At 37.6% G+C, this 144,179-nt stretch overlaps 1 pseudogene; it reads left to right on the forward strand.

Annotated features, from left to right (window-relative positions):
- The first annotated feature begins 7,063 nt into the window (after positions 1–7,063).
- Positions 7,064–68,464, forward strand: LOC138088721 (actin-related protein 2/3 complex subunit 2 pseudogene; annotated as a pseudogene).
- Positions 68,465–144,179: the final 75,715 nt, after the last annotated feature.

A 144,179-nucleotide genomic window follows, 5' to 3' on the forward strand; every position in this document is an offset into this window, starting at 1 on the left:
AGGGAGAGGGTGGGATGATTTGGGAGAATGGCATTGAAACATGTATACTCTCATGTAAGAAACAAATCGCCAGTCTATGTTTGAAGCAGGATACAGGATGCTTGGGGCTGGTGCACGGGGATGATCCAGAGAGATGATATGGGGTGGGAGGTGGGAGAGGGTTCATGTTTGGGAACTCATGTACACCCGTGGTGGATTCATGTCAATGTATGGCAAAACCAATATAGTATTGTAAAGTAAAATGAAGTAAAAATAAAAATTTTTAAAAAGTAATAAAAAGGAATAATCTAAATTATCTGACTACATATTTATGATACTTCCTTTTTCATTTCCCAAACATATGGCTTTTTTCCTTTGATTTTACTTTACATTTCAAAATATAATATCTAAGTGTGATCTTTAAGGTGGTTAACTTTAAATAAATTAAATTTTATTTATTAAGAAAGGTATTAGACTGTCAATGTAGCTACTTAAGCCACTGATACTGCTTAAAAAAAAGAAAAAAGATGTATCTGAATTTCTTTTAGACAGAAATTCCTCATTCATTGGGGCTAGATTTATTTTTTGACACCAAACAAACATTTTTCAAAGTAGTTCTTGTATTGAGGTGATGTAAAATATGTAATAGTATTATAAACAAATTCTGTTTAAAGTGATAAAATTGTTTATTGTGTTTTTAATATGATCTGGAAGGTAATCCAAAGGTAACGTTTTCTAGATATTTTGAGACGTCACTACATCCTTGACTTTAGTAGACATTGTTCCAGGCTTATTACCCTGAAAAAGACAAACTTTTTCTTTTGGTTACCATCGGTTATATGTATAAAGATACTATTTCATAAGTGTACTGAACATGCATGTTTTCTTGGCCTTAAATTTCTTCGATATGCCTAACATTATAGACATGGACTCTGTGACACAGAAAATCTCAGTGAATTTTTGGTAGGCTAGGACATTGCAAAAAACAGATGGTATGTCAGAAGATACAAACAGGAAAAGGAAAAATGGGGGTGCAAGTTGCTGTTTTTACCTTTTTAGCTTAAAACAAACTATAAAAAGGTTAAATGCAAAATTGTACCACTTTTTTACTAATGATTCTTAGAGGCAAAGATTTTGACTGGATTTTTTTTTTTTAACTTCTGCTTGTAAGGCTTTGTAAGAACACCTTTTTTAATGAAATAAAGAAAAAAATGCAGCACAATAAAAATTTATTTTAAAAAGCCTTTACAAACTGTCTATTAAGATTGTACAAAAAAAGAGCTAAAAACTAGTGACTTTTTGTGAAATAAATGAACACTGCAACAAAGGTGTGTTTTTCATGCCCATTCAATTGATTCTGGAGTCAATTTTATACATATTTACCATGTAATTAAGTTTAACACAAGCAGTCAAACCAGAAAAATTTACAATTTATATTACAAGGAGAAAAGAGCTTATATGAAATATTCAGGCCCATGTGAACATAGATACAACAAACATAATTGTGTTAGTCTTTATTTATGTAGTTTTTGATGTGGACCATTTTTAAACTCTGAATTGATTTCATTACAATACTGCTTCTGCTTTGCATTTTGTTTTTTTGACCGTGAGACATATGGGATCTTAGCTCACTGACTAAAGGTAGAACCCTCACCCCTGCACTGTAAAGTGAAATTTTAAGGGCTGCCAGAGAAGTCTCAAACTTATTTCCTATGTTTAAAAAATTATTACCCGAATGAAAGCTCTAGGTTCAATAAAAGTCTGAAATAAGGAAAATGCTGTCCTTAAATCATAAGAACAAAAATACAAGCATCTCTACAGGGAATTTATTTTCTTGTTACATTATCATCTCTCTTTATATTTCTATTCCTGAGAAAATCTGGCACATCTCATTCAGTGAAGTCATCCAGAACTTGCTTACATATGGTCAAATATTTCACTTGCTTCTTCAGAGGCAGGAGTGTAAAAAGGAGATAAGTCATTCAGCATGAATTCATGTTTCCCAAGTGATATGATAGTTTGCTAACTTGGTTGGAATTTATAGATTAGCATGTTGTGGGTAGTAGTATTCCTACCATAAGAATATCGTTTATATAGTACCCAACAGAATATACTTAATAACCCATAGCTTAATATTTTGAGTGATTTCAACAAAGGAATAATTTTAAGGTGATGAACTTTGTGGACAGACATTGCTTTGCTCTTTTATAACTGTGTTCATATACTGATTTTTCACCTGCTGGATTTAAATTTCCAAACTGTTTTTTGGAATATGTTCAAACTGAGAGAACTGACAAGATGCCTTAGTGGAATCACCAAAAACTTTCTTACATACAGAAGACATTTAATAAATATTTATCATTTAAATATATTATTTTGTACAATTTAAGCAGATTTAAGAGCTATTTCAGAGTATATCTTTCAAGATCTGCCCAAATATATATTTCTTTCTAATTATTTAATCATTATTCAAGTGGGAGTATTTTTTTTTTTTAATACACCTTAAAGTGAAGTAATTCACTTTAAAATTTTGATAGATGACTAAAGGCAAGAGCTAGAGAAACAATGGAAACACCTGCTCCTCTCATGTACTGACAGGCTGTCAGAAATCTCCAAAAGCACATAATTAAAATTGTTTTCCCCACAAATTTTCCATTATTTTCTTTGGACCCTCATATATATTACATTTTATTCTGTCCATAATTATCTTTATTAATAAAACATGAGCAACTTGAGATTTTCATACTGACTCAAAATAGCCTAGATGACATTTATTGAGCTTTACTGAGTGGTTGAATAGTTCAAGCTACTGTGATAGGGCATATCATCCAAGTCAAAATTATCCTACTTTTCAGTTAATCTTCTTTTCAGCTAGCTGACAAGGATTCATTCATTCACTTAAATATTTATTCAGTGCATGCTTTGAGTTACTTATACTCAGAGATTCAAAAGGCACATCAAAAAATGTATGGCTATTGGATAAGATAAGCAAGTAAACCTACAGTGATAGATATTAAATACATGAAAAACAAATCTCTCTCTCTTTTGACCACTATATATTTTAAAATATAAACATGTTAAGCTACATTGGTGGATTCCTGATGATGTAGTATGGGGAAGGAAGAAAAAATTGGGTCTTTATTTCTCCTAGTAGCCTCAAAGTGGTTTCACAAACTTTTCTTCCACCTTTTCATTTTACCATCAAGTAAAAGGCTGGACTATCTCTTAGTTTCCTAATAATTCCTTATATAAAACTAACCTTCCTCCACCAAATTATCTCAAAATAAGACTTATCAGTGCCTACTCCATGAATTTAAAAATCATCTTAGCATAATTTCTAGCTGTAAATATTGAATGATATCTAAATAATTTTTTGAATGATATCTAAATAATTTTCATAGCTTATGCAATATTTGGGGGGGGGAGTTGACATGCATCATTGATTTTTAAATAATTTACATAATAAATTATTTAAATATGTGTATTGAAATATTGACTGCTCTAAAAATCATGCTAAATTGATATGACACTTTCTGCCTAGAAGCTCAAAATCTCGGAGCTAAAACACTTATGTTGAGTGACAGAAGATCAAAGAACAATTAAATGAACAAAAACTTAATTTTGTCTCTAAATTGATAATATGCAGAACAGAAAAAAAAATACACTATAAAGGACAACATAAGAAATATGATAGAAGTCCAACAGAGGACAGGAGAAAAGTGAATTCCCTGAAAATTAATCAAAGATTGTTGGAAGAGGTACAATTTGGGGAATCAGGTGATTTCCTATATAAGAGAAGACTTAATTGATGATGTAATGAAAGCTCACTAAGTAAATGTTTTAAGGTATTGGTCACACTTTAGACCACCTCAGTGGTATTGTGTTGGGACTGAAATCTCTCTGATTCCTAAGGTCACCAGCTCCGGGGTACACTGGACCCTGGATATCAAATTTAAGTGCTACATTGCCGTAATATACATTAAAACTTAAAGTAGTTCTAAAAATGCTGAAGGACCATAGGAAGAAGAAAGACAAATAGGATGATTGCTAATTGTGCATAATTCCTTCATCAGAGACATTTCAGAATATTAGGCTAGCTCAGTTCTTTCTAGAGTATTCCCAGCAACACTATTTCTGCAAGATGCTCTGAGAAAATCGGGGAGGGGGGGGTAATGATTCCATTTTCAATTTAGTTTTAATTACTATGGGCTTTATTCCCCTTTGAATAACCACAATGTGCATTATGTATTTAAGAATCTGAGAGACATTACCTTGCCTTTGGTGAATTTTATTAATCTTAAACAGTTGACTACCAAAGCCAGAAATCACTTAATGCTTATTAATATTTTGTTGAATTCTGACAATATACTTTATGAGTGCTTGGTCTGATTGTTACTGATCCTAGAATCCATGGATATATTTCAAAAGAAGTATACATTCATTGAATTGTATACAGAAATTTGAATGAATTTCAATGTTTTTTATAGGAAGAGAGACTCTTTTTTATTTATTGTCAAATGTCTGTGACTCTAAATATTGAAAACTCATTGACTAAAAGCATTATTAAGGGATTAAAAAAAATCTTAGAAAAGTTTTGTATGGCTAATAATATTTTGAAGACTGTATTGTTATTATTGTGCTATGCTCAGTTGCTTCAGTCATGTCCAACTCTTTGTGACCCTATGGACTTTAGCCCACCAGGCTCCTCTGTTCGTGAGTTTCTCCAGGCAAGAATACTGGAATGGGTTGCCATTTCCTCCTCCAGGGGATACTCGACCTAGGGATCAAACCTGTGTCTCCTGCATTTCAGGTGAATTTTCTGCCACTGGTGATGCCATAGTAGTAAGTAAAATTTTATTTCATTATTCAGAATTATTTTTATAGTACTTTATAATTTATTTTATTGTGCTTTATAGTAGGTAGCGTCTATGTATCTGTAAGTAAATATCTTAACCTATAGACGTGTCATTGGACTAGACAAGTTCCAAGATTTTCTTTAAAGTCTATTTGTGTTTAGCAAAATTATTTTCCTAAGAAATGCATTAATGTTTTGTTAAAAAGGAATAAAATGAAGTTCTTGATTTCTGACTAGTCATATATGAATACATATAATATTCTAAAAATAATTTTAAAAGAAAAATTGTACAGTGTTATACCATGAACAAGAAAGTTTAAAAATTGGCAATTAAAACATGCTACCAGTCAATGAAACAGAGTACATATTCCAAAAACAGATCCACATGAATATAGCCAACTGATTTTTGGCAAGGAACAAACCCAGTACAATTAAGAAAAGAAAATCTCTTCAACAAATGATGATGGAACAAGTAGATACTGACATATGAAAATGAATCTAGACATAAAATTTATCTTTCTCTAAAAAATGCACTCAAAATGGTTTAAAGACTTAAGTGTAAAACACAAAGCTATAAAACTCTTTGAAGATAACATAGGAAAAAGATCTAGGTGATCTCAGGTTTGGCAACATCTTCTTAGATATAATACCAAAAGGATAACCCATGGGGGGGGGGTGAATAGTAAGTTGGACTTAAGTAAAATAAAACCTTTTGCTCTGCAAAAGACACTGTTCAGTTCAGTTCAGTTCAGTCTCTCTGTCGTGTCTGACTCTTTGTGACCCCATGAATCGCAGCACACCAGGCCTCCCTGTCCATCACCAACTCCCAAATGAAAAGACAGGCCAGAATGTGAGACAGTATTTGCAAAATATAGAACTGATAAAGAATGCATCCAAATATAGAAGAACTAGAATTTAACAATGAAAAACCAAGCGTTTGAATTTAAAATGTGCCAAAGGTCTCAACAGACATCTCACCAAAGTACATATATACATGGTTGACATATGTCTGAAGAGATTTTCAGCACCACATGTCACTAGGGAAATGCAAATTAAAACAGAAAGTTATCATAACATACGTATTACAATGGCTACAATCCAGAACACAGACAATACCAAATGTTGGCAAGAGGATGGAACAACAGGATCTCTCATTCATTGCTGATGGAAATGCAAAATAGGATGGTCACTTTAGAAGACACTTACTCGCAAAGTTCAACATAGCCTTACATAGTGTGAGGAGAGAAAAAATTAGTCAAGATGGCATGGTCAGTCTCTCTCACCCCACAGCCTCTCGTTCTTGCCCCATGTTTTATAGGTAAAGACTGTATAACAGCTGAGCTCATTTGTAGCACTGCACATGTGCATCATGAGGTGCTCATTTGGTCATGAGCTACTTTATGCTGTAGAGATGTATGAGCTCCACCTATAAAGTAGCAGCATTACTTTTGTGTCACGTCTGTGTTTGTTGGTTCAGCCACAAGAGGAGAGACTATAGCATATCTACGGCTATGGTTGTTGCACCAGACAGGAGACAATAAATGCTTTTGCTATCCCTATGGCTCCTTACATCTTCTTCTAGCCTCTTAGATCGTGCCTTGCCTACCCTGGGTTCAGCAAATAGTGTGAACAGCAAGACAATTGGTATCACAAACAGGGCCAGCGATACAACTGGCTTAGTTAGCAGGATACCCTGCAGGTAGGGGAGACTGAGGCTCCACTGGAGGGAGAAAGCCAGTGGCCACCATATAACATGTGGTACCACGTGGCTGCAGTCCTCTCTGTATGGGCTCTGGTGGAAGACAAGGAGGCAGCGGGCAGTTCACTGGATAGCATTGAAAAGGCATTGCAGGCAGCGAGTTCCCATTTGCTGAACAAAGTGGCAGGGACTGCTGCTGGCATGGAGGTGTGGAGGGGAGGGAGGGTGGATTTTCCTGACTGTCTTGAAGGCAAATATGGATTGTGCCCTACACAATGCCACACCAGTGCACAATGTGCAGAGACATTTGAAAGAACCATAGCAACATATGTTGACAAGAATCCTGTGGCCCTGAAGAACTCAGCCTCTCTGACAGTGATGGGGATGTTGAACATTATGAGACTGTGTGTCTCCACTTCTCAGTGAGGCCTGTGGTGCACCAGAAAGTGAAGCATGAGCAGCCTATGGCCCAGGAGGGACATCCTCAGGGGGCCCCCAATGTGACCAATTTCAGCAAAAGCAAGGGCAGAATGACTTTTGCAACTCTGGGACACAGGGGTAGACCCAGTTTCTCTGGGAGTTTTTGGGTCCTTACTGAGAGAAGCAGAGGGACAGCATGTGAAATGCCAGCTGGAAAGTGTGAAGACCCTGAAGGGGTCCCGAGTTGGCGGGGTTCCATCCAGGTTAGGCAGATGCAAATGTGGGCTGATTTGTGTTGAGTGTACTGAAAAGGCTGTGTCCTATGTAGAACATTGTACTGTAAAGGGTGAGCCATTTGATGAGTTTACTGTACAAACTGTGCCCTCAGTCTTCAAAAAGTGTAATCATGTGGGTGGGCTGTGAATGCTGCAAAAAAATCCCCTCCTTGAATGGGTGGCCTTGGCACCTCTGTGAGGTTTTGTGGGTCTTTAATAAAAGCCCCACAGGGGTGGAGTTGCCCCTGCGGAGGCTTTCCTGCAATTTCACAAGGACAGATGGTGGACTAGACTTGGCCATGGAAGAAAAAGACACTCCACATGCAGTGGGTGGCTTTTCTAGCCCCATGAGGGTGAGGATAGCAGCATGAGTTCCAGGTGACACCCAACGTTGGGTTTTGCTATGTATTAGGGATGTAACTGCTTTTTGTTGTAGCTACTGCTGTTGCAAGATGTAAATCCAAGGGTCACTGTTACTCACCAAGGAAATGTCTCAGAAGATGGCCTGCACATCTTCTGTGAGGTGAGACACCCTGAGGTGGTGGGGTGTGGGGAGAGAACAAATTAGCCAAGATGGCATGGTCACTCTCTCTCTCTCCACAGCCTCTCCCTCTTGCTCCATTTTTTGAAATAATGACCATGTAACTGCTGAGATCATTTATAGCACTGCACACGTGCATCATGAGGTACTTGTTTGGTCATGAGCTACTTTATGCTGTAGAGATATATAAGCCCCACCTAAAAAGTAGCAGCATTATTTGCTGTGCCACAACTGTGTCTGTTGGGTCAGCCTCGAGAGGAGAGAATATAGCGTGTCTACTGCTATAGCTGTTGCACCAGTCAAGAGAGAATAAATGCGTTTGCATGCCCTGCAGCTCCTTGCATCTTCCTCCAGACTATTAGCTCATGCCTTGCCTATACCAGGTTCAGTGAACAGTGCCAACAGTGTGAACAACAAGACAACTGGCATCAAAAACAGGGTCAGTGATAGACATAATATTACAAAACTAAACCTATTGTTGGAGAAGACTCTTTTTGAATTTTTTTAAAATATAAATTTATTTATTTTAATTGGAAGTTAATTACTTTACAATATTGTATTGGTTTTGCCATACATCAACATGAATCCATCACAGGTATACATGTGTTCCCCATCCTGAACCCTCCTCCCTTCTCCCTCCCAGCAATCCCACTGCTGGGCATACACACCTAGGAAACCAGAATTCAAACAGACACGTGTACCCAATGTTCATTGCAGTACTATTTATAAAGGCAGGACATGGAGAAGACTCTTGAGAGTCCCTTGGACTGCAAGGAGATCCAACCAGTCCATCCTAAAGGAGATCAGCCCTGGGATTTCTTTGGAAGGAACGATGCTAAAGCTGAAACTCCAGTACTTTGGCCACCTCATGCGAAGAGTTGACTCTTTGGAAAAGACTCTGATGCTGGGAGGGATTGGAGGCAGGAGGAGAAGGGGACGACAGAGGATGAGATGGCTGGATGGCATCACCAACTCGATGGATGTGAGTTTGAGTGAACTCAAGGAGTTAGTGATGGACAGGGAGGCCTGGTGTGCTGCAATTCACGGGGTCACAAAGAGTCGGTCACAACTCAGTGACTGAACTGAACTGAACTGAAACCTATATGATCCAGCAGTTTTGCTTCTGGTATCTACTCTAATAAGTTGAAAGCAAATGCCTGCATAAACACCTGCACACAAGTGTTTGTAGCAGTTTCATTCCTAATTGCCAAAATTTGGAAGCCACCAAAATGTCCCTTATTGCTGAGTGGATAAATTGTGGTGCATTCATATAATAAAATAGGCAAGTGTTAGTTGCTCAGTCATGTCAGACTCTTTGTGATCCCATGGATTGTAGCCTGCCAGACTCCATTGTCCATGAAGTTCTCCAGGCAAGAATACTGGAGTGGGTTGCCATTTCTTTCTTTGATGTAATAAAATATTATTCAACTAAAAAGAAGTGAACCATCTATCAAGCCACAAAAAGACAGAAAGGGAAATAAAATGCAGTTTGCTAAATGAAAAAAGCCAATCTGTAAAGGCTATATGCTATCTGATTCAGCTATGTGGAATGTTGAAAAGACAAAACTATCAAGACAGTGAAAGAAAAAAAAAAAGAAGGCAGCAGTTTCCAAGAGCTTGGGGAAAAGGATGTATAGATTAATTGGCAGAGAACAGGATATTTTAAGGATAGTGAAACTATTCTACATAATATTGTAAGGATGAATATGTATCGTTGTAGTCACTTCAGTTATAATCAGTAGAATATAAAACACAGAATGAACACTAATGTAAACTATGGGCTTTAGTTAATAATACTGTATAAATATCAGCTCACCAATTATAGCAGACATACTACACTAATACAAAATATTAATAAGATAAACTGTGTGTGTGAGATCGAGGGATTATTTTGGAAATGTGTACTCTCTATTCTTTTTTTTTTTAATAAACATAAAATTTCTCTAAAAGTAGTGTATTAATGGAAAAGTCTAAAGAAGGGTACAAAGCCAAATATTGTATATAATAGACACACACTCAGACATCGCAATATGAGAAATTATTCCTAAAATAGGAAAATTAAACAAATTAACCTGATATTTATTTCACCATCTTATCTTCAAAATAATTTTTATTTGTCAATTATTTTTTACATATTTCCAAGCGTTTTCATCTTAAAAAGTGAAAATAATTTTTTGTATGTTAGCCATGGTCATGTGTAGGCAGCAATGTATAAAAATACACTGAGATTTTTATTTGCCTAAAGTCAATAAGATTCATTCATTATTAAAATTTTTCTTCCCCAAAACAAGCCGATTTGTTTATTTAAATTGTGTTAGTATATTCAGAGCTTGCTGCAATTTCAGATGTTTGTGCTGCTTGTTTCATAGGTTGGGATATTATGTTTTTGACTTTTTATACAGTTCATGGGGTTCTCACAACAAGAATACCAGGGTAGTTTGCCACTCCTTCTTTCAATGGATCACATTTTGTCAGAACTCTCCACTATGAGCCATCTGTCTTGGGTGCCCTGCATGGCATCATTCATAGCTTCATTGAGTTACACAAGCCTCTTTTCCATGACAAGGCAGCAATTCATGAAGGGAAGGGACAAGGAAACCAGGTGTGCTGCAATCTAACGGATGGCAATGAGTCAGACACAATTCAGCGACTGAATAACATATTATATAATACCTGCAGCAAACTGTGGGGCAAAAGAATTTCTGCTTAGAGGAATTTTGATAAATTAGGAATCTTTACATGGGAATACATCGTCTCTGATTAATCTGGTTTGGTGTGATCAAGTGAGGTGACATTCAGCTGCTGGCTATAGCTGAGATAAGTAGACATGTTCTAATGTACATTTCAAAAGTCAAAGTTGATTTCAGATAAATCTATCAAAGATTCACATTTTACAGGTCACGCTCATCTCTTTCTCTCCTTGGCACAGCTGTGAAAAGAAGAGAAATGAAAAGCAAAGGAGTAAAGGAAAGATATAAGCATCTGAATGTAGAGTTCCAAAGAATGGCAAGAAGAGATAAGAAAGCCTTCCTTAGCGATCAATGCAAAGACATAGAGGAAAACAACAGAACGGGAAAGACCAGAGATCTCTTCTAGAAAATTAGAGATACCAAGGGAACGTTTCATGCAAAGATGGGCTCGATAAAGGACAGAAATGGTATGGACCCAACAGAAGCAGAAGATATTAAGAAGAGGTGACAAGAATACACAGAAGAACTGTACAAAAAAGATCTTCACGACCCAGATAATCACGATAGTGTGATCACTCATCTAGAGCCAGACATCCTGGAATGGTGAAGTCAGGTGGACCTTAGAAAGCTTCACTATGAACAAAGCTAGTAGAGGTGATGGAATTCCAGTTGAGCTATTTTAAATCCTGAAAGATGATGCTCTGAAAGTGCTGCACTCAATATACCAGCAAATTTGGAAAACTCAGCAGTGGCCACAGGACTGGAAAAGGTCAGTTTTCATTTCAATCCCAAAGAAAGGCAATGCCAAGGAATCCTCAAACTACCACACAATGGTACTCATCTCACACGCCAGTAAAGCAATGCTCAAAATTATCCACGCCAGGCTTCAGCAGTACCTGAGCCATGAAATTCTAGATGATCAAGCTTGTTTTACAAAAGGCAGAGGAACCAGAGATCAAATTGCCAATGTCTGCTGGATCATGGAAAAAGCAAGAGAGTTCCAGAAAAACATCTATTTCTGCTTTATTGACTATGTCAAAGCCTTTGACTTTGTGGATCACAATAAACTGTGGAAAATTCTGAGAGAGATGGGAATAACAGACCACCTGACCTCCCTCTTGAGAAACCTATATGCAAGTCAGGAAGCAACAGTTAGAACAAAGACATGGAAAAACACACTGGCTCCATATAGGAAAAGGACTGTCAAGGCTGTATATTGTCACCCTGCTTATTAGGGTAAACTGTCTGCCTGCAATGCAGGAGACCCAGGTTCGATCCCTGAGTTGGGACGTTCCCCTGGAGAAGGAAATGGCACCCCACTCCAGTACTCTTGCATGGAAAATCCCATGAACAGGGGAGTCTATAGGCTACAGTCCATGGGGTCGCAAAAGTCGGACACGACTGAGCAACTTCAGTTCACATCATGAGAAATGCTGGGCTGAAAAAAGCACAAGCTGGAATCAAGATTGCTGGGAGAAATATCAATAACCTCAGATATGCAAATGACACCACCCTTATGGCAGAAAGTGAACAATATCTAAAGAGCCTCTTGATGAAAGTGAAAGAGGAGAGTGAAAAAGTTTGCTTAAAGGTCAACATTCAAAAAACTAAGATCATGGCATCTGGTCCCATCAATTCATGGGAAATAGATGGGGAAATAGTGGAAACTGTCAGACTTTATATTTCTGGGCTCCAAAATCACTGCAGGTGGTGATTGCAGCCATGAAATCAAGAGACATTTACTCCTTGGAAGAAAAGTTATGACCAACCTAGAAAGCATATTCAAAAGCAGAGACATTACTTCGCCAACTAACGTCCATCTAGGCACGGCTATGGTTTTTCCAGTAGTCATGTATGGATGTGAGAGTTGGACTGTGAAGAAGGCTGAGCGCTGAAGAATCGACGCTTTTGAACTGTGGTGTTGGAGAAGACTCTTGAGAGTCCCTTAGACTGCAAGGAGATCCAACTAATCCATTCTGAAGATCAGCCCTGGGATTTCTTTGGAAGGAACGATGCTGAAGCTGAAACTCCAGTACTTTGACGACCTCATGCAAAGAGTTGACTCATTGGAAAAGACTCTGATGCTGGGAGGGATTAGGGGCAGGAGGAGAAGGGGACGACAGAGGATGAGATGGCTGGATGGCATCACTGACTCGATGGACGTGAGTTTGAGTGATCTCCGGGAGTTGGTGATGGACGGGGAGGCCTTGCATGCTGCGATTCATGGGGTCGTGAAGAGTCGGACACAACTGTGTGACTGAACTGAACTGAACAGTTTAATTATAGCTGCTAAAAAATAACTGAAAATATTGAGTTTTTAAATATCTAATCCATGAATAGTTGGAATTTTATATATTGATTGCTTTGATATGTTTACAAATTACCCAGAATATATTTCAAAGGAGAGGTCAGAATTCTGCAAAGTTTAAGGAAATATTTTAATAACTATAAAATCTAGCTCACTTTGGTACAATCATTTCAGTAATGCTGAAATAATAATAATACCCTTAAACTTTTCTCATTTGATGCAATCTAATTAAGCTTAAAATCTTTTGCCAAAGGAGACTATGAACAAAATGAAAAGCAATCTACAGAATGGAAGAAAATATTTTCAGATAATGTTAGCAACAAGGGTAATTTCCAAAATATACAAATTGCTCATAGACTTTAATATAGGAATAAATAAATAAGTAGGCAGAAAACCTAAATAGACATTTCTCCAAAGGAGACATACAGATGTACAAGAGGCACATGAAAAGATTTTCTTCATTGTTATTAGAGAAAATCAGATAAAAACTGCAATGAGATATCACCTCAGTCATTCAGAATGATGATCATCAAAAAGTCTACAAATAATAAATGCTGGAGAGAGCATGAAGGAAAGGGAACCCTCTTTCACAGTTGGTAGGAATATAAATTGATGCAGGTACTATGGAGAATTATATGGAGGTTTCTAAAAATGAAATAAACATAGACTTACCATATGATAAAGTAATCTCTTCCTGGGCATATATCCAGAAAAGATAAACACTCTTATTAGAAAATATATTAATACTTGAGCCCCAATGTCCATAGCAGCATTATTTACATTAGCCAAGGCATGGAATTAACCTAAATGTTCACTGACAAATGAAAGGATAAAAAAGTTATGGTAAATATATGCAATGGAATATTACTCAGCCACTGAAAATGAAATGATGTCATTTATAGAAACATGGATGGTCCTAGAGATTAACATACTAAATGAAGTAAGAGAGATGAAGACAACTACCATGGTGTGATTTCACAATCTATGTGAAACTAAAAAAAAAATGGCACAAATAAATTTATTTACAAAGCATAAATAGACTAACAGACATAGAAAACAAACTTATAATTACCAAAGTTGAAATGGGAGAGGTGGAAGGAAAGAGGAAAATTTAGGAATATGGGGTACCATATAAACACTACTATGTATAAAATAAACAGCAAGAACCTACTGTATAGCACAGGGAACTATACTCAATGTCTTGCAATGACCTATAATGGAAAGGAATCTGAATCACTTTGCTGTACACCCAAAACTAACATAACATTGTAAATTAACTATACTTCAATTAAAAATAAAAAGTAAAATAAAAACCTTCCCATTTGAGACTCAAAAGAGTCGGACATGACTGAGTGACTGAACTGAACTGAACTGAATTTGTAAATTATATTATTTGAATCATACAAGGTGATTTTGTCGAAGTTTACTTTGCCTATTGCATAAATAAATGTTCTTATATAAATTGTGCCCTGGAATTCATACTACTACTCCCCACACCAGTGTACTTGTTTTTATGAGTGAGAGTCTCTGGATCATGTGACTATAGGATTAATATAAATTCACTCAGTGCTTTCATTAAGACAAAGATTGGATTACTCTGCCTCTGCTTATCATATGTATAAACCTCAGTGTGCAGTGCTCTATTTTGTCTACAGTGGAGTTTTCACTCTGCTGGGATACCTGAGGTAATGTGCATGGTGAGGTTCAATGTATACCAAGATGTAAGCAGGTATTGAAATACTTTACATCAAGTATTTCTTAAAATTCCTAGGACATATTTGCATAACTATGTAGACCTAAATGGATTCATTTTTTTAATGATGAATTATTTAGAAACATTTTTTCTTATTTTTATTTTTCTTTACGTACATAAATACAACTTAAGTAATTATTCTACTTACCACTCACTGAGAGCTTGTTTATTTGCTTTTTTTTTTTTAACAGTGTTAAACGAATCCAGCCAAAAACACAGGGTTGATATAGTTTAGGGATAATATGCAAATATTCAAGGTTGAGTCTCTACTTTTAATTAGTTTTAGAAGTAGTACTGGGTCCTCTGAATGAGATGAGTGCTGATCTTTAGGTCAGTGTAAGGTTGTCAGAATGTATGTGATTGCAATCATACCAATTCATTAAGGCATACAGTAAGGAGAGTTAAAAAGTAGAAATTTGACTTTTAAGAGTAAGTGTAAAAACTTTAGTAATATATTTAAAAGCAAGTGAAATTAGTTTTTATTTCTGTCTTTTGTGGAAAAACAAAGATCATTGCATATGCATGATGGAAATTGATTATATGTTAGGCTGATGGTTGGAGTGAACATTTACTTACCTGTGAAACATTGCAACTTGTTCTTTGTTGCTCTTTGCAGATGTTCTGCTTTTTACACATTGCAGATTTATGGCAGCTCTGCATTGAGCAAGTCCAGCAGCACCATTTATCCAAAAACATTTGCTCAGCTCTTATCTCCCTGGCACATTTTGGTGATCCTCACAATATTTCAAACTTTTTATTATTATAATATTTTTATGGTGATCTATGATCAGAGATCTTTGATGTTACTATTGTAATTGTTTTGGGGTGCCACGAATCATGCCCACATAAGATGGTGAACATAAATGGATAAACATTGTATGTTCTGACTGCTCTACCAGCTGGCTGTTTTCCTACCTCCTTCCCTCTCCTCAGGCCTCCCTAATCCCTGAGATACAACTGTGCTGAAATTGGGTCAATTAATAATCCTGCCTGTAAGTGTTCAAGTGAAAGGAAGAATCAATCAATGCACCAAACTTCACTGTTGTCTGATTTTAAGTAATTGCTGCAGTCACTCAAACCTTCAGTAACCCCCATCCTAATCAATCAGTAGTCAACAAAGGGCAGGACCTTCAGCTAGCAAATGATTGCAGCTTGTTGAAGGTTCAGATGATAGTTAGCATTTTTTAGCAATAAAGAACTTTTTAAGGTATGTTTGTTTTAGACATAATGGTATCACACACTTAATAGACTATCAGTTCAGTATCAGTTCAGTCACTCAGTCATGTCTGACTCTTTGCAGCCCCATGGAATGCAGCACGCCAGGCTTCCCTGTTCATCACCAACTCCTGGAGCTTGCTCAACTCATGTCCATCAATTCAGTGATGCCATCCAACCGTCTCATAGTCTGTCACCCCGTTCTCTTCCTGCCTTCAATCTTTCCCAGCATCAGGATCTTTTCCAGTGAGTCATGTCTTTGCATCAGGTGGCCAAGGTATTGGAGCTTCAGCTTCACTATCAGTCCTTCCAATGAATATTTAGGATTGATTTCCTTTAGGATTGACTGGTTGGATCTGCTTGTAGTCCAAGGGGCTCTCTATATAGACTATAGTATAAAGTAAACATAAATTAATATTCACGTGGAAGCAAAAAATTTGATTCATATTTTGCAATATTGATTTTATCACAGTGATCTGGAACTGAAATATCTGAAACCAGCAGTATCTCCAAGACAGATATATGTCAGAGACATGTATGAGTAGTAATATGAAGCTGATGTCAGTGAAAAGAAACAGCAATTTCTCAATAAGGATCATCACACAAGTGTTAGGAGTATTTATTACTCCACAGACAGTAAGAATTGAGGAGTGATAAGCACAAAGCCAACACTCCTTGGACGTGGGGTTGCTCCTCTCAGTCGATGACGCTGGCCTTGGGCGCTGCCCCTGATCTCGGACACAGGGTAACTCCTTTCAGCCGCAGTCCCTGCCCTCAGACGCGAGGTAGCTCCTCTCAATCGTCACCCATGACCTCTGATGCGGGGTAGCTCCTCTCAGCTGTTTCTGCGCCATCACAGCCTGGCACTCTAGGCCGCTGCCCCTGACCTCGGACGTGGGGTAACTCCTCTTGGCCGTGCTTAGTGCGCAGGTCGCATGTATGGACGTGAGAGTTGGACTGTGAAGAAGGCTGAGTGCTGACAAATTGATGCTTTTGAACTGTGGTGTTGGAGAAGACTCTTGAGAGTCCCTTGGACTGCAAGGAGATCCAACCAGTCCATCCTAAAGGAGATCAGCCCTGGGATTTCTTTGGAAGGAACGATGCTAAAGCTGAAACTCCAGTACTTTGGCCACCTCATGCGAAGAGTTGACTCATTGGAAAAGACTTTAATACTGGGAGGAATTGAGGGCAGGAGGAGAAGGGGATGACAGAGGATGAGATGGCTGGATGGCATCACTGACTCGATGGATGTGAGTCTGAGTGAACTCCGGGTGTTGGTGATGGACAGGGAGGCCTGGAGTGCTGCGATTAATGGGGTTGCAAAGAGTCGGACACGACTGAGCCACTGAACTGAACTGAAGCATAAAGCCAATGTGAAGAAAAACTCATGGTTAAAATTAAATAGTAGCAACTTTATTTGATTGTACCAAGTTGCTTTTTGTTATTATAATTTAACAACTCAGAGGTCTGGGAATATGTGATCTCTTATTAAAACAATGTATGATTATTCATCCTCTGAATATTTCATCTTCTAATTTCTGTATGGTGACACAGACAAAAGTTAAAGTAAGTTATTCCCTAGGAGCACCAATATTTTAGAAGAATATTTGGAATAATTTATGTTTTTTAAAAAATGTATCATATTTTTGTAAACTCTTAGAAGTATGAAGAATAATTACATGCTGTATGACTTGCTTTGTGACTGGAAGGACACGGAAGAGGAGATTCTGGAGTGAAGGTAGGATTCTGTATCTTGTTTTTAATCTGGTTGTTAGTTACATCTGTGCATTCAATTCAAAAAAATTCATTCACCTTTATTGATTCATGTACTTTTCTACATACATGTTAAATTAAATAAAACTTTCAAAAATATAAATATTATTTTGGAGAAAGTGTTTTGATCTTTTTATGCCTCTACTACTAATAAATATCACTTAACTTTTCCAACAATTAAAATTTTGCAACTTATTTTCTCCTTCATTGAAATTATCACTCAACTTCTTTAAAAAAAAAAAAAAAAACTTCATTTAAAAAATTCAAAAAAAAATTCAAAAAGTCTAAGAATAAGCTACTATCATTACATTTTTAATCAATTAGGTATTTCAACCTATAAAATTACATTTACTTCTTAAAATTAAGCCCAACAAAGATTACATCCTGATTAGTATTCACTATTGTATCATAAATATTGCATTTTGAAGACTCCTTTATAAGGATCAGTTTTTTTATTTAGTTTAATGCACCAATAACTGTACCAGAATTTGATAATTCTGAATAACTTTAATAACAGATCAGTTTATGAAAACAGTGATAATTCTAGGACAAGGAAAAGTCTTCTACAGAGGGCCACATGTCAATATTTCGGTCTTAGCATGTCAAATATATTCCATTCTAATTAAACAATTTTGTCACTGTGGGAAATGCCAAGGCATTTCCCAAGTGAATAGCCATGGACAGGTTTAAATTAACTTGAATTTCAAAAATTACATCTTGGACCATAAATCTAGCCTTGGTAAATTAAAAAAAAAAAAAAAGAAGAAAGAAAGAAAAATTGAAATCATTTCAAGCATCTTTTCTGATCACAATGTGGTAAAATTAGATTTCAACTAAAGGAAAAAAAATCTATTACAAATATCAACATATGGACAAACACACTTCTGAATAATCAATAATTAGAGAAAAAAAAAGACATCAAAATATGCATAGAAACAGATGAAAATGAGAACATGACAATCCAAAACCTATGGAATTCAGGAAAAGCAGTGCTAAGGGGGAGGTTCATAGCAATACAAGCTTATCTCAAGAATTAAGAGAAAAATAAAATAAATCACTAAACTTTACACCTAAAGCAACTAGAAAAAGAAGAAATTAAGAACCCTAGAGTTAGTAGAAGGAAATAAATAATAAAAATTAGGGCATAAACAAATGAAAAAGAAACAAAGGAATCTATAGCAAATATCAACAAAACTAAAAACTGGTTATTTGAGAAGATAAATCAAATAGACAAACAGTTAGCCAGACTCATCAAGAAAAAAAGGGAGAAGAATAAAATCAACAAAATTGGAAATGAAAATGGAGAAATCACAACAGACAACACAGAAATACAAAGAATCATAAGAGACTGCTATCAGCAACTATATAACAATAAAATGGACAACTTGGAAGAAACGGACGAATTCTTAGAAAAGTATAACCTTTCAATACTGAACCAAGAGGAAATACAAAATCTTAACAGATCCATCACTAACATGGATATTGAAACTACAATAAAAAATCTTCCAACAAACCAAAGTACATTAACAAATTGAAAGATAAAACCATATGATTACCTTCATACAAATTGTGGAATTATTTGTTCTAGCTCTGTGAAAAATACCATAGGTAGCTTGATAGGGATTGTATTGAACATATAGATTGCTTTGGGTAGTATACTCATTTTCACTATATTGATTCTTCTGATCCATGAACATGGTATATTTCTCCATCTATTAGTGTCCTCTTTGATTTCTTTCACCAGTGTTTTATAGTTTTCTATATATAGGTCTTTAGTTTCTTTAGGTAGATATATTCATAAGTATTTTATTCTTTTCATTGCAATGGCGAATGGGACTGTCTCTTTAATTTCTCTTTCTATTTTCTCATTATTAGTGTATAGGAATGCAAGAGATTTCTGTGTGTTGATTTTATATCCTGCAACTTTACTATATTCATTGATTAAGTTCTAGTAATTTCCTGGTGGAGTCTTTAGGGTTTTCTATGTAGAGGATCATGTCATTGGCAAACAGTGAGAGTTTTACAATTTGTATGGAAATACAAAAAAAAAAAAAAAAAAACTCAAATAGCCAAAGCAATCTTGAGAAAAGAATGGAACTGGAGGAATCAACCTGCCTGACTTCAGGCTCTACTACAAGGCCACAGGCCTAGTATGGTACTGGCACAAAGACAGAAATACAGATCAATGGAACAAAAGAGAAAGCCCAGAGATAAATCCACACACCAAGCATCTGCCTCCAATGTGGGAGACCCGGGTTCAATCCCTGGGTCGGGAAGATCCCTTGGAGAAGGAAATGGCAATCCACTCCAGTATTCTTGCCTGGAGAATCCCAGGGACGGAGAAGCCTAGTAGGTTACAGTCCATGGGGTTGCAAAGAGTCAGACATAACTGAGCGACTTCACCTTCACCATGAACACCTTATCTTTGACAAAGGAGGCAAGAATATACAATGGAGAAAAGACAATCTCCTTAACAAGTGGTGTTGGGAAAACTGGTCAACACTTGTAAAAGAATGAAACTAGAACACTTTCTAACACCATATACAAAAATAAACTCAAAATGGATTAAAGATCTAAATGTAAGACCAGAAATTGTTAAAACTCCTAGAGGAGAACATAAGCAAAATACTCCCTGACATAAATCACAGCAGGATCCTCTATGACCCACCTCCCAGAATATTGGAAATAAAAGCAAAAATAAACAAATGGGACCTAATTAAACTTAAAAGCTTCTGCACAACAAAGGAAACTATAAATAAGTGAAAAGACAGCCTTCAGAATGGGAGAGAATAATAGCAAATGAAGCAACGGACAAAGAACTAATCTCAAAAATATACAAGCAACTCCTGCAGCTCAATTCCAGAAAAATAAATGACCCAGTCAAAAAATGGGCCAAAGAACTAAACAGACATTTCTCCAAAGAAGACATACAGATGGCTAGCAAACACATGAAAAGATGCTTAACATCACTCATTATCAGAGAAATGCAAATCAAAACCACAATGAGGTACCATTTCACACCAGTCAGAATGGCAGCTATCCAAAAGTCTACAAGCAATCAATGTTGGAGAAGGTGTGAAGAAAAGGAGACCCTCTTACACTGTTGGTGGGAATGAAAACTAGAACTGCCACTATGGAGAACAGTGTGGAGATTCCTTACCACCTGGAAATAGAACTCCCTTATGACCCAGCAATCCCAATCCTGGGCATACATACTGAGGAAACGAGAACTGAAAGAGACATGTGTACCCCAATATTCATCGCAGCACTGTTTATAATAGCAGGACATGGAAGCAACCTAGATGTCCATCAGCAGATGAATGGATAAGAAAGCTGTGGTACATATACACAATGGAGTATTACTCAACCATTATAAAGAATACATTTGAATCAGTTCTAATGAGGTGGATGAAAGTAAGCCAGAAAGAAAAACACCAATACAGTATACTAATGCATATATATGGAATTTAAAAAAGATGATAATGATAACCCTGTATGTGAGACAGAAAAAGAGACAGAGATGTCTAGAACAGTCTTTTGGACTCTGTGGGAGAGGGCGAGGGTGGGATGATTTGGGAGAATGGCATTGAAACTTGTATAATATCATATATGAAACTAATTGCCAGTCCATGTTTGATGCATGTTACAGGATGCTTGGGGCTGGTGCACTGGGATGACCCAGAAGGATGGTATGGGGAGGGAGGTGGGAGGGGGGTTCAGGATGGGGAACACGTGTAAACCCATGGGAGATTCATGTTGATGTATGGCAAAACCAATACAATATTGTAATGTAATTAGCCTCCAATTAAAACAAATGAATTTATATTAAGAAAATTATATGATTATCTCAATAGATGCAGAGAAAACCTTTGACAAAATCCAACATCATTTATGATAAAAAGCCTTCAGAAAACAAGCATAGAAAGACCATATCTCAACATGCTAAAAGCCATATATGACAAACCCACAGCTAACATTATCCTCAATGATGAAAAATTAAAAGCATTTCCCCTAAAGTCAGAAACAAAACAAGGTACACATTCTCACCACTACAATTCAGCATAGTTTTGGAAGTTTTAGACACAGAAATAAGAAAAGAAAAGAAATAAAAGGAATCCAGATTGGAAAATAAGTAAATGTTTTATTGCTTGCAGATGACATGATCCTCTACACTGAAAACCCTAAAGACACTGCCAGGAAATTACTAGAGCTAATCAATGAATACAGTAAAGTTGCAAGATATAAAATTAATGCACAGAAATCCCTTTCATTCCTATACACAAACAATGAGAAAACAAAAAAGAGAAATTAAGGAAGTAATCCATTCACCATGAAGCAAAAAAAAATAATGCTTAGGAATAAATCTACCTAAGAAATAAAAGACATATATGTATAAAACTATAAAACACTGATGATAGATCTGAAGAATCAATATAATGAAAACGAGTATACTACAGAAAACAATCTATAGATTCAATGCAAGCTCTGTAAAGCTACCAATGGTATTCTTCACAAAACTAGAACAATAATTTCACAATTTATATGGAAATACAAAAAACCTCAAGTAGGCAACACAATCTTGAGAAAGAAGATTGGAACTGGAGAATTCAACCTGCCTGACTTCAGGCTCTACTACAAAGCTACAGTCATCAAGACAGTATGGTACTAGCACAAGGACAGAAATATAGATCAATGGAACAAAATGGAAAGCCTAGAGATATATCCACATACTTATGGACACCTCATCTTGACAAAGGAGGCAAGAATATACAATGGAGAAAAGACAACCTCTTTAACAAGTGATGCTGGAAAAACTGGTCAACCACCTGTAAAAGAATAAAACTAGAACACTTTCTAACACCATACACAAAAGTAAACTCAAAATGGATTAAGGATCTAAATGTAAGACCAGAAACTACAAAACTCCTAGAGGAAAACAGACAAAACACTCTCTGACATAAATTACAGCAGGATCCTCTATGACCCATCTCCCAGAGTACTGGAAATAAAAGAAAAAATAAACAAATGGGACCTAGTTAAGCTTTTGAACAATGAAGTAAACTATAAGCAAGGTGAAAAGACAGCTTTTAGAGTGCAAGAAAATAACAGCAAATGAAGTAAATGACAAAGAATTAATCTAAAAAATATACAAGCAGCTTATGCAGCTCAATGCCAGAAAAATAATCTACCCAGTCTAAACATGGGCCAAAAAACTAATAGACATTTCTCCTAAAAAGACCTACAGATGGCTAACAAATACATGAAAAAATGCTCAACATTAGTCATTATCAGAGAAATGCAAATCAAAATTTGAGGTACCATCGCACACCAATCAGAATGGCTGTTATCAAAATGTCTACAAACAATAAATGCACGAGAGGATGTGGAGAAAATGGAACCCTCTTACACTGTTGGTGGAATGCAAACTAGTACAGCCACTATGGAGAACAGTGTGGAGATTCCTTAAAATACTGGAAATAGAATTGCCATATGACCTAGCAATCTCACTGCTAGGCATACACACCGAAGAACCAGAATTTGAAGAGACACATGTACCCCAATGTTCATTGCAGCACTGTTTATAATAGCCAGGACGTGGAAGCAACCTAGAAGTTCATCATCAGACGAAGGGATAAGGAAGTTGTGGTACATAAACACAATGGAATATTACTCAGCTATTAAAAGAACATATTTGAGTTAGTTCTAATGAGGTGGATGAAACTGGAACTAATTATATAAAGTGAAGTAAGTCAGAAACAAAAACACCCATATAGTATATTAATGCATATATATGAAATTTAGAAAGATGGTAACGATGACCCTATATGCAGACTTTTCGACTCTGTGAGAGAAGGCAAGCATGTGATTATTTGAGAGAATAGCATTGAAACATGTATATTACCGTATCTGAAATAGATCATCAGTCCAAGTTTGATGCATGAAACAGGGCATTCAAATACGGTGTACTGGGCCAACTCTGAGAGATGAGGTAGGGAGGCAGGTAGGAGGGGGGTTCAGGATGGGGGATACATGTACACCCATGGCTGATTCATGTCAATGTATGGCAAAAACCACTACAATATTATAAAGTAATTAGCCTCCAATTAAAACAAACAAAACAAAGAATTAAAAAAAAAAAACAAAAAAAATGCAGATTGTATGTGAACTTATATTTTAGTTTGTCTTCTCTGAATATACTGTCATGGAAGTGACTTGAAAATCCTAAACCTTATGGAAAAGCCATTCTAACAATCCTCAGTACAAATGGTAAGGTAAATTATAAGAATGACATTACTTAATCAAGTATGGTTGTATAAGACATGCCAAGAGTATAGCATGCAAACAAGATACAGGGCACCAATGGCCTGTGAGTCCTCCTAATGGAGGGCCAGAGGTGAAAGCTGAACAGCAGGGTACTGAAGCTGGCAATATAGGGGAAAAGTGATTTATAAAGTGAGCTTTGTGTTAGAATGAAATGAAATAGGCTGGTTGATAGCCAGGATGAGATGAAAGAACAAAAGAAAGATCTTTTAAAAGCATGATAATATAATATCCTCTTCATAGTATATGGAACATTAAGGACTGTATTTACCTTTTTAAAGGAACATAGCTTGCCCATATTTTTGTTGTTGTTATTGTTTAGTGTCTAAGTAATGTCCAATTCTTTGCTATCCCAAGGACTGTAGCCCACCAAGCATCTCTGTCCAGGGGATTTCCCAGGCAAAAATCCTAGAGTGGATTGCCATTTCCTTCTTCAGGGATCTTCTCAACCAACAGATCAAGCCCATGTCTCCTGCTTGGCAGGCAGATTTTTTACCACAGAGTAATAGTATATAAAATTATATATAAAGAAACACATTTTATCTAGGTTATATTCTATTTTAAAAATTTATTTATATGGTGTATATTTGATTTTTCACTTTGGATTTTGTCCATGTTGAGGAGTAAAACTATAATTCATAATCACTATGATATAAAATTCCTTTGTATAAATATTATTTTTTCATTCTACTGTTTATACTTATCTCTTGATTACTTTGGGGTTCATTAAAAATAACTCATTTTCAAAATCTATGAACATATATGTTTTCAAGGTTTTCTTGTGCAATAGACCTGTTTGAATATATAGTGACTAGTTTTATATTTAGAGTATGTTCATCTTGAGCTTTATAGTACAACAAAAAATTGCCCAAAGTAGTTGTATTAATTTTAGTCTCCCTCTAGCAGAATACGGAATCTCCACTGCTGTCTTTACCCACCAATGTTAATCTTATCTTTAAAAAACACTGTCAGTCTTAAGGGTTTAAAAGTAATACTTCATTCAGATTAAAACACATCTTTGAACTAATACTTGGCAATTCACCAATGCCTACTAGTGTACATTTTCACTCATCTTTAAAGGATATTCATTCATCTTTAAGAATATTATTCTGAGTGTTTTCTGTTCCTTCCTCTGTCTTTATACATGAAGAAGTGTTCTCTCTATATTTTTTCTATATATTTAATATGTGGGTTATTATCAGACTTTTTTTTCCTAATGAAATTGTACTTTACATTTTTTAGACAAAAATCTTTTTTTTTTTTTTGTTACATAAATTTGATGCTCATGTTCAAGCATTCATTTTATGCCTCAATAATGTTCTAATCCTGTGGAACCCAGTAGATACTTGGGGTTGAGAGGGTAACAGGCAGGAAGACCAGGGGTCTCCAAACGGAGAAAATAGCCTGCAAGTGTCAGACATTTTATCTCCCTTAAGTGGCAGGAAGAAACAAACTAGCAATATTTTATTTTTTTCCTTCTCTATACAAATTTAAAAGGAGGTTTCTCTTAAAATTCTGTGTTGCCATAATGACACCTGGTTTCACTTGAAGTTAACCATTCATTGCCTTTTTCTTATGGAAATGTTTATCTTAAGCTATGCTAATGTACTATGCATTTACCCCAAACTCTTTCTTCAAGTCGGTTCTGCCTTTTGGGCTCAGAACCTATTTGATAAACCAGTATGTTATACTCTGGTATTGTTCCTCTAATCTATGTAAATAACATTCTTTGTATGGTGCTCTGCCCCTCTTCAAGATTCAAGTTAATCCTTTTATGGCCCAAGATGAACCATTTGGAGCCAAGATTATCCCAAAATACATTTTATGGGTGAGGGGCCTGGTGCCATTCTGTTTTGAGACATTCCTTTCTTTCATTAACAGACTGCTGATGACTATATAACATCCAGATAAAGACTAGCAAAGGGGTACTCTTTCTGCCCCCTTCTGATGCCTATGTCAGAAGCTTTCTCTATATGCTTTATACTTTAATAAAACTTAATTACACAAAAGCTCTGAGCTATCAAGCCTCATCTCTGGCCCCAGATTGAATTGGCCCCCCTCTGGGGGCCAAGAATCCCAGCGTTGTAATTCAACAACAACCTTTCAGGGCCGGAGGCAAGGAAGAAACATTCCTTCATTTTCTCTATCCTTTCTTTCCTCTGCTATCACTTACTTAAAATAGAAGGCCTTCTCTTATTATATATTTTCTTTCTTAGAAAAATTGATAACCCCCCAACATGTAGGACCCACTATCTTCAGTTCACCTTTCACTAATAGCATCACAGTTTTTATCTGAATTATAAATTGCTCTTAAATCATAATTATTAAAAAAATCTAAGATCATGGCATCTGGTACCCTCACTTCATGGCAAATAGATGGGGACACAACAGAAACAGTGTGAGACTTTCTTTTTGTGGGCTCCAAAATCACTGCAGATGGTGACTGCAGCCATGAGATTAAAAGACACTTGCTCCTTGAAAGAAAAGCTATGACCAACCTAGTTCAATTCAGTTCAGTTCACTTCAGTTCAGTTGCTCAGTCTTGTCCGACTCTTTGCGATCCCATGAACCACAGCACGCCAAGCCTCCCTGTCCATCACCAACTCCCAGAGTTCACCCAAACTCATGGCCATTGAGTCAGTGATGCTATCCAACCATCTCATTCTCTGTCATCCCCTTCTCCTCCTGCCCTCAATCTTCCCCAGCATCAGGGTATTTCCAAATAAGTCAGTTCTTCGCATCAGGTAGCCAAAGTATTGGATTTTCAGCTTCAGCATCAGTCCTTTCAATGAACACCCAGGACTGATCTCCTTTAGGATGGACTGGTTGGATCTCCTTGCAGTCCAAGGGACTCTCAAGATTCTCCAACACCACAATTCAAAAGCATCAATTCTTCAGCACTCAGCTTTCTTTATAGTCCAACTCTCCCATCCATATGTTAATACTGGAAAAACCAAAGCCTTGACTAGATGGACCTTTGTAGACAAAGTAATGTCTCTGCTTCTTAATATGCTGTCTAGGTTGATCATAGCTTTCCTTCCAAGGAGTAAGCGTCTTTTAATCTTATGGCTGGAATCACCATCTGCAGTGATTTTGGAACCAAGAAAAATAAAGTCAGCCACTGATTCCACTGTTTCCCCATCTATTTGCTATGAAGCGATGGGACCAGATGCCATGATCTTAGTTTTCTGAATGTTGACTTTTAGGTCAACTTTATCATTCTCCTCTTTCACTTTCATCGAGAGGCTCTTTAGATATTCTTCACTTTCTTCCATAAGGGTGGTGTCATCTGCATATCTGAGGTTATTGATATTTCTCCCGGAAATCCTGATTCCACCTTGTGCTTCCTCCAGCCCAGCATTTCACATGATGTACTCTGCATAAGAGTTAACTAAGCAGGGTGACAATATACAAACTTGACGTACTTCTTTTCCTATTTGGAACCACTCTGTTGTTCCATGTCCAGTTCTAACTGTTGCTTCCTGACCTGCATACAGGTTTCTCAAGAGGAAGGTCAGGTGTCCTGTTATTCCCATCTCTTTGAGAATTTTCCACAGTTTATTGTGATCCACACAGTCCAAGGCTTTGGCATAGTCAATAAAGCAGAAATAGATGTTTTTCTGGACCTCTCTTGCTTTTTTGATGATCCAGAGGTTGTTGGCAATTTGATCTCTGGTTCCTCTGCCTTTTCTAAAACCAGCTTGAACATCTCAACATCTCGAAGTTCATGGTTCATGTATTGCTGAAGCCTGGCTGGGAGAATTTTAAGCATTACTTTGCTAGAGTATGAGATGAGTGCAATTGTGCAGTAGTTTGAACATTCTTTGACATTCCCTTTCTTTAGGATTGGAATGAAAACTGACGTTTTCCAGTCCTGTGGCCATTGCTGAGTTTTACAAATTTGCTAGCATATTGAGTGCAGCACTTTCACAGCATCATCTTTCAGTATTTGAGTTATCTCAAGTGGTATTCCATCACCTCCACTAGCTTTGTTCGTAGTGATGCTTTCTAAGGCCCACATGACTTCACATTCCAAGATAGCTGGCTCTAGGTGAGTGATCACACCATTGTGATTATCTGGGTTGTGAAGATATTTTTTGCACAATTCTTCTGTGTATTATTTCCACCTCTTCTTAATATCTTCTCTTCTGTTAACAACATTTTAAAAGCAGAGACTTTCCTTTGCTAACAAAGGTCCATCTAGTCAAAACTATGGTTTTTCCAGTAGACATGTATGAATGTGAGAGTTGGACTATAAAGAAAACTGAGCACTGAAGAATTGATGCTTTAGAACTGTGGTGTTCAAGAAGACTCTTGAGAGTCCCTAGGACTGCAAGGTGTTCCAACTAGTCCATTCTAAAGGCAATCTGTCCTGAATATTTGTTGGATGGACTGATGATGAAGCTGAAACTCCAGTAATTTGGCCACCTGATGCGAAATTCTGACTCATTTGAAAAAACCCTGATGAGGGGAAAGATTGAAGGCAGGAGGACAAGGGGACAACAGCGGATGAGATGGTTGGATGGCATCATCCATGCAACCAGGTCGATGGACCTGAGTTTGAGTAAAATCTTGGGAGGTGATGATGGACAGGGAAGCCTGTCTTGCTGCAGTCTATGGGATTACAAACAGTCAGACATGACTGAGTGAGTGAACTACTACTATAAATTGCTCTCTTATCTAAGACTATCTATTGAGTCAGTGTTGCCATCCAACTATTCATTCTCTGTTGTTTCCTTCTCCTCTTGCCTTCAATTTTCCCCAGCATCAGAATATTTTCTAAAGAGTCAACTCTTTGGATCAGGGGGCCAAATATTGGAGTTTCAGCTTCAGCATCAGTCTTTAAAAGAATGTTCAGGATTGATTTCCTGTAGGATTGAATGGTTTGTTCTCCTTACAGTCCAATGGACTCTCGAAATTCTCCTCCAACACCACAGCTCAAAGGCATCAATTCTTCAGGGCTCAGCCTTCTTTATGGTTCAACTCTCACATCCATACATGACTACTGGAAAAGCCATAGCTTTGACTAGATGGACCTTTTTCAGCAAACTAACATCTCTACTTTTTAATATGCTGCCTAGGTTTGTTATGGCTTTTCTTCCAAAGAACAAGCATCTTTTAATTTCATGGCTGCAGTCACAATCTGCAGTGATTTTGGAGCCCAAGAGAAAAAGTCTGTGACTGTTTCCATTGTGTCCCCATGTATTTGCCATGAAGTTATGGGACTGGATATCGTGATCTTAGTTTTTTGGGTGTTAAGTTTTAAGCCAGCTTTTTTGCTCTCCTCTTTCACCTTTATGAAGAAACTGTTAGTTCGTATTAACTTTCTGCCATAAGGGTAGTGTCATCTGCATAACTGAGGTTATTGATATTTCTTCTGGCAATCTTAATTCCAGCTTTTGCTTCATCCATCCTGGTATTGGATATGATGTACTTTGCATAGAATTTAAATAAGCAGGATGACAATATACAACTTAGATTTACTCCTTTCCCAATTAAGAACCAGTCCATTTTTCCATGTCTGGTTCTAACTATTGCTTCTTGACCTTTATACAGTTTTCAGAGAAGGCAAGTAAGGTGATCTGATATTCTGATTGTTTGAAAAATTTTCCACAGTTTTTTGTGATCCACATAGTAGAAGCCTTTAGAATAGTAAATGAAGCAGAAGGTTCCCACCCCCCCCCCCCCCCCCCCGGAATTCTTTTGCTTTCTATATGATCCAAAGATGCTGGCAATTTGTCCTCTGGTTCCTCTGTCTTTTCGAAATCCAGCTTGAAGATCTGGAATTTCTTGGTTCACATACTGTAGAAGCCTAACTTGAAGAATTTTGAGGGTGACTTTGCTAGCATGTAAAATGAATGCAACTGTGCAGTATTCTGAGCATTCTTTGGCCTTGCCTTTGGAATTGGAATGAAAAGTGACCTTTCCTAGTCCTGTGGCCACTGCTGAGTATTCCAAATGTTCTGACAAATTAAGTGTAGCACGTTAATACCATTCAGTTCAGTTCAGTTCAGTTCAGTCGCTCAGTCATGTCCGACTCTTTGCGACCCCATGAATCGCAGCACGCCAGGCTCCCTGTCCATCACCATCTCCCAAAGTCCGCTCAGACTCACGTCCATTGAGTCTGTGATGCCATCCAGCCATCTCATCCTCGGTAGTCCCCTTCTCCTCCTGCCCCCAATCCCTCCCAGCATCAGAGTCTTTCCCAATGAGTCAACTCTTATCATGAGGTGGCCAAAGTACTGGAGCTTCAGCTTTAGCATCATTCCTTCCAGAGAAATCCCAGGTTTGATCTCCTTTAGAATGGACTGGTTGGATCTCCTTGAAGTCCAAGGGACTCTCAAGAGTCTTCTCCAACACCACAGTTCAAAAGCACGATTCTTCAGCGCTCAGCCTTCTTCACAGTCTAACTCTCACATCCATACATGACCACAGGAAAAAACCATAGCCTTGACTAGACGGACCTTAGTTGGCAAAGTAATATCTCTGCTTTTGTATATGCTTTCTAGGTTGATCATAACTTTTCTTCCAAGGACTAAGCATCTTTTAATTTCATAGCTGCAGTCACCATCTGCGGTGATTTTGGAGCCAAAAAAATAAAGTCTGACACTGTTCCCACTGTTTCCCCTGTTTCTCCATCTATTTCCTTCCCATGAAGTGATGGGACTGGATGCCATGATCTTTGTTTTCTGAATGTTGAGCTTTAAGCCAACTTTTTCTCTCTCCTCTTTCACTTTCATCAAGAGGCTTTTTATCTCCTCTTCACTTTCTGCCATATGGGTGGTGTCATCTGCATAGCTGAGGTTATTGATATTTCTCCCGGCAATCTTGATTCCAGCTTGTGTTTCTTCCAGTCCAGCGTTTCTCATGATGTACTCTGCATATGTTCATTAAGCAGGGTGACAATATACAGCTTTGATGTATTCCCTTTCCTATTTGGAACCACTCTGTTGTTTCATGTCCAGTTCTAACTGTTGCTTCCTGACCTGCATACAGATTTCTCAGGAGGCAAGTTGGGTGGTCTGGTATTCCTACCTCTTTCAGAATTTTCCACAGCTTATTGTGATCCACACAGTCCAAGGCTATGGCATAGTCAGTAAAGCAGAAATAGATGTTTTTCTGGAACTCTCTTTCTTTTTCCATGATCCAGCAGATGTTGGCAATTTGATCTCTGGTTCCTCTGCCTTTTCTAAAACCAGCTTGAACATCAGGGAGTTCACGGTTCACGTATTGCTGAAGCCTGGCTTGGAGAATTTTGAGCATTGCTTTACTAGCATGTGAGATGAGTGCAATTATCTTTTAGTATTTGAAAGAGCTCAACTGGAATTCTATCTCCTGCACTCAGCTCTTTTCAGTTCAGTCGCTCTGTCGTGTGTGATTCTTTGCGACACCATGAATCGCAACACTCCAGGCCTCCCTGTCCATCATCAGCTCCAGGAGTTCACTCAACCTCATGTCCATCGAGTCAGTGATGCCATCCAGCCATCTCATCCTCTGTCGTCCCCTTCTCCTCCTGCCACTAATCCCTCCCAGCATCAGGGACTTTTCCAATGAGTCAACTCTTCACATGAGGTGGCCAAAGTACTGGAGTTTCAGGTTTAACTTCATTCCTTCCAATGAACTTCCAGGACTGATCTCCTTTAGGATGGACTGGTTGGATTTCCTTGCAGTCCAAGGGACTCTCAAGAGTCTTCTCCAACACCACAGTTCAAAAGCATCAATTCTTCAGTGCTCAGCTTTCTTCACAGTCTAACTCTCAAATTTATACTTGAGCACTGGAAAATCATAGCCTTGACTAGATAGACCTTGTTGGCAAAGTAATATCTCTGCTTTTCAATATCCTATTTAGGTTGGTCATAACTTTTCTTCCAAGGAGTAAGTATCTTTTAATTTCATGGCTGCAGTCACAATCTGCAGTGATTTTGGAGCCCAGAAAAATAAAGTTTGACACTGTTTCCACTGTTTCCCCATCTATTTCCCATGAAGTGATGGGACCATATGCTGTGATCTTAGTTTTCTGAATGTTGAGCTTTAAGCCAACATTTTCACTCTCCTCTTTCAATTTCATCAAGAGGCTCTTTAGATATTTTTCACTTTCTGCAATAAGGGTGGTGTCATCTTAATATCTGAGGTTATTGATATTTCTCCCAGCAATCTTGATTCCAGCTTGTGCTTCTTCCAGCCCAGCGTTTCTCATGATGTCACTTCCACTAGCTTTGTTCATAATGATGCTTCCTAAGGCCCAGTTGACTTTGCACCTCAGATAACTGGCTTTAGCTGAGTGATCACACCATTGTGGCTACCTGAGTCAATTAGAGGTTTTTGTAAAGCTGTTCTATGTATCCTTGTCAGCTATTCTTAATTTCTTCTACTTATTTTAGGTCCATATAATTTCTCTATGTTTTTCAATATTGTTAAAAATCAAACTATTGAAATACAATAACTAAGAGACCTATATATAGAGAAAGAGGTCACAGTAAATGCTAGAGCTTAATTTTCCCCTTTCCTAGAAACTCCAGACTTATTCACAATACTGATGTGGGGGAAAAAAAAAAAAAAGTCCAGAAAGAGCTATAGCAAACCACCAAGGAGGAAATTATGAAGCTTACTGTTATGAGGCCCTAGAACTGCTCTTCAATTAATTTGAATTCATGTAAGGAAACATGGTCAGATGTCAAATCCAAACTAAATTTTTGAAGTATTTTTAACTTATTACAGTGCAAGAAAACTTAGTTCCATGTAGCAGTAATAGTCCTGGCAATCAGCAAAGATTATTAGCACAGTCTTCTGTATATGCTGGCAACAACCCATGTGGCATCTAGGCAGATTCAAATTTCATGGACTGGGGAAGATCTGTTAATGGTGTTTTGAGGCATGTACACATTGCATAAATTCTTACAAGGAGACACGAATTGGTTCATGAAAAAAGTATTAGGTGGATCCTGCTGAAATGTTTGTGAAAACACTCAGTAAATATATAATTAATGTTTCAATTTTCAGGAACTCATGTTTTATATTGTAAAAGCAGAGAAAACAATTTTCTATTTAACATCCTAGTACTCAACAGAATAAAACTATTTGTTTGAGTAGACTAAGCTGCATGGAAAGATCAAAGCAATGCCTTTGAAAAGAAAAATTGTGGTTCCAATAAAGTTATTAGAAATGTATAATAAAAGATCATTTTGGTGAGCAAAAATATATGAATGAACAATCTACATGCAATAACTTGAGGGGGAATTAATTTTGTAATATGCATATTTAGAAAATAAACTCTTTTCTTATGTAAATAAGAAGCTAGGAATAACACAGATTGTTTTTTTATCAGATAGTTTCCCTTTAGCTTCATCTCATTACTTTACTGAGATAAATGCATAAGATACATAAGATATATTTATAAGATATAAGAGGACTGCAATTTTTAATATTTTCTATTATCTAGATCTAAGTTTTATGAGTACAATACACATAAAATATGAAGAATGGCCTAAATATATTTCCTTCCTGTGTAAAATGGGAATTAAGTCAACTTAGCCCATATAGTTACTGTAAGTCAGAAATGGAAAAACCATCTGATGTGATATGGTTAGCACAGTACTTGATATAAACAAGCATTTAATAAATGCCAGTATGAGGTTTTAATTTAATGTTTCTTCATGAAAACCTAGTTTGTTTCATTATGCTATTTTGTATGTGTGTGTCTGTGTGTGTGTGTGGCAAAAATTTCTAAGGCTGACTTACAAAAGACATTGAAAATATTGAAGTTACTAGGTTCAAGGTTGTGCTTGGTTTTGAAGAATATTTTTGAGTAGCTGCTGTATATCAAGTATGATGGTGACCTCCTGCTTCAGTTTCTAGAGGCATATCCTGTTGATACAGTTCCTGGCCTGGAGAGGCTCATAGTCCTGAGGTAAACAGGTAAGCAGGTAGACTGGTAGAGTGTGATGCAGAGTAATCAGTCCTAGAACTGCATGGCCCAGAGAGGGTCACCTGACCAGGCAGGTGAGGAGGCAGGGGCAGACTAGGAAAGGGTCTGGATGAGGTGGAATCTTATCTGAAGTGTCATGGCAGAAGGATGGGAAGGAAAGTTTTTCAGCAGAAAGAGCATGTGGTCAAATGGGGAAACATATGGGAGCCATCAATTTAATTCATATGATAACTTTCATTTCTGTGCAGACAATCCAACCCTGTGAATGGGTTTCCTTACTCTAAGTTGAGAACAATAAGATACATAAACTATTTCTTCCTGATGAAATCCTTGGAGGGAGGCATCGAGTAAAATACTACATGTATTTTTATATCTTATAGTCCAGGGAGACTATTAGTTATAGTATTAGTATGATTCATGTTTATTTTGGTAAACCAGTTATTTATCCATTGAATTTTGTTATTGAATTATGTCTATATTGTTGAAGGCTTAATGAGTCCTAACATCATTTTGGCTACTCATGTCAGTACTAACTCGTCTGAGCTCTACAGTTGCCTAAGATCACACAGCTGGTATCTGATAAAAAACACTATATAAACCCATTAGTTTAACTCCAAGTCCAAAACTCAACTCCTAAGTTTACCATCTTGAAATATTATATGCTATTGTTAGCTATCATTTCAATGCAGCATATCTAGTGCCACTGATAGAGGCATAACTAGCATGGCTCTTCTTTCAGTGAGCACCCTCACAGTCTTGGGCACCCAGGGAGGTATGGTGATGAGGATAAGAATGCAATTTCTATCATCAGGCACAAAGGAATGAGGGCTGGTCTGGACCAGGGATATGACAGGACTACTTGAGGATTTCATTAGCAATTGAAACATGAAAGATGTCCTGAAAGAATCAAGCAAGGAAATTAGGAAGGGCATTTCATGCATAAACCCTGAGGATAGAGTGATTGACCATTCATTCCTGTTTGTCATGGATGGTTTCATTTTATGCCTATTAATAATATCCCCTTTAACTCTCAGTAGTGCTCTAGTTGGGACAATAAATTATATAGCCACCCTACCTAAAGGCAGGCACACAGAGTTGTGAGCAAACATAGCATATCTGGGGAAATGCAGATGATTTATCATGGCTGAAATTCAAGTTGTGAGATGGGAATTGTGAAAGATTAGAGAGTCTGAGAAAAAAGCATGAAGAGCTTTGCTCCTGCGGGGAGGGAGTTTAAGTTTAATTTTAAAGGTGATGAGAAGTCAATAAAAAGGCTTTAAGCAAAGCATATAGTGTGGTTTTATTATACTTTGAAAGATCACTCTGGAGTTATTGAAGAGAATGCATCTGTATGATGCAAGATTAGAGAGAAAAGACAAAAACCTTTGTTCAACACATATGTATATGAAATTCCTATAGTGTGCTGGCATCATCCTAGATTCTTAGGACATAGTAGATCTCTGCTCTCATGGTGCTATCATTCTGGTACAGAAAGGCACACTAACAATAAAAATAATAACTGAGTGTAGAGCAAGGTGAGAGAGCTTGGGGTTATGTTGCAATTTAAATTTATGTCACAAGGGAAGGATTCCAATTTCATGTTACAGCAAATAACTTGAGTTCTCAAGGAAGGTAGCCTTTTAGATATTTGAGAGATGTTTCAGCTGGGAGGAATAGCTGGTGGTAAAGATATTGAAGTGAGAGCATGGTTGCTGTGGAGGGACTAGGGAGAGCAGAAAAGGTGCCTGGGAGGGATTGGAGTCAAGAGCACTTAGGACACTGCAAGCCATTTTAAGGAATTTGAGTTTTACTCTGAGTAACACAGGGGGCCACTGCAAACCTTTGAGCAGAGAAATGACACACCATGACATACCTTTTACAAGGAGGTCCCTGCTGCTTTGCTAGAAGCACTCTATCAGAGCCAAGGATGGCACATGAAAGGCTAGTTAGAACACTGTTATAAGAATCCAGGCCAGAGACTTTGCTCCATAGTTAGCCATCCAGGCAACTGGAGACAATAAAAAGGCACGAGTCGTGATCCTATTGTCATATAGGATAAAACTGAGGTCAAAATAAATGAAAGTGAAAGAAAGACACTTTATAATGTGGAAGAACATATTTTAGAGTGGGTATATAATGATTTTGATGATCTATGGGCCAGATAAGGAATAATGCTCTTTATAAACAGATATTATAAGAAACACAGCAAGAAATTGACAGAATACAATAAAGATAGATTTTATCTACTCTTACTTTGAAACGGGTCAAGTGCACAAATACTCTTAAATATATTGAGAAAGCTTATAAAATTGTGCCTCAAAATCCAAATGCACTGAAAAAACAAGCTGACATATTTAATTTATATTATATATATTTAGATGTTTGCTTTGTAGCAACAAATGCCATAAAGTCAATAAAAAGGTGACAAACTGGGAGAATATGTTGCTATGTAGGTCATAGACATAGTGGCAATCTCTAAAAAAAAAAAAAAAAAAATCCTCATGATTTATTGGTAAAAGTAATCCAAAAGTTTATTTTTTAAAAAAATAGGCAAAAATTTTCAGAAACATATATAAAGTTAATCATTATTCTAGATTGTACTCTCAATAAGAAAGATACAAATTAAATGACACTAAGCAGCCATGAAATTAAAAGACACTTACTCCTTGGAAGAAAAGTTATGACTAACCTAGATAGCAGAGACATTACTTTGCCAACAGAGGTCTGCCTAGTCATGGCTATTGTTTTTCCAGTAGTCATGTATGGATGAGAGAGTTGGACTGTGAAGAAGGCTGAGCACCAAAGAATTGATGCTTTTGAACTGTGGTGTTGGAGAAGACCCTTGAGAGTCACTTGGACTGCAAGGAGATCCAACCAGTCCATTCCAGAGGAGATCAGCCCTGGATATTCTTTGGAAGGAATGATGCTGAAGCCGAAACTCCAGTACTTTGGCCACCTCATGTGGAGAGTTGACTCATTGGAAAAGACTCTGATACTGGGAGGGATTAGGGGTAGGAGGAGAAGGAGACAAAAGAGGATGAGATGGCTGGATGTCATCACCGACTCGATGGATGTGAGTTTGAGTGAACTCCGGGAGATGGTGGACAGGGAGGCCTGGCGTGCTGCGATTCATGGGGTTGCAAAGAGTCGAACACGACTGAGGGACTGAACTGAATTGAACTGAACTGAAGATATTGCTTCTCAGGCATTATACTGACAAGAATTAACTGACGTTAGTACAGAGTAAACTTGTGATTCCTTAGTCAACTTCCAGATCTACATTGGTTTTGAGATCTAGATATTGGTGACTTCAAGTATGTACAGAAATCACCTCCCCATGAGGGAATCTGAGCAGTGTGAAGAGTAAATAGTACAGTGCGCTCTATGGCCGTGAGACAAAGCTCCTTGGGACCTCTGATTTCAACAGCAGCCGTGACGGTTACTCTGTGCAAGTCAGATAGGCAGACTTATTCACAGCATGCAACCGCAGCCACGGATCTTTCTCCCATTGGCCCTTCCCCCAAATGCACCTGAACCTGGGTATTTGGGAGTTAATGCCTGCCGTTGGAGTTTTTTGAAACCAGTGGAAAGTGAGAACTGATGGATTATGTAGACTTTCAGGCAGATAGTTCTGCAAAGCACGCTGTACATTTCAAGACATTTTGGCAGAGTCCTGTCCTGTTGCTGAGCAGCAGGGAAATTTAAAATGCACTCTTTTATTGCATACTTATCCTTATCTGACTCATTTACCAACTTTCCCACATTTTCTTCCTGGGACCATCTCTAAATAAACTACTAATCCCATATCTTTCCTTCCACAGAATACTCTTTAATATTTGTTGTTGTTGTTCAGTTGCTAAGTCATCTCTGACTCTTTGTGATCCCATGGACTACTATAGCCCATAAGGTTCCTGGGGTTTTTCCAGGCAAGAATATTGGAGTAGGTGGCCATTTCCTTTTCCAGGGGATCTTCCCAACCCAGGGGTTGAACCAGTGTCTCCTGTGACTTCTGCATTAACAGATGTATTATATACCACTGAATCACCCTGCAAGCCCACTCTTTAATATACTGATCTCTTAATCTATCATTTTTTTTTTTTACCTTTGGAAAACTCTCTTTTGTATATAACATTAAGCAATTCCTTTAAAGATTTTTATCTATACTACTTTCCTCATAACAATGGCCATTCCAAATGCAAAAACAAAGAATTTCGGCTCCACTTGTTGAGGACAAACATATTTCTTGTATTCAATAAAAATAAATGTATTGTTACTAGCTACAATTTCATTTCATGATTATCTAATTTGAAATGAACTTTAATATTCATACATTCCAGTTTCAAATTCTCAAGCAATTATTTTTAACAGTTTGAAAGCATCCATTAACTTCAAAACCCATTGTCTTCTTTTCACCCACAATGTTGGGCTAACTATTACCTATTTCTACATCAAAACATTTTTACCTTTCTAAGATTGTCTTTGTGTATCAGGAGAAATAATCATAGAAACTACATTCCCCATATTCTCTTAGCAGCAGATATCCAGTTCAAATTCCACTAATGAAAGGCTTTTTCTTAAAATGTGGAAGGTGGCAACAGAAAGGAATTAAGCAAATATGTGTGTTAAGGCAGAATACACACAAGAGGTTGTGCACTGGCTCCCAGTTGTCCCCTTGTAAATCAGGCTACTTAGATGCTACAAGCAGCTGAGATTAGGAACCATTATCTTTTATGAGTCTGTTGTTCCTGAATTACTGGAAAGTAAGGGGCCTTTAACTTTGACTTTCACTTTCCAAACCCTTTCAACTTCTTTTTCTTCCTGTATTAAATTCCTTCCTGTTTGAAATACCAAGAATGTATTTTACTTTCCTTAAAAATATCTGGGAGGTAAGAAGGTCATTTTACAAAGTATTGAAACTTCAGGCAATTTTATCTTGTTTTGTTCTTGCAACTATTGTTGGAATCACCATATTTATAATATATTTAGAGTCATTGTTTTTGTGCTGTTCACTCACTAAGTTGTGTTAAATTCTTTGTGATGCCATGGACTACAGTTTTCCAGGCTTTCCTGGCCCTCACTATCTCCCAGGGTTTGCTCAAATTCATGTCCATTGAGTTGATGATGGTATCTAACTATCTCATCCTCTGCTGCTCTCTTCTCCCTTTGCCTTCAATCTTTCCCAGTGAAACCATTTATCTCTGATTGAGCCTTGAGCCCATGCACTGGGACTACAACCCAAACAAAACCCAGATTTGGATTTGCAACAACAAGGCCAAGATATGGCCCAGAGAGGTATTGGTTGGGATTGATACAGCCTGACCCGTTTCACACCCAAACCTGAGATAATGTCTCTAACTCTTATGCTATCCAAAGTTTCACTGTTAAATCAAAATCCAACACACGATTTGGCCAAGATTTGCAGTTATGATTTTAGGTGCTATCCCTTCCAAGATAGTCTTCCAAAGAGGTGTTAGTTCCCAGAGTTTGTCACAAAGAAATGGCATGGAAGACATCCACAGTGGTGTTCACAATGAGTGGGAGTTATTCTGGCTATAAGTTGGGAATAAAGAGTCAGCACTTATAACGATCAGAAGGAAGGGCGTAAAAGTGAAGATACACCTTGGCCATCTTCTTGGGTTAACAAAATAAAGGGGGAGAAAAAGCAGGAATGAACAAGGGTTCAAGAATGTAGGAGAAAAACCACAGAGTCAAGAAGAGTAACAATTCTGTTCTGGATCTGCTGGCTGTTGGATGCCCATAGGCATATGGGGTTGACTCACCAGTCAAAAATTGGCAGGTGATTACAGGAATCCTCCGCAGTATACCTGGTTCATGGTGTCCCATGGGCTTCTTTAGGACCAAGAAGGACTAATTCTAAACATTTTCCTGGCTTATCACTGTCCCATTTGGGTCACCAGAGGAAACTGTTTCCCTCAGATTGGGACTTAAACTCATGTGCTGGGAATCAAACCCAGCTAAAACACAGATTGGGACTTGAAGCCATGTGGCTGGGACTCGAACCCAGCCATAATGCTGTTTGGATGAGAATCACTTATCTGGTGTCTGGACTTAATGATACACTTCTTTGTGTATCATCAGAGAAAGAATTTGGTTAGAGACAGAGTGATAAGTAAGAAATTGATTTTATTCAGAGAGAAACACACTCCACAGACAGAGGGTGGGCCATCGCAGAAGGTGAGTGTGGCCTTGAAATGTGGTGTGGTTAGCTTTTATGGGATGGATAATTTCATAGGCTAATGAGTGGGAGCATTATTCCAACTATTTTGGTAAAGGGGCTGGAATTTCAGGGGTTGGGACACTGCCCAATTTTTGGTCTTTGATGGAAATCAGAGTTGATTTCCTTTAGGATTGATTGACTTGATCTCTTTGCAGTCCAAGGGATTCTTAAGAGTCTTCTCCAACATCACAATTTAAAAGCATCAATTCTTAAGTGCTCAGCTTTCTTTATGATCCAATTCTCACAGCCTTGTATGACTACTGGAAAAACCATAGCTTTGATTACATGGACCTTTGTCGGCAAAGTGATGTCTCTGCTTTTTAATATGTTGTCTAGGTTTGTCACAGCTTTCCTTCCAAGAAGCAAGCATCTTTTAATTTCATGGCTGTAATCACCATCTTCAGTGATCTTGGAGCCCATCAAAATAAAATCTGTTTCCACTTTTTCCTCTTCTATTTGACATGAAGTGATGGGACCAGATGCCATGATATTAGTTTTTTGAATGTTGAGTTTTAAGCCAGATTTTTCAGTCTCCTCTTTCACTTTCATCAAGAGGCACTTTAGTTCTTCTTCACTTTCTTCCAGTAGAGTGGTGTCATCTACATATCTGAGGTTGTTGATATTTCTTTAGGCAATCTTGATTCTAGCTTTTGATTCATCTGGCCTAGTATTTCACATGATGTACTCTGCACTTAAGTTAAATAAGCAGAGTGGCAGTATACAGGCCTGATGTATTCCATTCCCAGTTTTGAACCAGTCAGTTGTTCCACGTAAGGTTCTAACTGTTGCCTCGATCTGCACACAAGTTTCTCAGGAGACAGGTAAAGTGATCTGGTATTCCCATCTCTTTAAGAATTTTCCATGCTTTGTTGTGATTCATTCAATTAAAGGCTTTTGAGTAGTCAAGGAAGCAAAGTAGATGTTTTTCTAGAATTCCCTTGCCTTCGTTATGATCCAGTGAATTTTGGATTCAGTACTTTTTGTTTGTTTGTTTCCATCTCTCAGGTTGTGTCTAGCCTGTGCATGGGTGCTAAGTTGCTTCAGTTGTATGCAAACTCCTTGCAACCCTAAGGATCATAGACCACAAGGGTCTTCAGCCCATAGGATTTTCCAGGCAAGAATACTGTAGTGGATTGCCACACCCTCCTCCAGGGGATCTTCCCAAACCAGGGATCGAATCTGCATCTCATGTCTTGTGTATTGACAGGTGGTTTCTTTACCACTAGTGCCCTTTCTCAAGCCCAGGGTTATTCAAGCAACTGTATGTAGGCCTACTATGACTTAGTTCATTCATGGGCACATTTTCTGTGGCTATACTTGAATCACAGTGTCAGATGTGCTTAGTTGTGATGCAGACTATTTGACTCCACCCCCCAAACTGAATATAATTATTATAGGAACATTTACAAGATATATACTAATGAGTATTTGAGACCATTTATTTTTCTTAATATGTTGTACATTCCTGTATAGTATGAGACAATTTTTATATTGATTGTAACACTCTTGTGAAAAATTTGATAACAATATCCTGCTATTGATAAAGTCACAGAAATTTGAAGTGAAATGTATCAAAAATAGAAAATTATAGGCCAGAAAATAGGTTTTACAAATGTATTTAGAAGAAGAAGACCTCATATATGTAATGATGATGCAAGCCAAGATATGCTGATTGGTTCAGAAGTGGCTGGCATCATTGTAGATCACTGTAAAGCACGTGTAAAGTCATGTAAACCTTACATCACTTTCACATAGTTACTATGTAACCAAGAAAACAAGAAAAGAGATTAACTATGTTTCCTATGGCCTCATAGCTGGTTAGTAGTTGGCACTGAATTCTAGCCTGATAACAAACTCTATAGTATGCTGCTGCTGCTGCTAAGTCACTTCAGTCGTGTCTGACTCTATGCGACCCCATAGACGGCAGCCCACCAGGTTCCCCAGTCCCTGGGATTCTCCAGGCAAGAACACTGGAGTGGGTTGCCATTTCCTTCTCCAATGCATAAAAGTGAAAAGTGAAAAGTGAAAGTGAGGTCGCTCAGTCGTGTCCAACTCTTCATGACCCCATGGACTGGAGCCTACCAGGCTCCTCTGTCCATGGGATTTTCGAGGCAAGAGTACTGGAGTGGGATGCCATCGCCTTCTCCGACTCTATAGTATACCTATTGTTAATTGGCAAAATATTTGCTATGAAGCAACAATGTATTTTTTTAATATTGTAAAGTAAAAAGAAAAAAACAATAAAATCTAAAAAAAAAAGAAATAAATGAGAAAAAAAGTTTAACATTTGATGAAATAAGAAAAAAGAAAGCAACAATGTATTTTTATGAGAAAGTTTTTTACACACGACTATGATATTTCACATCATTTACCTCTGAAATCCAGAAAGTGAAACAGAATCACCATTAGCCACCATATTGACATCATTTAAATTCTCTGCATTGTAACAGTGGCTCAAACCCACATTATTGTAAATTTTTTAGAAATGAAGACTTAGTGTGATTTTAGAAAGCAGCTGGATAAGTAGTGTATTCCCCAACTGGACAAGGCCTTGGATAGATATTTCCTATGACAAAGCTCTACTAATTACATACAATTATTGCATAATCTAATCATGTTTGATGAGCAGATTTGTCTAATTAGAGAAGTGTCAATCTGGTGGAAATGAAGATGGGGTCTTTATCAAATTTATGCACCCTTAACGTGATGGGTTCTCCAATAGGCTGTAATTTTCTATGCTGATATAAACTCAAGATTTTCTTCCTTGAAATTGGAAAAAAAAATAATTTCTGTACAAGACACTTAAGACCATGTGAAACAAAAGTCAGAAAACTAGAGAACAATTTGGCTACATTTACTTTTTTGGCTGGAAAGTAGTGCATTCTCAAGATTCAGATTTTTCCTTGAGGGCATGTTTTTAGACCTTGAAGAGGGCTGGATAGCATCAAATTAGAGTGATTGCACAGCTTTCGAATACTTATGTGAACATGCAAGCTTTTCAATTAATTTTTTTGTTTATTTTAATTCTCAGTACAGTAAGGCATAGTGACACATCTTGAGAATGGGTAGTAAATCACCGAATTGGTAACTTTGAGATGGTTCAGTTCAGTTCAGTTGCTCAGTCATGTCTGACTCTTTGCGACCCCATGAATCACAGCACATCAGGCCTCCCTGTCCATCACCAACTCCCAGAGTTTACCCAAACTCATGTCCATCGAGTCGGTGATGCCACCCAGCCATCTCATCCTTTGTCGTCCCCTCTCCTGCCCCCGATCTCTCCCAGCTTCAGGGTTTTTTCCAATGAGTCAGCTCTTTGCATGAGGTGGCCAAAGTACTGGAGCTTCAGCTTTAGCATCATTCCTTCCAAAGAACACCTAGGGCTGATTTCCTTTAGAATGGACTGGTTGGATCTCCTTGCAGTCCAAAGGACTCTCAAGAGTCTTCTCCAACATCACAGTTCAAAAGCATCAATTCTTCGGCACTCAACTTTCTTCACAGTCCAACTCTCACATCCATACATGACCACGGGAAAAACCATAGCCTTGGCTAGACTAACTTTTGTTGGCAAAGTAATGTCTCTGCTTTTGAATATGCTATCTAGGTTGGTCATAACTTTCCTTCCAAAGAGTAAACGTCTTTTAATTTCATGGGTGCAATCACCATCTGCAGTGATCTTGAGATGGTTATTCTATATCAAATACATACCAATACATACAGGGCTTCCTTGATAATTCAGTCAGTAAAGAATCTGCCTGCAGCGCAGGAGACCCAGGTTCTATCCCTGGGTTGGGAAGATCCTTTGGAGAAAGAAATGGCAAACTGCTCCAGTATCCTTGCCTGAAAAACCCCATTTATAGAGGAGTTTGGTGGGCTGCAGTCCATGGGGTCACAAAGAGTGGAGAACGACTGAAACACTAACATTTTCATACACCATCATTCAAACACATAAATTTTGAAGAAATATCGCTAGGTATACCAACTGATTTTTTTGACAGTTGGATTAATGAAATGGTATGACTAAATTAAATCTTTGGAAATTATTATTATAGAGAACCATTTTCAGATAACTTATCAATAAAATATTGATAAGAAATTTATTCCAATCAATAAAATGTTTTATTCTTTGGAATTACCTGGGTCATTTTGACTGAAGCTGCTACAGATATGTATGATTTCCCCAACAAGTAGAAAAATATAGCACATAACTTGAATTATAATTTTTTTCTTGCTTCTCAACATTATTTTTCAGAGGAATTTAGTTTTGTGCTCATAAAAGTGACAGAATTTTTTTTTTCCATTTAGTAAGATTATTCAATTGCCAATATCTAAAACCATAAGATTTAACTTTGTTTGTTTAACAGCTGATACACGGGGGATGTTAAGGATTTGAAGCCCCTACATTATTATGTCAACTTATTAAACTGCCACATCTAAGATAATTTTCACTCCTGTTGAGAAAATGCACTCTTGATTTGCTCTTATTAGAATCATAAGCAGCATAGGAAAAGTATCAAAATTTCAAATGAGAAATTTTATTTGATTGGATAGAAAGTTATTTATTCCTGACACCTTCTGCGTTATGCTATGAGTATCTCAAGAGAATAGAGAGAACTCATCTGCTTTAAGAGCAGTTTATTGAGAATGACACATTATTGTCACTATCTGAGAACCCTAAAAGCCTACTAAAAGTCTAGTAAAATAATGTAAAACATAGTCTAAATGAAATTCATTTGTACAAAATGAGATACCATGTAAAATATTTTAGTAACTACTAAAATATTTCTAAGTGCAAGTAAAATAAAAATGTCATCCAATAACTATTTTTCCTAAATACCAGTGAAATGCAGTTGTAAATTTTTGTATTTAAAATAGTAAGTGGTTCTCAAACGACTGTATTTAGATATGAGGTCCTTGTATATATGCTATGGTTAAGACACGAAATCTATTGATCTTGGCATAAGAAAATGCTCAATTGCCTGCTATGTTGATATCAACATTTATCAGTTTGAAATTACATAGCTAGTATGATGATTAAGTGGAGTTAAAATCACAAGTGTTTATTCAGTGATCTTTGTCTGAATGTATAGAACAAAACATGACTAATAGAAAGCAGTTGTGAATATACCATGGTTGAATTTTCATTAGTGCTGAGGATGGATTAAGCTTACAAATCACCTGAAGATGTGTGAAAAAGGAAGGTTGAATTAAAAGGAGCCTCCACAGTGAAAGTGACTGTTGAAAACCTAAACAATGATCTGAGGCAATATGTGGGAAATAATAAATGGAGGTTAGAGATTGCTACCGCTTTAGACAAAAAGTATCAGAAATAGAATCCTGGAGAAAGGCTGGTTATATTTTATTATGTATATATATTTAGTAAACTAAGCAAGACATAAAAACACAGTTATTTCAGAATGCAGAGCATGAAGTCCTGAGGAATAACTTTGAGACACTACTGATTTCTATACATGAAATCTAAGGGCCTTATATTCATTTCTCTTTGTCTCCTACTTGATTTAGGAATAATTATCTTAAATCTTCTCCATTTCACTTTGAGGACTGTAATATTCCTCGATCATTACATGAATGAAAAGCACCTTCCTCACATTCCTCATCCTTCCTCTCAAACCTTTCTTAAGTGGGACTGCACATTTCCTAGCCAACTGCCTCAGCTTCTACTCCAACAAATACATGTTGATCAAGCTATTAGTACCTCTTTCCCATGCTTCTTGTGCCTGAACTTGGATTCTTTCTCTCCCCTAAACCACAAAGGAATGGTTTTCCATGGTTTTCCCTACCCTTCAAGAATCAACTTGGCTCTTGCTTCTTTAAAAAATACCATGCCTATCAATCTAGTCTATATGAGGGCCATGGAATTTTAGAATCATTGAATTTTAGAAATGAAAGGAAAGTTCATGAACTCCCAGAAACTATCCTGTTGCTAGGCAGGTATGGAAATGAAGCCCATGGGTAACGTGAGTTGAACTTACATACCAGTAGAAGGATTGTCCTTCCCTATGCTATAATTTCCATGATAATTGAAAATTATCACTCAATTGATAAGTGCAGTGTAAAGAGATCCCAGCAACCAGACACAATTGTGCTTAAAAATCAGATCCAGTAATTACCAGTATTGTGATCTTACAAAAATTAACCTCAGGTTTTTAATCTTTAAAATGATAATAATAAAAAATATCAGAAAATGTTATGGCCAAGATTCAATGAGAAAATGGAGGGGATTTCTCTATATCCCTTGCCCATAGTAGGTGTTAGCAGCTAACTGATGGCTTAATTCATGCATGCTTTATTTTCCCAGCTGTGTATGCTCTTTTAAGTGATTAGTAATATTTTTACTTTTTTCATTGTTTTACTCTCATCAACTAACCAAACCATTACATATTAAGGACTTAATACATAATTCAGTAGATTTGTCTCTATTATGTTTTTTCTTATTTTCTAATTCAAACTCTCTTCACAAATAGACACAGAGAACCTGAGAGCTTACAAGAGCGCTCACTTATCTTCTAAATACTCATGCCATAACTAAGCCATCTAAACATAACTAAACCATAACTAAGACTCTAGGGAGTTTGTCACCTAGATATAATATGTATGACTACCAAGTATACAGGCCTTGCAGGTGGCACTGGTGGTTAAAACAAAACAAAGCAAAACCTGCCAATGCAGGGAATGCAGGTTCAATCCCTGGGTTGGGAAGGTACCCTGGAGAGGGGCATGGTAACCCACTTCAGTATTCTTGCCTGAAGAATCCCATGGACAGCGGAGCCTGGTGGGCCATAGTCCATTGGGTTCCAAAGTGTCAGACATGCACCAAGCATACATTTATCAAGGTCAATAGGTGTCATTTTTCATCTAAATTAAACCAAGATAAAATAAACTTTGTAATATTAAGGAGAATTTTACTTGAATCTGATATTGTTAAGCATTGAAGAGATTTATGAAATTATGTTTTATTAGCATTTTATTAGATCTTCAGAAGGATCCAAATTCTGATTTCTAAAGCTCTTTAGTAGTAGGACTTTTGTGCAACTGCACTAACATTCAAAATGTATTAATGTCAGCTTTGCTACATGGTAGTAATAAATGAAAAGGTACTACAAAAAGATGCTGTTAACATCATACAGGATTTCCATAACTCTTTTTGCACAGTTCTCCCTTCACTATTGATGTTACTTCAAATGTCATACAGTAGATTTAAGCATAGAACGAATTACATGAGCACTCATGTGATCTCTATAAGCCTAGGACAAAATTCATAAAATATCCTCATAGGAATATTTTGTAAAAAAAAAAAAAAGTGTAAATATTAAATTGCTTGTTAGAAAACCATGCATATAGCTATAATTACGTATTCAGAAATAGCATCAATACCTCATGAATATGTTGAGTATGAAATTAATATAATTAAATAATCAATGAGTAAAATGTTTCCTATTATTCTTTGCTTCTCTTCACACAAATGGATGCTCAAGCACTTTAATATGGGGTACTAAGACTGATATTGCAAACATATTGATGCTTTCTTTAAGTAGACACTGAATACAATGAAACTCCCATGTTTCAAGCCAATAGTCAAGGTTAAACATTTTAAAATTTTTTTCATAATGTTATATATAAAAAAAAAAAACAATTTTTAGGTTTAATATGTCCTTCATTGCCTTTTTCAAACATTATGCCATTTGATATCAATGGATTTTCCCCTAAGGTTAAGAGCACATTGGAGACATTTTAAAAGCCATGACCCATATGGACTTTGTAGTGGATTAATAACTTCAAGGTAGTTTGAAGCTCAAGATATTTAGGTAAGAATGGACATTTTTTTTTTTTTTTTAATTGTGAGACTATCTCCACCCATACCAGTTGCCAAACTACATCTATTCAGTGAAATATTATGGATACTTATGGATACCTATTCTGTGAAAGTACTCTTTACTGTGATCACAAAGGCTCCAAATACTGTAGATATCTTTCTTTACCTTTCCTAACACACTGCAGGAGAATTGTCTGCTAAGGTGCAAGCCCTTAATAAAGAAAAGATCACAGCCTCAAAAAAAAACCACAAAGAGGTCTAACTATCACAATCCATTAAATCAAGACATCATTTCTTGAGCCAGGCACTTTGCCATGAATTCTGTACCCAGTGTACATCCTGGAAAGAATACTTGTTTTTCATCACTGTTGATGCTGTTTCCATCTCTGCCTAAGCACTAACATTCTTGTCCTCAGGCTCTAGCGACCTGGTTTCTTTGGTCTTTTCTCCTAGGTTGTTAATCATTTTTATTACTTCTCTTTGGTCTCTTTCCAAATTCTCTCTATCATGATACAGTTAAGAATGCCAAATGAAACCCACTGTGCTAATAAATATTTGACCTGTGCTGGAGTTAAGAAAAAAATGTCCTCTAAGCTTTACACATACACTACTTGCCAGAAGTCTCCTTAATGAAGGATGAAGGATAGTGGATCTTGGAATCTCTGAGGTCTGGCTTTAAAATGGAACAGAGTACTGTGACTGTAGTAAGAGCTGGAATGGTTAAATAGATTCAGTCTTCAGGAAGCAAAGCATTGAGAATAAAATAGAGAAGGCAAATGTCAATGCAATGCCCTATGGGAAGAATCAGAAGTGAAATGAATAACTAAGTTAAGTATCAAGAACCAGGAGGAAAATGGAATGAAATGAGAGTTCCTCATGAATGCCATGATAAAAATTAGAGTATTTCTGGCTCATCATTTTTTAAAAATTGAAATATAGTTGAGTTACAATAGACAACTCAATATAGTTGAGTTACAGTGTTTTGTTAGATTCAAGTCTATAGCAAAGTTATTCAGTTATTTATATAGTTTTTCATATATTTTACATAATATAGAGTAGAGTCACTGTCCTATACATTAGGTTCTTTTTATACATGGTATTCAGTTCAGTTCAGTATCTCAGTCATGCCCAACTTCTTGTGACCCCATGGACTGCAGCACACCAGGCCTGCCTGTCCATCGCCAAATCTCGGCGTTTACTCAAACTCATGTTCATCAAGTCGGTGATACCATCCAACTATCTCATACTCTGTCTGCCCTTTCTCCTCATGCCTTCGATCTTTCCCAGCATCAGGGTTTTTTTTTCCAATGAGTCAGTTCTTTGTATCAAGGTGGGCAAAGTATTGGAGTTTCAGCTTCAGCATCAATCCTTCCGATGAATAATCAGGACTGATTTCCTTTAGGATGGACTGCTTGAATCTCTATGCAGTCCAAAGGACTCTCAAGAGTCTTCTCCAACATCACCATTCAGAAGCATCAATTCTTCAGCACTCAGCTTTTTTTATAGTCCAACTCTCACATCCATACATGACTACTCAAAAAACCATGGACTTGACTAGACGGACATTTCTTAGCAGAGTAACATCTCTGCTTTTTAATATGCTATCTAGATTGGTCATAAATTTTCTTCCAAGGAACAAGCATCTTTTAATTTCACGGCTTGCAATCACCATCTGCAGTGATATTGGAGCCCCCGAAAATAAACCCTGACACTGTTTCCATTGTTTCCCCATCTATTTGCCATGCAGTGATGGGACCAGATACCATGAACTTAGTTTTCTAAATATTGCATTTTAATCCAACTTTTTCACTGTCATCTTTCACTTTCATGAAAAAGCTCTTTAGTTCCTCTTCACTTTCTGCCATAAGGGTGAGGTCATCTGCATATCTGAGGTTACTGATATTTCTCCCGGCAATCTTGATTCCAGTTTATGCTTTGTCCAGCCCAGAGTATCTCATGATGTATTCTGCATATAAGTTAAATGAGCAGGGTGACAATATACAACCTTGACTTACTCCTTTCCCCATTTAGAACCAGTCTGTTGTTCCATGTCTGGTTCTAACTGTTGCTTCCTGATCTGCATATAGGTTTCTCAAGAGACAGGTCAGATGATCTTGTATTCCCATCTCTTGAAGAATTTTCCAGAGTTTGTTGTGGACCACACAGTCAAAGGCTTTGGCATAGTCAATAAAGCAGAAATAGATTTTTTTTTTTTCTCTCTCTCTCTCTTTCTTTTTCCATGATCCTGCAGATGTTGACAATTTGATCTCCGGTTCCTCTGCCCTTTCTAAAACCAGCTTGAACACCGAGGTTCACAGTTCACATATTGTTGAAGCCTGGGTTGGAGAATTTTGAGCATTTATTTACTAGTGTGTGAGATGAGTGCAATTGTGCGATATTTTGAGCATTCTTTGCCATTCCCTTTCTTTGGGATTCCCTGGTGGCTCAGAGGGTAAATTGTCTGCCCGCAATGTGGGAGACCTGGGTTTGATCCCTGGGCCAGGAAAATCCCCTGGAAAAGGACATGGCGCCCTCACTCCAGTATTCCTGCCTGGAGAATCCCATGGATTGAGGAGCCTGGTGGGCTATATATACAGTCCATAGGGTCACAGAGAGTCGGACACGACTGAGTGCCCTCAATATATAAATAATTCTTTGGGATTGGGATGAAAACTGACCTTTCCAGTCCTGTGAACACTGCTGAGTTTTCCAAATTTGCTGACATATTCAGTGCAATGCTTTCACAGCATAATCTTTTAGGATTTGAAAGAGCTCAACTGCAGTTCCATCACCTCCACTTGCTTTGTTCGTAGTGATGCATCCTAAGGCCCACTTGACTTCACATTCCAGGATATCTGGCTCTAGGCTAGTGATCACACCCTCATGATTATCTGAGTCATGAAGATCTTTTTAGTGTAGTTCTTCTATGTATTCTTGCCACCTCCTTTTAATATCATCTGCTTCTGTTAGGTCCATACCATTTCTGTCCTCTATTGTGCCCATCTTTGCATGAAATGTTCCCTTGGTATCTCTAATTTTCTTGAAGAGGTCTCTAATCTTTCCCTTCCATTGTTTTCCTCTATTTCTTTGCATTGATCACTGAGGAAGGCTTTCTCTTTCTTTCTTTCTTTTCTTTTCTTTTCTTTTTCTTTTTCTTTGCTTTCTTATATTTCCTTGCTATTCTTTGGAACTCTGCACTCAAATGGATAATTGTGTTGCATAATATATTGTATACAATATATTGTATAATATATTCTATTATATATATTTCAATTCCAAATCTCTAACTTATCCTTCCCATTCCTTCCTCCTTGCTAACCATAAATTTGTTTTCTGAGTCTATTTCTATTCTGTAAATTAATTCATTTGTATCATTTTTTTAAGGTTCTATATGTGAGGGTTATCATATGATATTCATATTTCTCTATCTGATTTACTACACTTGGTATGATAATCTCTAAGACTATCCATGCTGCTTCAATTCAGTTCAGTTCTGTTCAGTTCAGTTCACTTCAGTCACTCAGTCGTGTCTGACTCTTTGGGACCCCATGAACGCCAGGCCTCCTTGTTCATCACCAACTCCCAGAGTCCACCCAAACCCATGTCCATCAAGTCAATGATGCCATCCAACCATCTCATCCTCTGTTGTCCCTTTCTCCTCCTGCCCTCAATCTTTCCCAGAATCAGGGTCTTTTACAATGAGTCAGCTATTCACATCAGGTGGCCAAAGGATTGGAGTTTCAGCTTCAACATCAGTCCTTCCAATGAACACCCAGGACTGTTCTTCTTTAGGATGGACTAGTTGGATCTCCTTGCAGTCCAAGGGACTCTCAAGAGTCTTCTCCAACAACACAGTTTAAAAGCATCAATTATTTGATACTCAGCTTTCTTTATAGTCCAACTGCTGCAATTACTATTTCATTTTTTATGAAATGTAAACAAAATAACATTTCATTGTGTATGTGCACAGAATCTTCTTTATCCATTCATTTTATGGACATTTAGTTTCTTTCCATATCTTGGTTATTGTGAATTGAGCTGCAATGAACATTGGGGCGCATGTATGTTTTCAGATGATGGATTTCTCCAGATATATGTCCAGTGGTTCATCATTATTTGTCAGTTGTCTATTTGTGTGGGCAAGGCAGAAGGGAATGCAATGCATATTTATGATAGATATTATTTCTGCTTTAGTTTCTGAATACTTGGAATATTTCCTATAATAACTGCCATTTTCAGTTATTAACTCATTTAAAGTTGGTTTCCTTGCAATTATTCCACATAATTTTCAGGTCAAAATTTTCAAGACTTCCCTGGTGGTAGAGTGGATATGAATCTGCCTGCCAAAGCTGGCAACACAGGTTTGATCCTTAGACAGAAAGATTCCCCATGCCTTGGGAGATCAAAGCTTGTGTGCCACCCCTACTGAGCCTGCCTACCTAGAGCTTGTGCTCCACAACAAGAGAAATCACTCCAATGAGAAGCCCATGAAGTGCAATGAAGAGTAGCCACCCTTTGCTGCAACTAGATAAAGCCTTGGATTTTATTATTATTATTATTTTTGGACCTTCCCAACTGTCTTATAAGGACATAGTTGATTACATTGGGTCAAGTCAGATAATCCATAACAATAATCTCCCAATCTCAAAATTCTTAGTTTGAGGATATCTGCAAAGTCATTTAAAGTAACGATTTCACAGGTACCAAAGATTAGGATAGGAAATGGGAGACCATTGTTCAGTCTACCATATTTCCCTATGGTCTTTCCATCCTCACTTAATCATTACAGTGAAGGATGTATCTGAGCAAAGGGTATCAACTCAAGGCTTGTCTAACCTAGCATAATTTTCCTCCATTTCTTGTTGATATGATTAGTTAGGTTGCTTTGCATCATCTCACTGCTCTTTGCACTATTGGATTTCTCAAAGCCCTCATTTCTAATGTTATGCTGCCATCAGCACTTTAGAGTGTGTCTGTGGTTAAAGGTCATTTTTCATTAAGGTCTGGAATATTGTTGACTTGGCTGACAGTAGGTACTATTACTTATTCCAAGTATAAGAATTGGTGGAACACTTCCATTAGGCATAAATATCTATTGGAACAATAACTGAGGTTATTCCTTAAACAGATCATTTACATATAAAAAAGATGAAGTCTTATTTCAGTAGTAGAATATATACCACGTGTAATATTTTAACCTAAGCATGTATACCTTACATTGGGATGCATTTTTCATTTTTATTCACTGAAAATCTATACAAAATTTTATCCTAGAAATATGGATAGAGACTTTTTAATGTTCTGTTAATGTATTATTTTTATTTTTAAAAGTTTTTCTTGCATTCATCAATACTTTATTTTTTTCTTTTCTGTCCACAGTTCCAGGCCTACAATGGTTCAAATTGAAAAAAAAAAAAAAAAAGTTCTATATATTTTTACCTTTGTATATGTAGTAGAAAATTTTCTTCTGCATTTATTCTATTTTCAGATTTAAGAAACAGAATTTCCACTAAATAATTTATTGTAGACTATGTGATTCTATGATATGCTAAAATGTATTTTTTAAAATGTATTATTTTGCTCTAAGTTCTCGAAAATACTTTCCTTAAGCATCTAGCCCAATTTAGGGATATCCATTTTGTGCTGAGTGTAAATAATGCTTATAGATCTAGGGTTTTAGTGATTTAAAAAAAAATATCATTACTACTTTCATGAAGCTTATAGTGAGGAAAACAGCAATAAGCAAATATATATTATTCAATATACAACCTACAAAAAACATACATTGATATTGTATGTGTGCAAAGAGCTATTATCTCTATCAAAATTAAGAATGTTTGAGGTTATGGGACAAGTTCAATATTTTGGAGATTTCCCATCTGATCATATGCAGTGCATAAATATTGGTGATTATGAAGGAAGCCATTTGTCTATAAGACCATTGGGCAGATATATACTCAATTTTCTGATAAAACAATATCTTCTTCAAAAATCTACATTAAATAAACACTAGACATTCTCATGATAACAAGACTTAAGAGAGTTAGGTCTTGGTAGAACCACTACTTTAATTAAAGCTCTCTGACTACCTCCCCTGTCTATTATTAACCTTCTATTCTAGAAGGAAAGAGGACTTGTAAAATACAATTCAAATCAATGTTTGGACATAACAGTGGGAAAACTTTGGCACTATATGGTTTGTAATAAGCAGGTCATGAAACATAAAGTTCTGTAGTGAGAGATACAGTGTAATACACAACGAGTAGAATTTGAAAAAATGCCAGCTGAAGCTTCCTGAATTTTATTCACGAAGTGACTCAATACTTTGTTGCCTAACTGAGCTCAAGAGAAAAATGCACAATCTAATGCTAGACCACAAATTTTGTGACAGGAAACACATCATAATGCCTAGCTTACAATTCAAATTATAAACTAGTCAATCATCATGGAGTTATTTTTCTTACCGATGAGTCATCTAACTTGCAACTTAAAACCAATAATAATTCATCCTCTAATTTTATTTGTGATGTTTAACAATGTTAGAGAGCATGTAAGTGTTTTCTCTCAGTGCTAAATTTAAAATCAATATAAATCAGATATGCTTGAATTACAAAGCCTTTGAAATAGAAAAAAAATACCACTACCTGTTTTCTAACATTCATTTTGTGACAAAGATCTCTTTATATAAATAAGTAAAAATGTGGAAATTATATTTTTTCAATTTTACTTTTGATTATTTTAATTTTGTGTTACCTGTTATATAAATACATAAATTATCACTCTTCATGTCTCAAAATGGAATATTAATTCTCAGTTTTGTTTTAAGTAGAGAGATTAGATCTCTTTTACATCATCAGGTAGATGGGATGTTCCCCTTTACTGACTCATGCTGTTAAGTCTCCATCATGCTCCCCCATCTATGCTCTTCCTTAGCTAACTTTCCATGTAGAAATGCCAGGTTGGTTAATTTGTCTTCCTTGTTTCTTATCTTATCACAATAGAAATTTGGAATGTTGGACTAAGGGTTTAAGACAACAGACAAGTTACAGGCCAGTTCAAATCTAGCAGACAAATCTTTTATAGATAAACACTCCCAAGACATGGGAGTAGGCTGACCCCAGAGGAGTTCCTCCTCCTTCTTCTTGGCTTCCCCTGTTTATAGTTCCCGTCTCCTCCTTTTGGTTTTGCCCTGTGCAATACAGTTCTTGTACCCACCACCAATCAAAGAAAGGGAATATAAATGAGCATATGCTAAAGGCAGATTGACAATTGCAAGTTAAATAACAGCAGACTCTGTTGTTTATGTCTTCCCATAATTCAGTCTGTTACAATAAGATGCATATATATGTAGAATATTTATGAACCATTAGTGGGCTCCTGGGTGCTTAAGGTTACTTGGAGAAACACCAGTTGTTCATCTGTATCCACTGTGTGCCTAGGATGCAAGTGAAGCAGTTGGAAAAATCTGTGTGGTTATTTCTGTATCTGTGAGCTCTCCTGGGATCAGCTTGTATCTTTTTCAGCTAGGCCAACACTCATGTCTAACTTCCTAACTAACAATAAGAAATATTTTAAATGTGAACAGCTTCACATCACTTCCCTGCTTAACTATCACATTATCTTTACCATCACTTAGTGTTAAGATTACTGCCTTCCTACAAACAAATGCAATACTAGATTTTAATATTTTCTGTTATCACTCTTTGGGCTTTTATGTGATAGGAATTTAGGAACCACTGAACTAAAATGGACCAGAATGGGTGAATTTAATTTAGATGACTATTACATAATAGATAGAATATTCAAAAGCAGAGACATTACTTTGCTGACTAAGGTTCGTTAAGTCAAGACTATGGTTTTTCCTGTGGTCATGTATGGATGTGAGAGTTGGACTGTGAAGAAGGTTGAGTGCCGATGAATTGATGCTTTTGAACTGGTGTTGGAGAAGACTCTTGAGAGTCCTTTGGACTGCAAGGAGATCCAACCAGTACATTCTGAAGGAGATCAACCCTGGGATTTCTTTGGAGGGAATGATGCTAAAGCTGAAGCTACAGTACTTTGGCCACCTCATGCGAAGAGTTGACTCATTGGAAAACACTCTGATGCTGGGAGGGATTGGGGGCAGGAGGAGAAAGGGGCAACTGAGGATGAGATGGCTGTATGGCATCACGGACTCGATGGACATGAATTTGAGTGAACTCCAGGAGATGGTGATGGACAGGGTGGCCTGGCGTGCTGCAATTCATAGGGTCGCAAAGAGTCGGACACAACTGAGCGACTGAACTGAACTGAACTGTGCAAGAATCTCTTAGAAGAAATGAAGTAGCCCACTTAGTTAACAAGAGTCTGAAATGCAGTACTTGGATGCAATCTAAAAATGACAGAATGATCTCTGTTCATTTCCAAGGCAAATCATTCAATATCACAGTAACCCAAGTCTATGCCCATCACAATGCTGAAGAAACTGAACAGATTTATGAAGACCTACAAGACCTTCTAGTACTAACTCCAAAAAAAAAAAAAAAAAAAAAAAGAGTAATTTTCATCACAGGGGACTGGAATGAAAATTAAGAAGTCAAGAGATACCTGGAGTAACAGGCAAGCTTGACCTTGAAGTACAAAATGAAGCAAGAAAAAGGCTAAAAGAGTTTTGACAAGAAAGCTCACTGGTCATAGCAAACACCCTATTACATCAACACAAGAGATGACTATATACATGGACATCACCAGATGGTCAATACAGAAATTGAACTGATTATATTATTTGCAGCCAAAGATGGAGAAGTTCTATATGGTCAGCAAAAACAAGACCAGGAGCTGACTGTGGTTCAGATCACAAACTCCCTATTGCAAAATTCAGACTTAAATTGAAGAAAGTAGGGAAAACTGTTAGAGCATTCAGGTATGACCTAAATTAAATATCTTATGAGTATACAGGGGAAGTGACAAAAAGCTTCAAGGGATTAGAAATGATAAATAGAATTCCTGAAGAACTGCAGATAGAGGTTCATGACATTGTACAGGAGGCGATGATCAAAACCATCCCCAAGAAAAAGAAATGCAAAAAGGCAAAATGGCTGTCTGAGGGCGCCTTACAAACAGCTGAGAAAAGAAGACAAGTGAAACGCAAAGGAGAAAAGGAAAGATACATCAATTTGAAAGCAGAGTTTCAAGGAATAGCAAGGAGAGATAAGAAAACATTCTGAAGTGAACAATGAAAAGAAATAGAGGAAAACAATAGAGTGGGAAAGACTAGAGATCTCTTTAAGAAAATTAGAGATACCTAGGAAACATTTCATGCAAAGATGGACAAAATAAAGAATATAAATGGTTTCGACCTAACAGAAGCATAAGATACTAAGAAGAGGTGGCAAGAATATACAGAAAAAATATACCAAAAAAAATCTTAATGACCCAGATAACCACAAAGGTGTGATCACTCACCTAGAGCCAGACATCTTGAAGTCCGAAGTCAAGTGGGCCTTAGGAAGCATCACTACGAACAAAGCTAGTGCAGGTGATGGAATTCCAGCTGAGCTATTTCAAATCCTAAAAGATGATGGTGTTAAAGTACTACACTGAATATGTCAGCAAATTTGGAAAACTCACCAGGGTCCACAAGATTGGAAAATGTCAGTTTTCATTCCAGTTTCAAAGAAGGGAAATAACAAAGAATGTTAAAAGTACCACAAAATTGCATTGATCTCACATGCTAGCAAAGTAAAGCTCAAAATTCTCCAAGCTAGGCTTCAAAAATATCTGAACCCAGAACCCCCAGATATTCAAGCTGGATTTAGAAAGTGCCCAGGAACCAGAGACAAATTGCCAAAATCCAGTGGGTCATAGAAACAGCAAGAGAATTCTGGGAAAACAACTACTTCTGCTTCATTGACTATGCTAAAGCCTTAGACTGTGTGGATCACAACAAACTGTGGACAGTTCTTAAAGAAATGGTAATACCAGACCACTTACCTGCCTCCTGAGAAATCTGTATGGAAGTCAAGGAGCAACAGTTAGAACCAGATATGAAACAACAGACAGATTCCAAATTGGGAAAGGAGCACGTCAAGGCTGTATATTGTCGTCCTGGTTATTTAACTTATATGCAGAGTACATCATGAGAAATGCTGGGCTGGATGAAGCACAAGCTGGAATCAACTTTTTCTGGAGAAATATCAATTACCTCAGAAATGCAGATGACATCACTCTATGGCAGACAATGAAGAGGAACTAAAGAACCTTTTGATTAAGGTGACAGAGGAGAGTGAAAAAGCTGGCTTGAAACTCAACATTCAAAAGTCTAAAATCATGGCATCTGGTCTCATCACTTCATAGCAAGTAGATGCGGAAACAATGGAAACAGTGACAGAATTCTCATTCTTGAGCTCCAAAATCACTGCAGATGGTGACTGTAGCCATGAAATTAAAAGATACTTGTTCCTTGGAAGAAAAGCTATGACACACCTAGATAGTGTATTAAAAAGTAGAGACATCACTTTTTTTGACCAAGGTGTGTCTAGTCAAAGCTATGGTTTTGCCAGTCGTCATGTATAGATGTAAGCATTGGACTATAAAGAAGGCTGAGTGCTGAAGAATTGATGCTTTTGAGCTTTAGAGTTGGATAAGACTCTTGAGAGTCCCTTGGACTCCACAGAGATCAAATCAGTCCATCCTAAAGGAAATTAACTCTTACTAAACATTGAAAGGACTGATGTTGAAGCTGAAGCTCCAATATTTTGGCCACCTGATGAGAAGAGCCAACTGATTAGAAAAGATCCTGATGCTGGGAAAGACTGAAAGCAGAAGAGAAGGGGACGGCAGAGGATAAGATGGTTGGATGGTATCACTGACTCAATGGACATGAGTTTGAACAAGCTCTGGAGGATGGTGAAGGACCTGAAAGCCTGGTGTGCTGTAGTCCACGGGGTTGCAACGAGTCAGACACAACTAAGCAATCGAACAACAATTGTAAATAAGAAGGATAGGAACCATTCTGTTTAATTCAATTTAATATCTTTAGTTCCAACACAGTAAATGACAATTTTAGGTGATTTATAAACCTTGTTTTCTGGATCACTAAGTATGAATGAAAGAGAAAGCCCCTGTTGCAGGTATATTTTCATGTTCATCATGTACTGTCCGATGGTGAGAGTTCCTTGCTGTATCAGGGGAATATCCAGGACTGTTTTTCCATTGGTCATGGGGACTCCAGCAAGTGAAGATTGGGGCTTTTGTTTAGTCATGTTGGATTTTTCAATTCTAGGGCTTCTGGGGCAGGGGGTGGGGACTGATCCATATACTAATGATTTCAGCTTAGTCTTTATTGACTAGCAGAATTGTTCCAAATGAACATACAAGAAATGTTATGGATCAGCAGTCTCCAAATGTTGTAGCTAGATCACCCTCAGATAAGTATAACTGTTGGTCCTTGAGGCTCTTCAGGGCAGTGTGCGTATGCTGAAGCATTCTGGTTAGTGAGCAGGGGATATTAGAAAATCTCATTGATGAGTTAGCTGAGGAAATCTAGTTTACCAGTCAAGATGTGGAAAATTGCTTATATGATTATGCATAAAGCTATCTTTGTATGAGAGGAGCATAATATGTAAAAAGCAATGGTCAGTGTTATGTCACTGAGGGTAAAGGAGAATATTTAAATTATAAATACATGAGAGGCTTCTAAGAAAAAAGATGAATAAATTCTTTCTGTGATTTTTAATAATAAAATCTTAAATTCTCTTCCTTAATGATAGTATTGGATCCCATGAGGACAGAAGTGAGTGAAGGGAAAGCCCTTCAGTCATGCCCAGGTCTTTGCAATCCCATGGGCTATACCGTCCATGGAATTCTCCAGGCTAAAATACTGGAGTGGGTAGCCTTTCTCTTCTCCAGGGGATTTTCCCAACACAGGAATCGAACCCAGATATCCCACATTGCAGGCAGATTCTTTACTAGCTGAGCCAAAAGGAAAGCCCAAGGACTCAAGAGTCATGGCTAAAAGTCTATGGAACTGCAATTAGATGAGAATAAAACTGGCATCCTTATAATCAACTACTTCTAACATCTCATTACTCAAAAGTAAATGAATTCAGGGCTTATAATATCAATGGTTAAGTCTAATATTTTAAATATAAAGTACCTGGTTCATTGGCTTCCCTAGTGGCTCAGCAGTGAAGAATCCACCTGCAGTAGGAGACACAAGTTTGATTCCTCGGTCAGGAAGATCCCCTGGAGGAGGACATGGCAATTCACTTCAGTATTCTTGCTGGGTGAGTTCAATGGACTGAGGAGCTTGGCAGGGTAGAGTCCACAGCATCGCAAAGAGTTGGACACGACTGAAGTGAGAGCACCCCACATGCACCCAGTCAATTAGAAGAATTAAGTTCCGAAGAGAACATATATAGGTCCAAAGGGGATCATTTCCCTATATGACATTTAAATGAATTTGAAAAGTTTCCATACTTTTCTACAATCTGAGGTTGTTGTGACGCAAAAAAGTTTATGTTGTCTGATTATTTATCAATTGCATGTACATTTCTGCTCTGGAGGTTTCTTAATTCAAGAGTATCATTGCATTTACTATTACAGTATGCCTTATTAAAGCATGTATTCATGCAGTCACTATAAAGATAGTATTCTCTTCAATTTTTTTAAAGTATACTATTACAGTAATATCTGAAGATAGTATTAACCACACTGAATTTCAAAATATAAAATATAGCCAAAATTAGAAATCTCTAATTTTCTATTTAACTATGTGATGATATGAATATAAGCCTGACAAATAAAACTATTTGCAGAAGTGCTCTGCTGCTCATGAAGTTAACACCTAGCAGCTATCACTTCTAATTCTGTAAATTGATTAAAAGAAAACCTTTTAATCAAAATAAATAGAGTTGATTTAGAATAGTAATTTGATCCCAATGAAAAGTCATGCTTTCCCTATATGCAAATCCCTATGCTAAATCCTTCAAGTACAATCATTTTAAAGTAATGCTTAATAGGAATTAGATATTAATATTGTCTATTTGAGATTTTTGTTTCTTGTGGTCTTGTGATCAGTGATGTAACTTGATGTCCATGGTGGACAATCAATTTCAGCATACATTTGGAGAAAGTTATTCATTTATCCTCAACATTTTTAGAAACAAACGCATGTGTTATTTTGCATTACAAATGTTCACATTTGTAATTTTAGCAACTTACTGTCTGATAGATTTATTGTAATCTTTTTTAAGAACTTTATAATCAGTAAAAGTAAATGAGCAATCTCATATCACTGAGTAAAAGACAAAACCCCTGAAGCAATAGTATTTAGGTACTTACCTTCAGTTATAATACCTAAAAAATTTAGATTCTTAGAGGTTCAAAGACAGGACTACTGAAGCCACATTTCCCAGGTGTTCCATATACACCTGGTCTGTAATTTCTCATGCTTTCTCTGACTCTCTCAGCTGTAGGCTTGGTACTTCCTGTAATTCAAATGCCAAGTCAGGGTCTATGCATGTGCTGGTTAGTATAGCATATTTCCTCCACTTGCCACAGCATAAAATACTTCTCCTACTGGCCTAAAGAATAGAAGCACTTAGCTGTGTATTAAGAGGCTCACCTCTGAGTAGAAATCATTTTGTAAAAGTAAGAATCTTTCACATCATTCTTTTTTTTTTCTTTACCTTTTTAAAATATAAATTTATTTATTTTAATTGGAGTAATTGTAATTACTTTACAATGTTTTATTGGTTTTGCCATACATCAACATGAATCCACCATGGGTGTACATTCACATCATTCTTGAAAGACATGTCTTTATGTCTAGAAAGAGTTAGAAAATTTGGAACTGATAGTTTTTATCTTTATTTTGACTGGTTGTAAAATTGAGAAATTTGTTTGGTGTACAAATGTTTCACATTATTAGTAAGACTATGGCAGAAGTTGGAAGCATAAAGTGGAAATTCATAAAACTCTACTATTATTATAAATGAAAGTACTTTGTTAAACTTGAAAAAAAATTACAAGAAATTCTGCATATGATGTGAGTACAGGAGCAGAGTTGCAGGATGGGACTGTCCAGGTCAGTTACCATATATGTAGATTCTTCTGTCTGTGGGAAACTCTGAATCTATAACATCAACAAGTTAATTGTTAGCCAGTTCCTAGATATATAATTTAAAACATTTTCTAAAGTGGATTTCAGATCCTGAAATAGAGAAACATTATGGCAAGATTTTACATGGTGTTCTGAATGAGAACAATAACAGAATACCTTGATATTCATTCAGTTCAGTTCAGTCGCTCAGTCGTGTCCGACTCTTTGCAACCCCGTGAATCGCAGCACGCCAGGCCTCCCTGTCCATCACCAACTTACTACCTCTTAACTTTTAGGGGTTTCCCAAGTGGTGCTAGTAGAAAAGAACCCATTTGCCAATCCAGGAGATTTAAGAGATGTGGGCTTGATTCCTGGGTAGAGAAGATCCCCTGGAATATAAGAAATGGCAACCCACTCCAGAATTCTTTCCTGCAGAATCCCATGGACAGAGGAGCCTGGTGCTCCAAAGAGTCAGACATGACTGATGTGAATTAGCATGCATGCATACTTTTTATGGTGCCTCTGAATACTTTTACTCTATTTGCCTCCAATATTAGGATTTCCATCATGCATCTGTACAGATTTACTCACTGAATTCTGTTACATATTCCTATATTGGATGTAAAGCATTGCAGCCAAGCAACCTCATTGCAGTAAAGGTGAGGCCCTAATAGAGTTGGAAATGCTCATGGTACTCATTTTATTTTGATTGAAAGTTTAGGTAGTTGGGATTATATATCAGATTATTTGAGCCAGCCACATTCTCTAGTGTCTTATTTAAACCCTTAGGCAATGACAACATCATAATTTGAAACTTGGAATTTTTCAGAGTACTAAACTATTGGAGTTCTTACATGGCATGCAGTTCAAATACAGTTATAATTTCTCTCCAGTTCAAAATTTAACCCCATCAAGATTTTATCTTTTGCTAACTTAGTTTTACTACTTAATCTGAGTAGGACTCTGTGGATCTGCTGGGCCTGGAAGCCTTTCTTTGTTCCCGGTTTCCTGTAGGTCACACTCTAGCCTCTGTGACCTTCCCTGGATTCCAAACAGTTGCTAACCAAGAGAGAAGAAGCCAAAAAAATCACCAGAGGCAATATTATAGAAATCAGAGAAGCTCATCAAAGTTAGGAAACTGGCCACATGAGACCCTGTATTTGCCCTCGTATTATCAGTAACCCTGCCCTTGAATCATTGCTATAAAACTCCTCATCAAATCCTCCTGGGTTGGGAACCATTTTTGTCCTTTGCATGACAAAGCAATAATGCTATCCTTTTCTACCTCAACCAAGACTCTGTCTTAGAGATTCAATTTGGCACCAGTGTACACAGAAGCTGAGCTTTTGGCATCATCAAATAATTATTTCCTTAATCCTGTGGAAGAAATATGACTCCTGCCATATCAACAAGCAAAGGATGTTGTGGCCATCATGACTTCAGCCACATAGGCTCCCAGACTGTGCACCCTGGTGGGGTGCAGGATGGAGAAAAAACCTGAATATTGACTCTAGATAATTGAGATGCATATCATCAGAATGATTTCAAGGTGAAGAGGAAGAGTTAAAACTTACAATGGCTTCATGCTTCTTCTGTAACTCAGCTTGCTCCTTGCAAAATCACATAAGTCACATAGTCTTGGGAAAATGGAGACTTACAACAACGCTAGGAACTTAACCTTAACTCACTTACCTTTGCTCTGCTTTTGCGATTGCCCAACTCCTGTATACCAAAGCCTTTGACTGTGTGGATCACAAGAAACTGTGGAAAATTCTGAAAGAGATGGGAATACCAGACCACCTGACCTGCCTCTTGAGGAACCTATATGCAGGACAGTAAGCAACAGTTAAAACAGGACATGGAACAACAGACTGGTTCAAAATAGGAAAAGGAGTACTTCAAGGCTGTATATTGTCACCCTGCTTATTTAACTTATATGCAGAGTACATCATGAGAAATGCTAGGCTGGAAGAAGCACAAGCTGGAATCAAGATTGCTGGGAGAAATATCAATAACCTCAGATATGCAGATGACACCACCCTTATGGCAGAAAGTGAAGAGGAACTAAGAAGCCTCTTGATGAAAGTGAAAGAGGAGAGTGAAAAAGTTGGCTTAAAGCTCAACATTCAGAAAATAAAGATCATGGCATATGGTTCCATCACTTCATGGGAAATAGATGGGGAAACAGTGGAAATACTGTCAGACTTTATTTTGGGGGGCTCCAAAATCACTGCAAATGGTGATTGCAGCCATGAAATTAAAAGATGCTTACTCCTTGGAAGAAAAGTTATGACTAACCTAGATAGCATATTGAAAAGCAGAGATATTACTTTGCCAACGAAGGTCCATCTAGTCAAGGCTATGGCTTTTCCAGTGGTCATGTATGGCTGTGAGAGTTGAACTGTGTAGAAAGCTGAGCACCGAAGAATTGATCCTTTTGAATTGTGGTGTTGGAGAAGACTCTTGTGAGTCCCTTGGACTGCAAGGAGATCCAACCAGTCCATTCTAAAGGAGATCAGTCCTGGGTGTTTATTGGAAGGACTGATGCTGAAGCTGAAACTCCAATACTCTGGCCACCTCATGTGAATAGTTGACTCATTGGAAAAGACCTGATGCTGGGATTGATTGGGGGCAGGAGGAGAAGGGGATAACAGAGAGTGAGATGGCTGGATGGCATCACTGACTCGATGCACATGAGTTTGGGTGTACTCCGGGAGTTGGTGATGGATAGGGAGGCCTGGCATGCTGTGATTCATGGGGTCACAAAGAGTGAGACACGACTGAGAGACTGAACGGAACTGAACCCCTGTAATCCTGCTTAACCATGCTTGTCTGTATATAGGTCAGGCATTCCCCTGCCATGTCCTAACCACTGTTCCCATGTTCACAGCAAACTTCTAGTTTAAACTAGCCTATTAACAGTCAGCATTGCCCACTATAATCTGATGTCATGCACTGCCTATAAAAGCTTTGGGCCCCTTTGTTCAAGGCTCAAAGCTTGGAGTGCTAACTTCTCTGGGCCAGCCAGTGTAAAGAAACCTGAATTCTCCAACTCTGAGTGAGATGCTAAGTTTCTCAATTACTGATTTCTGCAATAAAGGAACCCAGACCCTTGCATTTTCCTGTATTAGATACAGAAGCACAAAATTCCATAAATTGAGGTGTGTGTTTTTCTTAATTAACGAAACTGAGCAAGAAATGGGGGGGGGGGTTTCTTGTGGGGGCCCTCTTGGAAACAAAAGCCTTTCTGTGTCCCCCATTGTCTTGTTTGTGGGAAATAGGCTTCATTCAGCCTCCAAGATGACCCAAGGACAAAGGAGTAGATAAAACCAAGGAGGGTCTTGGAATGCAGGAATGGAAAAAAACAGACACTTGTCATCTTTCCTGCCCTCATGTTGTAACAATTAATGGATTTTAGGTCCTTCTGAGCAATAGAACCTGTCTCCCCTCCTACCCTACATGGAGAAGGTATTTGCCTTACTCTTCCCCCACCCAGTATACGTGCCTCATCCAATCAGAAAATGACTCGCAAGATCCCCAATCCCATTCCTTGTATGCTAACTATAAAAGTGGAATAAGGATCCTTGTTCAGCACCGGTTCTCCCTTGAGCTGGCCTCCCGTTCTAACAGCATCTCCCATTGTAATAAACTATATTTTCCTCTCATTCTGTTTCACGTCTGAAAATTCTTTTCCAACCTGCACCCAGACCACGACACAAGCTTTTCCCTAGTTACAAAGTGAAGTGAAGTCGCTCAGTCATGGCCGACTCTTTGCAACCCCAAAGACTGTAGCCCACCAGGCTCCTCCATCCACAGAATTTTCCAGGCAAGAGTACTGGAGGGGGTTGCCATTTCCTTCTCCAGGAGAACTTCCTGACCCAGGGATCAAACCCAGGTCTCCCACATTGCAGGCAGATGCTTTACCATCTGAGCCATCAGGGAAGACCCCAGTTACAAAGGACAAGTTCAAACAGCTACTAATAAGGGAAAGGAGGATATGTAGAAACAAGGGAGGAGTAGGAGTAGTCAAGAAACAATACTGCAGCCTTGGGGCAGGATCTTAGTTACTCATGGAGAAATGTACATAACAATATCATCAAATTCTTCTTTAGGAATTAAGGCCCCTGTCTGGGTAAAAGATGGTAACTTCAGGCTGAGCACAAGATTCCTGGAGCATTAACCTGTTATCACACCACCAACTAATCAGAAGTCCTACAGTCTGCAGCCCTCATCTCAAATTTTACTTTTCAAAACTGCTCCCTGAAAACCATCTGGGAGTTTGGAAATTTTGAGAAAGAGCATCTGTTCTCCTTGCTTGGCCCAACAACAAATTTCTTTCCACTCCAAACTTTGTTTTGGTTTGTTTGGTCTCACTGTGTGACACACAAGAACCAGTTCTGTAACATTAACAGTAATAACTTGATGTGTAGACTACCTGGCCCATGTTGCAAAAATTTCTGTATATCTTGGCCCTTTTCATATCACAGTTCCTTAAAGTTAAATGAGAGGCTGTCTTCTGAGCTTAAGTCCAGAGAAAATCTGTCAAATAGTACAAAATTCTCAGCTTTTATGTTATGTTTTTCATTTTTGTTTTTCCCCAATTTCACAGTAGAAATAAGTAAAATAATGATCTTTCCCTGTTCTAGTTATCTTTCTTTAAAACACGTTAAGGTTTGATTGAGGTAATGACATAGTATAGCTGTGCTTCGTATTTTTAATCTTAAATTGAAAACCATAATTCTTCATATTTGAAGGGGAACAAATTTGCCACCCTCAAGTATATCTCTGTCATTTTAATTATTTTAAAATAAGAAATGTCTCTATGAACAAATATAGTGGAAGTGATAGAATTCCAGTTGAGCTATTTCAAATTCTAAAACATGATAATGTTTAAGTGCTGCACACAGTATGGCAGCAAATTGGAAAACTCAGCAGTGGCCACAGGACTGGAAAAGTTCACTTTTCATTCCAATCCCAAAGAAAGTCAATGGCAGATAATGTTCAAACTACCACAAAATAGCACTCATCTCAAACATTAGCAAAGTAATGCTCAAAATTCTCCAAGTAAAGCTTCAACAGTAAGTGAACCATGAACTTTCAGATGTTTAAGATGGATTTAGTAAAGGCAGAGGAACCAGAGATCAAATTGCCAACATCTGTTGGATCGTCGAAAAAGCAAAATTCCCGAAACAAACAAACAAACATCTATTTCTACTTTATAGACTACACTAAAGACTTTTACTGTGTAGATCACAACAAACTATGGAAAATTCTTCAAGAGATGGGAATATCAGACCACCTAACCTGCCTCCTGAGAGATCTGTATGCAGGTCAAGAAGACAGTTAGAACCGGACATGGAACAACAGATTTGTTCCAAATGGGGAAGGGAGTACTTCCAGGCTGTATATTCTTACCCTGCTTATTTAACTTATATTCACAGTACATCATGCAAAATGCCAGGCTGGATGAATCACAAGCTGGAATCAAGATTGTGGGAGAAATATAAACAACCTCAGATATGCAGATGACACCACCCTTATGGCAGAAAGTGAAGAGGAACTAAAGAACCTCTTGATGAAAGTGAAAGAGGAGAGTGAAACAGCTGGCTTAAAACTCAACATTCAGGTCGGTGAGGTGGCAGTGGTGGGGGCTTGGCAGGGGGGTTCAGGCTTCAGGGGCCAGCAACCGCCATTATCCTGCTGGAGGTAAATAACCGCATCATCGAGGAGATGCTCGTGCTCAAGTTCGAGAACGTAGCCGCCGGAAACAAACCAGAATCTGTTGAAATAACATTTGCAGATTTTGATGGAGTCCTCTATCATATTTCAAATCCTAATGGAGATGAAACAAAAGTGATGGTCAGTATTTCTTTGAAATTCTTCAAGGAACTTCAGGCACATGATGCTGATGAGTTATTAAAGAGGGTGTACGGAAGTTACTTAGTAAATCCAGAATCAGAATACAATGTCTCTTTTCTATACGACCTTGAAAATCTGCCTGTATCCAAGGTTCCATCCTGCATCAGGCTGGCATGTTGAAACGAAACTGTTTTGCCTCTATCTTTGAGAAATACTTCCAGTTCCAAGAAGAGGGCAAGGAAGGAGAGAACAGGGCAGTTATTCATTATAGGGATGATGAGACCATGTATGTTGAGTCAAAAAAGACAGAGTCACAGTAGTCTTCAGCACAATGTTTAAGGATGATGACAATGTGGTCATTGGAAAGATATTCATGCAGGAGTTCAAAGAAGGATGCAGAGCCAGCCACACAGCCCCACAGATCTTCAGCCACAGGGAACCTTCCCTAGAGCTGAAAGATACCGATGCCGCCATGGGTGAAAATCGGCTATATTACCTTCCTGCTGTTCCCTCACCATCAACCTGATCCACACGTTCCAAGGCTACCTGCACTACCACATCAAGTGCTCAAAGGCCTATATTCAAACACGTATGAGGGCAAAAACATCCAGCTTCCTGAAGGTGCTGAACTGTGCACGCCCAGATGCCAAGAAAAAGAAAATGAAAACAAGCACGGGGAAGACGTTCTCATCCCGCTGACTCTTGGGAACAGGAAGAGGAAGCGGCTGGCAACTGAAGGCTGGAACACTTGCTACTGGATAATCGTAGCTTTTAATGTTGCATCTCTTCGGGTTCTTAAGGGATTCTCCGTTTTGGTTCCATTTTGTACATGTTTGGAAAATAATCTGCAAAAACGAGCTGTGCTTGCAAGGACTTCATGGTTCCCAAGAATTAAAAAAAAAAAAAAAAAAAAAGAATTCCACTTGATCAACTTAAATCCTTTTCTTTATCTTCCCTCCCTCACTCCCCTTTCCCGCCCCTTCTTTTCCAAGCTGCTTTGCTTTGCAATATGTTACTGGTAATGAGTTGCAGGATAATGCAATCTTAACTTTTTTTCTCTAAGTATTTGAGTTCAAAACTCCTATATCTAAAAAAATACTGCTGGGGTCATTAATAAAGAAAATCTTTCTATCTTAAAACAAACAAACAAACAAACAAAAAACCTCAACATTCAAAAAATGAAGATCATGGCATCTGGTCCCATCACTTAATGGCAAGTAGATGGGGAAGCATTGGAAACAGTGAGAAACTTTATTTTGGAGGGCACCAAAATCACTGCAGATGTTGACTGCAGCCATGAAATTAAAAGGCACAGAAATAAAGAAAAGAAAAGAAAAGAAAATCTGGAAGAAAATCTGTGACTAACCTAGACAGCATATTAAAAAGCAGAGTCATTACTTTGCCAAATCTAGTCCATATAGTCAAAGCTATGGTTTCTCTAGTAGTCATATACGGTTGTGAGAGTTGGACTGTAAAGAAAACTGATTGCCAAAGAACTGATGCTTTTAAACTGGTGTTGGAGAAGACTCTTGAGAGTCCCTTGGACTGAGAGGAGATCCAACCAGTCAATCCTAAAGGAAATCAGTCCTGAATATTCATTGGAAGGAATCATACTGAAGCTGAAACTCCAATACTTTGGCCACCTGATGTGAAGAACTGACTCATTGGAAAATACCCTGATGCTGGGAAAGATTGAAGGCAGGAGAAGAAGGGGATGACAAAAGATGGGATGTTTGGATGGCATCACCAACTTGATGGACATGAGTGTGAATAAGCTTCAGGAGTTGGTGATGGACAGGGAAGCCTGGCATGCTGCAGTCCATGGTGTCACAAAGAATCCAATACAACTGAATGACTGAACTGAACTAAATGAACTGAAGGCTTGACTATGAACCACTGATTTAAATAACCTGTGTTTGTATCCTGACTATGGTTACTTGAGGTCATCACATAGTATAATTGTGCTTCATATTTTTAAACTTAAATTGAAAACATACTTCCTCACATTTGAAGGGGAGCAAAATTGCCACCCTCAAATATATCTTTGGCATTTTAATAATTTTAAACTAATTAATTTTCTTACAGCAGATGTGGGGAAAATTGTGAATACCAAGTAGGAGTTATCTTTTTGTAAGAAATATTTGCATTTGTAAGGGAAATCTCTATTTGGAAGTGTTTCAATCTATACCAGGTATGAAAGGGAAAGTTGCTCAGTCATCTCCAACTTTTTGCAATCCCATGGATATTAGAGTCTATGGAATTCTCCAGGCCAGAATATTGGAGTGGGTAGCCTTTCCCTTCTCCAGGGGATCTTCCCAACCAGGGATTGATACCAGCTCTTACCCATTGCAGGCAGATTCTTTACCAGCTAAGCCACAAGGGAAGATCAAGAATACTGGAGTGGGTAGTCTATCCCTTCTCCAGCATATCTTCCCAATCCAGGAACTGAACCAAAGTCTCCCCCATTGCAGGGAGATTCTTTACCAATTGAGCAATTCGGGAAGCCCATACCAGGAAGTGAAGGATGAGAAAAACTCCTTTTAACAATGGAAAAAGGAATGAGGAGTCTTTTAACAATTTTGCCCTTCTTTATTGTGAGTTTCCTGGTCACTGCTCAAAACTGACTCTCTTCATACCCAGCATCTTCTTTTGTCTTTATTAAAGATGATATTTAATGGGAGAACTTTAGCTATTTTGGTGAGTTCTTCAATTTCCCTTGATCTCTTCCATTTATACATATTATTAAACTTTCATTTGATTTTCTCCTGTTAATCAATCTCATAACAATTTACTTGTAGACCACCAGAAGTACAAAGAAAGATGTAAGGAAATGTCTTCCTCCCTCTCATGGTATATCTGGGAGACGTAAAGAGTAATGTATGTGACTGTACCTAAAAATTACATGATTCATAGAAGGTTCAAATAAAGACAATAAAATCTGAATCTAATTCTGAGGCAGTGTTCAAATTTAAAAATAAATTTAAAAAATACATATTCATAATATATATAATGAATATAAAATATATTCAAAATATACATATTCAATCACATATATTTATTGACATCTTCTACTCAGTGTATATAACTGAAAAATATACCTACTTGGTGATGAAACCAAGCAGGACACTGTGGGGCTCACACAGAGAAGCCTTTTTGTGTCCACTGTTTCTTGCTTGCTGGAAATAGATTTCAACTTTCAAGACATTACCTGAATCCCAAATGGCAAGTCCAAACAAGTTGCTAATCAGGAAAGGGAGGGGAAGAACAGTTAAGAAATAATAGTGTGAGGGGATGATCCAGAGAGATGATATGGGGTCGGAGGTGGGAGGGGGGTTCATGTTTGGGAACTCATGTACACCCGTGGTGGATTCATGTCAATGTATGGCAAAACCAATACAGTATTGTAAAGTAAAATAAAGTAAAAAAAAAAAAAAAAAAAAGAAAAGAAATAATAGTGTGGCCTTGGAACAGGATCCTGATTTTGCCTCAAGGGATACACACAACAGTATTTTTGAGCTTTTCTGGGGAATTAAAACCCCAACAAATGAAAGATGTTAACTGCTGATGAAGCATTCTTCATTCTGAAGAAAAAGTCACAATTTGGTAACCTTGAAAACCACATAAATTCATCAGGAGACTACCTGAGACCAGATTAAAGGAATGCACACCCAGTACACACTGATTATTACCAGTTACCCTACCTTTGAACCATTGCTATAAAACTCCTTAACAAATCCTCCTGGTTTGGGACATAGTTTTTGAGGGCATGAACCTACTGTGTCCCCCTTTGCCTGGTAAAGCAGTAAAGTTGTTTTTTCATACTTCACCCAAAACTGTGTTTCTGAGATTCAATTCAACACCAGTGCACAGGGCCACTTTTTCAGCATCAAGGATACACAAGTCCAAAAAAAAAAAAAAAAAGAATATCTTTTTCCCCACAGACATTAAGATATATTTGTGAAGTTCTATTAAAAACAAAAAACTTTGCTGAAGCCAGTTTCTTTATGACATAAGACTTTTTAGTAAAAGTTGTTTTTTTTTTTTTTTTTCTCATGGCAAGTTTGCACAGTCTCAATTACAAAACATAGATAGGAATGTCCCCGTAAAAAATAAATGAGGTAGCCTTTAGTACTCTCATGTAATAACAGGTCCACTGATTTTCTTCTCTTGCCAACTCTCTGATTAGGAGAATTAAGAGTCAATATTCTGGCCTGGAAAGTTCCATGGATTGTATAGTCCATGGGATTGCAAAGAGTGGGACACAACTGAGGGACTTTCACTTTCACTTTTCAGAGACATATGCTAAAGGATAATTAATGAAAGACAAGAGAAAAATAAGATCTCATTTATCAGGTAAATAAAAGTTTTTGCATCTGCTTGAAAATAATTTTGGCTTGAACAAACAGTTCAAATGTCAGAATGATTCAGAGTGGCAACCATTGAATATCCATTTTTTTACATGGTCAACTAAGCCAAACTCAACTTCTCCTGCTTTGTAAGTCTGTCTATCACTAATTGCAATGTATAGGAAAGTTCAAATAACAACGGTAGCAACATTCTACTCAACTGCTGTAACAACCTCTGATGGTGCACGCTGAGGGGACTATGGATAGGAAAGCACAAGATACTGGCCTCCAGATAGCTGAGGTGCAAATCATAGGAATGATTTCAATGAGACCAGACTCCTGCAACTCCCCTTATGTAGATAAATGTTAAACACCTTAAAAGAATACCTGGTTTTCTTGAGATATCTGATTTTCTTTAACAAAATATTTTGATGTTCCAACCACCTGGTTTTTTTGCAAAATCTTCTGTACATTCTGGCTCCTCTCTTACGTCTTTAGAGCAGTGCTTCAGATCTATCTGAGAGGCTGCATCCTGAGTTTAAGCCCTCAGGTTTGTTTAAAAAATAAAACATACTTTTCAGCTTTTAGGTTGTACATTTTTTTCAGTAAACAATGGATAAAAATTATGCAATATTAAATACCAGCTTAATAATATCAAGTTACTAAAATCTATATTCAAGAAAGGTATAAGTATATATTTACAAAATAAATACCTTTCCCTTACCTTTTCTGGAAAAACTTCCCAAAAGATTTTCCTGATATTTAACTCTGTGAAAAATAAAAATTTGTGGCCTCAGCTTAGCTAATTAGCAACAATGAAAATGAACAATTATTAGGTTTGTATGACTGGGATAAAATATCCAAACTGCTTGAATAAAAAATCACTTGCCCCAAGTTGGATCGAATAAAACTTCTGATGGCCTTTGGGACAATGAAAAACATAGATGTTGTAACAGTAAAGCCTATTTTGAGTTCCCTGTCTTTCCCACTGTTTCAGACGGCCCTTGGCAAATTCCTTTGTATTGTTTTCACTCTCTCTCTCTCTCTCTCTTTTTTTTTTTTTTTCCCATTTTAGCTCCCATCAGCCTAACCCTCCTAGTTCAGGACTTAGCAGGTCAATTTGGAGCTAGCAAGTGGTTCCATCCAAAACCAGAATTCCTAGCCCTTCTTTTAGTCCTGAATTCCATACCAGAATCCCTCCCTTAGGTCCAGTCTGCATTGCCCAGTTTATGATGGCTTCTGGTGAAGCCTAACAGGATCCTACTGTCCTCTCCTGGGTACAACAGCCTTTCTGTGTCCCTTATTTCATTGTATGAAAAATATTTCAGACTTCTAGAACTTCCCTGAGTTCTAAAGGACAGATTCTAGCAGTTACTATTTAGGGAAGACAAGAAATACAGAAACAAAGAAGGAAGTTCCAGAAATAGTTCAACAAAGAAGAAACTCTAAGAAAAGTAAGATTTCAGTTTCTCCTTGAAATCTCCTTGAGGGATATATACACGATATATATGGGTTCTTCTGAGGGAATTAATGCCTCAACTCTGGTAGAGGATGGTAACTTCAGGTTTAGCACAAGATTCCTGGAGCACCACTCTGCTGATTTACACCAACCATTCAGAAAAACGAAGCAAAACAAACAAACAAAAAAATTACACTTCCTGCATCTCTCACTCCAAAATAACCTAATTAAAAGATTCATTTCATATCTTTAGTAAAAAATTAATTAGATAAAAGGTACTTAAAACCAAAGTTACAACTCAGTTTTTTAGGGAGCTGGAATCAACTGCATTTTTGTTGTAAATCTATGCAGAGCCAAAGATGTAGCTCTAGAAGTTCACAGTTCATCTGCTTTTTGTTTTGTTTTGGTCAGTCTCTCAACTTTTCCTCTCGAAATGTTTGAAAAGCTAAGGACATAGGAAACTGAATTGCCCTGCATTTAATCTGTTCTTTTGTAATGTACATTTTCTATCCACATCTTTTCTAAGACCTAAGAGTCATTCTTTAGAAAGCAAACTTCAAAAAAAAAAAAAAATAGAAAGCAAACTTCAGGGTGAAGGGTCTTTAGACAGGAAAAAATAAAAAGGAGGTATTTGAAAACTGCGCCAGTGAGAAATCTTGCAAATCTTTTCCAAAGGCCCAAGTATCTATGTACATCAGTCTGTATGTTGTGTGTGTGTGTGATGTAAGTTATATTTTCCTACCTCTGGATGATATTGCTGAAATTAATTTAAGAAGAGCTCTATCTAGTTGGTTTGAAGGCTAGATCTTGTGAGAATGGAGCATCAACAGCAGCTAATCAAAATGCTTTTGAAATTCATGTGATTTGAGATAATCTTTCAGTAAACAGAAGTTTGTATGGGACTTCCCTGGTTGTCCAGTAGTTAAGAATCCACCTCACAATGCAGGGGATGAGGGTTTGATCTCTGGTCAGGGAACTAATACCCTTCACACCTAGGGACAACTAATGCTGTACACCACAAATGGAGAGTCCATACACCAGTGTGAAAAAGGTTCCACGTGATGCAACAGAGATCCTACTTGCTGTAACTGAAACCCAAAGTAGCCAAATAAATAAATAATTAAAAAGTTAAATTTGTTGGTTTAATCGAAGCACACATTTTTAAAGTTATCAATATTGAATATAATACAAATAAACAACTTTTATTGTAAATAATGAGTTCAAGTTATCTCTGTCAGAAAATTTGTCAACAAAAATAATTTAGAATGGAGGATGATTTTGACTTTCTCATAAAGATTTTTTGGGTAATCTAAACAATTATTGGAAGCAAATAATTTAGATAGATATTAGTAGGATAAGAGCTTATAGATAGAAAAATTTATCAAAAATTATATTTAATGGTACATGTTCTTTACAATAGCTTCCAAAATCATTTAGGTAAATTGACTTTCAGTCAGTTCAGTTCAGTTCAGTCACTCAGTCGTGTCCGACTCTTTGCGACCTCATGAATCACAGCACGCCAGACCCCCCTGTCCGTCACCAACTCCTGGAGTTCACTCAAACTCACGTCCATCGAGTCAGTGAGTCATGCTAAATTCAATGATAGAAATTTATTATATATCTTTCAAACTGAACAAAAACAAACAGAAAATGAGCAACTTTAAGAGCTATGAGTTAATTTTTATTTGGGCCTTACTGAGGATTGTCGATCAAGAGACAACCTCTCAGATAGCATTGAGGAACTGCTCCAAAGAAGCAGAGGAAGAGGACAGTATATCTGTGATTTTGGTGAAGGGGGTACCTGAAATAAAACATACATCTTGGTCGAAGGTTATTGGTAGTCACAAAGAGCAAACGTCTGTGTTAATAATTTTAGTGCTGTTTTAAGTATGAAAAGATGCAAAAGTTTGAGCTTATAAAAATTTATCCTGAAATTATTTAATACTATCTGAAATATGTTCTGCTGATTTTTCCTCAGGCACACTGTACCTCATTCCTGATCTCCACCCTGAACTCTTTTCAGGGGCTGTTGAAGGTCAGTAACTCCAGTGGTTAATTACCTAATCCCTGTACAGCTGGATGGTGAGTGACATTCTTTTTTGACATCTACATCATTCCAAATAGGAAAAGGTAAAATAGTGAACTATTAATTACAGAATATAGGCTTTTCTACTCTTGATGTCCTATTACAGAGGAAACAGATACTTGGATCTAATAGAAAACATATATTGTACTGTCTGAGAAATTATTCATGAAAAAGTACATTTCTGGAAATTATTTTAAAAAAAATTACGTGATTTCCAATCTAAAGAATGCTAATGTAAAGAACAGTTCACAATTTCTTTTTTTTTTTTTTTCGTTAAAACTTAAGGTTTCTAAAGATAAAAGTTCTAATATATATAAGTGAAGAAAAAGAGAATGTGTTTTGGCTAAGAAAAGTATGAGAAATGAAGATGTATTATTGTTTAAGGAAATAAGATTAATTTTATATAAACTACAACTTCTGGTTACTAAGAAAGAGAAGGAAGAAAATGAAAGACAAATTAAATATATATGAAAAGAAAAAGACATAGAGAAAATTTTGCCTTGCATAATCAAGCTTGCTGAAATAGAATTGCTATTTAAGGGTTTTAAAAATTAATCTTTAATATCAATAATGTACTTATGTAAAACTAGAATCTAATTTCCTTTCATATTCTAAAAGGACAAATTTTTGTGGTCTGCTCTTTATAATAAGAAATTATAAGAAGGCTTTTCTTTACTTTTTAACTGATCTGTTTAGAAAACTAAGATTCTGTTTTTATGAAAGCTATTTTTATTCTATTTTATGTTGTCTTACTCAAGTCTTTGATTATTTAAGTAGAACAAATTTGCTTAATATTAAAAGAGATGTTTTTCTAGTAGATAATGAAGTATTAAATTTCATAATGATCTATAATTCTGTGGTGTTTTAAGAGTTTTAAAACTTGAAAAAATGTTTCTGACAAAATTTCCAAAATCAAATTCTAAATAAATCAATTTGACTACAATGTAAGTTTGGAATGTTCCACAGGTACCCTAGAACATTTCAAACTATATGTTCTCTCCTCTTTAAAAGAAGAGGACTATTAAACTAATTAGGGCTTACTTGCATTGTCACATAAGTGATTCTAAACCTTTGATTATATTTGAATAGATATATGTTATTAATGTGAATATCCTAGACATTGTGAAATTCTTAGAAATCTGAGATGTCCCATTATAATTCTGTAAGCAACTATTTTGGCCCTTTCCTGTTTCTCTATTTCTGTTCACCTTACAGCTTAATTATAAACTTGAGATCTCTAGGTAAAATTTTTACTTATCTCCTGACTTTTGTTCTACTAAATGCACACAATGCATTGTCTAAACTGTTGATTCTCCCCCTAGATTAAAAGAAGTCAAAATGAAGAATTACTAGCTAAAGAACAAGTGGCTCTCTACCCACTAGAAGTCTCCTTAGCAATCCTGTAGGCAGACCTTGTGGGCAAGATGATGTCTGAAGAAAGCTGACGAGGAATCAGCCAGACTGTGCATGATGAAAAGTGATGTAGAACCTAACCATCTGCCTCAATGGTTACCTGAGATTACTTCGCCTTTTTCCTTCTAAAAATTTATGGATGAGCAGAATCTCATGTTGGCTTTTGGGAATATGAGCCCATCTTCTTCCTCAATGGACAGATTTTTGATTAGAAGAGCTTATCGTCCACCAACATTTGCCTCGGGAATACTGGCTTTTGAGTGGAGGATAACTGAACTTGAGTTCAAAAACAATGTTATTCTTAATTTTAATTATCTTAAAATGTTCTACAATGTCCTCTGAGACCACAATTTTAAAATATCAAGAAGTAAATTATTTTCTTTTTTAAAATATATATTTAGTTATTTTAATTGGAGGTTAATTATTTTACAATATTGTATTGGTTTTGCCATACATCAACATGAATCCACCACAGGTATACACATGTTCCCCGTCCTGAACACTCCTCCCTCCTCCCTCCCCATACCATCCCTCTGGGTCGTCTCAGTGCACCACCCCCAAGCATCCAGTATCATGCATCGAAACTGGACTGGCAGTTAGTTTCATATATGATATTATACATGTTTCAATGCCATTCTCCCAAATCATCCCACCCTCGCCTTCTCCCACAGAGTCCAAAAGACTGTTCTAGATATCTGTGTCTCTTTTGCTGTCTCCCATACAGGGTTATCGTTACCATCTTTCTAAATTCCATATATATGAGTTAGTATACTGTACCGGTGTTTTTCTTTCTGCCTTGCTTCACTCTGTATAATAGGCTCCAGTTTCATCCACCTCATTAGAACTGATTCAAATGTATTCTTTTTAATGGCTGAGTAATACTCCATTGTGTAAATGTACCATGGCTTTCTTATCCATTCATCTGGTGATGGACATCTATTGCTATTTTTTACCTGCAGAAATTAGTATTGTCAAAATTGAGACACTGAGGCTGAACTTGAGCATCAGATCAAAGTTCTAGCTGACTTTCAAGCAAAGACAGTATCAACCGAATCCGTAAGGACTGTGGCACATGTATATAAAATCCATTCTGCTTCTGCAAACATGACCCTTTTTGCTAGACTTTTGTCATCCTCATGTTCTTGTTACATGACAACAGTCTGCTTATGAATCAGAAATATTTAGGTGGGAAACAAGATGGCTTCTGGGATCTTCCTGGCTCCATAGCAGACTCTATTTCTCAGGTTTTTTGTTTTTTTTTTTTTTTCTCAATATCTTCACCCATCACAGTACAGTTAAGAAACTAGTTTTGTTTTTCTATTTTGTTTTTCAGACCTCCTCCCTCTGATCCTCGAATAACTCCATCTGGATTCACTGAACTATCATTTAGTATGGTTTTCAGTATGTTCTTGTTATTGTGTTTTCTAAATTATTTTAAACCTTCCCCTCTCACAATGCTGACACACTCACAGTGGAAAGAAACAGAAAATATGTTTCCCATGTGGGGTATACCTTCCGCAATCCCTGGTGGTTAAGGCACACACTTCACTGGGCAAATTAAATAAACCTTAACAGAACCTTGCAGACTTCTTGGGATTTTCACTGTTCTTACTTTACTCAGTCACTGGGCAAGGTTAAGAGAAGTAATAGAAAAACCTGTTTTAAGCAGAACAAAAATTAATACATGAGACTGGGTCAACTGATGAAGATATTTTTATGACATTACGTTTAAAATATTGCTGGCTCTTTAATGATTTTTTACATATTTAAATAACTTTTTCTCTTACTCTCTCAAATTTTGTAAGATATTAAAAGGTTTTTGCTGAACCATGAAAGATGCTGGGATTCTTAGCCTCCAGAGGAAAAGAATTCAATCTGGAGCCAGAGACAAGGCTTGATTGCTCAGAGCTTTTGTGTAATAGAGTTTTATTAAAGTATAAAGGAGATAGATAAAGCTTCTGACATAGACATCAGAAAGGGGCAGAAAGAGTGTCCCCTTGCTAGTGTTACCAATGGAGTTATATACCTTTTAATTAGTTATTACAATGAATCAAAAAAAAATGTCTGGAGGTTGTAAAGATCTTACTAGACCCACTCCCATAATTTACATTTTAAGATAATAGAATTAACCAGAAGGTTTTCAGGAAGGAGAAACTGTCCTCAAGCAGGATACATTGTTGTTGTATAATCCCTAGTACAGAGTTTAAACTGAGTTGTGTAACTGACTAAGACTAAGGACTGCAAGGAGATCCAACCAGTCCATTCTGAAGGAGATCAGTCCTAGGTGTTCTTTGGAAGGAATGATGCTAAAGCTGAAACTCCAGTACTTTGGCCACCTCATGGAAAGAGTTGACTCATTGGAAAAGACTCTGATGCTGGGAGGGATTGGGCGCAGGAGGAGAAGGGGACGACAGAGGGTGAGATGGCTGTATGGCATCATCACCGGCTCAATGGACATGAGTTTGAGTGAACTCCGGGGGTTGCTGATGGACAGGGAGGCCTGGTGTGCTGCAATTCATGGGGTCGCAAAGAGTTGGACATGACAGAGTGACTGAACTGAACTGAACTGAAGGAATGTAGACAAAAAAAAGTTTGTCCTTTCCTCCTCCTTGAGAATTCCAGACCCCTTTCTCCTCCTTGGGAATTCCAGACACCTCTCTCCTTGGGGACACCCAGACTTCTTATCAATCTGCCTAGGAACTGACTCTCTCAATATGCCATTGTGAACAAAGTTAAAACATTTAATTTTTCTCCTACCTGGTCCCTCTAAAATCTGAAAACCCTTAGGTAGCATTTTTATTTTCATCCATCTTGTAACAAAACACATTTGGAAACATGAGATACATTACCAAGGCATTGACTGGGGAAAAAAAAAAAAAATGAAATGGCATTGAAGAGAAAGTCTGAAACTTTAAGTTTCAACAAAGCAACTTTAGAAATGAGCTTATATAGTCAATCACTGTTCTTGTTGCATTTTTATAAGGAATCAGGTCAAGTTTAATACAAAACAAATGAATTTTACTGTGATTTTTCTTTGGTAAAAACGGGGGGTAATTGTAGAGAAAAATAAATATTTGAATTTTTTTTTCAATATTAGATTCTGGTCTTGTAAATTTCATTTTAGGTATACTTATACCTATAAGGGCTTCCCAGGTGGCAATGATGGTAAATAACCTCCCTGCCAATGCAGGAGACATAAGAGATATGGGTTCAACCCCTGGGTTGGGAAGATCCCCTGGAGGAGGGCATGGCAACCCATTCCAGTATTCTTGCCTGGATAATCCCATGGACAAAAGATCCTGGAAGGCTATAATTCCACAGGATCACAAAGAGTTGGACGAGTTGGAGACAACTGAAGCAACTTAGCATGCACATGTACCTATAAACTGGTCTGGGTCCTGAATTCTTCTAATTTCCACAAATATTTAGCTACAGCTCACTAAACTAACATTTTTCATTTTCTCCTTCCCTTCTTATTTGAATTGTTAAGAACAAATGCAGCACTTGAGCTCAATTATTAAAAACAAATGCAGCACTTGTTCTCAATTGAGAACACTTGTAAAGTGTTCTTAAACACTGACACTGACAAAAGGTGGAAGGTATTGAGCCTGGAGGACACATGTCACAACCAAGGAAGAATCTAACAAATACTCGTTCTGAACAAATGTTGGAGACTCTGAATCAAGTTGATGAGGAAATTAATAGCTGGCATAGAGGTAGACTGGTTCCATCCAAGACATAAGATCAAGATTTCACACTTTAAGCAAATGCGAAACATTTTGTTCTTATTATTGTTTTTTTTTTTTTTTTCTTTTCCTCTGGCATTAGCCTAGAAAGGTATTTCTCAAATCACTGCTAAGGTGAGGGGAGGGGGATGGGAGTAACATCAATAACTTAGGATGACTCTTTACTTCAGGCTAGAAGATTCTCTTCCCACATGCTCTAAATTGCTGGATGACTCCTGGCCTGAATGGGTAAATGTGCCCTGAAAGGATTTGCCTTTGTCTATGGAATATATCTTCCTCTTTGGGCCCACAAATGGATAGATGTCTTGTGAATAATGGGGCAATGCCTCTTAGATTACCTAACTGTGCCCTAACTCTTCCAAAAAGGACCTACTCAGAGGCTTCTCATGATTCAGGGCTTATTTTCCTTGTCAGGGCCCTACTTCCTTGATTAAGACTAAATATAAATAAGGCTATTATCAGAAATCTCTCCTTAACAATTGAATGTATTATAGATTTCCCTTCTAAGATATTAGTTGTCCAGAAAAATCTTTGCATTCTGACAATGGCTGTTCATGATAATAGGATAGTCTTTGATTATCTTTTAGTTAGTCAAGGTGTATATGTTATAGCCAATACCATCTGTACCTGATTGACTCTTTTGGGAAACTTGAAACTCCTTTATATAAGATAATTCAGCAGGAGTTAAGTGTTGCTCCCACAATGAGGTCTTTCTTGATTGATTTTGGTCTTGAGCACTATATACTCCAAAGTATGTACACTCAAAAATTATGGATTATCCACATATTATAATTATAATAATCCCCCTGACCTGTTGTATTGTCTCAAAAACTTCAAATTCATGTTCACAAGTGATAACTGCTGACCAAATTACATCTGTAATAATGGAATATCAGACAAGGAACAAAAGGAAACAAACATTATGAACTTGGAACATAATCTGAGAATGTCATAGGGATTAAGCAAAAATACCATGCCCTGTGGACATCATATCAAAGATGAGCAAAGCTGCAAAGCATAGCTGAGGTTGATGCTGATGCTTCACATTTTGATCATTTCTCCCAGTTGTGTTGTGAGTCTGATCAAAAGGGCAGGGTGTGTGTGGATTATTTGCAGCCAAAGATGGAACTCTATACAGTCAGCTAAAACAAGACCTGGAGTTTACCATGGCTCAGATCATTGGCTTCTTATTGCAAAATCCAGGCTTAAATTAAGAAAGTAGGAAAAACCACTAGGCCGTTCAGGTATGAACTAAATCAAAACACTTAGGATAGTACAGTAGAGGTGATCAATAGATTCAAGGGATTAAATCTGGTAGAGACAGTGCCTGAAGAACTATGTACAGATATTCACAACACTGAGCAAAAGTCAGTAACCACCAGGGAAGCCCTGTCAGTAACCAAAACCATCCAAAAAAAGAGAGAGAGGAAAAAAAAAAAAAAAAGAAATGCAAGAAAATAAAGTTTTTGTCTGAAGAGGCCTTACACATAGCTGAGGAAAGATGTGAAGCAAAAAGCAAGGGAAAAAAGAAAAAAAAAGGGAAAGCTATACCCAACTGAATACAACTTCAGAGAATAATAAGTAGAGATAAGAAGACCTTCTTAAATGAACAGTGCAAAGAAGTAGAGGAAAAATATAGAATGGGAAACACTAGAGATCACTTCAAGAAAAAGAGGTATCAAGGGAAAATTTCATGCAAGGAAGGGCATGATAAAGGACATAAACCGTAAGAACTTAACAGAAACAGAAGATATTAAAAAGACGTGGTAAGAATATATAGAAGAACTATACAAAAAAATATCTTAATGACCCAGATAATCATGATGATGCAGTCACTCCCCTAAAGCCTGACATCCTGGAGTGTGAAGTCAAGTGGGCCTTAGGAAGAATTGCTACAAACAAGGCTAGTGGAAGTGATGGAGTTCCAGATGAGCTATTTAAAATCTTAAAAGTGATTACAGGTTTTTCTATTAGATCGTAGTTTTGATGACATAGAGTTCTATTATTTTTCTGTTGACCAATCATGATGCAATGGTGTTAAGTGAATAATCATAATTATTAAGTTACATAATCAAGATTGATAGATATTTATCAGTTTTCACAATCAATAGCCAGACAAAATATAGAAGATAATTATAATTGCAAGCCATAATTGGAACATGATTAGCTTAAAATTACAAAATAATTACGTGCAATTTGGAAAGTTGAGAGTGACAGAAGTGGGAGTGCATACATGAACATGTTTTTATCTGCCCAGCCAGTCTGTCTTTTGGTTGGTGCATTTAATTCATATATATAATGTAATCATCAATATATATGATCATATTGCTGTTTTCTTAATTGTTTGGGGTTTATTTCTGTAGGTTTTTTCCTTCTCTTGTATTTCCTACTTAGAAAAGTTCCTTCAGCATTTGTTGTAAAGCTGGTTTGGTGGTGCTGAATTTTGTTAACTTCTGCTTATCTGCAAAGCTTTTGATTTCTCCATGAGGTTTAAATGAAAATCTTGCTGGGTAGAGTATTCTTTGTGGTAGGCTCTTCCCTTTCATCATGTTAAATATATCATGCCAATCCCTTCTGGCTTGTAGAGTTTCTGTTGCAAAATCAACTGATAGCCTGATGGGAGTTCCCTTCTATGTTTGTTGCTTTTCCCATTTTGCTTTTAATGTTTTATATTTGTCTAATATTTGTCAGTTTGCTTACATGTGTTTTGGTGTGGCCCTCCTTGGATTTATCCTGCCTGCAGCTCTCTGTGCTTCCTGGATTTGGTTGACAATTTCCTTTCCCTTGTTAGGGAAGTTTTCAGCTATTATCTCTTCAAATATTTTCTTAGGTCTTTTCTCTCTTCTCCTTCTGGGACCTTAATAATGCAAATTTTGCTATGTTTAATGTTGTCCCAGAGGTCCCTTATGTTGTCTTCGTTTCTTTTCATTCTTTCTCTATATTCTGTTCTGTGGCAGTAATTTCCACCATTCTGTCCTCAGGGTCATTTATCTGCTCTTCTGCCTCAATTATTCTGCTACTGATTCTTTCCAGTATATTATTCACCCCTATTTGTTCGTTAGTTCTTGTAGGTCTTTTGTAAACATTTCTTCCACCTCCTCAATCTTTGCCTCCATTCTTTTCCTGAGATCTTGGATTGGCCTCACCATCATTATTCTGAATTCTTTAATTGGAAGGTTTCCTATCTCCACTGTTTAGTTGTTTTTCTAGGATTGCATCTTGTCCCTTCATCTAGTACATAAATTTCTTTTTTATCATCATGATTAAGTTTCTGTAATATGGTTTTTCTTTGAGCTGAGGAGGGACTATATTTGTTCCTGCTCCTTCTGTCTTCCCTCTAATGGAGGTAAGGGGCTTGTGTAAGCTTCTGGATGGAAGTGACTGGCAATGGAAAAAAACGTAGTCTTGCTCTGGTGGGCAGGGCCTTGATCAGTAAAGCTTTAACCCAATTTTCTGCTTATGGGTGGGGTTATATTTCTTCCCTGGTAGTTTTTTGGCCTGAGGCAACCCAGCCCTGGGGTCTACAGGCTTTTTTGTTTGGTCTTTCACTCATGTCCAACTCTTCATCTATAGCCTGCCAGGTTCCTCTGTCCTGGCATTTTCCAGGAAAGAATACTGAAGTGGGTTTCCATTTCCTTCTCCACAGGCTCTATATTAAGGTTAAAGGTGACCTCCAAGAGGGCATATGACAAGAGGGACCTTCCCGGGCTGCTGCTGCCAGTGCACCCATCCCTGTGGTGAGTCCCTGCTGACCCACACTTCTACAGAAGGCCCTCCAACAGTAGCAGGTAGTATTGATTCACTGTCCTGTGGGGTCACTGCTCCTTTCCTCTGAGTTTTGGTGAGATTTTCTTTGTGTCCTCCAAGATTGGAGTCTCTGTTTTCCCCAGTCTTATGGAAGTTCTATAGCAGGTTTCTCTTGTGGCTCAGATGGTAAAGCGTCTGCCTACAATGCAGCAGACCTGGGTTCAATCCCTGGGTCGGGAAGTTCCTCTGGAGAAGGAAATGGCAACCCACTCCAGTATTCTTGCCTGGAAAATACCATGGATGGAAGAGCCGGGTAGGCTGAAGTCCATGGGGTTGCAAAGAGTCGGTCACGACTATTGCTCTCCAGTTTGTGGGTCACCTACCCGTTTGGTATAGGATATGATTTTATCATGATTTCTCCCCTCCTAACATCTTGCTGAAGCTTCTTCTTTGTCTTTAGACATGGGGTATCTATTTTTGGTGGGTTCTACCATCCTCCTGTCAACAGCTAGTTGCAATTTTGGTGCTCTTGCACGTCCTTATATCATGCCATCTTGAACCCTGGACTAATTTTTAAATTCTGCATATTTACACCTATGATAAAAAAAATCATTTTATTTATCTCAAAAAGCCCAGGAAATAAAATAAAAAACTGTAAATAAGCATGTCATCTCCATATCCTGGGGTGTTTCTGATTCCTTCTCTGATAAGAGTCCTTCTGTCTAGGTTGGAGAATGCACTTTAAATGATGTCTTTTCCAGAATGAATAATTGCCTGATTGCAAGTCATGTGACATCTGATCTTCATCCAAAGTTAGATTACTGTGATAAGCTTCAGAAGTAAACTTAGAATATCCTTTTAACAATTCAATTAAACTTTTGTGATAATGTAACATAGCAATCAGAAGCCATATAGGACATGAGAGTTAATCAGTAAATATGAAACTATAAAGATAATTAACAACAATAGAAATTAAGATATATAGAGACACTTTTCCCTTTAAAATCATCTTAATTTGTCAAGATGGTGAGGAAGAAGGATGTGCACTCATCTTCTTTTGCAAAAGCACAAAAATTGCAACTAGCTGTTGAACAGCTATCAACATAGGAAAATGCTGGATCCCACCAAAAATGATACTCCATGTCCAAGGGCAAAGAAAAAGCCCAAACGATACAGTAGAGGGGTGCAATCATGTTTAAAATCAAGTCTCAGACCCACCAGAGATACTCAGATGGGGTAAACAAAACACTATGTGCACCAGGACTGAGAGAAAGGAGCAGAGACCCCCACAACAGACTGAGCAAAATCTGCCTTTGGGTGTCTGAGTGTCCCCTGAAGAGGCAGGGTCAGTGGTGACCTGCTCTGGGGACAGGAGCTCTAGCTGAAGCAGACCTAGGAGGTGCAGAATGTGACATAACTCCTCTTGGAGGAGGTCACAATTAGCCCCACTATAGAGCCACCAAGCAGATAACCTACAGACTAGAGAACAATTATACCAAAGTTCTCACACTGGTGCAAAAGTTCTAGGGCCCACAGCAGATTTCCCAACCTGGAGATCCAGCAAAAGGACTGAAAACATCCAGCGAAACAGACTCTTGGAGGATACACCAAAACGTTGCACACACCAGGACTCAGGAGAAAGGAGCAATGGGCCCACAAGAGCCTGAGTTAGACTTGCTTGTAAGTGTCAGGGAGTCTCTGTCAGAGGTGTGGGTTGACAGTGGGATGCCACAGGATCATGGGCACTGACTACAACAGCCCTGGGAGCTGCATCCTTTTATGCTACCTGGTATAAGTCCTTTGAAGGAGGTTGCCATAGTTATCCCTACCATAGTTTGGCCTGAAACTACAGGGAGGGAACACAGCCCCATACATCAGCTGAAAATTGGATTAAGGATTTACTGAACATGGCCCTGCAACCACAGAAAGGCCCAATTTTACCCGTAGCCAGTCTTCCCACCAGAAAACTTACAAAAGCCTCATCCTCATCCATCAGAGAGCAAACAGAATGAAAAGTACAATCACAAAAACCGGCAAACTGATCATATGGGTCACAATCTTATTTAACTCAAGGAAATTATGAACCATGACATGTAGGGCCACCCACAATGGAAGGGCCATTGAAGAGAGTTCTGACAAAATGTTGTCCACTGGAGAAGGGCATAATGAACCATTTTAGCATTCTTTCCTTGAAAACATGAACAGTATGTAAAGATAAAAATATGACACTGAAAAATGAACTGCCAGGTTGATAGGTGCCCAATATACTATGGGAGAAGAACAGATAAATAGTTCCAGAAGGAATTAACAGACTGAGCCAAGGCAGAAACAGCACTCAGTTGTGGATGTGTCTGGTGGTGAAAGTCAACTCTAGTGCTGTAAAAAACAATATTGCATAGGAACCTGAAATGTTAGATCCATGAATCAAGACAAATTGGAAGTGGTCAAACAGGAGATAGCAAGAGTGAACATCAACATTTTAGGAATCAGTGAACTAAAAGGGACTGGAATGGGCAAATTTAATTCAGACGACCATTATAGCTACTATAGCTACCATTAGCTACTGCTAATGTACTACTACTAAATTACAGCTACTATAGGCCACTATATCTATTAATGACCATTGTAGCTACATAGTAGCAACTACTATAGCTACTATATCATAGTGGGCTGGAATCCCTTAGAAGAAATGGAATAGCCCTCATGGTCAACAGGGGCTTCCTTGGTAGCTCAGACAGTAAAGCATCTGCCTACAATGTGGGAGACCTGGGTTCAATCCCTGGGTCGGGAAGATCCCCTGGAGAAGGAAATGGCAACCCATTCCAGTATGCTTGTCTGGAAAATCCCATGGACTGAGGAGCCTGGTAGGCTGCAGTCCATTAGGTCGCAAAGAGTTGGACATGACTGAGTGACTTCACTTCATTTCACTTCACTTCACTTCATGGTCAACACGAGAGACTGAAATGTAGTAGTTGGGTGCAGTCTCAGAAATGACAGGATGACTTCTGTTCATTTCCAAGGGAAAGCAGTCAGTATCAGAGTGATCCAAGTCTATGCCCCAACCACTAATGTCAAAGAAGCTGAAGTTGAATGGTTCTATGAGGACCTACAAGACCTTCTATCATAGGGGATTGGATGCAAAAGTGAAGTCAAGAGATACTTGACAAACAGGCAAGTTTGGCCTTGGAGTACAAAATGAAGCAGGACAAAGGCTAACAGAGTTTTTCCAAGAGAATGCACTGGTCATAGCAAACATCTTCTTCCAACAGCACAGGAGATGACTTTACACGTGGACATCACTGGATGGTCAATACCATAATGAGACTGGCTATATTCTTTATAGCTGAAGATGGGGAAACTATACTCAGTCAGAAAAAACAAATCTGGGACGTGACTGTAGGTTAGATCATGAACTCCTCATTGAAATACTCAGACTTAAAGAAAGTAGGGGAAACCATTAGACCATTCAAGTATGACTCAAATCATATTCCTTACAATTACACAGTGGAGGTGACAAATAGATTCAAGGGATTAGATCTGACAAATAGAGTGCCTGAAGAACTATGAACAGAGGTTCATGACAATGTACAGGAGACAATGATCAAAACCACCCCCAAGAAAAGAAATGCAAAAAGGCAAAATGGCTGTCTGAGGAGACCTTAGAAATTGCTGAGAAAAGGAGAGAAGTGAAACACAAAGGAGAAAAGGAAAGATATATCCATCTGAATGCAGAGTTCCAAAGAATAACAAGGAAAGATAAGAAAGCCTTCCTAAGTTAACAATGCCAAGAAATAGACAGAAACCATAAATTGGGAAAGACTAGAGTTCTCTTCAAGGAAATTAGACATACCAAGGGAACAATTCAGGCAAAGATGGGCACAATAAAGGTTGATACAAAAATCTGTATCAACCTGATAGAAGCAGAAGATGGCAAGGATATACAGAAGAACTATACAAAAAAGATCTTAATGACCCTAAAAACAACAATGGTGTAATCAGTTGGTGTGACCTAGAGCCAGATGTCTTGGAGTGCCAAGTCAAGTGGGCATTAGGAAGCACCACTAAGAACAAAACTAGTGGATGTGGTGGAATTCCAGCTGAGCTATTTCAAATCTTAAAAGATGATGCTACTAAAGTTCTTTACTCAATATGCTATCAGATTTGGAAAACTCATCAGCAGCCACAGGACTGGAAAAGGTCAGTTTTCATTCCAATCCTGAAGAAAGGCAATGTCAAGTAATGTTCAGACTACCACACAATTGCACTCATTTCACACGCTACCTAAGTAATGATCAAAATTCTCCAATCTAGGCTTGAATAGTCTGAGAAGGCAATGACACCCCACTCTAGTATTCTTGCCTGGAAAAGCCCATGGATGGAGGAGCCTGGTAGGCTGCAGTCCATGGGGTCGCTAACAGTCAGACACGACTGAGTGACTTCACTTTCACTTTTCACTTTCATGCACTGGAGAAGGAAATGGCAGCCCACTCCAGTGTACTTGCCTGAAGAATCCCAGGGATGGGGGAGCCTGGTGGGCTGCTGTCTAAGGGGTCACACAGAATCAAACACAACTGAAATGACTTAGCAGCATAGCAGCAGACTTGAACAGTACATGAGCTCAGAACTTCAAAATGTTCAAGCTGGATTTAATAAAGTCAGAACAACCAGATAACAAATTGCTAGCATACTTTGGATCATAGATAAATCAAGATAATTCCAGAAGAACATCATCTTATGCTTTATTGACTACTCTAAAGGTTTTGACTATGTGGATCACAGTAAACTGTGGAAATTTCTTAAAGAGATGGAAATACCAGACCACTTGCATGCCTCCTAAGATATCTGTATGCAGATCAGGAAGCAACAGTAAGAAGTGAACACGGAACAATTCACTTGTTCAAAATGGAAAATGAGTATGTCAATTTTGTATATTGTCATCCTGCTTATTTAACTTATATGCAGCTTACACCATATAAAATGTTGGACTGGAATAATCACCAGCTGGAATCAAGATTATCAGGACCAATAACCTCAACTATGCAGATGACACCACCCTTATGACAGAAAGCAAAAAGGAACTAAAGAACCTCTTGATGAAAGTGAAAGAAGAGAGTGAAAAAGCTGTCTTAAATCTTGGCATTAAAAAAATGAAGATCTTGGCATCTGGTCCCATCCCTTCATGACAAATAGATGGGAAAATAATAGAAACAGTGAAAAAGTTTAATTTCTTGGGCCCCAAATCACTGCAGATGGTGACTGCAAACATGAAATAACAAGATGCTATTTTTTTTTTTTAAGAAAAGCCTCGACAAACCTAGACAGCATATTAAAAATCAGAGACATTACTTTGCTGAGAAAGCTCCATATATCAAAGCTATAGTTTTTCCTGTACTCAAGTATGGATGTGGGTGTTGCACCATAACAAAGGCTGAGCACCAAAGAACTCATGTTTTTAAACTGTGGTGGTGGAGAAAACTTTTGAGAGTCTCATGAACTACAGTGTGATCAAAGCTGTCAATCTTAAGGAAACTAATTCTGAATATTCATTGGAAAGACTGATGCTGAAGCTGAAGCCCCAACACTTTGGCAGAGAGCCTACTCACTAGAAAAGGCCCTTATGCTGTGAAAGATTAAAGGCAGGTGGAGAAGAGGAAGACAGGATAAGATAGTTGGATGACATCACTGACTCAATGGAGATGAGTTTGAGCTAGCTTTGGGAGATGTTGAAGGGCACTGAAGCCTAGCATTCTGCAGTCCATGGGGTTGGGGTTGCAAAAAGTCAGACAAGACTGAGTGACTGAAGAATAATAAGGCACCTTCTTCTGAAAAGGGCATGTATCAAGATTGCAGATCATTCAAGGATGATGATGTGAAACAGATCCCCAGGAAGGCTGTTAAGACAAACAGATGTTAGTTAAGAGTGAGAAGTATTTAGAATGGATAGTATATAAGGAAGATAATGAATATAACATATAGCCAGTGACAAGCAACAGTATAGATTGCCACAATAGTAAATGGTGAGACCATACTATTGTTAATTCCTCTAACATATCTCTTTTATGCTTCCCCCAGGGAAAGGAAACTTCTGCATCCTATAGGAGTTGCCTCCAGACCTCATAGAAGGAAGGAATGCATAGTTTGTTGTGGAATCTGTGATGCTGTGTCCTGTAAAGGGCCAGAGCTAAGGCGAAGCATTAATTCACATGGGCACAAATTTAAGGGGATACTCATCTAAGGTTTACACAAGTGCATGTCTCCTTGAATTTTATTTCTCAGTACCTTAATAATCTCACTCTAGTCCTTGCTCCAAATTCTTCTTCAGGAATGGAGGATTTATTCCCCCAGCTACTGTAATTATTGTCAGAACATCATCTTCAACTGTTAATCGTCTTTAGAAATGGCTTTGGTTGAAGAAAACTGCCTCACTCAAAGTAACAACTCCTACCAGTTCAGCCCAGAAGCAAACGCTATTGATCACGGAGAAGTGTAAATGCCGTCATGTCTCCGAAATTTAGGTCAGCTCTGAGGGGACATCTCTGCCTCAAAAGTCTCTGTGAATTTTATGAGAACTTCACTGGGACAACTGGATAGCTCAACTTTTCCTTCTACCTATCCTTGTTTCTTTCACTTCACTGAAAGTGTCCACTACAGAAAACTACTTGGAGAAGGAAATGACAACCCACTCCAATGTTCTTGCCTGGAGAATCCCAGGGATGGGGGAGCCTGTTGGGCTGCCGTCTATGGGGTCACACAGAGTCGGACATGACTGAAGTGACTTAGCAGCAGCAGCAGAAAACTACTTAATCACCTACCTGCTCACTAACTTTTATCTCAGAGTCTGTTTCTTGGAGGAAACTTACTAGTAAAACTAGTAATAAATTAAAAAAAAAAATTCTCTTATTTGTTAAAAATTCAAAGTTTAAACTGTGAAATATTGTTATTCATAAAACCACCTTTCATACTAATCTGGTTTAATTTATTATATATTTTGTGTCAATTTTCATTTGAAAATTCCCATGTGATTTGTTTTTTACTATGGAAATTTCCAGAGGACTGACAGCTGAGGAGCATCTTACATCAATGATACATGGAATGGAGAGAGTAATCATTCATTCCTGGGGAAGTTGTGGAACTGGTTGGAATTTCAGTACATTTATTATGGTTGGCACTTTATAAAACTTTGTCAATCTGGTTTCTGATTCTGCACTACACATCTTCCACATCTTATTTGATTGTGTTATTTTCTTTCATTGATCTTACTCGTATTAGGTTCTCTGGTGTCTAATTCCATATCATACTACCACAGAGTGGTTGGATTATAAATAACAGAAATTTATATCTCACAGTTCTGAAGTTTGAAAGATTGAGATAAGGGTGCCAGCATGGTTGAGTTTTGGTGAGGGCTCTTCCAGGTTGTAGTGTCCTCACATGTTAGAAGGGGCAAGGGAGCCCTCTGAGACATCTATTATAAGGGAGCTAATTCCATTGTTAAGGGCTCTGCCATCAATCACCTCCCCAAAACCGTACTTCCTAATATTATCATAGGAAGTTAAGTTTCAGTATATGAATTTGGAGGGAGCACAAGCTTTCAGTCTATGGTATCTAGTTTTCTTTATATTTCTAAGTAGTGTATATTTTTGAAGGTATTCTTTTTTCTACCCATTTTTTAAAAATTGCTGAGTGGTATTCAATTATTTATATGTACCATAGATTGTTTACCCATTTACCTACTGGATGACATATTATTCCTTTCTTTTTTTTTTCTTTTTTGATGATTATGAACAAAAAGTTAATAAACATACGTAGGTTTCTGTGTACACACAAGTTTTTAATCAGTTTGGTAAATATTTCAGAGAATGATTGCTGAATCATATTGTGAGAGTATATTTAGATTTACAAGAAATTGCCAAGATATGTTCCAAAATCACTGAATTAATTTTCATTCCCATGAAAAATAAATCAGAATTTCAGTTGATTTGCATTCTTGCTGTGCATGTGTGTATGCTCAGTCACTCAGTTTATCCGAACTTTTTGTGACCCCATGGACTGTAGTCCATCAGGCTCCTCTGTCCATGGAATTTTCAAAGCAAGAATACTGGGGTGGGTTGCCATTTTCTTCTCCAGGGGAACTTCCCAACCCAGGGATCAGACAATCTTCACTGATGAGCTCATTAAGATTTTTTTTTTCTCTCAATTTCTCTCTGATTTTTTTTTTTTTTCCATTTTACTCATCTTATTGGTATGTGCTAATTGCTCATTGTTAATTTGATTCACAATACTACCTGGTAAATAGTGTTGAACATCTTTTCACAGGCTTATTTACAATTTGTTGTCTGCTTTATGTGATTTATGTTTAGATTTTTGTCCTATTTTATTTATTTATAATTTATTTATTTTTAATTGAATTTAAATTGAATTTAATTAAATTTTAATTACTTTAAAGAATTTTATTGTTTCTGTCGAACCTCAACATGAATCAGACATAGGTATACATATATCACCTCCCTCTTGAACCTCCCTCCCCTCTCCCTCCCCATCCCACCCGCCTAGGATGATTCAGAGCCCCTGTTTGAGTTTCCTGAACCATACAGCAAATTCCCATTGGCTATCTATTTTATATATGATAACATAAGTTTCCCTGTTACTCTTTCCATACATCTTACCCTCTGTTCCTCTCCCTCCATGTACATAAGTCTATTCTCTATGTCTCTTTGACCATTGTTGCCTGTAAATAAATTCTTCAATACCATTTTTCTAGATTCTGTATATATGCCTTAGAATATGATATTTATATTTCCCCTTCTGACTTACTTCCTCTGTATAATAGGTTCTAGGTTCATACACTTCATTAGAACTGACTTAAATGTGTTCCCTTTTATGGCTGAGTAATATTTCATTGTGTATATGTACCACAACTTCTTTATCCATTTATCTGTTGATGGACATCTAGGTGGCTTCCATGTTCTAGCTATTGTAAATAGTGCTGTAATGAACAATGGGATACAGGTGTATTTTTCAATTATGGTTTCCTCAGGGTATATGCCTAGGAGTGGTATTACAGGATCATATGGTGGCTTTATTCCTTGTTTCCTAAGGAATCTACAAACCATTTTCCATAGTGTATGTAATAGTTTACTTCCCCCACCAACAGTACAAGAGGGTTCCCTTTTCTCCACACCCTCTCTAGCATTTATTGTTTGTAGACTTTTTGATGATGGCCATTCTGATTGATGAGGTGATATCTCACTGTAATTTTGATTTGCATTTCTCTAATAGTGAGTGATGATGAGCATCTTTTCATGTGTTTGTCAGCCATCTGTAGGTCTTCTTTGGAGAAATGTCTGTTAGTTTTTTGGCCCATGTTTAGACTGGGTCGTTTATTTTTCTGGCATTGAGCTGCATGAGCTGCTTGTATATTTAGGAGATTAATTCTTTGTCAGTTGCTTTCTTTGCTATTACTTTCTCCCACTCTGAAGGCTATATTTTCATCTTGCTTACAGTTTCCTTCATTGTGCAAAAGCTTTTAAGTTTAATTAGGTCCCATTTGTTTATTTTTGCTTTTATTTCCATTACTCTGGGAGTTGGGTCATAGGGGATCCTGCTGTGATTTATGTCAGAGAGTGTTTTGTCTATATTTTCCACTAGGAGTTTTACAATTTTTGGTCTTACATTTAGATCTTTAACCCACTTAGAGTTTATTTTTGTGTATGGTATTAGAAAGTGTTTTAGTTTCATTATTTTGCAGGTGGTTAACCTGTTTTCCCGGCATCACTTTTAAAGAGATTGCCTTTTCTCCATTGTATATTCTTGCTTCTTTTGTCAACGATAAGGTATCCATAGGTGCATGGATTTATCTCCAGGCTTTCTATTTTGTCCCATTGATCTATATTTCTGTCTTTGTGCCAGTACCATACTGTCTTGATGACTGTAGGTTTGCAGTATAGTCTGAAATGAGGCAGGTTGATTCCTCCAGTTCTATTCTTCTTTCTCAAGATTGCTTTGTCTGTTGGAGGTTTTCTGTATTTCTGTACAAACTGTGAAATTATTTGTTCTGGTTCTGTGAAAAATACCATAGGTAGCTTGATAGGGATTGTACTGAATCTATAGATTGCTTCAGATAGTATACTCATTTTCACTATATTGATTCTTCTGATCCATGAACATGGTATATTTCTCCATCTGTTTGTGTCATCTTTGATTTCTTTCATCAGTGCTTTATAGTTTTCTATAGATAGGTCTTTTGTTTCTTTTGGTAGATTTATTCCTAAGTATTTTATTCTTTTCATTGCAATGGTGAGTGGAATTGTTTCCTTAATTTCTCTTTCTGTTTTCTCATTGTTAGTGTATCAAAATGCAAGGGATTTCTGTATGTTAATTTTATATCCTGCAACTTTACTGTATTCATTGATTAGCTCTAGTAATTTTCTGGTTTAGGGTTTTCTAAGTAGAAGATCATGTCATCTGCAAACAGTGAGAGTTTTGTTTTTTTCTTTTCCAATCTGGATTCCTTTTATTTCTTTTTCCTTTCTGAATGCTTTGGCTAAAACTTACAAAACTATGTTGAAAAGTAGAAGTGAAAATGGGCACCCTTGGCTTGTGCCTGGCTCTTGAGAAATCTGTATGCAGGTTGGAACAACAGACTGGTTCCAAATAGGAAAAGGAGTACGTCAAGGCTGTACATTGTCACACTGCTTATTTAACTTATATGCAGAGTACATCATGAGAAATGCTGGACTGGAAGAAACACAAGCTGGAATCAAGATTGCTGGGAGAAATATCAAAACCTCAGATATGTAGATGACACCACCCTTATGGCAGAAAGTGAAGAGGAACTAAAAAGCCTCTTCATGAAAGTGAAAGAAGAGAGCGAAAAAGTTCACTTAAAGCTCAACATTCAGAAAACGAAGATCATGGCATGCGGTCCCATCACTTCATGGGAAATAGATGGGGAAACAGTGGAAACAGTATCAGACTTTATTTTTGGGGGCTCCAAAATCACTGCAGATGGTGACTGCAGCCATGAGATTAAAAGACACTTACTCCTTGGAAGAAAAGTTATGAGCAACCTAGATAGTATATTCAAAAGCAGAGACATTACTTTGCTGACTAAGGTCCATCTAGTCAAGGCTATGGTTTTTCTAGTGGTCATGTATGGATGTGAGAGTTGGACTGTGAAGAAGGCTGAGCACTGAAGAATTGATGCTTTTGAACTGTGGTGTTGGAGAAGACTCTAGAGAGTCCCTTGGACTGCAAGGAGATCTAACCAGTCCATTCTGAAGGAGATCAACCCTGAGATGTTTTGGAAGGGATGATGCTAAAGCTGAAACTCCAGTACTTTGGCCATCTCATGCAAAGAGTTGACTCATTGGAAAAGACTCTGATGCTGGGAGGGATTGGGGGCAGGAGGAGAAAGGGACAACAGAGGATGAGATGACTGGATGGCTTCACGGACTCGATGGATGTCTGAGTGTACTCCGGGAGATGGTGATGGATGGGGAGGCCTGGTGTGCTGTGATTCAAGGGGTCACAAAGAGTCGGACATGACTGAGCAATTGAACTGAACTGAACTGAGTTTTCTGTGAGTATGGTTTCAGTGTTTCTGCCGTCTGATGCCCTCTTGTAACACCTACCTTCTTACTTGGGTTTCTCTTATCTTGGGTGTGGGGCATCTCTTCACGGCTGCTCCAGCAGAGCTCAGCTGCTGCTCCTTACCTTGAATGAGGGGTATCTCCTCACTTCCACCCTTCTTGACCTTCAACATGGGATGGCTCCTCTAGGCCCTCCTGTGCCCACTTAGGCACTGCTCCTTGGATGTGGATTGTTCCTCCCCGCTGCTGCCCCTGGCCTTGGATGCAGAGTGGCTCCTCCAAGCCGCTGCCCCTGACATCGGGCATGGGGTTGTTCCTCTTGGCCGCCATCCCTGGCCTTGGACACAGGGTGGCTCCTCTTGGCCATAGCCCCTGACCTCGGAGGTGGGGTAGCTCCTCTTGGCCACACTTAGTGTGCCAGTCGCAACCACCTGTGCTGTGTCATGGTGGAGAGGTCTGACACAGTGTGGTCCACTGGAGAAAGGAATGCCAAACCACTTCAGTATTCTTGCCTTGAGAACTCCATGAACAGTATGAAAAGACAAAATTATAGGATACTGAAAGAGGAACTCCCCAGGTCAGTAGGTGCCCTATATGCTACTGGAGATCAGTGGAGAAATAACTCCAGAAAGAATGAGGGGATGGAGCCAAAGCAAAAACAGTACCCAGTTGTGGATGTGACTGGTGATAGAAGCAAGGTCCGATGCTGTAAAGAGGAATATTGCATAGGAACCTGGAATGTCAGGTCCATGAATCAAGGCAAATTGGAGGTGGTCAAACAAGAGATGGCAAGAGTGAACGTTGATATTCTAGGAATCAGCAAACTAAAATGGACTGGAACAGGTGAATTTAACACAGATGACCATTATATCTACTACTGTGGGCAGGAATCCTTCAGAAGAAATGGAGTAGCCATCATGGTCAACAAATTAGTCTGAAATGCACTACTTGGATGCAATCTCAAAAACAACAGAATGATATCCATTTGTCTCAAATCAAACCATTCAAGATCACGGTAATCCAAGTCTATGCCCCAACCAGTAATGCTGAAGAAGCTGGAGTTGAACGGTTTTATGAAGACCTGCAAGACCTTTTAGAACTAACACCCAAAAAAGATGTCCTTTTCATTCTAGGGACTGGAATGCAAAAGTAGGAAGTCAAGGAACATCTGGAGTAACAGGCAAATTTGGCCTTGGAATGCAGAATGAAACAGGACAAAAACTAATAGAGTTTGGCCAAGAAAATGCACTGGTCATAGCAAACACTTCCTTCCAACAACACAAGAGAAGACTCTACACATGGACATCACCAGATGGTCAACACCGAAATCAGATTGACTAAATTCTTTGCAGCCAAAGATGGAGAAACTCTATACAGTCAACAAAAACAAGACCAGGAGCTGACTGTGCCTCAGATCATGAAGGCCTTATTCCTAAATTGAGACTTAAATCGAAGAAAGTAAGGAAAACCGCTAGCCCATTCAGGTGTGACCTAAATCAAATCCCTTATGATTATACAGTGGAAGTGAGAAATAGATTTAAGGGCCTAGATCTGACAAATAGAGTGCCTGATGAACTATGGACTGAGGTTTATGACATTGTACAGGAGACAGGGATCAAGACCATCTCCATGGAAAATAAACTCAAAAAAGCAAAATGGCTATCTGCAGAGGCCTTACAAATAGCTGTGAAAAGGAGAGAGGCAAAAAGCAAAGGAGAAAAGGAAAGATATAAGCATCTAAATTCAGAGTTCCAAAGATTAACAAGAAGAGATAAGAAAGCCTTCTTCAGTGATCAATGCAAAGAAATAGAGGAAAACAACAGAATGGGAAAGACTAGAGATATCTTCAAGAAAATTAGAGATACCAAGGGGTCATTTCATGCAAAGATGGGCTCGATAAAGGACAGAAATGGTATGGACCTAACAGAAGCAGAAGATATTACGAAAAGGTGGCAAGAATACACAGAAGAACTGTACAAAAAAGATCTTCATGACCCGGATAATCACGATGGTGTAATCACTCACCTAGAGCCAGACATCCTGGTATGTGAAGTCAAGTGGGCCTTAGAAAGCTTCACTATGAACAAAGCTAGTGGAGGTGATGGAATTCCAGTTGAGCTATTTCAATCTCTGAAAGATGATGCTGTGAAAGTGCTGCACACAATATGCCAGCAAATTTGGAAAACTCAGCAGTGGCCACAGGACTAGAAAAGGTCAGTTTTCATTCCAATCCCAAAGAAATGCAATGCCAAGAATACTCAAACTACTGCACAATTGCTCTCATCTCATATGCTAGTAAAGTAATGCTCAAAATTCTCCAAGCCAGTCTTCAGCAATATGTGAACCATGAACTCCCTGATGTTCCAGCTGGTTTTAGAAAAGGCAGAAGAACCAGAGATCAAATTGCCAACATCCACTGAATCATGGAATAAGCAAGAGAGTTCCAGAAAAAAAACATCTATTTCTGATTTATTGATTATGCCAAAGCCTTTGACTGTGGATTGCAATAAACTGTGGAAAATTCTGAGACAGATGGGAATACCAGACTAGCTGACCTGCCTCTTGAGAAATCTATATATAGGTCAGGAAGCAACAGTTAGGACTGGACATGGAACAACAGACTGGTTCCAAATAGGAAAAGGAGTACGTCAAGGCTGTACATTGTCACACTGCTATTTTAAATTGTATGCAGAGTACATCATGCAAAACGCTGGACTGGAAGAAACACAAGCTGGAGTCAATATTTCTGGGAGAAATAGCAATAACCTCAGATTTGCAGATGACATAACCCTTATGGCAGAAAGTGAAGAGCAACTAAAAAGCCTCTTGATGAAAGTGAAAGAGGAGAGCGAAAAATTCGGCTTAAAGCTCAACATTCAGTAAACGAAGATCATGGCATGCGGTCCCATCACTTCATGGGAAATAGATGGGGAAACAGTGGAAACAGTGTCAGACTTTATTTTTGGGGGCTCCAAAATCACTGCAGATGGTGACCTCAGCCATGAAGTTAAAAGACGCTTACTCCTTGGAAGAAAGGTTATGACCAACCTAGATAGCATATTGAGAAGAAGAGACATTACTTTGCAAACAAAGGTCCGTCTAGTCAAGGCTATGGTTTTTCCATTGGTCAGGTATGGATGTGAGGGATGGACTGTGAAGAAGGCTGAGCACCAAAGAATTGATGCTTTTGAACTGTAGTGTTGGAGAAGACTCTTGAGAGTCCCTTGGACTGCAAGGAGATCCAACCAGTAAATTCTGAAGGAGATCTGCCCTGGATTTCTTTGGAAGGAATGATGCTAAATCTGAAACTCCAGTACTTTGGCCACCTCATATGAAGAGTTGACTCATTTGAAGAGACTTTGATGTTGGGAGGGATTAGGGGCAGGAGGAGAAGGGGATGGCAGTGGATGAGATGGCTGGATGGCATCACTGACTCGATGGACGTGAGTCTAAGTGAACTCCGGGAGTTGGTGATGGACAGGGAGGCCTGGCATGGGGTCGCAAAGAGTCGGACACGACTGAGCAACTGCACTGAACTGAACTCACTGTGCAAAAGTCTTTATTTTTTTTTTTTTTAATTTATTTATTTATTTATTATTTTTTTTTAATTTATTTTTTTAATTTTAAAATCTTTAATTCTTACATAGGACCCATTTGTTTAGTTTTGTTTTTGTTTCCATTACGGTGGGAGATGGATCATAGAGGATCTTACTGTGATTTATGTCAAATAGTATCCTGCTTATGTTTTACTCTCAGAGTTGTGTAGTTTCTAGTCTAACATTTAAGTCTTTAATCCATTCTGAGTTTATTTTTGTTTATGGCATTAGGAAGTGTTCTAATTTCACTACTTTACATGTAACTGTCCAGTTTTCCCAGTACCACTTATTGAAGAGGGTATCTTTTCTCCATTGTATATTCTTGCCTCCTTTGTCAAAGATGTGTGTGTGTGGTTTATCTCTGGACTTCCTATGTTCTTCACTTGGTATATATTTCTGTTTTTGTACCAGTACCATGCTCTCCTTATAACTGTAGCTTTGTAGTATAATCTGAAGTCAGGATGGTTGATTCCTCCAGCTCCATTCTTCTTTCTCAAGATTGTTTTGACTATTTGGAGTCTTTCATATTTCCATGAAAATCATGACTTGTTTTTGTCGTTGTTCCAGTTCTGTGAAAAAAATATAATTGGTTGTTTACTAGGGATTTCACTGTATCTGTAGATTTCTATGGATAGTATAGTCTTTTTCAGGTATATCTCTCCAACTGTTTGTGACACCTTTGATTTTTTTTTCACCAATGTCTTATAGTTTTTTGCATACAGGTCTCTTATCTCTTTAGGTATGTTTATTCCTAGGTTTTTTTTTTTTTCAATGGTGAATGGGATTATTTCCTTAATTTCTTTTTCTGGTTTTAATTTTTAGTGTATAAGACTGCAAATGATTTCTGTGTATTCATTTTATATCCAATGACTTCACTATATTCAGTTAGCTCTAGTAATTCTCTGGTGGCCTCTTTAGGGTTTTCTATGTATAGTATCATGTCATCTTGAAATAGTGAGAATTTTACTTCTTTTCAATCTGGATTTCTTTTATTTATCTTTCTTCTCTGATTATTGAAGCTAGGACTTCCAAATCTGTGCTGAATAATAGTGGCAAGAGTGGGCACCATTGTTTATTCCTGATCTTATAGGAATCGCTTTCAATTTTTCAGTTCTGAAAATAATGTTTCCGGTGAATTTTTCATATATGGCCTTCGCTATGTTGAGGTATGGTCTTTCTATGCCTATTTTCTGGAGAGTTTTTTTTTTTTTTAATCATAAATGGATATTAAAATTTGTCAAACAGTTTCTCTGCATCTATTGAAATGATCATATGATTTTTATCTTGTTAATTGGGATCTCCTGATAGTTCAGTTGGTAAAGAATCCACCTGCCATGCATGTTGAATTCCTGGGTTAGGAAAAAAATCTGCTGGAGAAGGGATAGGCTACCCACTCCAGTATTCTTGGGATTCTCTTTTTGCTTAGCTGGTAAAGAAACCCCCTGCAATGGGGGACCTGGGTTTGATCCCTGGGATGGGAAGATTTCCTGTATAAGGGAAAGGCCACCCACTCCAGTATTCTGGCCTGGAGAATTCCATGGAGAAGCCCATGGAGTGGCAAATAATTGGACATAACTGAGTGACTTTCACTTTCACTTCATCACATTGATTGATTCACATATTTTGAAGAACACTTTATTCCCTGGGTTAAAGCCCACTTGATCATGATGTATGATACTTTTAATGTGTTGGTGGATTCTGTTTGCTAGAATTTTGTTGAGGATTTCTACATCTATGTTCATTAGTCATATTTGTCTGTAACTTCCTTTTTTTGCGTTGCATCTTTGTCTGATTTAGGTATCAGGGAGATGGTTGACATTGTAGAAAGAGTTTGAGAGTTTTTCTTCCTCTGAAATTTTCTGGAAGGTTTTGAGTAGGATATGTATTAGCTCTCCTCCAAAATTTTGGTAGAATTTGCATGTGAAGCCATCTGGTCCTGGGCTTTTTGATTTCCAAGCTTGTGATTAATCTATTCTTATTTTCTATTTCTTCCTGGTTCAGTTTCAGAAGGTTATATTTACTAAGTACTCGTCCATTTCTTCTAGATTGTCCATTTTATTGGCATATCATTGCTCATAATAGTCTCTTATGATCCTTTGTATTTCTGCATTGTCTGTTGTGACTTCTTTTTTCATTTCTAATTTTATCGATTTGAGTCTTCTTTATTTTTTTCATGTGTCTAGCTAATGGTTTGTCAATTGTGTCTATCTTCTCAAAGAACCAGCTTTTAGTTTAATTGATTTTTGCTATTGTCTCCTTCATTTATTTCTCATTTATTTCTATGGTGATCTTTATAATTTCTTCCCTTCAGCTGACTTTGGATTATTTTTGTTCTTCTTTTTTTAGTTGCTTTAGGTATAAGCTTAGGTTGTTTATTTGATGTTTCTCTATAAAATTCCCTCTTGGCACTACTTTCATTGCATCTCAGGGGCTTTGAGTTGTTTTGTTTCCATTGTCATTTATTTCTAGATATATTTTGATTTCCTCTTAGATTTCTTCAGTGATCTGCTGGTTATTCAGAGGTGTACTGTTTAGCTAACATATATTTGTGTGTGTGTGTGTGTGTGTGTGTGTGTGTGTGTGTGTGTTTTGGTAGATTTTTTTATTCTCTGTAGTAGATTATTAATCTTATAGCATTTTGGTTGGAAAAGATTCTTGAAATAATTTCAATTTTTAAAAATTTACCAAAACTTGTTTTCCTACACAAGATGTGATCTAGCCTTGGAATACTCTATGTGCACATGAGAAAGTATAATCTGCTGTTTTGGGGTGAAATGCCCTGTAGATATCAATTAAGTCCAACTTGTACAATGTATCATTTAAAGCTTATATTTCCTTATTAATTTTCTGTCTGCATGCTCTGTCTTTTGGTGTGAGTGGGCCATTAATGAATCCTACTATTATTGTGTTACCAACAATTTTCTCTTTAATAATTGCTAGCTTTTGCCTTATGTATTGAGGTGCTCCTATGCTGGGTGTTGGGTTTACCAGAGAAGACAATGGCAACCCACTCCAGTACTCTTGCCTGGCAAATCCCATGGACAGAAGAGCCTGGATGGCTGCAGTCCATGGGGTCGCTAGGAGTTGGAAACGACTGAGCGAATTCAATTTCACTTTTCACTTTGATGCATTGGAGAAGGAAATGGCAACCCACTCCAGTGTTCTTGCCTGGAGAATTCCAGGGATGGGAGAGCCTGGTGGGCTGCCATCTCTGGGGTCGCACAGAGTCAGACATGACTGAAGCCTCTTAGCAGCATATATATATATATATATATATATATATATATATATATATATATATATATATATATATCTCATATATTCTTCTTGAATTGATCGTTTGATCATTATGTAGTGTCTTTCCTTGTCTCATATAACAGTCTTTATTTTAAAGTCTATTTAATCTGATATGGTTATTGCTATTCCCTCTTACTTTTAATTTCTATTTGCATGGAGTACTTTTTCCAGCCCCTCACTTTCAATCTATGTGTGTTCCTACCTCTTAGCTGATCTCTTGTAGACAGCATATATAGGGCCTTCCTTTTTTTTTTTTTTTTCATTCAGTCAATCTGTCTTTTGCTTAGGGCACTTAGTTCATTTACATTTAAAGTAATTATTGATATGTATGATACTATTCATTTACTTTATTGTTTTGCATTAGCTTTTGTAGACATTTTTTTTTTTTTCTTTCTCTTGTGTTCTCTGTCCAGAGAACTTCTAAAACATTTGTGGTAAAGCTGGTTAGGTGTTGCTGAATTCTCCTAATTTTTGCTTGTGTGTAAAGTTTGTCATTTCTCCTTTGAATCTGAATGAGATCCTTGCTGGATAGAGTAATCTTGATTGTAGATTTTTTTTTTTTCTTTCTTTCTTTCTTCACTTTAGTATATCCTGCCTCTGCCTTCTGGCCTGCAGAGTTTCCATTGAAAGGTCAGTTTTTAGCCTTATGGGGATATCCTTGTTTTTTTATATGTTATTGTTCCCTTGCAGCTGTTAATATTTGTTCTTTATGCTTAATTTTCATTAGTTTGACTAATGTGTGTCAGTGTGGTTCTCCTTGAGTTTATCCCGTATGGGACTCTCTGAGCTTCCTGGATTTGGGTGGCTATTACTTTCCCATGTGAGGGAAGTTTTCAACTAGAATCTGAAACATTTTCTCATACCTTTTCTTCTCTTCTTCTTCTTCTGGGATTCCTATAATTCTAATGTGGATATGCTTACTCTTGTCCCAGAAGTTTCTGAAACTCTCCTTATTACTTTTTATTCTTCTTCTTTATTCTGCTCTGTTTATTTCCACCATTCTATCTTCCAGTTTACTTATCTGTTCTGCCTCAGACAATATATTACTAATCTCAGTTATTATATTGTTTATTGCAGACTGTCTATACATTAATTCTTCTAGGTCCTTGTTAAACTCTTCTTGTTTCTTCTCAACCCATGCCTCCACTTTATTTCTAGGATTCTGGATGATCTTTGCTATCATCGTTCTGAATTTTTTTTTTTTTCAGATAGACTGCTTATTTCATCTTCCTTTGCTTGATCTTATGGATTTTTACCATATTGCTCCATCTGCTGCATGTTTCTCTGTTTTCTCATTTTGTTTATTTTACTGTTTTTGGAGTATCCTTTCTGAAGGCTGGAGGGTCATGATTCTTAATTGTGAAGTCTGCCTCCTGTGGCTGGGGCTCGACCAAGGCCTCATGAACTTTTCCTGGTTGTGAGGACTTTCACCTGTTCTTTGGTGGATGAAGCCACATCTTTTATAGCTGCAGGGAAGTGCCATGTCCAGTAGTGTGTTTTAGGGTGTCTATGGCCTTGATATGGCTATGGGTAGCCTTTCTATTAATAGGCAGGGCTGTGTTTCTGTTTTGCTATTGGTTTGGCATGAGGTGTCCAGCACTGGAGTTCCTGGACCTTGAGTGGGGCTTGGTCTTAGTGTTGACAAGGAGCCCTTTAGGAGAGCTCTTATCAATTAATGTTCCATGGTGTCAGGAATTCTCTGGTGGTCTCCCACCTGTGGTTCAGGCCTGATCCGTTACTGTATCAGCAAGACTTTACAGGCCTCACAAGCACAGAAGACAAAACCCCAAGACTAATGGTAAAAGCAACACTCAATAGCCAGAGGACCCAAAGAAACTTGCACATGAATTTTGTATGGATCTATATATTCCTTTCTAGTCATCAGAGTCTCCTTCCAGAGCTTAGCTGGTTCTCTGTGAGATCTGCATCTGAAGATATATTCCTGATTCATCCATGGAGAATTACTCCACATCCACCTACTGCTCCACCAACTTGTAATCCCATCAATTCCTTTTAATACATCTCATATCCTGTTGGTTCTTTTCCTGCAGAGAATTTTGACTAACATAGATTTAGTTTAGTTTCCTGTCATATAGAAGAAAGCCCAGGACAGGTAGGCACTCTGGATTCTGGAGTCAACATATTCCACACATTGATATGTTGCTCCAGCCCACTGTTTGTGGGTATCATAGAAGTCAGTCAATTCTAGTAATATTTGAAGGAGAAAGGGCTTTTTGGAAGTTATAAGCTGAAGTACAAGAAGCTCTGTTGCTTGGACCATATGATCTTGCAAACAACAAGGCATGGGAGATGTTAGTAGAAGAAAAGATACATAATGTGTTTATGGCAAACTCCACAACTGATGTACTGATACCATTCCTCAAGCTCATACCTTGGCAATAGAGGAGATCCCACTGGTTTAGCCAGAGGAGGAGAAAAATTCTGAGCTTGGATATAGTTTGGGTGCAAACCAAAATGAATGATGGTTACATTACAGCAATGCTCAAGGGTGGCCTTGAAAAGATAGTCGGTAGGAAAAATTTTCCCAAATAGATTTTCTTTCAGGAACACAGATAATCCATTCTGTGTGGTAGTTAAAACACTCTGAGGCAATGATGTAGAGATGTATTCCTGGACACTGGCTAATGGACTGGCCATCTAGTTAGGTGCTTGTGTTAAGAAAAAGAAAAAGAAAAAGAAACAAACAAACAAACAAAAAAAGAAAATTCAACAACAAAAAGTCTGAAGGAGAGGCATATAAATGAATAAATATAAAGTATAAAGATTTTTATTCTGCCTGTTAAGGCCCCCAGAAAGTGTTCACCATGAAGGATATGTTAATTAACCAAACAGACAAAATGACTGGATCAGTTGACACTACTCAATATTCAGCATTAATAACCCCAACACTGGTATAGTAGCAAAGTGGCTACAGTGTCAGAGATAATGTTTAACATAAACCTAATTGCATAGGCTGCTACCTATCAAGGTTGACATACCTTTATAGCAGCAGAAACCAATAAGATCTGCTAAAGACCAATCCGCCATTTGGTGGCAAGTCAACTCTACTGAACCCCTTCTATCCAGGATTGGCCCTCAGCTTGTCCTCCTAAGGACATATATCTATTCTAGGTAAAGAACTATCTTACTTACTGAACTTCAGCCTTCAGTGATATCCAGAGGGAGTGGTCCACAGAAGCAGACCCCATATATCATAGAGTGTGACCAGGGGACTAACTTCATAGTGAAAGACTTTCAGGAGGGAAACAGTCATGGGATCCTCTGGTTGTATTGTACACCACACCATACTGAAGCAGCAAGTTTTATAGAATTAGGAGAGCCTATATAGGGCAGCAGATGGTAACTGCAGCCATGAAATTAAAAGACGCTTACTCCTTAGAAGAAAAGTTATGACCAACCTAGATAGCATATTTACAAGCAGAGACATTACTTTGCCAACAAAGGTCCGTCTAGTCAAGGCTATGGTTTTTCCAGTGGTCATGTATGGATGTGAGCATTGGACTGTGAATAAAGCTGAGCACCAAAGAATTGATGCTTTTGAACTGTGGTGTTGGAAAAGACACTTGAGAGTCCCTTGGACTGCAAGGAGATCCAACCAGTCCATTCTGAAGGAGATCAGCCCTAAGATTTCTTTGGAGGGGATGATACTGAAGCTGAAACTCCAGTACTTTGGCCACGTCAAGTAAAGAGTTGATTCATTGGAAAAGACTCTGATGCTGGGAGGGATTGGGGGCAGGAGGAGAAGGGGACAACAGAGGATGAGATGGCTAGATGGCATGACCCACTTGATGGACGTGAGTCTGAGTGAACTCTGGGAGTTGGTGATGGACAGGGACACCTGGCATGCTGTGATTCATGGGGTTGCAAAGAGTCGGACACGACTGAGCGACTGAACTGAACTGAACTGGACTGATATAGGGCAGCTGAATTGACAGTTGAAAGGCAACACTCGGGAAGAATTAACACCACCCTTCAGGATGCAGTATATACATGAACTGAGAAATCTGAGGATGGTCCAATAGTCTCAGAAGGACAGATATATAGAGCTGGTAATCAAGTGGGAAGTAGAGGTGATAACACTGTCATCAATTTCAGTGACTCACTGCAGGATCTTGTGCTCCTGTCCCTGAAGTGCTGGTCCCATGGTTACACAATAAAAGTCCTATTGAATGATAGGACTGAAGGAGATCCAACCAGTCCATTCGAAAGGAAATAAGTTCTGAATATTCATTGGAAGGTCAGATGCTGAAGCTGAAGCTCCAATACTTTGGCCACCTGATGCAAAGAACTGACTCATTGGCAAAGACCCGGAAGCTGGCAAAGATTGAAGGCAGGGGGAAAATGGGATGGCAGAGGATGAGATGGTTGGATGGCATCACCGACTCAACAGACATAGATTTGAGTAAACTCTGGGAGTTGGTGATGGACAGGGAGGCCTGGAGTGCTTCAGACCATGGGGTCGCAAAAATTCAGACAAGACTGAGCAACTGAACTGAAATGAACTAAACTGAATGATATGAGTTTTTAGGGCATTTGGACATCTTGTTTCTAGAAACCAGGAAGTGGAGTTGCCCTACAACAAATATAATTTATTCTTGTCTGTAGAAGAAGTCAGTACTAAACTTCACAACAGGATGGTGATAGACATTTGGAACCTTGCTATTCCACTTGACTATCTTCTGCTACTGGTTCTCCCCATTGTATCTGTGAAGAGATACACACAGCAGTCCTGACCTGAGGAAGATACGATAACCAAAGATTTTCACCTCTCATAAATGAAAGCTAGCCATGAGGAACTTCTAGTTCTTGAGCACTGACAGTGAGAATCATGTGAAAAGGGTTGCAGAGAAAGGAGGGAGAGGGTTTCTAGCCTGAGACTGAAGGCAATATGGACTGTGGGTCAGCATTCTTCTTTCAGTTTATCTCAGGGAGGGAGGTGCTTAAGGAGTATATGGTAGGTGTTCTGAACTCCAATCAGTTGTGCCCTCTGATAGCAATGGAAATTTGCCATTCAGATCTCCTCCTGGAGGAGAAAAATGACACTCAGAAGAGATCTCAGCTTTTTCTGAGTTCTTGATCACTGTCATTCTCTAGTATTTCCCCAATAAATCTCCTGTCTTAATATAGTGTTTGATTCTCAGAGGACTCAGATTAGCATTTGGTAGAGATTTAATATTTGTTGGTTTGACCCCATGGAAAAGAAATGCAAATAAAACAAAATGGCTGTCTGAGGAGGCCCTACAAATAACTGTGAAAAGAAGAGAAGCAAAAAGCAAAGGAAAAAAGGAAAGATATAAGCATCTGAATACAGAGTTCCGAAGAATAGCAAGGAGAGACTAGTAAGCCTTCCTCAGCGATTAATGCAAAGAAATAGAAGAAAACAACAGAATGGGAAAGACTAGAGATCTCTTCAAGAAGATTAGAGATACCAAGGGAACATTTTGTGCAAAGATGGGCTTAATAAAGGACAGAAATGGTATGGACCTAACAGAAGTAGAAGATATTAAGAAGAGGTGGCAAGAATACACAGGAGAACTGTACAAAAAAGATCTTCATGACCCAGATAATCACGATGGTGTAATCACTCACCTAGAGTCAGATATCCTGGAATGTGAAGTCAAGTGGGCCTTAGAAAACTTCACTACAAACAAAGCAAGTGGAGATGATGGAATTCCAGTTGAGCTATTTCAAATCCTGAAAAATGATGCTGTAAAAGTGCTCCACTCAATATGCCAGCAAATTTGGAGAACTCAGCAGTGGCCACAGGACTGGAAAAGGTGAGTTTTCATTTCAATCTCAAAGAAAGGCAATGCCAAAGAATGCTCAAAGTATTGCACAATTGTACTCATCTGACATGCTAGTAAAGTAATGCTCAAAATTCTCCAAGCCAGGCTTCAGCAATATGTGAATTGTGAACTTCCAGATGTTCAAGTTGGTTTTAGAGAAGGCAGAGGAACCAGAGATCAAATTGCCAACATCCGTTGGATCACGGAAAAAGCAGTACATCAAGGCTGTATATTGTCACCCAGCTTATTTGGCTTCTATGCAGAGCACATCATATGAAATGCTGGGCTGGATGAAGCACAAGCTGGAATCAAGTTTGCCAGGAGGAATATCAATAAACTCACATATGCAGATGACACCACCTCTATGGCAGAAAGCGAAGAAGAACTAAAGAGCCTCTTGATGAAAGTGAAAGAGGAGAGTGAAAAAGTTGGCTTAAAACTTAGCATTCAGAAAACTAAGATCATGGCATCTGTTTCCATCACTTCATGGCAAATAGATGGGGAAACAAAGGAAACAGTGACCAACTTTATTTTGGGGGGCTCTAAAATCACTGCAGATGGTGACTAAAGCCATGAAATTAAAAGACACTTGCTCCTTGGAAAAAAAAAATATGACCAAACTAGACAGTATATTAAAAAGCAGAGACATTACTTTGCCAATAAAGGTCTGTCTTGTCAAAGCTATGGTTTTTCAAGTAGTCATGTATGGATATGATCATTGGAATATAAAGAAAGCTGAGTGCCAAAAAATTGACAGTTTTGAACTGGAGTGTTGGAGAAGACTCTTGAGAGTTCCTTGGATTTCAAGGAGATCCAACCAGTCCATCTTAAAGGAAATGCATCCTGAATATTCATTGGAAGGACTGATGCTGAAGCTGAAACTCCAACACTTTGGCCACCTTATGCTAAACTGAACTGACTGGTAGCAATAAACATCTATGATGTTCATTAAGTTCAAGTGGATTATGGAGACATAATAAGAATAATAAGGGGAAATAATAAGCCCAAAGATACTGAAATAAATAAATCAAAAGCAGATATTGAAGTTGAAGAAGGATGTTTTCTCCTGTTACATTTCTTGTTGCAGCATTTGGACCATTTATAATCAACTTGATTAATGGCTTTTTTCAGAGCGACTACTTGTCAGAGACAAGCACACCTATATTGCAAAAAAAAATTCTTAAGATAAACATGGCTTGGGAATTTTAATGCTCTGCTAATAAATGCCTTTGCTGCTTGATGATTCATGAAGCCAGGGCTGATGGATTTTTTTTTTTTTCTTTTTGCCTGAGCTGTATATTAATAGGACACTAAAGTAAAATCAAGTAATAATGTTATATTCATTAACTGTCTGCACTATGTGCTTTTTCCTTTAAACAAATGAAACAACTAAATATTAACACATTATATTATAGTAAGCTTTGCATTTTTTCCATTTTATGCACTTAAGTTTAAGATAAAGAATATTAAAATAATTTTGCTTAAGCAGATTGAATTTGCCATCCTTATGATAATCAATATTAGCTCTCATCAAGCCTTTCACTCCACTCAGAGATCTTGATAGGTTTTATTTGCATGCTTCAGAAAACATCCTTAGAACTTGGAAGCCAATCCCAGTATTACCATGCAGTTGCATAGTTGAAAAGCGTGTTCTCAACACAACTTAAACATTAACAGACTATATGCATTTAGGAATGTCATGCAGAGATTTTTTTTTTTTAATTTGAAATGAATGATTCATTAGTATACTACTTCCTCACACCCATAGTGTAGAGTGCATAAACCATAAACCATAAACAATTTTGACTTAATAAGCCAAAGAGGCATTGATAATGATAGCTGAGAGAATTCATTACTTATCTCCTATATTCCATTATAAAGCTCCCAGTTTCTGTACGAAGTAACTGCAAAAATTACTGGGTAAGTTAAGTCCAAAATTTCAGGACACTTTGTGGCTCTCTGAATGATCTAATTGGCTTCCAAGTTTGATTTAACTAGTTTTAGAAGTGATTTTTATCACTTCATATGAATCACAGAAAGATGAGTAAAATGACAACTTGTAAGCTAATAATGACCATAAGGAATGAATATGAGTTCCTGTCTCTGCTGTTTCCTTATTTGCTATTAGGTTTTTAAGATTGAGATTTGCATATGGAACAGCTTGGATCTCAGGTGCCTCAAGCCTAGTTTTAGAGGAAACATCTGTAATAATTTGAGGAGAGAGAATAAAGAATTGATCAATGTTGGATAAAAATTCAATTCAAGTGGGTGGAGCCTTTCTCTACTTTCAGCAATTAGAATATTTGCTCGACAGCATATTTTGCCCTCTTTTGAATGGTCGTTTATCTGTCTTCAATCATTTGTTTTGCTGACTCAATAGACAACAAAGTCTGGTTCATTAATTCTGAAGACAACGTTTCTAATTATCTTCACCATCTTAACTCTAACCTGCCTCTTAGTGGTCCTGGAAACAGCGGATGCTGGTGTAGCAGATGAATTGAAACCTAGTGACACTTGGAGAGGTCAAGGAGATGATTTGATTCCAAAGGACTTGATTACCTCTTCTTTTCAGATGGAACTGCTCTGCTTTTAATACAATTTAAATTTCTATTCTGAAATATGAAAATGAAGCAGTTAGGTTGCCTCTGGCTTTAAAAATGAGGACAAAATGTGAAGTTACCTGGATAACCCCCTAAAATGTGAGTAGTCATAGGACCTTGAGGAGGGCACAGCAACGTATTCCAGTATTCTTGCCTGAAGAATCTCATGGACAAAGGAGCCTGGAGGTCTACAGTTCATAGGGTCTCAAACAGTCAGACACGAAAGCAGCAACTTAGCACAACATAGCACAGGTCCTTGGGAGGAAAGGTGTGGCTAATTTCAAACCAGCCACATGATATTTGTCTGTGTTATGAAGGTGATCTTACTCGACCATTGATTCTATTTACCTAAGTCACTGCCCTCTAAGTCACATTATAGTAAACTTGCTTTTTAATTTAATTTCCACCTTTATTATATTGTTGGATTAGAAGCATTCAATTAGCTGTGCTGTGCTGTGCTGTGCTTAGCCATTCACTCATGTCTGACTCTTTGTGACCCCATGGACTGTAGCCCACCAGGCTCCTCTGTGTACGGGGATTCTCCAGGCAAGAATACTGGAGTGGGTTTCCATGCTCTCCTCCAGGGGATCTTTCCAACCCAGGGATCGAACCCAAGTCTCGTGCATTACAGGTGGATTCTTTACCATATGAGCTACTATGGAAGCCCATTCAACTAGCTACTGGGGCATAAACTTGGATTACTGTGATGTTGAATGTTTTGCCTTGGAAACAAAGATCATTCTGTCATTTTTGAGACTGCACTCACGTACTGCATTTTAAACTTTTTGTTGACTATGAGGGCTATTCCATTTCTTCTAAGAGATTCTTGTCTACAGTAGTAGATATAATGGTAATGTGAATTAAATCCTGGTGGCTCAGATGGTAAATAATCTGCCTGCAACCTGAGATACCTGAGTTTGATCCCTGAGTCGGGAAGATCCCCTGGAGAAGGAAAAGTTAACTATTTCCAGTATTCTTGCCTGGGAAATCCCATGGACAGAAGAGCCTGGCAGGCTACAGTCCATGGGGTTGTGAAAAGTCAGACACTTCTGAGCAATTAATACTTTAACTTTCATTCCCATCCATTTTAGTTCACTGATTCCTAAAGATGTAGTTGTTCACTCTTGCCATCTCCTGCTTGATCACCTCCAGTTTACCTTGATTCAAGGGCCTAACATTCCACGTGTTAGGACAATGCAATATTGTAAGAACAATGTAAAGAACAATGCAATATTGTTCTGGTGGTGAAAGTAAAGTCAGATGTTGTAAAGAACAATATTGCATCGTTCTTTACAACATCTGACTTTACTTTCACCACCAGACACATCCACAACTGAACATTTCCACTTTGGCCCAGCTGCTTCATTCTTTCTGGAGCTATCAGCAATTACCCAAGCAAATAGTTAGAACCTTACATGGAACAATGGGCTGGTTCTAAATTGGGAAATGAGTATGACAAGGCTGTATGCTGTCACCCTATTTATTTAACTTATATACAGAATACATCATGTAAAATTCCAGGTTAAACGAATCACAAGCTGGAATCAAGATTGCCAGAATAAATATCAACAATCTCAATTATGCAGATGATACCATTCTAGTGTCAGAAAGTGAGAAAAACTAAAGAGCCTCTTGGTGAATGTAAAAGAAGAGAGTGAAAAACCTGGTTTAAAACTCAACATTCAAAAAGGTAAGATCATGGCCCCATCACTGGTCCCATCAGTTCAGTCAGTTCAGTTCAGTCGCTCAGTCGTGTCCGACTCTTTGAGACCCCATGAATCGCAGCACGCCAGGCCTCCCTGTCCATCACCATCTCTCGGAGTTCACTCAGACTTATGTCCATTGAGTCCGTGATGCCATCCAGCCATCTCATCCTCGGTCGCCTCTCAATCCCTCCCAGCATCAGAGTCTTTTCCAATGAGTCAACTCTTCTCATGAGGTGGCCAAAGTACTGGAGTTTCAGCTTTAGCATCATTCCTTCCAAAGAAATCCCAGGGTTGATCTCCTTCAGAATGGACTGGTTGGATCTCCTTGCAGTCCAAGGGACTCTCAAGAGTCTTCTCCAACACCACAGTTCAAAAGCATCAATTCTTTGGTGCTCAGCCTTCTTCACAGTCCAACTCTCACATTCATTGGAAATAAAAGGGAAAATTGGAAGCAGTGACAGACTTTGTATTTGTGGGCTCCAAAATCACTGTAGTCAGTGACCAAAGCCATTAAATTAAAAGATGTGCTTCCTCCTTGGATGGAAAGCTATGACAGACTTAGACGGTGTATTAAAAGGCAAAGACATAACTCTGATGACAAAGGTCCATAGAATCAAAGCTATGGCTTTTCTAGTAGTCATATAAGGATGTGAGAGTATGATCATAAAGACATCTGATCACTGAAGAATTGATACTTTCAAACTGTGGCACCGGAGAAGACTGTTGAGAGTCCCTTGGACAACAAGGAGATCAAATCAGTCAATTCAAAAGGAAATCAATCCTGAATATTCATTGAAAGAACTTATGCTGAAGCTGAAGATCCAATACTTTGATTATCTTATGCAAAGATCCGGCTCATTGGAAAAGACCCTAATTTTGGAAAAGATTGAGGGCAGGAGAAGGGGGCAGCAGAGGATGAGATGGTTAGATAGCATTACAGACTCAATGGCCATGAAGTTGAGCAAACTGAAGCCTGATATGCTGCAGTCCATGGGGTCACAGTGTCGGGCATGATTTAGCATCTGAATACACACACACACACACACACACACACACACACACACATCCACACACACATGCACACAAACTAGCTACTGATTTATCTTATAAGGAAATACAAATCTTAAACAATCTTTTTCCTGCAATACACTTTTATCTCAACATGTTGGCTGGTTATATGAATGATTGATTTATATGACATGGTATAAATACCAACTTTTCCTTCCATTCCAAAAAAAAGAGAAATTTTTGCAGCATTATGCACTTTACAATCACATTCAGCATAAGGTGAACCAAAGTATATTTCTCCTTGCTATTTTTCTTATACTGTATTAATTCATTGTCTACATAATGTTTACAAGATTGCCACAGCTCTGTTGTTTTCCTTCCTTCCTTCCTTCCTTCCTTGTGACACTGAATTAGCATTTCAGAAATTAATTCCTTTGCCACTCTGTGCTGGTTGTTCTATTATCTGATATTGGTCCCTGTGTCCAAAATTGTTTTACTTACATCACTGAGCAGAGAGCAGCATGCATCTTTACTGAGTTTGCTTCCTGACAGCTCTTGTCTTCAATGATAGCAAAGCAGTGCTTTCAGAGTCTGTACTAAGGAGACTTACTCAATTTGTTTCTGCTCTTGCATTACATAGCAAACTCAAAAGAAAATCTATGTGCTGAAAAGTATATCTGGTATAATTCTAAGGTATGTTCTCCCAAACGGTTTACTTTAGGATTGTGAACATAATTTCTATGGTGTATAGCACATATATTGAAGTCGAGATACAAATTGCTGATGTGAGAAATATACTATCTTACTTTGAACAATAAGGATCTGTTATTGTGGGACTGAATGGAAATTGGAAAACTAGGGCAGGGGATAGAACTTTAAGCCATGGGGACAAAAACTAAATATGACTAAAATTTAGCCACAAGCAATAGGAGGGAATAATTCTCAAAGGCCTCCTGACTTTTTTCTTATCACTACAAACCTTTACTGAGGGGAAAATAGAAAGAAAAACAAATGTGAATACAGAATTTTTTGACAGGTAATGCCATTTGGCCTGATTAATAATCAAATTTTTACCAAGAGAATGAAAATAATATTGCAGGGTGACAATGTTTGTTCTCCCTGGAATTTAACATATAACAAACAAACAAAAATCTACATAAAGAATCTAACATTTGGTGCTGTTCACTATCATTATGTAATCAACTATTATTTTGTTATACTATACTTATATTTAAAAAATAAAAAGTAAAATTTCACTTTATGTTTTGAGCAGTAAGCTTGTTTTAAGTGATATTTAAACAGTACTCTTTAATGAAATATAGATATGTCATTCAAGTCACTGGGTTTCACCTATTTGTGAAGTAATCTTATCTTCTTTATATACTCTTAGAGGCAGCAATAGTTAAGCCAAGTGTGTCTTACAAGGACTAGCATTTTATATGCCACTGGGTGACTAGGGTAACAGCTGTGAACATTTAGACAACATAAATAATATTTAAATAAGTGCATGCTCTCCAACAAGACACAACTGGAGAGGCTTTTCATAAACAATGAAACATATACTTTATTGCCTGATGCGCAATGAGAAAATGTGACTGTTCTAATAGGCTTCTTGGATTTTTTTCTATAAGCAATGAAATGTTTCTAAAATTATCTCAGCTGAAAATTGTCTTTAGCTTCAGAAAGTAAAAAGAAAAAAAAAATCATTCTCTGGCATTTCTCTCCTTCTCTGTTTTCTCTCCTTTTATTTGCAAAACTGCACTTTTTAAAGAGGTTAAGACAACTGCTGAGTGAATTCAGGAAGATTGGTGAAACTGATTTCACTACTCTCTGTACACTACTTCCTGACTGCCTTAGGATTCCTCAATGATTACTCCTTGGGAGGGAAAAATCCATATAAGTTAAAAGATAAGCTCTATTTCTGAACTTAGATTTAGAAAGAGTGATTCATGGGCTCCCAATCTCATAAAAGAGATTGGTTGAGGATTGAATTAATCAATACTTTGGAGAACAATAAGGATGTTTTATCTGAAGCAGGTTTCTCAAAGAATTATTAAATATAAATGTATGACATCCAATAGAATGGTTATAAAGACCATTGAGATGGTATATTGATACTTTAGCACTTTCATATTTCAATGGAAGAAGCAGACAGAAGTGACCAAAAATACTATTATTGTTAAATCATAGAATCCCATAAAGTTAAAATATCACTTCTCAAAAGCAATTTTTGAAAATTATGAAAACTATAAGCACAGCCATTCATACATTATCTTTTTTTTTTTAAATAAACCCAGGGAAAGCACAGCCAACTACTATTTAATAAAAGTAATAGAATCTCTTCCTTTTGCAGAAAACATTTTTCATCTATCAAGTGCTGAGAAGAAATATTAATATTGATTCAGACTCAGATAGGAATCCTGACCTCAAAAGTACTGAATGTGATTAGCCTGCATGTGCATTGGGCCCATGGATTATGAATTCTGACTTTTTCCTTGATGATGACATTTCAAATCAAAGCAATTTGGGCTTCCTATAATAATATTGAAGCCCTGCATATTTTCAAATGCTTTTGGTACAGTCCAGAAAGCACAGAAAATATGTTTTTCGTTTTTTTTTTTTCCTGCCACAGTAATCCTGCACAAGGTCATTCCATCTGATATTAGCATGTTTTTCTTTAAAATAAGAAATCAAAGTGATAGAATTATGGCAAATAATATAGATAAGATAGGGGAAAGCAAGCGGATCTATAGATACTAATATGCATGTGTTCCTTTTGAAAGGAAGAGTTGTGGTCATAGCAGAATGCTGATTCCAGAAACTATGGAAAGCATGTGGAATCAACATCAAGGAATTTTATTTCTGTATGCCTTTTATTGATCTAGGTGATTTAAAAATGCAGTACCCCTTTAAAACAAGTGATTCATTAGGATTCCAAAACCACAAATTAGAACGGCACAGTTTTCAAGATGAACAGTGTCAAAGTAGACATAATGTTGACTACTCGCCCAGAATTCCAATGCCAGATTCAGTAACATTGTGAACTAATTATTTTTGTCTTTGACACTGCCATAAGTTTCTCCTTGATTATATACCTACTCTGCTAATCCGTGTAGTAGACTGAAAACTGACCCAGGTACTCGGAAACAGGCATACTGTTCTGTACATTCATTCATCGTTTAGGCTTATATCTGTGATTCTTTCCTCCAACTCCATCAGCTTATCTTCTTCCTTTTCTCTTCAATTTTCACACGATTCTCATTTCATCTCTCAATTGTCTCACTCCCTCTTCCCACCTAAATCAATCACTGAGAAATGCAAACGAGTCCTATTACCAGGAACCAGGTTATGGTTCTTTCAGGCATGAAAACATCCCAGCGTATCCTTCAGTTACTTGAGTCCTACTGATAAGCGATGTGAATGAATGTGAATAGCACATAAGCTATTAGAATGAATGTGTTTTTGCTTGTGAATATATTGTCTGTAGTAATCTTAATTACTTAAAGTCATGTTTCAGTAGTAAATCCACCTGTATAAACTGAAAGATGCTTATTTTCAAGAGTTGTTGTGGCCCCAGAAGAGGTTGCTTGTCTTTCGTGTGTAAAATTGTTGTACATATTTTAGGATTTGAATAGTTAATTATATTTTTTAAAGTGTCAATTTTCCTCTTCAGGGATTCAGATTATTCAGGTGATATAATAAGCTTTAATTGATAACAGTAAAATTTACTTTTTGTACATTTAAAAAGTATTGAATACACATTGTACACACATACTAAATACACATTGTATATGCATGGGGCCCTTCTTTCCTGGATCCTCCAAGCAACTTTGCCAGATTACATAACCATATAAAGTACTTTGGACTCTTTTGGATGAAGGATTAGTAAGAATAAAACCACAAGAGGCAGCTGAAAGCTAGAAATGTTCAAAGCTGGACAGAGATAAGATTGGAAAATTGTCACTATGGAAGTCCATCCTCTCTGTGTGTACTGTAGGGGGCCCTCCAGCCTTTGCCCAATTTAACATTCATTGAACAACATGTACAAAGCAAGTCCACACATGACAAAGGGAATCCAGGAATGACACAGTGAGAGCACACAAGGCAGATGAATGAGCACCCAGCTAAGAGGAGCTGGGTATGAGAACTACGGGAATGATGGAGGGCCAGCGTGTATCCTCTGAGGTAGGACTCAAGTCAGTGTGGAATCTCTGAGTGGATTAACATTCAGCTTTGTAAGACTCAAATGTCTGTGACAGAATGACTTAGTAAAGACTGATATTTAGTAATCTCGCCAGACATATTTTTCACAGATATTGTTATCTGTTCAATTTTGCCCTGAATTTGATATTAATCAAGTGACGATAGAAAATTGAAATTAAGGCACTTGATGCCATGAAGTCATTAAATTAATGTAGGGACCTCAGAGATATGTATTTCAATTAAGGCCATTAGGAAATGCTGCATAAACTTTAACATATTGTATAAATTTTGTTAAACAATAACAAAATCATAAAGTGATATTTTCAAGTATTAAATGAATAAATGTTGTCAATAGACCATTTTATGAGAGAAAATCATGGAAGAAAGATTTTAAAATAGATGTTTCTGATAGGTAAGAGAGGTATACTCCATAAAAAAAAAAAAAAAAAAAAAAGAGAAAATTCATTAAGTAAGTAAATTCAAGAAATACTTATCTTTATGTCTTTCCCAGAAGGAGCATGAAGGAAACCTAGGGAAATCTAGAATATTAACTATAATGGCTAGAGAAAGAGAAAATATAGAAAATTAGGAGCCTTAATAATAATGAGGAGTTTTAAAGTTATCCTCCATATGTACCAGGTTTCAATTTACTTTGTCTAATTTTCTCCTGCTTATTTTTATAACCCTACTGTGGATAATCTTCACATTTCTTATTTGAGAGTCAGCTGTCACATGAAACTGTTTTTCTCAGTTTTTGAATCATAATGGTCCTGTCATTTCAGCAGAAGAACTATAGAAGACAATTTGCATGAAAATCCATGTCAAGAAAGATAGACCTCAAATGAGCAGGTTTCCAGTATTCAAGGCATTTTTTCATAAACATAATGAACTCAATGCACCCAATCTTTCAGTGCATTTTCTTGCCATTACTTGTAAATTGTATCCAGGATCTGACCTGTTTGAACACTTCCACCCTCACCACTCAGGACCAGCAGTCACTAGCCCTTGGATTATTGTGATCTCTTCTGATGACCTAGTCTTTCCGCTCCCATTCTTATGTCCCTGTGATCTAATTTATTCTCCCCTCAGAAATGAAATAAGAGTCCAAATATAGCATATCACACCGATAGGAACCAAAGAGCTCTCAGTGGTGGAGAGCATCACATCCTGGTCTCATTTCTTTTCATCTACTTTTTTGCTCTCTCCACTTCAGTCTGTGGTTCACAACCTCCTCCTAAGTACCTGGGTAAAATCCAAACCAGGCCTCAGTATGCAGAGGGAAAGGGGAGATCAAGGAAAACATGCACCACCCCAGATGGGCCGGTGGCAGGTTTACTAAGCAAGGGAGATTATATACGAGGCTTGTCTTAGGTGCTGGAAGACCAGTAGATCTCCCCACTTGCCACTACAATCATAAACGTTTATGTAGACATCTCAAAAGAGACCAGACCCCTACACAGTCTAAATGGTCTCAGCCACAGATCATTGTCTCAAGTTTGCATCCTTGGGGCGGCTCCTGGGAGCAGAAAAGTCAAGTGGAATGCACATTCCAAGGACAGAGGAGTGGGTAGGGAGCCTTCAATTCCCCGGGTCCAGTTCCAGGGTCAAACTGCTGGGCAATTCTTCCTGATCATCTCCCTAAACACAGCCATGCTGTCTCTTCCTGCAGGACCTTTTAAACATACTGTTTCATTTGCTGAGATGTTCTCTTCCCAGACACTTCCTTGTCTGCTTCTTGACTTCCTTTATGGCTATACTGAAATGCTAGCTACTGGCTGTTATTGCAGTGTGATGTATTTATTTAATATTTGCTATTTGAATATATTTAACTAGAGTAACAACCAATGTTGGCAATCTAATTTGACCTTTTGACTGGATCTGTACATAAGCAATTGGATTCGAGTTTTAAAAAGGGTAAAGGAGTAAAAGTATTATTAATGACTTTAAGCACCTACTTTACATTCTAATCAATCTGTGAATTAGCTTCTGAGTTCCTACATATAGAATTCATAAATAAGTCCAATTCAATATGTGGTCATACAAATGCATAAAAAAGTTTTTTCAAGTCTTATGTTATTAAATCATGTTACCAATTAGTCATAATTATATAATTGAAAATAATCATTATTATCTTTTAATATTTAATTATGTATTTGTCTCTGCAATGGATCTTAGCTGTGGCATGTGGGATCTTCACTGGGGCACAGGCTTCTTTCTAGTTGCATCACATAGGCTCAGCTGCCCCATGTGCACCTGGGATCTTAGTCCCCAGACTAGAGGTCGAACCTTCATACTCTGCATTGAAAGGCAGATTCTCAACCACCGGACCATCAGGGAAGCCCCAGGAATCATTTTTTAAAATGTCTGATTACTTATAATTTGAAGTCAGTACAAAATGATTATGCATGTAGAAATTTTAGTTGTTGAATATGTTTTTACCTTAGCATAAATTTATTTATAAATATGTCTAATTTTATAAGACTTTAAGCTCACAGAAAATAGACTTAAGAGTGTCATGTTTTACCAACTGGCTGGCAGAAATTTTAGTTGTTGAATATGTTTTTACCTTAGCATAAATTTATTTATAAATATGTCTAATTTTATAAGACTTTAAGCTCACAGAAAATAGACTTAAGAGTGTCATGTTTTACCAACTGGCTGGCAGAAATTTTAGTTGTTGAATATGTTTTTACCTTAGCATAAATTTATTTATAAATATGTCTAATTTTATAAGACTTTAAGCTCACAGAAAATAGACTTAAGAGTGTCATGTTTTACCAACCAGGCGGCTGGCTGAAAATAGATTAAAAAACCAAGCTTTACAGATCTATACAAACATTAATAAGAACCGTAGGCAATTCAACTTTAACACAAACTAGTTTTGTCTTAAAGGCTTTTATAATGCATTGCTGGTGCATAATTCCTTTAATTTGAGGGAAGGTACTAGTGTATTATCTAAAAACATGCAGTGGTCATTAACATCACAAACTACTCATTTTCAGTTTTAATAAACTATGTGTCTTCACAGTTCCGTACATTTTTTTTTTTTTTTTTGCCCTAAAGATGTTTTTTCTTTAGCTATTATATCTACATCTAAGCAACGTGGAAAGAATGTTTTAACAAATAGTATAGTCAATGGCTCCCTAAAAATGGGCCTAATAACACCAAGACAGCCATCTTATAATAAACTGCCATCAATAATCTTCAGAATGACATTGTCTGCATATATTTCTGAGTGGTCCTCCTTAGATTTCATTTTAACTTATGTCTGTGTTCAATGAAAAGAGGAAAAATAAAAGGCTCTCTGTGAATCCACAAATAAATCAAAATGCTTCCTTATTTTCATTCTTCTGAAGTAAAGGAACATTGGTGATTTTCCCTGAAGGCTGAATTCATATTGCATGATAAGCAAGGGTTTCATATTTCTAAGTGTATTTTTTGACACATACAATAGTTACAATAAATGTTTCCCTTGTTTATTCCAGGAAGAATATAATATTCCAACCTTTTAAAACTTTTTAATTGTAATCTTTCACATCCTACATTTACTGATGTATTGTTTTAATGCACATTTGTTCTAGCAGCCTATTAAAACTGAGTAGGTCAAATTGTTCAAGAATACTCTTGCTGCAAGTTTTTTTTCTTTTCTTTCTCTCTTCATTTTCAGCATTTTTGCATTCATGAGTGCAAGTTATATTTGAACTTATTTTATTACAGAATTCTGCTCAGCCTAACTTTTTGTGAGGATGGGTGAACACAGCCATCTTTTTCATTTATCAAATGACATGTACTATTTTGCAGAGTTTTAGTTCACTATATTCACATTTATTTTTTTTTTTGAAAAACTGTACTTATGAAAATCCACAGTGAGAGTGACTCTTCTTATTTTTATTCATTATTACTGGAAATAAAAGTATTTTCTTCGTTAGAGTGAACCATATGATTTTGGGTAAAATTATAAGTGAATCATAGGGCTTCCCATGTAGCTCAGTGAGTAAAGAATCTGCCTGCAATGCAGGAGACCCAGGTTTGATCCTTGGGTAAGGAAGAGTCCCTGGAGAAGGAAATGGCAACCTACTTCAGTATTTTTGCCTGGAGAATTCCATAAACAGAGGAGCTTGGCAGCCTATAGCACATAGGGTCACAATAGTCAGACAGAACTCAGCGACAAAACCACCACATTAAATGAATCATAGTGAAATAAAATATAATTATTTGTGTAAATAATTGAAACATGTGAAGTACATTTGGAAGTAAAGGATTTTTTATTGGTGCCAAAAAGAAGTCAAAACAAAAGAAAATGAAAAATAAAATGAAACAAAAAATAGAGAATATGAACACTGAATCTGTACTCTAGTTTTAAAGCTCCTAAATATGTCCTAAGAACACTGAGGGTAATAAATGTAGAACTCAGGTAGATAAATCAAAATATCTATATTCTTTAATACTCAAAACTAAAATCATATGCAGTATTTCTGGAAATCTTTGAATTATTTTTTTAAACTGTTTATTAGGTGATTGACTCAATACATGAGAATTCAGAGATTATCTGAACTAACCAAATAGCACAAGAAGAGCAATGAGAATTTAAATACCCTATAACATAGGATTAAAATTTTTCTTTAGCATCTTTGCTATTTTATCTAAAACTACACTTTCTGTGAACTCAAAGTTGGGAAAATATATTCACTGCACCCAATGGGCCTTGGATCACTCAAAAGGAACAACCATTATTTTGAAAATTATAAATTCTGATGTGAGTGAGCATGGTTCTCAGTTTGTAAGTGAGCAGTCTCAATGCTTATAGCTTTAACATAATTACTTTTAAAACTTGTTCCTGACTGCAAATGCAGCAGTAAAATATGTGGCACATTTATGGATGTTTCCTTTTTTTTTCAAAATTTACTCTAATGTGGCTTTGTCGTTTAAATTGATAAGAACAAAGGATAATTGAGATGTCTTGTAAAGAGGGGAGGATGTTGATGCACTGATTCATCTGAGTCAGTGATATAAGGAACTGCACATCAGTACTCCAAATCACAAAGAAGAAAGTGAACACAGACTCCTTTCATTCATTCACTACCACCTTTGGTCAACCTCCACATCCTAGTTACTTCACTTCCTCTTCTACTCTTTCTAAAGTGAAAAAACATCTGCTCCCAATTTGAACGGGGGTAAGACTATTAACAGTGAAGACTTTTATGCATTGATTACATCCCAGGTCCTCCCTAGAAGCATTACCTGTATTATTGCCTTTAGTCTTCACATTGATGCCAAAGAGCCAGTCCTATTTTCTCCACTTTTCAGATGAGGAAAACAAAGCACAGGAATGTTAAGTAGCTGGCTAGGTAACCTATCAAGTAGGTGGTAAGGACATTTGAAGTGCTACTTGCAGGCCAGATATTTGGGTATGAAGTGTTACGCTGTGTTCTCTCCTGTATAAGAGATAAGGGTAGAACAAAAGATGTGGTAGAAAGAACCCCCGTATATACATGTCTTCTATACCCGCAAACTTCCCACATTTACATTGAGCATAAGATCTTAAACATCTGGACACCCTACAGTTTTAGGCACAAGGCGTGTCTGTCATCATAATATCTGCTGTATCAGCTCCTTATTCTAGGATTACATGATATTAATTTTTGAGGTCACAAGGTTCTCCAACTATGAACTAAGATCATGATCCATGTTCATTTAAATTTATTCTAAGGTTGAACTTTGAACAGAAAAGTTGATGTTAATATCAAGAAAACCTGCAAAGCCAGCCATGAGATTGTAAAAGCCATCTTGTGTCTTATCTCCTGCACCATTTTAAATGGTTTAAGATTTTTCTCTAAAATGAACTTTTATACTCTTCCTATCAATATGGTAGTTTATTAAGATTATTCTAGAGTAGTAGAAATCTTTTTTTCTAGTATGTATATTTTTTGAATTTTGATGTATATGAATGATTGAAAACAAATTATTATTCAACATTCTTTAATGGCACACAGCCATAAGAAAAGGGATTTGCTGAAATATTTGTATCTCTTCTTTTAAATATTACTACAGTTTAGAGACAGTGATTGTCCTGTGCTGGGATTTGACTTTCTGGCAGTTTTTTTTTTTTTTTTTTTTTTTTTTTACTGATTCCCTTTAATCTTCCAATATTCTTTACAATTGCACTGAAATTTTTCTTACAGAGATTTACTATTTGACTGGTAATAAACAATTCTTGAATTTATAGTGTTTTATGTTTGATGACATAGGTTAGATTTAACAAGTGGTTTTATCATGGTACACTAATATTTTTATCTTTGGGTTGTTTCTGCTTGATGCATATGCGTAATCATGTTTGTGTGTGCTTTATTACTCCGCTGTGTCCAACTCTTTGTGACCCTTTGGACTGTAGCCTGTCAGGTTCTTCTGTCCATGGGATTTCTCAGACAAGAATACTGGAGTAGGTTGCCATTTCCTTCTCTGTTGCATAATCATACGACCGGCCCATTTTAACTTCAAAACAGCAGGTAGAAAAACAAAACATACTATGAAAAGATCTCTGGAAAAAGTCAGAGAAGTAGGTAGAAGTAGTTTCATTTTGAAAGTTAAATTCTTTAGCATTTTAAAGAGACACATATATGTAGAGCGGAATTTTGGACTCTGACGGAGAGGGAGAGGGTGGGATGATTTGGGAGAATGGCATTGAAACATGTATACTATCATGTAAGAAACAAATCGCCAGTCTATGTTTGATGCAGGATACAGGATGCTTGGCGCTTGTGCACGGGGATGATCCAGAGAGATGATATGGGGTGGGAGGAGGGAGTGGGGTTCATGTTTGGGAACTCATGGACACCCGTGGTGGATTCATGCCAATGTATGGCAAAACCAATACAGTATTGTAAAGTAAAATAAAGTCAAAATAAAAATTAAAAAAAAAAATGTCTAAAGATTCTTCAGCTTTTTTGAGATATAATTGATAAATAAAATTGTAGAATATTTAAAGTGTACATCAAGACACAACATTGTGAATCAACTATACTACAATTTTAAAAAAGAACTTAAGATACATTTTCTGCTTTACATGAACTGATGGGAGAGGGGAGGTTGGACATCAGTATTTTTTTAAACACTCCTCTGCTGATTCCAATGTGAAATCCAGTATGAACACCAGTGTTTTGCAGGACTGGGTCCTGACACCTGAGCCTTATTTCACAATCCTCGTGGCTTATGATAGATGTAAGTAGAATTTTGGAGCCAATACTTGTATGATGTTAATGTACTATCTCTTCCAAAACAATTGCACCTTGGACATATACTTCTAAATTCTGAACATGGGAAACCCACTCTCACAAAATGAGCAAATAACAAGGGTTATGGGATAAGAGGTCTTTGATTTGATTGCCTGGGAATTTCAACAGATTTGAATTTGTTCACAATGTTCACATCACAAGATCAGACATCAAACTGCCACTTACTCAGGTCCATTAATAAAAATGAATAATTTGGTGATTTGGCATATGTATGTATTATGCAAGAATTCTTTCCAACCAGATAATAAACACAACTTTCATCTCATATAATTATCTCATTTCTTTGTTTGTTTGTTTTGCTTTTTGGTGAGAATATTTAATTACTACTCTCAACAAATTCCAATTATATAATATGGTGTTATAAACTGTAATTGTTATGTTTTATAATCTGTATTTTCTTATTATGACCAATAATACCTAACTGCAAGTTTAATTATGTCATACTACATGCATACTTATCTATTCTATGAGGAGAAATAGTACATGTCATCAAGGATCCTTTGTCTATAATATAAAGTGTTCAGTTCAGTTGCTCAGTTGTGTCCCATTCTTTGTGACCCCATGAATCGCAGAACACCAGGACTCCCTGTCCATCACCAACTCCCGGAGTTTACTTAAACTCATGTCCATTGAGTCAGTGATGCCATCCAGCCATCTCATCCTCTGTCATCCCCTTCTCCTCCTGCCCCGTATCCCTCCCAGCATCAGGGTCTTTTACAATGAGACAACTCTTCGCATGAGGTGGCCAACATATTGGAGTTTCAGATTCAGCATCAGTCTTTCCAATGAGCACCTAGGACTGATTTCCTTTAGAATGGACTGGTTGGATCTCCTTGCAGTTCAAGGGACTCTCAAGAGTGTTCTCCAACACCACAGTTCAAAAGCATCAATTCTTTGGTGCTCAGCTTTCTTCACAGTCCAACTCTCACATCCATACATGGCCACTGGAAAAACCATAGCCTTGACTAGACGGATCTTTGTTGGCAAAGTAATGTTTTTAATATTTTAAATATTTTTAATATGCAATATAAGGTGTAGCTATACTAATTGATAAAGAAGATGAAGTGGAATGGTTCTATGAGGACCTACAAGACCTTCTAGAACTACCAACAAAAGAGATCCCCTTTTCATCATAGGAGACTGGGATGTAAAAGTAGAAAAGCAAGAGATACCTGGAGTAACAGGATGGAGTTCAAAATGAAGCAGGAGAAGGTCTAACAGAGTTTTGTCAAGAGAATGCATTAGTCAAAGCAAACCCTCTTTCAAAATGTAAGAGATGACTCTACACATGGACATCACCAGATGGTTAATACTGAAATCAGAATGATTATATATTTTTCAGCAAAGATGGAAAAGTTCTATACAGTCAGTGGAAACAAGACTGGGAGCTGACTGTGGTTCAGATCATAAACTCCTTATTGCAAAATTCAAACTTAAACTGAAGAAAGTAGGGAAAACCATTAGATCATTCAGGCATAACCTAAATCAAATACTTTATCATTATGTCATGGAAGTAACAAATAGATTCAAGGGATTAGACCTGATAGAGTGCCTGAAGAACTATGGATGGAGGTTCATGGCATGTATAAAAGGTGGTGATCAAAACCATCCCCAAGAAAGAAATGCAAAGAGCAGAATGGTTGTCTGAGAAAGCCTTAAAAATAGCTGAGAAATAGCACTGAAACATGTATATTATCATATGTGAAATAGATCACCAGTCCAGCTTCAATGCATGAGACAGGGTGCTCAGGGTTGGTGCACTGGGATGACCCTGAGGGACAGGATGGGGAGGGAAGTGGTGGGGAGGGAGTTCAGGATGGGGAACACATGGCTGATTCATGCGAATGTATGGCAAAACCCACCACAATATTGTAAAGTAATTAACCTCCAATTAAAATAAATATATATATATATATATAATAAAAAATACACTAGAAAATCTAATATATATATATATATATATATATATACATACACACATACATATAGCTGAGAAAAGAAGAGAAGCAAAGGGCAAAGGAAAAATGGAAAAATCTGAATGCAGAGTTCCAAAGAATAGGAAAGAGAGACAAGAAAGCCTTGTAAAGTGATTAGTACAAAGAAATAGAGGAAAACAATAGAATGGAAAATACTAGAGATCAATCAAGAAAGTTATAGATATCAAGGGAATACTTCATGCAAAAATGGACATAATAAAGGACACAAACAGTATGGACCTATGAGGAGCAGAAGATATTAAGAAGAGGTGGCAAGAATACACATAAGAACTATGCAAAAAAGATCTTCATGACCCAGATAATCATGATGGTGTGATCACTGGCCTAGAGCCAGACATCCTGGAATGCAAAGTAAAGCAGTCCTCAGGAAGCATCACTATGAACACCCACTAGCTTTAGTGGAGGTGATGGAATTCCAGCTGAGCTATTTCAAGTCCTAAAAGATAATGTTATGAAAGTGCTGCTCCCAATATGCTGGCAAATTTGGAAAACACAGAAGTGGCCACAGGACTGGAAAATGTCAGTTTTCATTCCAATCCCAAAGAAAGGCAATGTCAAAGAATGTTCAAACTATCACACATTTATAGTCATCTTACATTCTAGCAGACTAATGCTGAAAAATCTACAAGCTGTGCTTCAACAGTATGTGAACTGAGAAATTCCAGATGTTCAAGCTGGATTTAGAAAAGGCAGAGGAACCAGAGATCAAATTGCCAACATTGATGGATCACAGAGAAAGCAAGAGAGTTCCAGAAGAATATCTACTTCCATTTTATGCTAAAACATTTAACTCTGTGGATCACAACAAACTGTGGAAAATTATTCATGATATGGGAATAGCAGACCACTTTACCTGCCTGCTGAGAAACCTGTATGCAGTTCAAGAAGCAACATTTAGAACCAGATAATGAACAGCAGACTGGTTCCAAACTGGGAAAGGAGTACATCAAGGCTAACTTTAGAGTCCCTTGGACTGCAAGGAAATCAAACCAGTTAATCCTAAAGGAAATCATTCCAGAATATTTATTGGAAAAACTGATGCTGAAGCTTAAACTCCAATACTTTGGCCACCTGATGGGACAGCTGACTCATTGGAAAAGACGATCATGCTGGGAAAGATTGAAGACAGGAGGAGGAGGGGATGACAGAGGATGAGCTGGTTGGAAGCCATCACTAACTCAATGGACATGATTTGAGTAAACTCTGGGAGTTGATGATGGACAGGAAAGCCTGGTGTGCTGCAGTTCATGGGGTCAACAAAGAGTTGGACATGATTGAGTGACTGAACTGAACTGAAGGCCTACTTGTCACCCTGCTTATTTAACTTATATGCAGAGCACCTCATGAGAAATTCCAGGCTGAATGAAGCATAAACTGCAATCAAGGTTGATGCGAGAAATATCACTAACCTCAGATATGCACATGAAACCACACTTATGGCAGAAAGTGAAGAGGAACTAAAGAGACTCTTGATGAAAGTGAAAGAGAAGAATGAAAAAGTTTGCTTAACACTCAACTTTCAAAAAACAAAGATCATGGCGACTGGTCCCATCACTTCATGGCAAATTGATCAGGAAAAAATGGAAACAATGACAGACATTTCTGGGGGGGGGTCTCCAAAATCACTGCAGATTGTGACTGCAACCATGAAATTAAAAGATGTTTGCTACTTGGAATAAAATTTGTGACCAACCTAGACAGCATATTAAAAAGCAGAGACATTACTTTACCAACAAATGTCCCTATAGTCAGCTATGGTTTTTCTAGTAATCATGTATGAATGTGAGAGTTGGACCATGAGGAAACTGAACACTGAAGACTTCATCCTTTTGAGCTGTGATATTGGAGACGACTCTGGAGAGTCCTTTCGACTGCAAGGAGATCAAACCAATCGGTTCTAAAGGAAATCAGCCTGAATATGCATTGGAAAAACTGATCCTGAAGCTGAAGCTCCAATACTTTGGCCACCTGATGAGAACAATGTCACTCATTGGAAAAGAGCCTGATGCTGGAAGAGGCTGAAGGCAGGAGGAGAAGGAGATGACAGAGATGAGATGATTGGATATCATCACCAAATCAATGGACATGAGTTTAAGCAAGTTCTTCATGTTGGTGATAGAAGGGAAACCTGACATGCTGCAGTTCATCGGGTCTCAAAGAGTCAGACACGAGTGAGTGACTGAACTGATACTAATGACTTAAACACTGACATTAATTATTTTAATGTCAGTGTTTAAGTCATTAAGATTTTAAAATTGATTTTAAATTATTCTTCAATTAACTATACAAATCACTTAAAACAGATGAATTGTCCCCATTCAGAGAATAGTGTTGATTTTGAAAATCATCTCAGAAAATGACAAAAAAGATTCAAAATAGCACTCTACATACATAAGCAACTGGCCCCTACAAAGTAGTTAGGTATGAAGGTAGTTGTCTCCTATGACAGATGCATCTGGACAGGACCTCTCCTGGGAAGGTCAGCAGCCTTCTGTTGGTGTAGCAGCTGATTTCAGGGCCCATGAGAGTGGAACTCTACAGCACAGTAGGAATGGAATACATAGATGGTGATGTGTTAGAACCCAAATACTGTTGCAGGGAGAGAGGATAGGTCTCTCCAAGAAGTGAGCAGGTCCATTTCAGATTACAGAGGGTAACATTAGGATATTTCTAAAATTGAAAGTAGAATATACAATAAAAAAGGAGTTAGCAATGTTGATGTGAGTTTTAATAACATTTAAGATTGGCAAAACAGCAGAAAGGCTATAGTCTGGAAAGGGAAAAGACTGACATTGGTTAAGAGGAAAGGAATCACTTTCTAGCTTAATGAAATGTTGATAAATTTACAACTATGTAATTTTAAAACATAGCATATCCAACTATAGGTTATAAGGAAATAAGGATGTGGCAAATTCTAAAGTAACTTTAGAAACTATCTGCTTTGGGTTAGTTAGGGATTATTTTGTTAGTAATGGAATAAAAAAGAGTGTTGACAGTATAAATAACTGTGACATGTATTAAAAAGAAATGTTTCTTGAACAGGCAGAAGTATCAGAGATTCCTCTGTAAATTTTGTACATTTGAAAAATATCACATTCAATAAAAAGTTTCTTTAAGTGTACTTTCACAAGTAAAGTCCATGAAATACTTGTCTTGTTCTCTAGTAACGTGTATAAACTCCAGTAAAATTAATTACCGGTTTAGTATCTTTGTTTATGATAATATAACTATGTGCAACTTTGATTTGCAAATAAAAAAGTCAATTTCTTAACTTGTGGAATGAGTTTTCTTCACCAGGAAAAATGTTTTAAATAAAAACAATAAAATATATATTACTATGCTATGAAAAGTCTCTTGATGAAAGTAAAAGAGGACAGTGAAAAACTTGGCTTAAAGCTCAACATTCAGAAAATGAAGATCATGGCATCCAGTCCCATCACTTCATGGGAAATAATGGGGAAACAGTGGAAACAGTGTCAGACTTTATTTTTTTGGCCTCCAAAATCACTGGAGATGGTGACTGCAGCCATGAAATTAAAAGACGCTTACTCCTTTGAAGAAAAGTTATGACCAACCTAGATAGCATATTCAAAAGCAGAGACATTACTTTGCAGACTAAGGCCGGCCTAGTCAAGGCTATGGTTTTTCCAGTGGTCATGTATGGATGTGAGAGTTGGACGGTGAAGAAGGCTGAGCGCCGAATAATTGATGCTTTCGAACTGTGGTGTTGGAGAAGACTCTTGAGAGTCCCCTGGACTGCAAGGAGATCCAACCAGTCCATTCTGAAGGAAATCAGCCCTGGGATTTCTTTGGAAGGAATGATGCTAAAGCTGAAACTCCAGTACTTTGGCCACCTCATGCGAAGAGTTGACTCACTGGAAAAGACTTTGATGCTCGGAGGGATTGGGGGCAGGAGGAGAAAGGGACAACAGAGGATGAGATGGCTGGATGGCATCAGGGACTCGATGGATGCGAGTCTGAGTGAACTCCGGAAGTTGATGATGGACAGGGAGTCCTGGCGTGCTGCGATTCATGGGTTCGCAAAGAGTCGGACATGACTGAGCCACTGAACTGAACTGAACTGAACTGATGCTATGAAAATTAGAATATAAATTGTATATTATAGTAGTAAAACCTTCTACCTTTCTATTTTTCATGTCACATGGAGCAATTATGTATTTTTATGTGCAAACGACTAGTCATTCTTCCTGCCCCTACACCAAACCATGTGCATTTTTTTTTTCTGTTACTTATAATTATACTTCTGGCCTTGATAAGGACATTCAAATATTAATGAACTCAAAGTAACACTGAATGCTACGGGATGCCCAAATAAAGAATATCTTAATTTTCTTATTTATGGTCTCCGCAACTTCCTGAGTCAGAAATTTGACACACTATTATTCCCACATGTGGGGTCTTGAGATACAGATGAAAGTGAACGTGTTAGTCACCTGCTAGTGTCTGCTTCTGAAACATAGTGAACTTTAGCCTGCCAGGCTCCTTTGTCAATGGAATTATCCAGGGAAGAATACTGGAGTGGGGAGTCATTCCCTTTTCCAGGAGATCTTCCCAACCCAGGGATAGAATCTGGATCTCCTGCATTGTGGGCCAATTCTTTACCACCTGAGCCACCAGGGCAGCCATGAGATACAGATAGTTTTTAGTCATTCGTCCACGGTGAGTGATGAGTGCAGATCTCTACTTTTCATTCCTGAATGTCTCATTTTCAATAATATTGAGTTCAGTACATCAAAACAAAACAAGGAAAACATATTTACACTTGGTAGAAGGAATCTCCCTAGATTCTGTGAGCCCATGAAAATAACTGAAATGGGAACTTTCCTGTGTCCTTTCAAAAGTGACTACAGAATGGTGTTCCAGGATCTAGTAGGGATTTGCTAAGAAGGGATTGCTGGATCCCACTCCCATGTTTATTCTGGACAAATTCTTTGCTCCTTGCATATTTCAAAAGTGCATGTGTAGGCCTCATTCAGTACTTAAGCTCCAACCAAGTGCTGAAAAAACCCCAACTGTATCATGTGTACATAGTACAACCTGCTTCTATTGTAAGGAAAGGGAAATTGTGAAATACATTTTTATTTCTTTTCCCAGTTTAAAGTAGATAAGAACGTATTAAAGTATTCAAAACTTCACTTCATTTTTAAACATTATTAATATTTAAAGTAGCTGAAATTTCAAGTTAAAAAAGAACACTTCATGCATATGCCATTTTCAATTATTAAATAAAGAACACATTGCCATTTTAATGGGATATCACATCAAATCCGCAGAACTTGTGAATTACAGAAGAAAAAATATGAGAATACTCCTGCAATCTTCCTAGAAATTTATATTTTCCTGGGGGTAGATGGGGACACAGTGGAAACAGTGTCAAACTTTGCTTTTTTGGGCTCCAAAATCACTGCAGATGGTGACTGCAGCCATGAAATTAAAAGGCACTTACTCTTTGGAAGAAAAGTTATGACCAATCTAGATAGCATATTAAAAAGCAGAGTTATTACATTGCCAACCAAGGTCTGTCTAGTCAAGGCTATGTTTTTTCCAGTAGTCATGTATGGATGTGAGAGTTGGACTGTGAAGAAAGTTGAGTGCCAAAGTATTGATATTTTTGAAGTGTGACGTTGGAGAAGACTCTTGAGAGTCCCTTGGACTGCAAGGAGATCCAACCAGTCCATCCTAAAGGAGACCAGTCCTGGGTGTTCATTGGAAGGAATGATGCTGAGGCTGAAACTCCAATATTTTGGCTTCCTCATGTGAAGAGTTGACTCATTGGAAAAGACCCTGATGCTGGGAGGGATTGGGGGCAGGAGGAGAAGGGGACGACAGAAGATAAGATGGCTGGATGGCATCACTGACTCGATGGACATGAGTTTGGGTGAACTCGAAATTGGTGATGGACAGGGAGACCTGGTGTGCTGCAATTTATGGGATGGCAAGGAGTTGGACATGACTGTGGAACTGAACTGTACTGAACTGGAGGGTATCATCCTTATATTTCTACAAAGCTCAGTTATACTCTGAAATTTTTAATCATATTGTTATATAATAGCTTTGCTGTATTTGGTAACTTTTCTATGCTATGCTCTGCATTGGCACCTTCTATGGTTTAACTTAAACATAATGGTTTTATTTTATTTTTATTTTTAATATAAATGTATTTATTTTAATTGGAGGTTAATTACTTTACAATATTGTATTGGATTTGCCATACATCAACATTAATCAGCCACAGGTATACACGTGTTCCCCATCCTGAACCCCCCTCCCTCCCCCCTCCCCATACCATCCCTCTGGGTCGTCTCAGTGCACCAGCCCCAAGCATCCAGTATCATGCATCAAACCTGCACTGGCGAAACATTTATAATATCGTATATAAACATAATGCTTTTAAAACCTTATATGGTATCTAAATTTATTTTCATGTATTGCAGTGGAAGAAATTGAGATGACAAGTTAAAAAAAGCCTCTCAAGTTTGCACAGTTTACAAGTCATAGTATGTTAGAAATAAGATTTAGATTTGACTGACCTAAATTCCAAGTTCTTAATGATTTCACTCCTACAATGCAGCTCATAAAAGATTATATAAGTATTTAATTTTACTCTTTTTGAGTGTCCTTTTGGCTTGACATTCAGGCCAACATTCTTCCCATATTGTGTAAATCAATCCTGAATTACCATTTAGGGACAGTTTTAAAATATGCAGGAGGAAAACATTGATTAATTATTTATCCATTATGTATTCACCCCTTCTTGCTTACTAATATAATCTAATTGCATAGAGGATGACAATTTGCCTAGCTAAAAAAGAATACATTTTTCCAGTTTTCCTCATAATGATCCACGGTTAAGTGAACAAATTCTGAATCACGAGAGGTAAACAGAAGCAGTTGGATGAGATTCTGGGGTAGCTTTACACATCTTTTTAAACCTTTATTCTTTTTCTTCTACCTTGAAACAAAGATGTGATGTCCAGATACCTGGCAGCCTTCTTGAGATAATGAGACTCAGGGTCAGACCACAAATAGGTAGAGCTTTGTCTACTGTGATGTTTCTTTGTTTATGAGAAATAATCAATCCCTATAACAACACATTTAAATCTCTATTTCTGAGTATATTTTAAACAGAAATTGAAGGAAATGTCTACTTGGTGTAATACATAAATCCAACCCCATAGAATAATTGCTTTGTGCCAGAGAAATTTGATTCATCTTACTTAAATCAATGCTTAGACTGTTAGAAAGAAATTGAATGTGTGGCAAAAGATTGTGCTTATTTGTTGAAGAAAAATATTTTCCTTATAGCTAAAGGCTCATTTGATTTTAAAACTAAAATTATGAAAAATTTGACTTTAAAAATTGACTACATTGTAAGTTAACTCTTGCATTGTCATCAGTAGTTTAATTATACAGTCATTTGAATTGATTCCAATATATGTGTGTATGTGTGCATGTGTGCTAAGTCGCTTCAGTCATGTCCGATTCTTTGGAAATCTATGGATTATAGCACACCAGGCTCCTGTGTCCATTGGATTTTCCAGGCAAGAATACTGGATTGGGCTGCCATGTCCTTCTCCAGGGGATCTTCCCAACCCAGGTTGAACCCGTGTCTCTTAAGTCTCCTGCATTGTCAGGTAGTGTCTTTACTGCTAGTGCCACTTTGGAAGGCTATATATATATATATTTTTTAATCCTATAATATATATTTTAATGTTATATGTATATATTTAATTTTACATGTCATGGGTCTAAGATAAAGGGTACATTTTCATATAAAATCTTAAGCCATATCAAAATCATCCAAGTGATCAAACAAAAACATTTTAAAATTAATATTATTTATGTAAATGTAGAAGGAAGTGAGAAGAGAAAAATAAAATACCACTTTACTGTACAAAAAGTAAAATTTATTTATTTTAATGAAAATGATGAATGGTCTGAAATGCTCAATTTCAATTCTATTAGTATATAGAATTCTATTAGTACATAGTAAATATTTTATAATATTTACTGAAATTAATTAAGATTGACCTATATCAACTCTTATTATTTTGCTAAAAACTATTCTATTCCTTGCATAAAACAGTGAAGGTAAATTTTGAATTGGAAATAATTCTGAAAAAAGAGATATACAGTTTTACATTTTTCTTTTTCCATGATTTTTGATGAAAATCATAGAAAATCAAAACTTTAAAAACAATAGGAAATGACTTTCACAAATCAAAAAAATATTGCCAATTGAAATATTTATTCTAAGGACCAAAATGTCTGAATTTACTATCTTGTTCAAGAAAATAAATGTAATATTTATTCTGTAAGACATTCTGGTGAGGTTGAAGAGATATGGGGAGGAAGAAAAACAATTTTTTTAAGCAAAATTTAGAGTTTTATTGTATTTTAATACCATTTCTCCTTGGTTTTCTAGTACAAACTATTTCAGGCATATATAATAGTACAGAGAGCAACATAACAAATTCACAAATATCTCATCCAAGATTTAAGTAATTATTGCTATCTTACATATTGTCTCAGATTATCTTTTAGTAAATAAAAATTAAGACCAGAGTTAAAAGAAAATATCAACTGTTTCTATACAATACAAATGTGGATGCCAAGAGCTTTTCATCTTATCTAGCAATTCTCAGTTCTGGTTTTCTTTGTGACTTGATTGTCTTTTCTCCTTATTACCATCAAGTATTTAAGTACTTGTCAACAATGAAGTTTCAAAAGGTGTCCCCCTACAAGTACCCGATTACTTTCTTCCTCTACATTCAGCTCCTCAGTTCAGTTCAGTTTAGTCGCTCAGTCGTGTTCTACCCCTTGCAACACCATGGACTGCAGCACACCAGGCCTCCCTGTCCATCACCAACTCCCAGAGTTTACCCAAACTCATGTCCATTGAGTCAGTAATGCCATCCAACCATCTCATCCTCCCTCATCCCCTTTTTCTCCTACTTTCCATCTTTCCAAGTGTCAGAGTCTTTTCAAATGAGTCATCTTTTCATCAGGTGGCCAAAGTATTGGAGTTTCAGCTTCAACATCAGTCCTTCTAATGAATATTCAGGACTAACTTCCTTTAGAATGGACTGTTTGGATCTCCTTGCTGTCCAAGGGACACTCAAGAGTCTTCTGCAACACCACGCAGCAAAAGCATCAATTCTTCAGTGCTCAGCTTTCTTTATAGTCCAATTATCATATCCATACATGACTACTGGAAAAACCATAGCTCGTAGAAGATGAAAATTGATTGAAAGATGACTCTGGGGTGTAATCCTTCAGGCCCCATGGTGTGCCTCCAGATAGAATCTCAGTGTTGAGACTTTTCCAAGACTCTCTCTTCCAAGTACACACTGGGGGGCCCTAGTTGAACTCCAGGGGACTGAGCTTAATTTATTTTCAACTCTTGATAGCTCCAATTTGGAGAAATTCTCCCTGGACCCAGAAAGAACATGACGTTTTAGAAACAATGAACAGGAGTTCATCTAGGAGATCTGGGCTCTCACTACATCAGAATATCTGTCTTCCAGGTATGTGCCATGAACTTCCTGATTCTGAGAGTGGAGAGTGGGACTCCCTCTACCTGAAATGTTTTGACTTTCCTTATTCTCTGCTTGTCTGCAACTTTTTTTCATTCTTTTGAATACATTTCTAGGTCCACACATCATCCTCTAAGTTCCATTCTCTTTCATCGAACTCTCTTTTTGGCACTTACATTAGGTTTCCCAGGTGGCTCAGACAGTAAGTAATCTTCCTGCAGTGCAGAAGACCTGGGTTTAATCCTTGGGTTGGGAAGACCCCTAAAGAAGGGAATGGCTACCCACTCCAGTATTCTTGCCTGGAGTATCTGATGGACAGAGGAACCTGAGGGGTTACAGTCCATGGGTCTCAAAGACTCGGACACACCTGAGCAAGTAACACTTAGTCTTTTATAGTAGGTGTTTGGATATTTATTGTGAGCACTTGATAACAATGAAAGTCTTTTTCTTTTTTTTTTCTTTTCTCTCTATCTCCTTTTTGTCTGCATTTGAGGATTGTACAGTAAGTGCTTCTATAAATGAAAATATCTTGGCCCAAGTCAAACTCCTTTCTTTCTACTCACTTCTACAAGAAACATGAATAATAAGCTAGGCCTTCTGGAAAATTGCTACTGAAATAAACAAACACAGATATGTTTTGGAGTGCATATAGGTTGAGGTGCTATAAAAATATCAATTGTTCATAACAAAAATAATGTGTTTGGTGATCACACATATTATATTCTCTAACACTTCTGTGTTTCATGAATAGCATAAATTCAGAAAAAGGAGAGTAGTGTTTAGCTACTGCCTTTGAAAACCTTGTTTTATATGATAAAACAAGACTTAGTGTTTACTAGGATTTGAAGAAATTCCTCCCAAGTCTGATTGATCTTTTCCCAGATGTCTAAAAAGCATGGTAAACTAGGCTTGTGGAGGCACAGCACAAGTATTTCCCAGTCCAGCTACAAGTTCTTCTGGAAATGGCTCTAAGAGTTAAATTAACATACAGCCAATGTGCTGGATGCCCAGAGGTTCCTGGATCATGCTGCTCTATCTTTATTTACTCTTTAGGATTATGGCCTGAAATTTGGGTTTCTTGAGGTTATGCCTACTACACTTGAAGTATTTTAGATAAACAGTTTATTCACATTATACTTCACTTTCTCCTTCTATGAAATGGATTAACACTAAACTAAAAAAAAATATGCAATGTGCTTGGTAAATGTGTCAACCAACATCTAATTATATGCAATGTGTTCTCAGTGGGCAGGACATTGGAAATAATTGTCTAATTCAGTTCAGTTCAGTTCAGTTCAGTCACTCAGTCACTTCCAACTTTTCCTGACTGCATGGACTGCAGCACACTAGGCCTCCCTGTCCATTACCAGCTCCCGGAATTTGTTCAAACTCATGTCCATTGAGTTGGTGATGCCATCCAACCGTCTCATCCTCTGGTGTCCCCTTTTCCTCCCACCTTTCATCTTTCCCGCCATCAGGGTCTTTTCCAATGAGTCAGTTCTTTGCATCAGGTGGCCAAAGTATTGGAGTTTCAGCTTCAACATCAGTCCTTCCAATGAATATTCAGGACTGATTTCCTTTAGGGTTGGCTGGCTGGATCTTCTTGTAATATTCTAATCATATACACCTATAAGTCTTTCTAAAGGTTTTTGTTATCACTAGGGCAACATTTAAACAAGTATATACAGATTATTGATACAAAGGGTACTTGCTTTATTGTATTCCTTTACTGTACATTAATAAGGTCTCTTTCAGGGAACATGCATACACACATACACACACACACACACACACACACACAAACACATGTATATGTAAATACCATTGGCATTAAAACCAGGTTGCTGAACAAGCTCTTCTTGATATGAGCTCCCATTCCCATTTAAAAGCTTATTTAAAAGGAATTTCCCTTGCTCTCAGAGAAGATTTGAACAGCTCTCAATGTTTCATTATTCACCCTCATTCTCTTAAGAAACTGCTAGGTCACAAGAATATTCTCAGTTCAGAGATCAAGATGTCCATCGCTGTGCAATAATCACTCTGAACCAATTTGTCGTCATTTGATCTGACCTAACAGCTCCACGTGGCCCTTAATAGCACCTCCAACTTCAGGGTCATTTGCTTGGGCAGATAATCCTGTGCTTTCTATTTTACTCTCATGGCGTTTTCTCAGAAACATTAATCAGACATATATTGTTTGACTGGGAATGCATTGAGAATCGGAGAGAATAGGCTTAGAAACATCAACCAGATGAGCAGCTACCTTCAAATCTTTTAAAGCAGTTTACAAGCCTTAGTCCACTGTGGGTACCCAGGACAAGTCTCTGCAAAAGTAGGATTTAAAGGCCTAAGGAACACCAGATCCTGGAAAATAAATTTTAGCACAAGATAAAAAAAGACAGTTTGAGACATTGCTGGGGATAAAGAAATGCTGAGAGATAACAGATAGTTGAAAGTAGGGGAACTGTTAGGATATGAAGTTTGAATGGAGAGTTTATTGTTATAAATGTGCACAATCTGCAAAATTGGAAGTAGTCCCAAGGCAAAGCTCATGTTTATTTAATCTGGGGTTGCAAATATAAGGGCAAAGGTAGAGAATAAGAAGGAAATTAAAATATGTTTATACATCTGATATATGTACATATTTACCAACTAAGCTATGAGGGAAGCCCATATGTACATATACAGTAGTATACATATACATAGTATATACATACATCTTAATGCCCCTACTATATTTATATAGGTTTCCTAGGTGGTGCTCAGAGAAGGCAATGGCACTCCACTTCAGTACTTTTGCCTGGAAAATCCCATGGACAGAGGAGCCTAGTGGGCTGCGGTCCACGTGGTCGCAAAGAGTCAGACACGACTGAGCGGCTTCCCTTTCACTTTTCACTTTCATGCATTGGTGGAGGAAATGGCAACCCACTCCACTGTTCTTGCCTGGAGAATCCCAGGGACAGGGGAGCCTGGTGAGCTGCCATCTATTGGGTCGCACAGAGTCGGACACAACTGAAGTGACTTAGCAGAAGCAGCAGCAGGTGGTGCTAGTGATACAGAATCCACCTGTCAATACAGGAGATAAGAAATGCAAATTAAACCCCTGGGTTTGGAAGATTCCCCTGGGGGAGGGAAGGACAACCCACTCCAATATTGTTGCCTGGAGAATCCTATGGACAGAGGAGCTTGGTGGGCTATAGTTCATGAGGTCACAAAGATAGGGACATGACTGAAGTGAAGTAGCATGTAGGCATGTGTATATATATATATATATATATATATATATATATATATAACTGTGTCAGTGATTAACCATAGTATAAGAATATATTTTGAGAAACAATAGGAGCTTATTTAAAGCTCTGATTTTATTAAGAATATTATTGAAGCTCCCATTTTATTAAGAAAGAATGGAAATGAATCAACAGGCCAATATGAATTGGGCTGAAAAAAGTGAGTCTCCATAAGACACATCAGTTCAGTTCAGTTCAGTCACTCAGTCGTGTCTGACTTTTTGTGACCCCCATGAATTGCAGCACGCCAGGCCTCCCTGTCCATCAACAACACCCAGAGCTCACTCAGACTCACGTCCATCGAGTCAGTGATGCCATCCAGCCATCTCATCCTCTGTTATCCCCTTCTCCTCCTGCCCCCAATCACTCCCAGCATCAAACTCTTTTCTAATGAGTCAACACTTTGAATGAGGTAGCCAAAGTACTGGAGTTTCAGCTTTAGCATCATTCTTTCCAAAGAAATCCAAGGACTGATCTCCCAGAATGGACTGGTTGGATATACTTGGAATTCAAGGAACTCTCAAGAGTCTTCTCCAACACCACAGTTCAAAAGCATCTATTCTTCGGCACTCACCCTTCTTCACAGTCCAACTCTCACAACCATACATGACTAATGGAAAAACCATAGACTTGACTAGACAGACCTTAGCTGGCAAAGTAATGTCTCTGGATTTGAATATGCTATCTGCTGCTGCTAAGTCACTTCAGTCGTGTCCAACTCTGTGCAACCCCATAGACGGCAGCCCACCAGGCTCCCCCGTCCCTGGGATTCTCCAGGCAAGAACACTGGAGTGGGTTGCCATTTCCTTCTCCAATGCATGAAAGTGAAAAGTGAAAGTGAAGTCACTCAGTCGTGTCCGACCCTCAGCGACCCCATGGACTGCAGCCTTCCAGGCTCCTCCGTCCATGGGATTTTCCAGGCAAGAGTACTGGAGTGGGGTGCAATTGCCTTCTCTGGAATATGCTATCTAGGTTGGTCATAGCTTTTCTTCCAAGGAGTAAGCATCTTTTAATTTCATGGCTGCAGTTAACATCTGCAGTGATTTTGGAGCCCCCCAAAATAAAGTCTGACACTGTTTCTACTGTTTCCCCACCTATTTCCCATGGAGGGATGGGACCGGATGCCATGATCTCCATTTTCTGAATGTTGAGCTTTAAGCCAAATTTTTCACTCTCCTCTTTCAATTTCATCAAGAGGCTTTTTAGTTCCTCTTCACTTTCTGCCATAAGGGTGGTGCCATCTTAATATCTGAGGTTATTGCTATTTCTCCCGGCAATCTTGATTCCAGCTTGTGTTTCTTCCAACCCAGCGTTTCTCATGATGTAATCTGCCTATAAGTTAAATAAGCAGGGTGACAATATACAGCCTTGATGTACTCCTTTTCCTATTTGCAACCAGTCTGTTGTTCCATGTTCAGTTCTAACTGTTGCTTTCTGACCTGCATACAGATTTCTCAAGAGGCAAGTCAGGTAGTCTGGTATTCCCATCTCTCTCAGAATTTTCCACAGTTTATTGTGATCCACACAGTCAAAGGCTTTGGCATAGTCAATAAAGCAGAAATAGATGTTTTTCTGGAACTCTCTTGCTTTTTCCATGATCCAGCAGATGTTGGCAGTTTGATCTCTGGTTCCTCTGCCTTTTCTAAAACCAACTTGAACATCAGGCAGTTCACGGTTCACGTATTGCTGAAGCCTGGCTTGGAGAATTTTGAACATTACTCTACTAGCATGTGAGATGAGTGCAATTGTGTGGTAGGTTGAGCATTCTTTTGCATTGCCTTTCTTTGGGAATGGAATGAAAACCGAACTTTTCCAGTCCTGTGGCCACTGCTGAGTTTTCCAAATTTGCTGGCATATTGAGTGCAACACTTTCACAGCATCATCTTTCAGGATTTGAAATAGCTCAACTGGAATTCCATCACCTCCACTGGCTTTGTTCATAGTGATGCTTTCTAAGGCCCTCTTGACTTCACATTCCAGGATGTCTGGTTCTAGATGAGCGATCACACCATCGTGATTATCCAGGTCATGAAGATCTTTTTTGTACAGTTCTTTTGTGTATTCTTGCAACCTCTTCTTAATATCTTCTGCTTCTGTTAGGTCCATACCATTTCTGTCCTTTTTTGAGCCCATCTTTGCATGAAATGTTCCCTTGGTATCTCTAATTTTCTTGAAAAGATCTCTAGTCTTTCCCATTCTGTTCTTTTCCTCTATTTCTTTGCACTGATCACTGAAGAAGCCTTTCTTATCTCTTCATAGGATCAAATTATTGTGAATGGTGGTGGAAAAAAAATGTAAGTGAGCCAGTCAAAGGAAGTATCAGATATTATGAAGTAATATGGAAATAAATGTCATGCTTCATAAAGAGAAAACCTTATTCTCATCGGGGGGTTCAGATCCTGATGGACCTTTGGGAGTTCAGTCATTTCAGTCACTCAGTCGTGTCCAACTCTTTGTAACCCCATGAACCACAGCACGCCAGGCCTCCCTGTCCATCACCATCTCCCAGAGTTTACCCAAACTCATGGCCATTGAGTTGGTGATGCCATCCAATCAGCTCATCCTCTGTCATCCTTTTCTCCTCTATCCCTCAGTCTTTCGCAGCATCAGGGTGTTTTCAAATGGGTCCTCTCTTCGCATCAGGTGGCCAAGGTATTGTAGTATCAGCTTCAACATCTGTCCTTCCAATGAACACTCAGTACTGATCTCCTTTAGGATGGACTGGTTGGATCTCCTTGCAGTCCAAGGGACCCTCAAGAGTCTTCCCCAACACCAGCAGTTAAAAAGCATCAATTCTTTGGCACTCAGCTTTCTTATATTCCAACTCTCACTTCCATACGTGACTACTGGAAAAACCAAAGCCTTGACTAGACAGACCTTTGCTGACAAAGTAATGTCTCTGCTTTTTAATATGCTGTCTAGATTGCTCATAACTTTCCTTCCAAGGAGTAAGCATCTTTTAATTTCATTGCTGCAATCAGCATCTGCAGTGATTTTGGGGCCCCCAAAATAAAATCTGCCACTGTTTCCACTGTTTCCCCATCTATTGGCCATGAAGTGATGGGGTCAGATGCCATGATCTTAGTTTTCTGAATGTTGAGCTTTAGCCAACTTTTTACTCTCCTCTTTCACTTTCATCAAGAGGCTCTTTAGTTCCTCTTCACTTTCTGCCATAAGGGTAGTGTCATTTGCATATCTGAGGTTATTAATATTTCTCCTGGCAATCTTGATTCCAGCTGTGCTTCTTCCAGCCCAGCGTTTCTCATGATGTTCTTATTTGGAACCAGTCTGTTGTTCCATGTCCAGTCTTAACTGTTGCGTATGAGTTAAATAAGCAGGGTGACAATATACAGCCTTGATATACTCCTTTGTTTTTCCATGTTCAGTGCTAATTGTTGCATATGAGTTAAATAAGCAGGGTGACAATATACAGCCTTGATTACTCCTTTTTTTTATTTGGAATCAGTCTGTTTTTCTATGTCCAGTCCTAACTGTTGCTTCCTGATCTGCATATAGGTTTCTCAAGAGGCAGGTCAGGTGGTCTGGTATTCCCATCTCTTTCAGAACTTTCCATAGTTCACTGTGATTCACACAGTCAAAGGCTTTGGCATAGTCAATAAAGCAGAAATATATGTTTTTCTGGAACTCTCTTGCTTTTTTGATGACCCAGCAG

Source organism: Capricornis sumatraensis, chromosome 11 (assembly GCF_032405125.1).
Source record: "Capricornis sumatraensis isolate serow.1 chromosome 11, serow.2, whole genome shotgun sequence".
Lineage (NCBI taxonomy): Eukaryota > Metazoa > Chordata > Mammalia > Artiodactyla > Bovidae > Capricornis > Capricornis sumatraensis.